Raw genomic sequence first — 143,095 nt, 5'->3', positions numbered from 1 at the left:
CAGCATTTGTGATACATAGTAAGACATTCTCAAACCATAGTAATGTTGGACATCTGATTACCAAGAAGAAAATATATTGGAAAGATCACATTTTTCAGATGTGCAGATGTTTAAAGAATAGATTAACTAGAGAGTTTTTTTTTAATGCTATTCTTAAATCAGTCCTCCTGGGACAGAAACTGTAGACAAAAAGACCACTTCCAAAAATATCCTGAAGCAGCTATTTGAACAGTGGGCAACTGCTGATTCTATCTCAGATCTTTCTTGTTGTGATCACAAGATTCTGACCCCAACCTTTTCTGTGTCCAGTGCTGTTTCTCCCTTGGCACTCCCAATACCTGCAACCAATTTTCCCACCATTGCTTCCTATACTCACTACAGATACCCTTCCTAACCTTCCTGGTGCTCTAAATTAAATTGATTTTCCTAATCCTTCTCATGCCAATGACTGATTCTCTTGCTGTTCCCCCCTTGTTGACTCTCTGTCTACTTTTCTTTATAGTTGCTGGTGATTCTCTCTCCACTATTTCTAGGAAAATCTCCAGGAAAGAAGTGGGAAGAACAGAAAATTTTGATCTAATATAGTCATGCTCGAGGCTTGTGTCAATACTGTGCTGTGCTGTTTTAAAAGTGTTAAGCTTTAACAAGATGTTCACTTCTCCATATAAATTCTGGTTGGCATCAATATGAAAAAACAATTCTTCATCTGGGAGTACTGTGAGAATTTGTGCCTTCTCTCAACAGATGCTTCAGACTTTGACTAGCACCCCTGGGATTCCTTACAGATCAAGTTAACCATCCAAACATAAATAGAAATAAAATCACAAAAGAAACATACTACAGATGCTGAAAATCTGAAATAAAAGCAAGAAATGCTGGAAATACTCAGTAGGTCTGTAAGAATTTGTGCAGAGAGAAAAACAGAGTTCATGTTCAGATCACTGAGCATTCATCAGACTTGGGAAGAGTAAAAAATGAAATAGGTTTTGGGAAAGGGAAGGGGAGGAGTGATGAGACAAAGAGTAAAAGATAAGGGCTACAGAAATTAAATGACAAAGGGTTTCATGAGATAAAACCAAAGGAATTGGTAGTGAAATAAATAAAGAATGAAATGATGTTGTGAATGGTAGGATGTCTAGAGGGGTTGTGGATGGTAGGATCCTGAATGGCTACTATCCAAAAGTAAATTAGAGAAATTAGCTAAAAAGATTCCATTCCAGCAACAAACAAAAATTAAATGGGGCAATAATTACGACCAGAATGGCTGAACTCAATATTGAGTGCTCCTCTGAAAGATGAGATCCTGTTCTTCAAGCCTCCTATCCATTTCACTGGGATATGTACAACAGCAGGCCAAGGTCCAAAAAGCTTAGAGTTGGCGTAAGGTGGGAAGTGAAACTGCCAAGCAGCTCGATGCTCAGTGTCAGACTTGCAGACTGTGAGTGTATATGTCTGCCTTTAGTTTCCCCAATGTAGAGGTGGTCATGTGGGAACAATCACACTTAGCTGCATTAAACACAACCTCTTTGAAGCTGCAGGGAATGCCACTTGTGTATAAATCTTTGTAGGGAAGAAATCACCATTATTTCAGGCACATGTACCTTCTAATTGTTTCATACACTAGCCTGGTTAATACTGTTCCTTTTGGTTCATCTGACCTGTGGATGAGATCCCTTAATAAAATAACAAATTGAAGTTGACTTTAAGAGCAATTATTATTCAGTGTACATTGGGTGGTATTGGCGAAGATGAGTAAGCTTTTAATTTTAGATTTATGTATTTTCAAATGGTACAATATTTATTGTTAGACAAACTGACAATAGTTCGACAAAAGGCAAACTAGAGAATTGGCTGAGAATTCCCGATGAAGGGCTTATGCCCGAAACGTCAATTCTCCTGCTCCTCGGATGCTGCCTGACCTGCTGTGCTTTTCCAACACCCACTCTCGACTCTGATCTTGAGCATCTGCAGTGCTCACTTTCTCCTAGATCACTGAAGCGCACCAAACCTTCTTTCTCCTTCAACTAAATCATAATTAACCTGTATCCTAACTCCATCTATGCTCCTTGGTTCCATAATACGCAATAGCCTCTTTCCAAATAGATCTATCGCCCGTCAGGTACCTGTTAATTAAACAAACAAGCTGTCTAAAATGACAATGATTTCTGTTGTTAGGACTCCAACCTGAAATGAAGCAGTGAGGATGGGCGACTGGAATTTCCTTGGAGGGATTTTGGAGGAAGTTCATATCCACTCCACCATTGTTGGGAAAATATGGCTGACAATCCTTTTCATATTCCGCATGCTTGTGCTTGGAGTGGCTGCTGAAGACGTATGGAATGATGAGCAGTCAGAGTTCATCTGCAACACTGAGCAGCCTGGCTGCAGAAACGTCTGTTACGACAAGGCCTTTCCAATCTCTCTCATACGTTACTGGGTTTTGCAGGTCATCTTCGTGTCTTCGCCATCCCTAGTGTACATGGGCCATGCCCTATACAGGCTCAGGGCACTGGAGAAAGAAAGGCAGAAGAAGAAAGTAGAGCTGAAGGGTGAACTGGAAGAGACCGAGACCATGCTGGAAGACAGGCGTAGGTTGGAGCGAGAGTTAAGGCAGTTGGAGCGTAGAAAATTAAACAAAGCCCCGCTTAGGGGCTCTCTGCTGCGCACTTACGTCTTGCACATTCTCACCAGGTCTGTGGTGGAGGTTGGATTTATGATGGGTCAGTTTTTGCTCTATGGACTTGAGCTGGACCCTCTGTACAAGTGCAAACGGCTGCCCTGCCCTAACATTGTGGACTGCTTTGTGTCCAGACCCACCGAGAAGTCCGTCTTCATGCTCTTCATGTTGTGCATCTCAGCAGTTTCCCTCTTTCTAAACATCCTGGAGATCATTCATCTGGGCTGCAAGAAGACGGGCTTGGGGCTTTTTGGATATTATCCCAAACTGAAAGAGGAGGTGGGTGATATCTTCATCCCCAAGTCACAGAAAAACTCGAGTGCTCAGCGAATCTCTGTCTCGGCCGTGGAACACACACACACCGCGGTCCCCAGTGCTCCAGTGAGTTACAGCTTGTTGCTGGAGAAACCAGCGGAAGCTACAATGTATCCGATATTTACACCCCCCGAGTTCAAACCCATCCTGAATGATCAGAAACAAAGTTACAAAGAAGCGCAACATCAGCCTCAAAATAATGCAGACTCGAGCACAGCGTTAAACTGCACAGAAGGACCCAAAAAGTCCAGCGGATCAGAAGTTCCCAGCCAAAAGGGCGAGGAATGCAACGAGCCCTCAAACGCCGCTTGCCTGCCCGCCCCGAGCCCGCACTCAGCCAGCCAGAGCGAGCTGTCCACCGCCGGGACCTTACACCCGGCTCTCCACGGCGCCCCGTTCCCCGCCGCCAGCGCCGGCCGCCGGCTCCGCCGGGTCAGCGCCACCTTGGGCTGCGCCGCCGACTCTGAGGCCGCTCACAGGGCGAGGGGCGGCTTCGGCGTGAGCAGGTCCCGGACAGCTTCGAAAGGCGACCTCAAAAGGCCCAGCAGACCCGACACTCCCGAGTCAATCTGTGAGTCGAGCTCCGAGTCGAAGCACAGCGGAGACGGCGGCAGTCCGCAGCAGGCCCTCTCTCCCTCCCGGAGAATGTCATTGGCAAGTAACGGCAGCTGCAGGCGTGCTCCCACCGACCTCCAGATATGAGCGTTAGTCTAATTAATACCTTATCTCTGTTCAATATAAGAATACATGTTCGGATCTGAGCAAAATGGGGTTGTTTTGTTCCCAGTTTTCACCTTTAGATCTCCAATGCAAGTATATCCCTCCTTAAATTTGGAGACCAAAACTACATGCAATATTCCAGGTGTGCCCTCACTAAAACATGTATTATTTTGGAAAGACTTCTTTATTCCTGTACTCCGCTTCCCTTGCAACAAAATTCAACATGTCATTTCACAGAATCTGCAGAGAGTGGAAACATGCCATGCAGGGTTACAGGGATGAGTCTGGGTGGGATACTGTTCGGAGTGTTGGTGTGCTGTCAGTACAAACCTGTCATGAAAACATGACCATGAAACATTGGCAACAAATAAAGTCTCACATTCCCCAAACAGATTTCCGTTTATTTTATGCAGTGCAAAGCAAGACATGTTTCAATGTACATAGACCATCGATCTTATTTTTTAAAAAGAGTTAAGGGGCTGAAACCAATATTGCTGGACACCATGAGGATTTAAGAAAGGGGGAATCAGGGATCGGCGATGAGGTAATCGCATTTAAAAGTCTGTTGATTGTCGCTGAAAGGGAGAGTCAGAGGGTTCCATGAGACTCGAGAGTTTTCTGATCCTGAAAAGAGCGGATTAAAATAGGAAAGTGCAAGGTGACGAATCTTGATTGTTGCAAGTTGAACCATTGAATTATATGATGAAACGTAGTATTGTTGAATTAAATGATCAGGAACACGAGAAAGAAGAACAACAGTAAACCATGAGTCAGAGAGATGTACAGCACCGAAACAAACCTTTTGGTCCAACTCGTCCATGCCGACCAGATATTCCCAATCCAATCTAGTCCCACATGCCAGCACCCAGCCCATACCCCTCCAAACTCTTCCCATTCATATACCCATCCAAATGCCTTTTAAATGTTGCAATCATACTAGCCTCCATCGCTTCCTCTGGCAGCTCATTCGATACATGTACCACCCTCTATGTGAAAAAGTTGCCCCTTAGGTCTCCTTTATATTTTCCCCTCTCACCTCAAATCTATACCCTCACATTCTTGACTCCCTCACCCCAGGGAAAAGATGTGTCTATTTATACTATCCATGCCCCTCATGATTTTATAAACCTCTATAAGGTCAACCCTCAGTCTCTGATGCTCTAGGAAAAAATAGCCCCAGCCTATTCAAACTCTCCCTATAGCTCAAATCCTCAAACCCTGGCAACATCCTTGTAAATCTTTTCTGAACCCTTTCAAGTTTCACAACATTCTTCTGATAGGAAGATGAGATTGCTCCACTATTCAGTAGGTTTATCTTGGGCTTCAACTTCACGTTCCTCTTCCCATCCTCTTCCCATTTTCCTTGATTCCTGGAAAGACCAAGAACTTCCCTTAAATGTAGTTGGATCACCCAGACTAGAGAATTCCAAAGTTATGCAACCTTTTGTGTGAAGTAATTTCTCATCTCCTAAAATATTAGGTCCTTATCCTGAGACTGTTTCCCTTATATGCAATTGTCCCCCCAGCAGAAACAATCTCCCAGACTTGACCCTGACAAAGCACTTCAGATCTCCTCTCATTCTTATAGATTCCAGAGGACACACACCCAATTTAATCAGTCTCTCATCATAGGACTTACATGCCAGGGTCTGATCACGTGAACTCCACTGTATCATCTCCAATGCAAGTATACCCCACCTTAGATGTGGAGACCAAAACTACATACAACATTCCAGGCTTGGTCTCACTAAAACATGTACAATTTTGGAAATACTTCTTTATTCTTGTATTCCAATTCCTTTGGAACAAAAATCAACATGTCACTTAAAAGTAAAATACTGCAGATGCTTGAGATCTGTAATAAAAACAGAAAGTGCTGGAAAAACTCAGTAGGTCTGCAGGCAACTGTGGAGAGAGGAGTAGAGTAATCATTTCAATTCCAGTATGACTCTTTTCAGAACACCAAAAAAAAATAATTTTCCATTCTTATGACCAAAGTAAATAACATCTAATTTCCCCACATTATATTAAATCTGCCAAGGATCAATTTGCAATGCACAATGAAGCAGGTTCAATTCCTGCAACCAGCTGAGATTACCATGAAGGACTCTCCTTTTCAACCTGTCTCCCTTCCTGAGACAGAGAACCCTTAAAATGGCCACCCAAGTGGACAGGGTTGTTAAGAAAGCATATGATGTTTTGACTTTCATTAACAGGGGGATTGAGTTTAAGAGTCGTGAGATCTTGTTGCAGCTCTATAAAACTTTGGTTAGACCGCACTTGGAATACTGCATCCAGTTCTGGTCGCCCTATTATAGGAAAGATGTGGATGCTTTGGAGAGGGTTCAGAGGAGGGTTACCAGGATGCTGCCTGGACTGGAGGGGTTATCTTATGAAGAGAGGTTGACTGAGCTCGGACTTTTATCATTGGAGAAAAGGAGGAGGAGAGGGGACCTAATTGAGGTATGCAAGATAATGAGAGGCATAGATAGAGTTGATCCAGAGACTATTTCCCAGGGCAGAAATGGCTAACACAAGGGGTCATAGTTTTAAGCTGGTTGGAGGAAAGTATAGAGGGGATGTCAGAGGCGGGTTCTTTACACAGAGAGTTGTGAGAGCATGGAATGCGTTGCCAGCAGCAGTTGTGGAAGCGAGGTCATTGGGGATATTTAAGAGACTGCTGGATATGCATATGGTCACAGAAATTTGAGGGTGCATACATGAGGATCAATGGTCAGCACAACATCGTGGGCTGAAGGGCCTGTTCTATGTTTTATGTTCTATAATGACTCTCAGATTTAAACCACCACTAGTCATCTGTGTTTCTCATGAAAAAGCAGCCCTATGGTCTGATAAGATGTTGTAAATTTAGCTTAATCTGCCATTGATGTGTGACTGCCAGTCAGATTCCATTTAATTTTGCTACTTAACTATTTAAGCAAAGTTTTAACAATTTTGCACTGTCAGAGGCTAATTCTTAATCTAAATTTAAAGTTGAGGAAAACATACCAAACCCACCAGGTGAACCAAATTCCTGACTTCACACTCAGCTTATATCATACATAGGCATCATTGACTATCCATACACTCCTTATCTTTGATTCTTGATTATTCCAGCACCATTCATTCTGCTATGACCTTTCTAACTACTTGGTACATTTATTGTGCATGCTTATAGATAAAAGCAACAGATTGAGTATATTAAAAAACAAATTAGACAGATAAATTTTGGTAATTTTCATATTGGTGAGAGTATCAAGAAAGAGATTGTTACATATATTTTGCTTTTTACTAATAAGTACCAAGGAGGAAACCATTTGACCCACCATATTTCATCCATTCACAGAGATCCTGCTGTTTGTTTCTTAAATAATTCCAGGGTCTTTTCTTCCTTTAACCGTGATGTTTCTTTTACATGTTTACACCTTCTGAGTTTCTTGTTCTATTCTACTGAGTATCTTTCTCCTTCACCTTTGATAGTTTGTATCAGCCATTTTCTTTTGTAAGTTCATTTCATGCTGTTAATTCATTAGATCCATATTTGCTGAGTTAAAACTTTTTGTTTTTGCATAGTATTTTGCTTGCATGTCTGAATAGATTTAAAGGTGTTTCACATGGCCTCTACTGAAGTATTACTATTGATTCACCTGTTTAGTTCCCTTATTTCATGTAATTCATACTTTTAAAGTTGGGAACTCTCCATACCAATTGATAAAACATTCTGTAATATATTCCATGACTATCTTTTACATTATTTAACTACACATTTGAGGCTCAACATTTGTAATACAATAGATCTTTAACACACACACTAGTAATAATCACAAAGGTGTTGAAGCTGTAACATGAGCCATGTTCACTGTTGTTTTTTTTAGCTATAACATAAATTGCAAACATTTAGCCAGCAATGTAGATGATAAATCTGAATTCACATCACTTGATATCTAATTACCATAACACTTATTGGTTAAGAGGATTTAACATAAGTGTAATAACTCAGCACAAAAACTAATGCAGTTCTATCTTTAAATTCTGAGAATTGTGTTAAATGGCAAGGTAATGCAACAAGGGTGAAATAAAAATTAAAATACAGCAAGGGAAGAACATTTAGCAGCTGCTGCTGACTAACGGTATATCCAAACTTTAGTCTGACAATAGTGTTATTTAATTGTCCAAGTTAAAAGTTGAATAACACAATTGTTATATAATGAACTTATTTCTACAAGGTATAGATTGATTATAAAATTACTCAGCACTAGCTTCTCCTACTTTAACAAAACGGAGCACCTCAATCTATTACAATGGACCAGTCTAGTGTTTCAGTATCATACATTGCACACCAACAATAGTCGCATTAATATTATAACTTTAATGTTTTAAAACTTTCTAAGGTGCTTCGCAGGAGAATTATCAAACAAAAATTCACACTGAAAACAGATGATGAAAACATACTTGGGAGGTAGGTTTTAAGAAGCTTCTTAAAGGAATAGCAAAACAAATAGGGAAATCTAGGGAGGGAATTCCAGACAAAACACAAAGCTACACATCAGTTCCTCCTTTTGTCACCCCACTGAACCTTCTGCTGATGTTCCCAGGACTCTTTATGCAGTTGTAATGGACACTCAACAGGATGAATAAACAATATTTTTGTGGATTTATTTTTCAGAAGGATAAGTGGAAAATACAACCATGTTTCTTTTATGAGTTGAGTGTTCTTAGCTGAGCAGACCCAGACTAATTATTGCTAATTTTACTCACACTTGTCACTGAAGCTGCAGACTCATCAAATTTTAACAATTGATTTAAAATATTTCATGTTGAGAACAAAAAGCACCCTGAGATGAAGTATAAAATCTGGGTACTGAAATGTTGTTCCCAATATTGTATAAACAAATATTTTAAAAAGGATATACTTTTTTTATATAAGTAAAGTCTTCTTACAAAAGATTGCTCTGACCATGATTGTCTTCTTTTCTAAATGCTTGAAATCTGGAGTTAGTCCTAAATATTTATTTAATAGATTTCCCTCAATATGGCACATGTATCCTATTCAAAATGATAGATTTTAGTCTGCTGATAATTTCAGTCCTGTCCACTCTTCAGTGGATACTCCTAACTTGGAATGTTGAACTTCTGGGTATCAACTACAGACTCCATGAGTTCCTTCTGTTGAAACGCATATATGCTGAAATATCATGGTGACCAGCACGTAATCTGCAGATTCACATTACATCTTAAGAGTTATGGCAAACTATTTAAACAACAGTACGGAGACTTTCAGGTACATTCTCACTCGTTTGTTTTTAACAACAATATCTACAAAAACATGCATTTATAAAGAACCCTTGAAATATTGTATAGATAGAATATAGACAGATGAATGAGTTATAGGGGCTATTTGGCAGGCAGAAAGAGTGGATGAGAAAAGAACAGTGCCAACAGGACGAGAGTTGTGTCAGTCACCTTTTAGTTAGTGGAGTAATTGCCAAACTTGAACTAATTTGCTAATTATTTCCAATCATGTGTTTTTTTGTTTATTATGACTATTAAGAACTTAAGAGTACACAGCCAAATGACTCATGTGCTATTTTGCAATTGTAGAAATCTTTTTAACGATTTGTTTAAATTGGCTTTTCCCTTTAATTAAGCCTCACCCTATTCACAACATTAATCAGAACTGATACTAAACAAAAATCCAGTTTTGTGAGGAAATGTGTCATGGATGAAAGGTACTCATTTGCAGGCATCGTGTATAGTTGGATAATTAGTCATCCACAATACTATAACCCTAAACATTGCTTGCAGAGTTTTTGGAAAAACAGTGGTGGTGTGCTATCTGCTACAATGTGATCTGTTCCCCAACAAGACTACTGAGGGCTTTATGAAGCAGGTTAGGCCATGAAATAACACCACTTGTAAATGTACTTAATTGTGACTCAGTAGATCCCCAAAATCAAATTTTCTGTATATGTTTTTGGGTTTTAATATTTTAGTGGTGTAATATACAACATTTCTCCCTCTCACTTCTGGCTTCATCTGTTTTCTGAGATAAAAAATGACACATTGACTGTGTACTGCAGTGACTTTTTGCATGTATTTTTAGATTCTTTTTAGTACATGTAGGAACAACAATGATGTGTACTGCATCTGCAGAGCAGGAGCAGGTTGAATTCAATGGGACCGGGTTTGATTAGATTAGATTAGATTAGACTAGATTTACAGTGTGGAAACAGGCCCTTCGGCCCAACAAGTCCACACCGACCCGCCGAAGCGAAACCCACCCATACCCCTACATTTACCCCTTACCTAACACTATGGGCAATTTAGCATGTCCAATTCACCTGACCCGCACATCTTTGGAATGTGGGAGGAAACCGGAGCACCCGGAGGAAACCCACGCTGACACGGAGAGAACGTGCAAACTCCACACAGTCAGTCGCCTGAGTCAGGAAATGAACCCGGGTCTCAAGCGCTGTGAGGCAGCAGTGCTAACCACTGTGCCACCGTGCGCCACAGAAACAAGAAACTGAAGCTTCATTAAAATAAGTGAAATACTGCACATTGTACGGTTCTATATGTGATGGTCAAAGACAGGAAGCTATGAGCCATCTAATTAGTATACACACCAACATTTACAATCTTTGACTTTCTGTCAAAGTTAGTGAGCTAGTTTGTTAGTTAGTTATATACTATTGTAAACACATTCTAAGATGTGCATGATTTTGACCTTTTCTCAACTAATAATGAATTTATTTCATAGCAGCAAGTTTTTCTACTTGACTTCATAGCACAGGAAAAAGGGGAATGGCATAGAAAAATGGCATCAAAGCTGATAACCTGCCATGATCCAGAATAGGGGAACAGCCTGAAGGGCTGAATGGCCTACTCCTGCTCTTTTGTTTCATGTAAAACATTATGAATAGATCACTTAAATTTTGAAGAATTTATGCAAACATAAGTTCATTGATGGACTTCAAGTTATTTTCTTTAGTGGACTCTTTAACTACCTGAAATGATCTCATGAATAGTTGTCTATTGTACATTTGGAGATACTTTATGCACATTGTATAGTATAGAGGAGGTGAGTGCAGGAATGAATGGTTCAAACAACTTCCAGGGAACCTTCTGTTTCTTGCTGTCTTGTGGTTTTGGAACCAGGAGCTGATCAACAATGAAGTACTTCACTTATATTCACAACTTGCTGTTTTTCAGAGTAGGTGAACTGTTTGATGTTGTCTATCTTTCTCCTTCACAACAATCATAATTATTCTTCCCTTTATTAAGACATAACTTTTTAAAGTTGGGATTCAAACATAACTAAAAATGAATCAAGAGCACATATTCCAAAAGCAATTTAATCTGAAAAATCTTAAATGCAATTATTTATATCTGAGGAGTACTGCTAATACTAAGAGTCAGATGTATGTAAATTAATAGTCCATTCAATAGGTTAGGGATAAATCATGTTACAGCCATAATTATCAAAGGGAAGTTTTATTTTATTTTCTTTATCAACAATATTGAATTGTGTTTTTAAAGAAAATAATATTTAAGCATAATACTTGATGGTAATAGGATCCTCAAACAGTAATGATTAGACATCATTTATCTGATAGAAGGATGAAATACAACTATATGTTAAATATATTGGCTGGGATTTTATATTTCAGCACTCCTGTTGTGTGTAGATACTTTGCAATTTTGACATCAAGCTCTGCAGTCTATGGCTGCACCATGTTTTTGCTGGTAAAATATGGGAATTGATTCCTGTTGTTTCTGACAGATTATTGTTAATATTGCTTATTTCCTATGGTATGACTGTTTTTATCTTTCCTTTTTTTCCCTTTCAGATCACTGTACTTCAGCTTTTAACCGTTATGAAAAAACAGAGTCAGTAACCAAAGGCTTTAGAAACTACTGAAAATTTTATACTTGAACTGGAAAGATTATCACATTCTCTCCAACCCACTGGGAACACTGCAGGCCCTGTACTTAAAATGCTGAGAATAGACAGATCTTACTACGCTGTGTTGCTAGTTAGGAGCAATATCCTTAACAAATTATACAGTGACATTTGCAAGTAAGGAAATTACCACTGTCACTTGAATAACATGAACGTTTCAAAAAGTAGTTCCGATCAACTATATTCCAAATTTCAATTTGGATTCTAGGAAGTTCTTAGGCTTACTCCTGGCTGTAGAGGGTTGATATAACATTGCTATTGTTACAAAGATCTATCAGTGGTATGGCGCTAGTGAAGTGAGCTATGCTGCAAAGAGACATGAACAGTAGATATTGTCCCAAGTTATGTCATTCGTTGGATTTCATTGCCTAGCCTACTTTCAGAAAAGTGCTAATCATCTGAAAAGCAATTTCCCACAAAAATCATAACAACATGAGTGATAGTGTTGAGAAGCACAAGCAGAGGTATCAGAACTGATTGTCACAGGAAATGTTAAATAACAGTGTGGACTGCAGCAGTTCAAAAAGGCAGTTCACCACCACCTTCTCAAGTCCAACAAGGGCTAGGCGATAAATGCTGATCCAGCCAACGACATGACTAAATAAAAAAAACAAGAGTGAATAGGCAGGAAGAGGTACAGTATCCCTCCTCTTTGAATCTGCAATCATCAGCCTCCTTCTCAAAAAACAAAACAAAAACGTCACCACACTGCCTTCACAGACTGCCATTGTTCTCCAAATTCCCTTTTACAAAATCCTAAAATTATAAACATTTAATGTAATAAATCTATTATAAAACCCCAATCATGTGCAATTCCATTTTGAATTCCATCAATCAGGTCCTATCAAGCCAGAGGAGGGAAATGTATCTTATCAAAGTCACAAATACAATCTGAGTTACTATGACAAAGGATAGTCTATCCCTCCTCAAGCTTCTTGACCCATTTGCCACCTTGTGATCCTCAACCAACACCTTTCCACTGTCTTCCAGCTGAGTGCTCTTCTTACTTCTCTTCCTGTTTCTATTCTTATCCAACTAATTTCAATCAGAGAATCACCTGCAACGACCCCTTGGCAAGCCCAACCATTCCATTAGACGGCTACTTCTGGAATCCCCCAAGAATCAATTCTTGGTTCCTATCTACAAATTTCTCTTTGCCAACATTATTTGAAAACATAATGCCAAGTTACACAAGTATGTTGATGACACCAGTCTCAACATCATCACTATCTCCGAACACCTCCAAATGTCTCTAATCTATCACACAGCTTGTTCAATATCTAGTACTGGATGCTCAGAAATTCACTCTGAATAAGTATTGGCAAAACCAATATAATTTCTTTCAGTCCCTTCTCCAAACTCCATTCCTTCGCTACCAACTTCATTTATTATGACCCTAGCTAATGGTAGTACTGGACATCAGATCCCAGAAGGAAACCTGGCTTGACAAATAATTAGTTTAATTTTTGCAGTTGTTTACCTTTGTGGTTAGTGACCAAAACATATATACGCTAGGCTACAGATATTCTTTAACAACAGAACATAAGTATATTACATAAAGAAGAAAGCAATGTATAAAGACAGCTAGAAATACTTTAACACAAACAGCAAAGCAAAATGTTAACCCATTCACCTATACTATCTTCTTAGGAATATTCAGTTCCAGAGAAATTTCACTCCTTTCTTAACTCTAAGCTTTTTCTTAACTGAACAATGTTGCCAGGGTTGAAGGATTTGAGACATAGGGAGAGGCTGAATAGACTGGGGCTATTTTCCCTGGAGCATTGGAGGCTGAGGGGTGACCTTGTAGAGGTTTATAAAATCATGAGGGGCATGGATAAATAGACAATTTTTTTTCCCTGTGTTGGGGGAGTCCTAAAGTAGAGGTCAAAGGTGAGAGGGGAAAGATTTAAAAGGGACCTAAGGGGCAACTTTTTCACGCAGAGGTTGGTGCATGTATGGAATGAGCTGCCATAGGAAGTGGTGGAGCATTTAAAAGGCATCTGGATGGGTATATGAACAGGAAAGGTTTGGAGGGATCTGGGCCAAATGGGACTAGATTTATTTAGATATCTGGTTGGCATGGACAAGTTGGATCAAAGGGTCTGTTTCCATGCCGTTCATCTCTATGACTCACTGGTTCTATGATGTCTCCATACTTTTTTTCCTTGGACTGCAGAGACATTTAACAATTTATTTTTGGGTCCATTGGAATGAACATCTCCCAGTTCTAATGGTCTAAAACTTTTCAGTTCGAACAACTTGAAGATTTCAGTCCATACTCTGTTGGCTTGGAAACTCCACGGACTACTTTAGCTACGATGATTGGTTTCCCTCATCTAAAAGCTTGATTCTCCAGTTAGGAGAAATGTTCTCCCTTCAGAACTGAACTGACTCTTTAGAACAGTGACCTTGAACATTCCGTTCTGAAGTCAAAAATTAAACTCATGTATTTCTGGTCAGTGTAAAATCAGCAGATCAACATTCCATTCATTAATACTACTGGGATTCTGCTGGACCTTATTCCAGTTACATGCTTCATTGGAATTGATGTAGATATGTCATTGTTTCAAGTGACTTTCTGATTGTTTTTACAAAAACTACCTTAACAGAACTCCCTCATCCACTTGTCACTATTTTAAAATCCAAATCCCATAACAATATATACATGTCATGCACCATACAGCACAATTCCTTTTCCTGGATACAGACTGTTCATAACCTTCATGTCATTTTTTTCTCTACCGGGAGATGAGCCTCCAACCACAAATCCATGCAATCAAAAAAACATTTTATTTCTGCCTTTGTAACTTTGCCCAAATCTGATACCGGCATCCGGTCACCTGCTGCTGAACCCTTCATCCATGGCTTTGTTACCTCGAGAATTCACTATTCCTATGCCTTTTTTGAACAATTTCTTGTCTCTTACTTTATGTAAATTCAAGCTCATGTAAGACTCTTGCCCATTTCTTACATTGTCCCATTCATTTCCTCTGTCCTCACTGACTTAGACTGGCTGCTGGTCCAGCAAGATCAATCCTTCATCAACATTTCCAAACTCCTCCCAGGCTTCACTCTTCTCTTTCTATATTCTCCTACAGCTCTTAAGGAGCTCAGCATTTCCCCAGTTCTTGAACATCCCAATTCTACGGCCCCATTGATAGTTGAAGTATCAGATACATAGGTCCAAATCTCTAAAATATCCTATAGCTCTCTGACTTTCCAGTCTCTCTTTAAAACTTTCTTTAAAATCCTCTCGATTATCAAACTTGGTAATCTGCCCTACTGCTTCTGCGATCCAATGTCCAAATTTGTTTTTTTTTAACCAGTTTAGTAATGGGATGCTTCACAATGCTAAAGGCACTACATAAATAGAAGTTGTTGTTTCAAATCAAACACACATCTCTTACCAGTTGTTTCCTTGAAAGAAAAAGCTGTTCTCTCAACAACTGATTCTAGTCCGTTGCTTAAATTCTTTAAGTTCCAAGGTCCTCTGTCTTCTCAAACTCAATTCAAAATACTGGTCACAGGTAATTACGTGTATTGCAGCTTTCAGAACGTCATTATTTTGCAGGTTTTTTTGTACTTTTTGCTCTGAACAGAATGGGGATTTTTAAAGGGATCATTTTATAACAAAATCTCCACTTCAAAAAAATTCTGTGATGGTATTGCTGTTCTCCATTTTTATTGAAGTCATGCTAGCTTCATTAAAGTGGTTTATGCTGTACTGAAATAGTGCAATAAGTGAACTTTAAGTGCTCAACAGAATACTTCAATAATAGGAAAATAAGTATTAACCATTATAAAATTACTTCACATAGCTATAATACACATAATACACATGAACGCGTAAAATACGAATAACTTTAGACTATATTAGATTCCCTACAGTTTGGAAACAGCCCATTTGACCAAACAAGTCCACACTGACCCTCGGAAGAGTAACCCACACAGACTCACTCCCTTACCTGTATTTACCTCTTTAATGCACCTAACATTATGGGCAATTTAGCATGGCCAGTTCACCTGGCCTGCACATCTTTGGATTGTGGGAGGAAACCAGAGCACCACGAGGAAACCCACACATACATGGGGAGAACATGCAAACTCCACACAGTTGCCCCAGGCAGGAATCAAACCCAGGTCCCGGGTGCTGTGAGGCAGCAGTGCGAACCACTGAGCCACCATGCCACCCCGCAATGATTGATATATCGGTTTGTTTACTAAGCTTTGACTGTTGCAGGTCCACTTAGCAACACTAATACATAATTAAACTGAGATTTTTACCTTTAATAGAAATATTTATTCAAATTTTCAAATGGCAAAGCTGTCGAGAAGGACAGCAAAAAGAACACGTCCACATAATAACTTAGAAAGGTAGCATTGATCTCATGCTATATTTTATTCACTCGCACTATGCATTCTATTTTAGGAGTCACCATTACAGAACCAAAACAATAATGATGACTAAAGAGACTAAATTATTATCTCCACTGATAGTTCCAGCAATCATCTTGGAAAACTAATACAGCTGGAGGGAACCACATGGTAGCACTAGAAATATTGAACTATTTCTGCCAGAGGCTTTCTCCAAAATATTTAATTTTGAGCAAGATTTCTCTACAGGAATTAGGAGATGAGACTCTGATATTTATGTGAAGGCAGAGAGAGTGTCAGAAAGAATGTTGCAGTGAGTGGGAAATCTAGAAATATGGGTAGCTCAGAGTTCCTGCTACTCTTAATAGCAGGACCTTATTTATATTGTTGGACATCTTTTCTGAGCTGTCTGCCACCATATTAAAAGGTTTGACTGGATAATGGCTGGGTAAGCCTGCAGGTAGAAGGCAGAAGGCTGATGATCAGAGAGAAGAATGGAAGAGATTTGTTTGTGGGGATGTCATGGACTCAGGGAGGAGGAAGAACAGTGAAGGCGTCAGAGACTGGGACAGACAGTGAGGGCATCAGATTGTAGGAAGAGTGCGGGCAGTGTGGTGTACATTTCATAGTCTGATTACAAGGGTTGTTCCAATTGCAGAGGAACGGTGGGGTCAGAGGAAGTAGGTGAGTTTGAGGCACAGGTGTAAAGAACTGCTGCTTTGCCCATCCCACAAGGCACTGGACAGGCACTTACTTGCTGAATCCACCCAATCTCACCTCATTGCAGTTTTCCAGGGCCCTGGAAAACCTTGCCCATATGCTTTCAGTAAAATTATGTTCAAATTGGAGATTAAAGCCATCACTAAAATATTTAAATATTGGCGTCACATTCTGGGAGCAGGTTAGCTGCATGAGAATGTTGAAGCTTGGTTGTGTTTGGGTTTATGATTATTTTTATTATGGTTTGGGGTGAGGCATTAGAACGTTTTCAAAATGTTTGGTCACTGATGTGTATAGTTGATTCTGTTTGCAATTACTGGAAAAAGCATTCAGAGGCAAACAGGGCAGCACATTAATTATCTGGAAATACACAGCAGTCGGGGTATCATCTGTGAAGACAGAAACAGAATTAACATTTCAGGTTGATGAACTTTCATTGGTTCTGATGAAGGTTTATCGATGTGAAACACACCCACAGTCCAAAGCTGTGCAGGTTAGGTGGATTGGCCATGCTAACTTGCCCAGTCGTGTCCACAGATTTGCATTTACGTGGGTTAGCCATGGTTAATGCAGAGTTACAGGAGTAGAGGAGGGACTGTGTGTGGATGGGATGCTCTTTCAGAGGGTTGGTGCAGACTCAATGGGCCAACTGGCCTCTTTCTGCACTGTTTGGATTCTATGATTCCATGAATCGATTAGCTCTGTTTCTCCTTCCACAGATGCTGCCTCACCTTCTGAGTAATTCCAGCATTTTTTACATTTTTGTTACAGATGTCGAGCATCTGTAGTATTTTGCCTTTATAAATGTTCTCTGTCCTGCTCAAATTATGAAACATTAGCAGCAGTTTGAAGTATGGTATACCCAACACTGTCTTGCCTTCCTGGTAAGAAACTTCCAACAGGTAGAAGAAACATGCAGATTAAGATCAGAGGAAAAAAAAGATTTGATGGATGTTCTCACCTGTAATTGGACAGCATTCACTTAGATTTCAGCTAATAGCATCCTCAGCATTCTGCAAAGTGCTCTTTTGAATTTTCAGTCATGAACCTTAGTTTTTAATATAATAAAATTACAATCATGCTAAATTTATTAGTCTTGGAAAAGTAAATTGTCTCTTGTAAAAATTTTATGAAAAGTGTCTTAGTGTAATATTATAAGATATTTGGAAAGAGTCACTTGCTTTAAGAAAAGGGTCTAAAATTAACATTGTATCTGAAAAGTTATAGTTAGAATCTGTACTATTCTGCTATTAAATAACTGTAAAAAAAAACCTACAGCTGAGAAGTTTTAATTCCTTGCTACATTAAACTGTTATGAAGCAGTAAGATCTGTCTGTGCTTAAAATAAATTGTCAAAATGTTTCTTTCTGACAATACTTTTAAAAAAACTTTCAGCCAACTTTTGTCTCCTCTCCCTACTTGTTCACCAGTTCTAACTGACTTTACCACAGCATTATCTGTGAAGAGAGATTGAATGTACACCACAGTGCAATTTGTCTGTAATATATTTATTAGTGCTGACCTCAAGCTACTTTTGTTTGGATAATCATTGTGATCTTCTACTGCAGATTTCATGATTATCAATTAAATAACCAGATGGAATTCATTGCTTAAGTAGTTGCTAACTTTATCCTAATTGTTAACAGAGGAGCTACACAGTCACAGTTTTATTAATGAAGCTAAAAGTGCTAGGCAAACAATGAAAAATGGTGTTGGACTTCAGTTAGGCATCTTCATAGGTAGCTACTGTAATTGATCAAATACCATCTGTGTGTGAACGTGAACATATCTAGGAACTGTCTCCAAAATTCTTTGTGATTACAGTTGTTGATTCCTCAGTATTTTGAATACAAATTGTGGGAATTTTACAACAGAATAATGATGTCCATTTTGCCATTTAGACTGCATATAAAATACAAATGGATGCTTGACCTAAATAAACACGGTGCATTCAGGGTTGGAATAAGACTTTTTAGGAAATCTCTGAAGACGTTCTCTGTTGGTGGACTCAGGCAAACAAACTGACAGGAAGCTGAAAATTAGAAGGCAAAAAAGTGCATTATTCTTAATTTAACAACAACATGGATACATGCATCAGTAAGGCAGGCAGCATCCAAGCAGCATGCTCCTTGGATGCTGCCTGACCTGCTGCACTTTTCCAGCAACACATTTTCAGCTCTGAACTCCAGCATCTGCAGTCCTCACTTTCTCCTAGAAGATTTTAACCTACTGCGAATCCTCTTACAAGGATGCCTTCCTTGAAGAAGCTCTCTTCCTCCCTCTACAAGAATTCCTGAAGAAGGGCTCATGCCCAAAACGTCGATTTTCCTGCTCCTTGGATGCTGCCTGACCTAGTGCGCTTTTCCAGCAACGCATTTTCAACATGCATCAGTAAGCTTGTTTTCAAATGAGTAATCTGCTACTCTTACATTTGGAACACAGGAGCTGGTCTAGGCCATTCATTCCCATGGGTCTGCTCTCATGTCATAGCTGATTTGCATCTGCAACAGCTTCACATCCCTTCATTCCTTTACCTATCAAGACATATTGATTTTAGCCTTGAAAGCAATTGTCCCAGCCTCCACAATATTTAAAGGTAGAGAACTTCTGATCATTTTGGGAAGAGAACAACAAATAACCATATGGATAGAACTTATGGAAAAGTGTAATTCTTTTAATGGTCAGAAATACAGCAAAAGGAATATGTAATTACTTTTACGTAAGACCCTTAGGATTAAAGTCCATTGCACAGACGTGTTGTGAACTAAATTTGTTTTGGCAGTCATCTTCTATAAGACCACAGGAAAGTAATACTCTACCAACTGTGTCCTTCTGCATTAGACCTAAAACAACCATTTTTAAGTTTACAGTGCGTAGAATTCAATGCCACTGGTACACTGGAGATCAGGACCTATTTTAAAATTGTGTTCAGCGATTATTTAACAAATGGCAGTTTGACTCAGGTAACCTCAATTGCCAACATAAAAAGGAGAGACCAAGGCAATGAGAAACAAAAGGATATAATTTACACAAATGGATTTTATACATGAGTTTTATTGAGGCAGATGTGACAGTTCACTCAGTGGATAGAACCTTATAGGCTGTATGGGCCATGGTGAGAATTATGTCAGAATCACGCTGAGAGTCTAGTATGGTCAGCCTGGCATTGGGAGTAACCCACTGCATCTCTGATGCACTTACCTAGTGCCATGGTGAACTTCTCACGAGACATCAATGAGTTGCCAATGAACAGGTATATTGCCTTTAAACATCTTATTATTGCCAAAACTCACTTCATTAATTCAGTTTTCTACCTTGCCAAACATGCTGAACCAGGCTAACTAGTCAGAATTTGTGACATGGACACCACAATGGAGTCTTGACAGGCTTAATGCGACATTGGATCACCATGTTGGACACCTGGCATCAATATTTTGGGCACGGTCCCAGGGTGCTGGTCTCATGTAGCCCACAGTTACTGGCATCCAACATGTGCCAGTCTCCAAGAAGCCTCATGGCATAACACTCACATGTACTGGTGGCTACCATTGTAATGTGAAACAAGGACAATGTATTTTAAGGTACATGCACTCAGCTCATAGACATGACTAGGTTGCATCTCCAGCTTGATCACTTGTTATCATTGCACTCAATCACTCTGAACCTACCTGGACACTCACAGCTTCCCTGCCTTTGCTTCACCTCTTTGCACTTTGCTCTCTCACTCAAAGATACCAGGCTCATATTCAATGCCATATTGCCTTGTATTTAGTGAAAACATAAAGTCAGGAAGCTTGTCATGGCTGTCAGCAGTCCTCAGTCAAGATAAAGAAGACAGCCTTTGCTCAAGGGGTTCTGATACAGTAAGTCAAAGACAGAGTCTAACATCAGGACAGGAGCTTCGACAGGTTCACTCAACAACTCAAGCAAGTCAGAGTCAGGATGCTCTCCAAATGAGGGGTAAGAAGCCAAATGTCAGGTGACCCGTCAACTATCCTGACTCTTTCTGCCCTATTGTGGGCTGTTTTCCTCCTGAAGTGAGAGTGGATGGCATTGCTGTCACTTTTGTTGCCCTGAACAAGTGGTTAAACAGTACAAATGGCATAAGGGTTAGTGGTGCCAGGAGTTGAGGTGGGTGAGAGTGAATGAAGGAGAATGTTGCAGGCAATGGTGAGAGTGGTTGGACATGAGTCTTTCTGAGAGATGGGTATTGTAAGAGATAGATCAATACAGTATCTTATTGGAGAGAAGATGGTGGCACTTGCACTGCTGGTTTGGAGAAGGACAGTAATCTTTTTCCTACATTGCTGTGCATTCATCCACATGGCTGAGACTGCACTAATTTGGGTGGTAACCTCTTACCAGGCTGGCACAATCTGGTGTTGTGACCTCCTCTGCTGGCATTGGGGCTAAAAGGAGCTCCACCTGTACATCACCCTATCTAGCAGGACCTCCAGGCTCCTGCCTGCAAAATGGTGTACCAGCTTTCTCTTGGATGCCATATCTGGAGCAAATATCATGAACCTGGTGAGGCAACTATGGGGAGGCAATGGCCTAGTGGTATTTCCACAAGTTAAACTGGAGATCTAGGTAAAGTTCTGGGGACCTAGCTTCAAATTCCGCCATGGCAGATAGTGAAATTTGAATTTGATAAAAGTCTTACTTAAATACTTGATTGTGAGGAAAAACCCTTTTGGTTCACTAATGTCATGAGGGAAGGAAGCTATCATCCTTACCTTGTCTGCCCTACATGTGACTCTAGACTCATAGCAATGTGGTTGATTTGCAATTGCCCTCTGGGCAATTTGAGATGGGTAATGAATGCTGGATTAGCTGTGATGCTCACATCCTGTGATTGAATTTTTAAAAGTTCCAGACAGTGCATGTCCAGGTGCACAACGGCCTTTAGAAGACAGCACTGTTAGGAGATATGCTATAAGTTCTGGGACATGTCAGCAGTGTAGAATTGTTCTGGGAATGGGCCCTGGTGTGATGGGATGAGAATTCAATAGGAAGCAGCCAGAGGTGATTAATAAGGTGAATTTAGTAAGATACAATGAGAACTCTTGCTAGGCCTTGTGGTGAAAAACTTACGAAAAAGCTTGATGCAACGCACACTTCACTAAACTAACTATTTTTCAGCTAAGAAGTTTTCAGTTTCTTCCTTACTATGTAATTTAAAAATATTATTTGCTTTTTCTCTTTACCTTGGCATTTTAAGAGTCATTCTTTCACTGAGGGGATGACAAGATTGCTTCTAGGGCTGCAATGATTCACCTCTCTCTTCTCCATGTGCAATGTTTCCCTCAGCACTGCTAACATTGGGAACTTATAATGCAAGAGTCACTGGCGTGAATTTATTCCCTGTTGTGTTTAAAGCTCAATGGTATATTAAAAACATATCACCGCCCTTTTAACATTTTTAAAGTTAATTTGATGCATGCTAGGATTGTGATGTTATACCAACATTTATCAAACATCAGCACCCAGAATCATGTTAACCTGGGTAGAGGTGGAGGAGGGGACTCCTTAGGTGTCAATGTAGAAGTCTACAGAAGAGAAGAAGGCCTTTGGCCCATCAGGTCTGTGCTGGTCAAAAGCCACCTAACTATTCTAATTCCATTTTCCAGCACTTGGCCCATAGCCTGGTATATCTTGGCATTGCAAGTGCACATCTAAATACTTCTTAAATGTTATGAGGGTTTTGTCTCTATCAGTGAAATCCAGATTCCCACCATCCTCAAGATGAAAATGTTTTTCCTCACATCTGCACGAAGCCACCTGTCTCTTACTTTCAATTTCTGCCCCCTGTTCATTGTTCCAGTCAGATAGGGAGAAAATTTCTTCTTGTCTCTGCCTCTCAATATAAACATCTCAATTAGGTCCCCCTTCAGTTTCCTTTGCTCCAAGGAAAGAATATCTTTTCAATCTTCATGACTAAACAGCTAGCACAGGCACTGTACTGACAAATTTTCTCCATGATCTCTGCAGTGAATTCCTGTGGATGTGGATTCCAGAATTGCACACCACAGTCTAGCAAGTACATAATTAGTTATCAACCCCACAGTAAATTTATTACTTGGTCATCTTAAAATTGTGACTCCAAAAGTGAGAAAACTCTTCTGAACTAATGAATAAATATTTCCAGTTTATTTTGTAAAAGGCATTTATTATTCTACCCCAGCTATCTATAATAGAAACATTTTTTCATAAATCTTGCTGTAGTGGCCTCTGCTGGTCAGATGCCGTAAATATATATTCAAAATTCAAATCTGTATGGATTAACTATAATACAAATTAATAGTGGATTTTTTTTATTAAAAGAGAATTTAGAGTTAATTCTAAAATCTTCATATTTTGATGTATTAATGTAGAGTAACAATTCTTATTGTGAAGTGATACTACTGTAGAATATATGGAAATTTTCTGAAGGCATAAACATTTGGAAAACATATGACTGACAAAGGTCTGTGGACTTAAGATTAGTGGGCAGAAAAATATAATAAGATTGCAACATAGGAACTTGAAGCCAGAGGAAATCTATGAAGAAGTAGAACTTAAGAAATAATTTCCTTTGTTTTGGAAAATTCACAAGAGGTATTACAGAATAATATAAATGTGTAAATACAGAATAAATAAGAACAGAAAAATGTTTTTACATTGTTTATGCAAGTCAAGACTTGGCAGGCATAACAGAACTCAACATTTTACTGGAAAGCATTGAGTAATAGTTCGGTGCAGTATTTAATAAACTAAAGGGACGTACGTGCAAACATCAACTGACTCTGGGCTGCAAGGTCAATCAGTGAATTAGAAATCAATCCCTAAACTTCTTGTATCTTTTCTGCTATGTGTTGATTTATCTAATGTGTAAACATGACCAGTGGGTAAAACAAACTGTAAGAATAAAACACAATACAAAGCTAAGCAACAAAATTATTCATTATGTAACGAAAACTGAGCAATAAAATCTTATTAGGTCAAAGCAGTTTCACACACAATGAACAAGTAGGACATGTTATGCAGCAAACATTTTATGTACCACAGAATACCATGAATAGCAATGAAATAAATGACCATTTATCTAGTTTTAGTGGTGTTGACTGCGGAAGAAAATAATCAGTGTGATGATACTCTGGCTATAAGAGGTGTATTTTGTCCTTTTTTTGTGTGAAGAGAGATTGAAACAGAGGTCCGAGTGGTCTGTTCCAAGTCAATAAAGTAAACAGCTTGTGAGTCCTTAGGATTTTTGTTTTCGAGTTGAAACAATAGAAACTGCATGAAGGTTGGGGTCAAGCTCCCACAGAACCAGAATTTTCATTTAACTTTTAGTATTTGCTGGGGTTTTGAAAGTGGATGAGGAAGCTGTTATTTCTCTTTCTGTTACAGCTAAATGCTTGGGTTCTCTTCTGCTACTCGAATTACATATGAGATAGTCTATTTGACTGAATTAGCCTTTGCCAAGGGTGTGTTTATGGGATGTCACTATATTGGAACAGTTGCTGTTTAGTAGTTAAATAATCTATTTTCTATTAAATTTTGTAATAGTGTTAAGTTATTCCAATTATTTTTTTCTTTTGTTTGTATAGTGGAAGAATCAAGTGTGTTTTGCTTCAAGCTTGGCAGTGTGAGCAATTGAATTGCATCTGGAACATAATGTCTTACACTTGTCTTAAAAAGAAGAAAAATTTGGGGTCTGGGCTATTTTTTAAAACGTATTTTGAGGGCATTTGGTCTGGTTCAGAACATCAGACATGATACCAAGTCTACTTGATGTTTAAACAATGCTGGGACATGGATAGACTGAGATTTAAGACATAGCCTTAAATTTAACATTTTATCTAAAGAGTAGTGCTTTCAGTAAAGTAGTTAAAGAGTCCTTGAATACATTTAAGGCAGAGGTAGGTAGATTCTTGTTTTGCCCTTGTGGTGCCCTTGTGTGTCATCAGCACATTTGGCAACCATACCTTAAATTCCCTCCTCTAAATCATTTCTATGAATTCTAAACAATTGCCCTAGTATTGATCCATATGGCACATTTCACCTACCTGAAAATTAATGCCATTAACCAGCCAACCACTCTTCTATCTACTTCAGTATACTCCACCCTACACCAGGAGCATTTCTTTTCTATTATAATGATTGATGAAGCAGCTTCTCAAAGGCCTTTTGGAAGTGAAAGTTCTAAACATCCACATGTTCCTCTTTATCCACTTCATGTTACCTTCTCAAACAAGTCCAACAGATTAATCAAATATAACTTCCCCTTCACAAGATGATGTGGACTTGGCTGAATACCTTAACCTTTTCTAACATTTTCCCTGTGACAGATATTAAGCCAACAGGCCTGTAATTTCCTCTTGTATCCCTTACTTTCAAATAAAGTAGTTACATTGGCAATCTTTCAATCTAATGGAACCAAGCCCAAATCAAGGAGGTTGTAAAAATTAAAACCAACAAATTGAATATCTCATTAACCATTTCTTTTGAGAACCTAGATAATGTCCATTAGGACCTAGCCTTTAATCTAATATGCCAGTTCACTTTTGCCAATTTTACTTCATTGCTTTTATAACTGCCCTTACTTAACTTTAAGAAAATAGTTTTGTGCCCAGTCTATTTTTCTGAAACTAAATTAAAATTCAATAACATATGGTTGCTGCTCCCTAGGCACCTTCACAGTGAAATTGTTAATTCATTCTATCTCAATGCATAATCCTAGAAAGCATATAGCCTATTCTCTGATCAGCTTCAGAACAGGCTGTTCAAAAGAGACTATCCCAAAAACACTATGAACTTGTCCTCTAGGCTATCTTTGCCCATCTGACTTTTTTACTCAATGTGGATTAAAACTTCCCATGATTGTTACCATGTTTTTTTTCCGACAAGTTCTCAATGTTCCTTCTTTGTCATTACTGTTTGGGGATTTACGGGTGAGTTGAACCTATAGCCTCCTGACTCAGAGACAAGTACTACCAAGCCACATCTGGCATAAGCCAATTAGCTGCAGTCAGATGGACCACGTCCTTTAAATATTCGATGGTGTGTTATCATTTGTACAGATAGCTGGAATACTGCACCGGCCAACTGCCTGGGAGGCAGGGTCAGAGATGGGGACCATCTTGAAGGATGGGGTCTATTTAAACAGAATTTATGAACTGTTTGTCCCAAAGGAGCACTACAATGTACCTTGCCATATTTAGGCATTTGCAATATTGAATGACCCAGAGGCTGCATTAGGTAGAGTTTTATAATTGCAGTCTTGGTGAAGAACACAGCAACTCATCAGGCCTCCTATTTCTTAGGAGAAAGTGAGGACTGCAGATGCTGGAAATCGGAGTCAAAGAGTGTGGTACTGGAAAAGCACAGCTGGTCAGGCAGCATCCGAAAATCAGGAGAGTCGACGTTTCAGGCACAAGTCCTTCATCAGGAACGAGGCTTGAGGGCCAAGGGGGCTGAGAGTTAAATGGGAGGGGGATTGGGGCTAGGAGGAAGGTAGCTGGGGAGAACGTAATTGGGAATGTGATAAGTAGATGAAGGTAGGGGTGGAAGTGATTGGTCGGAGGGGAGGGTGAAGCAGATAGGTGGGAAGGAAGATGGACAGATAGGACCTGTCCTATTTTTGACAATTCCTCCACCTCCACTGCATCTACTCCCAGGAGGACCATTTCCTCCACAGAAGATCCCAGATGGCCTCCTTCTTCAAAGACCATAATTTCCCCTCCCACTTGTTTAACGTTGCCCTCCAGTGCATCTCTTCCACTTACCACACCTCCGCCCATGCACCCCACCCCTCCAAATGCAGCAAGGACAGAACCCCCCTGGTCCTCACTTTCCACCCCATCAACCTCCACACACATCGCATCATCCTCCACCATTTCCATCACCTACAAACAGACCCCGATACCACAGATATATTTCCCTCCTTATCCTTATCTGCATTTCAGAGAAACCCTTCCCTCTGCAATTCCCTTGCAAGGTCCATGCACCCCACCAACCCACCCTCCCCTCCTGGCATCTTCCCCTGCCATCGCAGGAAGTACAAAACTTGCACGAGCATCTCTGCCCTCATCTCTGCCCAAGGCCCCAAAGAATCCTTCCACATCCAACAGAAATTTACCTGTATTTCCACATACGTCATCTACTATATCCATTACACTCGATACGGTCTCCTCTACATTGGGAAGGCAGGACACCAATTTGATATCGTTTCAGAGAACAACTCTGGGACACCTGCACCAACCAACCCGACCGCCTGTAGCTGAACACTTTATCACCCCCTCCAACTCTCCACCAGGGGCATGCAGGTCCTGGGCCTCCTCCATTGCCAAACAATAAACCCGAAGCCTTGAGGAAGAACGCCTCATCTTCCATCTTGGGACCCTCCAACACAGGGATCAATGTGGATTTCACCAGTTTCCCCATTTCCCCTCCCCCTACCTTTTCCCAGTTCCAACTTGGCACTGCCCTCTTGAACGGTCCTATCTGTCCATCTTCCTTCCCACCTATCTGCTCCACCCTCCTCTCCTGCCTATCATTTTCACCCCCACCTTCATCTACCTATTGCATTCTCAATTACGTTCTGCCCAGCCCACTCCCCCCCCCACCCCCCCACCTCCCATTTATCTCTCAGCCCTCTTGGTCCACAAGTCTCATTCCTGATGAAGGGCTTGTGTCCAAAACATCGACTCTCCTGCTCCTCGGATGCTGTCTGACTGGCTGTGCTTTTCCAGCACCCCATTCTTTGACTCCTGTTTCTTAGCCAACAGGACCTACTGAGCACAGTGGTCACTTCGGCTTCTTTGTGCAATCGACTAATAAAAAATGGTTTTGGGATGTTAGCTGTGCAATAAAACATAAAGGAAATGTACTTATGAAGCTTTCTCCTGAGTTGGGTAAGTACTTGATCTGCTTATTAAGCAAATCACAGAATGGTAATGAGCCATAGAATAATTGTGATACAAGTGACTATCTCATTACCCTGTATTTTAAGACCCTACAAAATGTCCATTAGGACCTAGCCTTTAATCTAATATGCCAGTTCACTTTAGCCTACTTTTATTCTCTCATACTGCCCTTACTTAACTTTAAAAAAATAGTTTTGTATTCAGTCTTCTTTTTCTGAAACTAAATGTAAAATTCAATTATATGTGATTGCTGCTCACTGTCATGCACCCGTCAAGTCTGCATCAGAGGTAGAAATCAGGGGTTAATTGACTATTTTGATTTTAATTCCTCTGTGGCCTGGACGTATATAGGTGGAGCAAATTAAAATTCTCTTTTAAGTATTTGCAAGTTGTCTCAGATAGCAACACAGTTACTCTGAACCAGTCCCATTATCTACATTTTATTGCAGTACTGAGAGTGTATTGTACTGTTGAAGATGCTATCTTTTGGATAAGATGTCAAACTGAGGCCCTGTCTACCTGTTATTAAAAAGCACATGCAATGGTTCAAAGGTAAGGGAGCTCCACTGATAACTTGGCTAATTTTTCTCCCACAATGAATACCACTAAAATTAACTCATCATACATCTAATTTGCACAATCCTCTTAATAAAATATATTGCCAACATAAAAGCAGTCAACATTGGATAAGAACATGTCATATAAATGTATTTTTGTATTTTTATCATCAGGGCACCTAGAGCAATTATGGCAGAGACTGGTTTAGGGAGATGTGACAGCTTGATTGAATTTTCCCCACGTTGTAATTTTATTTTTTATTAGCAGTGCCATAATGGACAGCTACCCTGAAATATGTGATATTATGCAACATAATTTTAATTGAAGATCACACTTAATTTTAATCTTTAAAAAACATTTCGTGTGAATCCAACTTTGAGCAACTATGTACTTTTATGTTAAAGATTAAATTGAAAGTCCACAAACAGAAGTTCAGTAGATAAAATTACATCAGATGAGCCAACAATTTTTGAAGAAAAAATATTTTAAGTGTGTACTGGTAACATTTAATTCAGAAGGTGTTATCAATGCTGTATTCCCCACAAAACTTCATTTAACCTTCCTCATAGCCTCAACATTGACAGTTCCTGTTAGTAAGGATGAAAAGTATCCCATTTCCAAAAGGGAAGTAGCTGAATATATCTCCCCAGAAGAACAACATATTCAAGTTTAAAATCGACACATATCGGATTTAATGGATATTTTGGAATCCAATGTTTGAGAAGGAGTCAGAAACCATGGCAACTATGACTTCACTCATCTAGACTTTGCGTTCTTAAATTCCCTTCCTAAAGGAAACTGATACTCCACATCTCCCTCTACCCTTTAAGACCATCTTTGAAACCCACCTTGTTAATCAAGATTTTGGATGGTCTCCTCATAACTTGTGTATTTGCTTGGCGTCTACACGTCAGCCTGAATATGCCTATGTGAAATATTTTCAGGTGTTTTTCTACATGAAAGGCAGAAATAGGTTGACGATAATGTTCCTGATGATAAGATGAAAACCTGAGTTTATTCACATTTTGATCTGAGTTCGGATCCTGTATGACACAGTGTTAATTCTTTTAATACATATCTATAATATATGCACAAATCATTGAAACTGGCAGGTAGGTTGAGAACACAGTTAGAAAGGCTTCCAGGATTCTAAGGTTTATAAATTGGTGCACACAGTACAAAAGAAAGAAAGCTATGACAAATAAATTATGAGCAGGAGTAGGTAATTTGGCACCTTGAGCCCGCTCTGCCATTCAATAAGATCATGGCTGATCTGATTATTTCACGTTTTTTCAGACCCACAATAACTTTTCACTGTCTTGCATATTAAGAATCTCCTTATGCCTTCAAAATATTTCAAGACTTGTTTTCACTGCCTTTTGGGGAAGAGAGATCCAGGGGGCTCACAATTCGTGAGAAAGAAATTCTTCTTAATTCTGTCTTAAATAGGTGACTCCTTATTTTTAAATAGTACTATTTCATTCTAGATACTCCCACATCCATTTTGTCAATAACCCTCAGGATTTATATTTCAATCAAATTGCACCTAACTCTTCTAAACTCCAATAGATACATGCCTATGTACAAATCTCATAAGACACTCCAGTAAACCTTCTCTGAACTGCTTCCAATGTATTTACATCTTTCCTTAAATAAATACTTTATACCTTGAATAAAGTACTCCTGAAGTGGTCTCACAAATGCCCAGTGCAGCTGATTCTATATTTTTATATTCAATTTCTGTGTTAGAAGATAACTTTTCTAATTACTTGTTGTACCTGCATATGAACTTTGTGCAATTCATGTAGTAAGACACCCAGGTTTCTCTGTATTTCAAAACTCTGCAATCTTGCACTATTTTGAAACTGTACTTATTTTTATTTTTCCCCCCAAACTGGACAATTTCATATTTTTTCATGTTATTTATTTATTTGACCTTTGCCCATGCGCTTACACAGCCTCGCAGTTTCCTTATGTCCTCTTCACTACTTACTTTCTTACCTTTATTTATGTCATCAAATTTAACATCCATACCTTCCATCCAACTCATTTATAAAAATATGAAAAAAATGAGGTGCCAACATTTGTTACATCCTGCCAACCAGAAAAAGACCAATTATGCTTACCCTGCTTCCTGTTAGCTTGACAATCTTCGATCTATATCAATATAGAATCATAGCAACCTACAGTGAGGAAGCAGGCCATTCGGCCCATTGAGTCCATACCAAACCTCTGAAGAGCATCCCACCCAGACCTATGCTCCTAGCCTATTCCTGTAATCCTACATTTCCCATGTCTAATCCATGTAGCCTGCATCTCCCTCAATGCTGTGGGTAATTTAGCATGGCCAGTCCACTTAACCTGCACAGTTTGAACTATGGGAGGAAACTGGAGCACCTGGAGGAAACCTACGCGGACATGGTAAAAATGTGCAAACTTCACACAGACAGTTACCAGAGGGTAGAATTGAACCTGACCATTGTGCTGCCCAATATGGTTATCCTTCACACCCTGAGATTTTGCTTTCTGTAATAATATTTGATATGTCACCCTATCAAATGTCTTCTAGAAATCTCAACACAGTAAATTCAATAGTTCCCTGTCATCCTTTAAAAGATTCCAATAAATTGGTTAAACACAACTTCTCTTTCATAAGACCATGTTGACACTGCCTGATTGACTGATATGTTTCTAGGTGCCCTCAACCTGTAATAATAGCTTCTAACATCTTTCCTGCTACAGAGGTTAAGCTAACTGTAGTTCGCTAATTTCAGTTATCCTTTTCAAATAAAGGAGTTACACTTGCTATTTTCCAATCTGAAGCAAACTTCCTCAAATTGTAGAATTTTGGAAAGTTAAAACCAATACATCAACTATCTCACTAGTCACTTCTTTTAAGACCCTGCAATGAAGTCCACTAGTTCCTTGTGACTTGCAAGTCTGCATTTCCAAATAATTACTCAGTACCTCTTCCCTTATGACTGTATTTTTTTCTGCATTCTTCTCTTTTTCCCATTCCCGATTTGTAGCATTTTTTCTGAGATATTACTTATATTCTTAATTATGTTCCAACATTAATTCCCCAGACTCACTTTCTTTGGAATGAGCTTTCACTTTATTAACTTGTCTGTTTAAAATATATATTATATATATATATATATATATATATAGAAACTTATACCATCTTTTTTAGGTTTCAATCTGGCTTTTTCACATTATTGAACTTTTGCTCCCTTAGTGGTCTTTTTTGCTGAATTTTATATTCTATCCAATCTTCTAGAGCCCCTCATCTTTGCATAAAAAAGTGCTTTTTCTTTAAGTTTGATAATATCTTTAACTTTAACTAGAGATGAGAGGTCCTCATATTAGAATTTATTTTTGTCATTGGAATGTATTTGTTCTGTATATCCTGAAATACCCCCTTAAATATCTGATACTGCATCTCTATTGATTTGTCCTTTAACTTTATTTGCCTGTTTAATTAGAACAGCTTTCATGCCCTAAAAATTGCTTTTCTTTACATTTAAAAAATAGTTTTGGATCCATGCTTCTCAAACTAAATGTAAAATTCAATTATGTTATGATCACTGCTACCTATGGTGCCTTCACTTTGTGGTTGTTAATTAATCCTATCTCATTACACAGTACTCGGTCTTGTCCAGTCAGATCGCTGGACTGCTCCAAATATGGGCTGAAAATGTGTTGCTGGTTAAAGCACAGCAGGTTAGGCAGCATCCAAGGAACAGGAAATTCGACGTTTCGGGCCAGAGCCCTTCATCAGGAATGAGGAGAGGGTGCCAGGCAGGCTAAGATAAAAGGTAGGGAGGAGGGACTTGGGGGAGGGGCGATGGAGATGTGATAGGTGGAAGGAGGTCAAGGTGAGGGTGATAGGCCGGAGTGGGGTGGGGGCGGAGAGGTCAGGAAGAGGATTGCAGGTTAGGAGGGCGGTGCTGAGTTCAAGAGAATCAAATTATCCGCTTCCTGACCTCTCCGCCCCCACCCCACTCTGGCCTATCACCCTCACCTTGACCTCCTTCCACCTATCACATCTCCATCGCCCCTCCCCCAAGTCCCTACTCCCTACCTTTTACCTTAGCCTGCCTGGCACCCTCTCCTCATTCCTGATGAAGGGCTCTGGCCCGAAACGTCGAATTTCCTGTTCCTTGGATGCTGGCTAACCTGCTGTGCTTTAACCAGTAACACATTTTCAGCTCTGATCTCCAGCATCTGCAGACCTCACTTTTTACTGCTCCAAATATGGGCTGATCTAAACAATACTGCTCCAAAAACATTTTATGAACTCCACATCTAGGCCACGTTTACCTAGCTGATCTTTCTAGTCTATGCATCCATCATTATTGCATATCTTTCTGACAAGCTCCCATCATTTTTTTTCTTCAAACTCCATTCGACCTAGTCATTGCTGTTAGAGACTTGTACACCACTTGCACAATTGATTACTTGCCTTTTTTATTTCTCATTTCAACCTTAACTGTTTCTACATGCTGGTTTCCTGAACTTAATTCAACTGTCTCTATTGTGTTAATACCACCATTAATTAACCCCTCCACTTCTTTTCTAGCTTTCTGTCCTTCCTAAATGCCATTTAGATGCCAATCTATGTCATCCTGCATATTTATGAAATGGCTACCGGATCATATTTATTTATTTCTATTTGTGCTATCTGTTCATCTGTTTTGAATGCTATGGTTATTCAGATACAGAGCCTTTAGTTCTGTCCTTTTACTATTTTTGTAACCTGTTGATTTAGTGTAAGATACATACTCTCTATCCCTTCTTGTCATGATCTGTTTATCATTTCCCATATTAATACACACCTTCCTTGCATTGTCTCAACTCTTTTATTGACCATATCATCCCAAATATGCCTCCACTATTTAATTTAAAGCCTCTTTACTTCCATAGTTATGGGATTTGCTCAACTTAGGGCATAGGTTTGTTTCTTCCTCATTTGCAAGATGTCGGTATTGCTGGTTGGCCAGCATTTATTACCTGTCATTAGTTGCAACAAGACCCCCTGGCATCAATCAGCTCAGCCCCTCTCCTGTCCTCTGTCCTCCCCTCCTCCAGGCTGTTCCACCTCCACTTGCTCCTTCCCCTCCTCTTGAGCTGCTGCAGTCTACCTGCCGTGGGTTGACCCACAATGCCATTAGGGAGGGAATTCCAGGATTTTGACCCAGCAACAGTGAAGGTACGGGGATATATTTCCAAGTCAGGATGGTGAATGGCTTGGAGGGGATCTTGAAGGTGTTCCATATCTGCTGCTGTTGTCCTTCTGGATGGACGTGGTTGTGGTTTGGAAGTTGCGGAGGATCTTTGGTGAATTTCTGCAGTGCATTTTGTCAATAGTACTCACCGCTGCTACTGAGTGTTTATGGTAGAGGGAGTGGGTGTATTTTATTAACTTTATTAGTGGTTTTGTTACTACTAATATTAAATATTATTTGAAACTTAGGATGAGAATGGACTTCAACCACTTACTAGATACTCATCAAACCTCAGAGTAAGAAACAAATTATGAGAGAATGAAAAAGTTAGAAAAAGCAAAAGAGAATCTCTGTTCCAATTCCCTTAATCACTCAACACAGCACTCTGTTCAAAGTCATGCTCAGTATCCTTTACAAAACGTTTGCAATTGTTTTCCTGAAATAAGGCTGTGAAGTTATATAGGCGTTAAAAATCATGACGAGTCTTGAAAGAGTCTAATGAGAGGAAACTTTCCATTGGCAGATGGGCTAAGAACCAGTGAACACCAATTTAAAATGATTGGCAAGAGAATCAACGGTGATGACAGAGGGAAAAATAACATTTATACAGCAAGTGGTTGTGATCTGGAATGTCCTGTCTGAAAAGATGGTGAATGCAGATTTAATCGTGGCTTTCAAAAGAGAAAGGGATCTGAAGGAAAGAAATGAGGAATGTGAAGGATGAGGATTCACTGAATTGTTGCAGACAGTTGGTACAGATTGGCCAAATAAAATGGTCAGCTTTGTTCATTAATTCCATGCCATCACTGCCTTCTCCAAAGCAATTAAGAATGGGCAATAAATGCAGACTTAGCCAGTGATGGCCAGATACCATGAGAAGTATTTTTAAAAAAACTAGAGGTATCCTGGCATTCAGCTGTCCCTCACAATCAAATCACAAGCAGTTACTGCCTGAATTTAGCTAACAGTTTCACGGATTGTGGTCCATTACAATCTGACATCTCATTAATAAATGTTTTCCCTTCAGCCACATGATGGAGATTGTTGTGTGGTAACTCTGATTGAAATCCACCTGTTGAAAAATCAGAATTGCAGTCACATTGATAAGGAGACCTATTCACCTTCTTCAGAAACAAACAAGACCCCCTGGAATCAATCAGCTCAGCCCCTCTCCTGTCCTGTCCTCTCCCCTCCCCTCCTCCAGGCTGTTCCACCTCCACCTGCTCCTTCCCCTCCTCCCTCTGCTCACTGTTTCCTCCCTCAGGAGGAGGGGAGGGAGGTCAAAGGTCGCCAGCGCCAGTCAGGTGATGTTAACACATGACGTTCTCAACCAAACCTGCTTGCGGGTCCGTGCTGATGGGCGTGCGGATCAACCAATGGGCGTGCGGGCGATGTAGGTGGGCGGGCACGCGCTGCGGAGGACCAGCCAATGAGCCGGTACGCAGAGGCGAGGGGGTGGAAGCGCGACGTAAGGTGAGGTGAGCTTGGTTGCACGGTGCGGGAGGCTGAAACTCGAGCGGGTCCGGGCGGCTTCCTCTCCTTTTCCCCCCCACCCCCTCCCTTCTCCTCGCCCGGCCACAGCCGCGACAATGTCCATTCAGTACAGCAACGACGAGCCGCTGGCCGGCAGCTACGGGGTGGTGGACTCTTTCCCCAAAGACTTCGGCTATGGGGTGGAGGAGTCCGACATGGAAGGCAGCGAGTCGCAGTCGGACAGTAAACCCCGCATCCTGCTGATGGGCCTCAGGCGCAGCGGCAAGTCCTCCATCCAGAAGGTGGTCTTTCATAAGATGTCCCCCAACGAGACCCTCTTCTTGGAGAGCACCAACAAGATCTACAAGGACGACATCTCCAACAGCTCCTTCGTCAACTTCCAGATTTGGGATTTTCCCGGCCAGGTGGACTTCTTCGACCCCACCTTCGACTATGAGATGATCTTCAGGGGCACCGGGGCTCTGATCTTCGTCATTGACGCGCAGGTAAACTGCCTGCAGCCTCATCCCTGACTGAGGGCTGTCCCATTGCACAGAGCCGCTTGAAACCAATGATGTAATCCCTTTAAGATGGAGGGGCTGGGAACTGAACTTGCTCAGGTTTTTTTTATCTCTTTCCCTTGGCACTTTATTTCACTGCACACCTCTGAGCATTTTCAGTCACTTTTGAATTGTGTACCTGTACTCCCTCAACTTACTTTAATTCACCTAAACAGCTGGAGGCGGCTGTTTGTTTTATACAGCCCAATTATTCAGAAGAATGTCCTGGAATTACCTAATTGAGTTGAAAGAGCTTTTCCATGAGCAAACTGTAAATTGGTTTGTCACTCAGTCTGATAGCTGACATGTATAGTTCTGCTTTCATCTATTCCATTTGCAAAGGTGATGCGTATAATTAGTCTTGTGACTTGTGATGTCAGTTTTCCAAAGTTTTGAAAAAGAATCTTTTGAAGTGTCTTGACTGCCTGCACAAGATGCATTGCACCTCTTGCTCTAAGAACCACAACTAGCTTTGAATTGCAAATTGTGTTGTAATGCAAATGTGAAGTTGCCACATTTTTTTTGTTCATGTGATGTGGATGTCACTGACAATTTATTGCCTCGGCCCTAATTACAGTTGAGGAGGTGCTTGTGAGCTACTGCCTTGAACTGTTGTAGTCCATATGGTGAAGACATTCCCACAATGCTGTGAAGGAGTTTTAGGATTTTCACCGTGATGCAGAGCAGTATTCAAATTTGGATAGTGTGCAACTTTTGAGTTGGTTTACTTGTGTGCCTACTGTCCTTCACCTTTTGGAAAAACAAAAGTGACATGGAGTTTAGGAGGTGATAACAAAGGATCTTGGGTAAATTTGTTGCAGTAAATCTTGGTCGATTATAAACACTGCTGCTGTAATATATTGGTGTTGGAACTTCTGGATTCTAGTATCTGTCCATTAGAGCCAAGGAGTTAATGACTCTATTTAATTGGTGTTGGCAGAATGCAGACTAAGCATCAGTGTGTTACTGCTGTGTAAGTATTGCTTGACAGATTTATTGTCAATTCCTTTCATTACTCTGAGAGTAGACTATTATCAGAGGGAGTATTGTTCCACTTGAAACTTGAATTTTATTTATAAGATGTATCTGAGATTTTTTTGCCTTGCAGATGAGGATATATCTGGCTAATTTTCCACATGTTTTGTAGGTGTCTTAAAGCAGCTTGACTGAATATTTGGCTAATACTGGACAATAGATATTTAATACTACAGCCAGGATGGTGCTAGGGTCTTTAACCTTCACTGTAGCCAGTATGCTCAACTGCTTCTAATATAATGTGGAGTGAATTCACTCCTTGAAGTCTAGTATCTGATAGGGATCTCAGGGATGGAGCAAAGTTATACACTTGATCCTTGGTTGGTGGTTACAAACACTTCAGCCTTAACATTTTGTGCTTAAGTTCAGTACTTCTCCATCATTTGAAAATCAAGAAAACCGATGACTATCTTCAGTTGATAATTTTCCTCCACTGCTCCCAACTGTACATGGCATGACTGCAGAGCTCTAATCTGACCTATTGTTTGTGGTCTTGCTTAGCTCAGTAGTATGCTGTTTGCACTGTTTAGCATACTTGCCGCTATGTTTGTAGCTTCATCAGGTTGGCACCTTAGTTTTTAGTATACCTGAGGTATGCTCCTCTTGCCTATGACCCACGGATGGTCTCCTGTTTTGAGATTATTGTGAAGTTATACTGGACTATAAGGTGATATGTAATGTTGGAATAGAATTTTGTTGCTTTTGTGTTGCAGTACCTCGTTTCAATTTTAGTTGTTGGATCTGAACTGAACCTTCCTGATGTAGCTCTGTGAAGAATATCTTCACTATGAAGAAAGAACTTCATCTTCACATGGATTGTGTGGTGATGAATCTTATTAATTCAGTCATTGACTGTATCTGTAACAATAGATTGGAGAGGATAAATCATAAGCTTTTCCCTGTTAGTTCTTTGACCACTTGTCATAGATGTAGTCTATGGACTAGGTTAATGGTAGCTGCGCATGCCACTTTACATACATTTGTGCCCTTGCTGTGTTCAGTGTTTCTTTCAAATGGTGCTCAACATAGTGCTCATGCCCGAAACGTCAATTCTCTTCTTGGATGCTGCCTGACCTGCTGTGCTTTGCCAGCAACACATTTTCAGCTCAACATAGAGTTGTAGAGATGTACAGCATGGAAACAGACCCTTCGGTCCAACTCGTCTATGCTGACCAGATATCCCAACCCAATCTAGTCCCACTTACCCCATACCCCTCCAAACCCTTCCTATTCATACACCCATCCAAATGCCTTTTAAATGTTGCAATTGCATCAGCCTCCACCATTTCCTCTGGCAGCTCATTCCATACACGTACCACCCTCTGTGTGGAAAAAGTTGCCCCTTAGGTCTGTTTTATATCTTCCCCCTCTCACCCTAAACCTATGCCCTCTAGTTCTGGACTCCCTGACCCCAGGGAAAAGACTTTTTGTCTATTTATCCTATCCATGCCCCTCAATTTTGTAAACCTCTATAAGATCGCCCCTCAGCCTCCGCTCCAGGGAAAACAGCCACAGACTGTCCAGCCTCTCCCTATAGCTCAAATCATCCAACCCTGGCAACATCCTTGTAAATCTTTTCTGAACCCTTTCAAGTTTCACAACATCTTTCCGATAGGAAGAAGACCCGAATTGCACGCAATATTCCAACAGTGGCCTAACCAATGTCCTGTATAGTCACAACATGACCTCCCAACTCCAGTTTTAATTGGCCTGAGGCAGGAGCTGCTGATCATTAGGAGATTTGTAGCCCATGTTTGACCTGATGCCATGAGACTTCATGAAGTCAAGACTCAATATGTGGTAATCAGTTGCATGTTAGCTCGGCTCTGCGCCTATCATGCTATGTGCTCAGTTAACATTGTATAGCTGCATCCATTCTTTTCCTATTCATTTGCTTCATGGAAGCTTTGCGACAAAAGTGCTATTAATGTATTATGTGATTGTGATCACTTTTAAAGAATTGTTTTCATAGTCTTAAATATGTCGTATTGCTGTTGATTTTATAGAAAAATTATATTCACATTTGTTAGGTAGGATATGCTCCGTCTAGTGTTGTCTAATCTTTACATCAGGTAATCAGAATACATCATTTTCATGCCCTGACATGAATGTAATTTCCTTTTCATTGTAAATAGCCATCTGCTTATTTCAATTTTATTCATGTCAGCGTGTAACCACTACATACTTCCTGAAATCACAACAATATGTTGGTTTAACAGATTATACAAGTTTTTGCCATATCTTGGCCACTTTGGTCTGTCTTTGGATGAAGTTCATCTTTTATGCTTAGTTCACACGTTATAAATGTTTTGACCTCCATTATTGCAATGCATGCCAGCTGACCACGGCACCATTGTGCAGAAGGCCACTCAAGAGGGGGGAGCAAAAAGACAAGTAGTTGTTATAGGGGATTCTATAATTAGGGGGACAGATAGTATCCTATGCAAGCCGGATTGGGAGTCTCGCATGGTGATGTTGCCTGCCCGGTGCCAGGGTGCGGGACATCTTCGATTGGCTTGAAAGGATATTGGAGCGGGAGGGGGAGAATCTAGTTGTTGTGGTCTACGTTGGTACTAACAACATAGGCAAAGCTAGGGTGGAGGACCTATTTGGGGATTATCAAGCACTAGGAAGGAAATTGAAGTACAGGTCCTCAAGGGTCATAATCTCCGGATTACTGCCCGAGCCACATGCCAATTGGCATAGGGATAAGAAAATTAGGGAACTAACACATGGCTAAGGGATTGGTGTGGGAAAGAGGGATTCCATTTCATGGGGCAATGGCATCAGTTTTGGAACCGGGGGATCTGTACCGTTGGGACGGTCTCCATCTGAACTGATCTGGTACCAATGTTCTAGCGAAGAGGATAGATAGGGTGGTCAGTAGGACTTTAAACTTCTGAGTTGGGGGAAAGGGAAAGCAACAGGGAGTATGGAGTTAAATGGAAAGATAAGCAGGAGGATAGCATATATGTAGGTGGATTTAACCTTGAGGCAGATTAGGAATGCAACAAAAAGGAAGGATAACTTAGGACATCTTATGACTTCCAATATCTCTAATGATAAGAATATTAGCATTAAGGCACTTTATCTGAATGCGCATAGCATTCGTAACAAAGTAGATGAACTAACAGCACATTATCGTGAATGATTATGATGTGATAGGCATCATCAGAGATTTGGTTGCAGGGGGTTCAGGACTGGCAGTTAAACATCCAAGGATTTACACCTTATCGAAGACAGGGAGGTGGGCAGAGGGGTGGGGTGGCCTTGTTAGTTAAGAACAAAATTAAATCTATATGGCACTGAATGACATAGGGTTGGATGATGTGAAGTCTGTGTGGGTGGAATTGAGGAACCACAAAGGCAAAAAAAACCATAGTGGGAGTTATGTACAGACCACCTAACAGTGGTCAGGACCAGAGGTGCAACATGTACTGGGAAATAGAGAAGGCATGTCAGAAAGGCAAGGCCACGGTGATCATGGGGGACTTCAGTATGCAAGTGGACTGGGTAAATAATGTTGCCAGTGGATTCAAAGAAAGGGAATTCATGGAATGCTTACAGGATGGCTTTTTGGAACAGCTTGTCATGGAGCACACAAAGGAGCAGGCTATTTGGACTTAGTGCTATGTAATGAACCAGATTTTATAAAAGATCTTAAAGTAAGGGAACACTTAGGAAGCAGCAATCATAATATGGTAGAGTTCAGTCTGCAGTTTGAAAGAGAGAAGGCAAAATCAGATGTAATGGTGTTACAGTTAAAGGTAATTATGAGGGCATGAGGGGAACTGATGAAAATCGACTGGAAGCAGAGCCTAGCAGGGAAGACAGTAGAGCAAAAATGGCAGGAGTTTGTGAGTATAACTGAGGACACTGTACAGAGGTTCATCCCCAAGAAAAGAAAGATTATCCGGGGAGGGATTAGACAGCCATGGCTGACAAAGGAAGTCAGGAAATGTATAAAAGAAAAAGAGAGATCCTATAAAGTGGCCAAGAGCAGTGGGAAACCAGAAGATTGGGAAAGCTATAAAAACAAACAGAGAATAACAAAGAGAGAAATAAGGAAGGAGAGGATCAAATATGAAGGTAGGCTAGCCAGTAATATTAGAAATGATAGTAAAAATTTCTTTCAATACATAAGAAACAAACGACAGGCAAAAGTAGACATTGGGCCACTTCAAACTGATGCTGGAAGCCTAGTGATTGGAGATAAGGAAATAGCAGGAGAACTTAACAAGTACTTTGCGTCAGTCTTCACAATGGAAGACATGAGTAATATCCCATCAATTAAAGGGAGTCAAGGGGCTGAGTTGAGTATGGTTACCATTACAAAAGAGAAAGTGCTAGAAAAGCTAAAAGGTCTTAAAATTGATAAATCGCCTGGCCCCGATGGACTACATCCTAGAGTTCTGAGGGAGGTGGATGAGGAAATAGCGGAGGCATTGGTTGAGATCTTTCAAAAGTCACTGGAGTCAGGGAAAGTCCCGGATGATAGGAAGATCGCTGTTGTAACCCCCTTGTTCAAGAAAGGATCAAGACAAAAGATGGAAAATTATAGGCCAATTAGCCTAACCTCGGTTGTTGGTAAAATTCTAGAATCCATTGTTAAGGATGAGGTTTCTAAAATCTTGGAAGAGCAGGGTCAGATTAGAACCAGTCAGCATGGATTTAGTAAGGGGAGGTCGTGCCTGACAAACCTGTTGGAATTCTTTGAAGAGGTGACAAGTAGGTTAGACTAGGGAAACCCAATGGATGTGGTCTATCTAGACTTCTAAAAGGCCTTTGATAAGGTGCCACACGGGAGGCTGCTGCGTAAGGTGAGGGCCCACGGTGTTCGAGGTGAGCTACTGTTATGGATTGAGGATTGGCTGTCTGACAGAAGGCAGAGAGTTCGGATAAAAAGTTCTTTTTCGGAATGGCAGCCGGTGACAAGCGGTGTCCCGCAGGGTTCAGTGTTGGGGCCGCAGCTGTTCATGTTATATATTAATGATCTGGATGAAGGGACTGGGGGCATTCTAGTGAAGTTTGCCAATGATACGAAGATAGGTGGACAGGCAGGTAGTACTGAGGAAGTGGGGAGGCTACAGAAGGATCTAGACAGTTTGGGAGAGTGGTCCAGGAAATGGCTGCTGAAGTTCAATGTGAGCAAATGCAAGGTCTTGCACTTTGGAAAAAAGAATATAAGCATGGACTACTTTCTAAACAGGGAGAAAATTCATAAAGCCAAAGTACAAAGGGATCTGGGAGTGCTAGTCAAAGATTCTCTAAAGGTAAACATGCAGGTGATTAAGAAAGCGAATGCAATGTTGTCACTTATCTCGGGGGTTGGAATATAAAAGCAGCGATGTGCTACTGAGACTTTATAAAGCTCTGTTTAGGCCCCATTTAGAATACTGTGTCCAATTCTGAGGAAGGACATACTGGCACTGGAGCATGCCCAGTGGAGATTCACACGGATGATCCCTGGAGTGGTAGGCCTAACATACGATGATCGGCTGATGATCCTGGGATTGTATTTATTCGAGTTTACAAGGGTGAGAGGAGATCTAATAGAAACTTATGAGATAATGCATGGCTTAGAAAGGGTGGACGCTGAGAAATTGTTTCTGTAAGGCAGGGAGACTAAGAATTAAAGGAGGTCAATTTAGAATGGAAATGAGACTTTTCTTTAGCCAGAGAGTGGTGGGCCTGTGGAATTCATTGTCACGGAGCACAGCGGAAGCCGGGATGTTAAATGTCTTCAAGGCAACCATTGATAAATTCTTGATCTCATAAGGAATTAAAGAAGTATGGGTGAGTGGAGTTGAAATGCCCATCAGCCATGATTAAATGGCGGAGTGGACTCGATGGGCCAAATGGCCTTCCTTCTATTCCTGTCTCTTATGGTCTTATTTTGTTTAGTTACTCTTGGATTTTGGCTTTCTAGGACCTTTTTTTTAAATTTCCTGATTTTCATTTTAAAGAACAAACACTTTTTTGACAGTTTTAGGGAAAGTGGCAGTCGTCTTATCACCTTGAATTCACATTTGATCCTGGTTTCAGAGTTGAAGATGTGTTGGCCACGAGGGTGGTGCTGCTGTAGCTTGGTGGACTGACCTCTATATTGCAGATAGCTTCTATCTCTCCCGGACCATGATTCCACATTGGAATATCAGGTCATTGTGCCAACTACGGTCACCAACCTCACTTCATCTGGTGATTTCCCCCTGCCAACTGCCTCGTAGCTGATTTTCCTGTAACCCCATGCAGCTTGCTAAAACCTCCTTTCTAAAATTCACAATCAGGACTGTCTGAGCAGACTAATTGTTTCTGCCTGCTCCTGCCTCTCACAACTTATCTCTACTTTGACTCGTCTTTTCTTCTCTGGTCCAGGCCATGCTCACCTACATTCGCGATTCCTCTGATGCTTTATGCCAGTTTCAGAACTTCCAGTTTGCGGGCTCCAGCTGCTGCCTCTTTACCATGGACATGCACTTCCTTTACATGTCCATCCTCCACCAAAATGTCTCAGGACTCTCTGCCTCTTCCTGGAAAAAAGGCCTGTACCATCTCCATCCACCACCTGCCTCCTCCACCTGGCTGAGCTCATCCTCACCCTGAACAACTTTTCTCCCAAATCCTGTCATTTTCTTCAGGTCAGAGAGGTGTCTGTGGGTGCATGCATGAGCCCAGGTATGCGCCTCTTCATGGGTACATGGAACATTCCTTGTTCCAGTCCTATTCCAGCCTCCACCCACAACATTTTCTCCAGTATATCGATGATAACATTGCCTGCCTCTTGATTAGAATTGGAAACGTTAATCAATTTCGCTTCCAATTTCCACTCCCTCTTTCCTTCTCCTGGTCCATCTGACTCCTCCCTCCCCTTCCATGACACCAGTTTCCATTTCTGGGTATAGACTGGCTACTGATATCAGTTCAAGCCCACTGACTCCCACAGTTACCTGAACTATACATCCTCACACCCTGTTTCCTGTAAAGACATTCCATTCTTCCATCTTCATTGCATTTGTTCTCATAAGACCATAAGACATAGGAGTGGAAGTAAGGCCATTCGGCCCATCGAGTCCACTCTGCCATTCAGTCATGGCTGGGCATTTCTACTCCACTTACCCACATTCTCACCGTAGCCCGCCCTTCCTTGTGACATCAAGAATTTATCAATCTCTGCCTTGAAGACATTTCGCGTCCCAGCCTCCACTGTACTCTGCAGCAATGAATTCCACAGGCCCACCACTCTGGCTGAAGAAATGTCTCCGCATTTGTTCTGAATTGACCCCCTCTAATTCTAAGGCTGTGTCCACGGGTCCTAGTCTCCTCGTCTAACAGAAACAATTTCCTAGCGTCCACCCTTTCCAAGTCATGTATTACCTTGTAAGTTTCTATTAGATCTCCCCTTAATCTTCTAAATTCCAATGAATACAATCCCAGGATCCTCAGCCGTTCCTCGTATGGTAGACCTACCATTCCAGGGATCATCTATGTGAATCTCTGCTGGACAGTGCCAGTATGTCCTTCCTGAGGTTTGGGGACCAAAACTGGACACAGTATTCCAAATGGGGCCTAACCAGAGCTTTATAAAGTCTCAGTAGCACAACGGTGCTTTTATATTCCAACCCTCTTGAGATAAGTGACAGCATTGGATTCGCTTTCTTAATCACGGAGTCAACCTGCATGTTTACCTTTAGAGAATCCTCGACTAGCACTCCAAGATCCCTTTGTACTTTGGCTTTACGAAATTTCTCACTGTTTTAGAAAGTAGTCCACGCTTATATTCTTTTTTCCAAAGTGCAAGATGTCGCATTTGCTCATGTTGAATTCCATCAGCCATTTCCTGGACCACTCTCCCAAACTGTCTAGATTCTTCTGCAGCCTCCCCACTTCCTCAGTACTACCTGCCTGTCCATCTAACCTCGGATCATCGGCAAACTTCACTAGAATGCCCCCAGTCCCTTCATCCAGATCATTAATATATAATGTGAATAGCTGCGGCCCCAACACTGAACCCTGCGGGACACCACTTGTCACCGGCTGCCATTCTGTAAAAGAACCTTTTTATCCCAACTCTCTGCCTTTTGTCAGACAGCCAATCCTCAATCCATACCAGTGATGCCAACTTTGACAAGGGAGCCTCCAAAATGTCTACCACTTTCCTCAATCAAGGAATCTCCCTATTGACAGGACCCTCAGCCACATCCAACCCATCTCCTGCACTGCAGCCCTTACACTTTTTCTTCCCTTCGCAACGATGTGCGAGTACCCCTTCTCCTTGTCTACCATCCCACCAGTGTTCAAATCCAGAGGATCATTAACCAGCATTTCTGCTGCCACCATGCACAATCCCTTACCCTTCCTTGTCAGCTTTCTGCAGGGACTGTTTTCTCCAGGACACCCTCCTTCAATCTTCCATCATTCCCACTTTCCCACCCCTGCGATCTCAGTCTGCTGTTACACACCAGCTATTGTTAGGCACTGAGAGCCCACATTAATTGCTATTCATCCTGTTAGTCAGATCGTTATCCACTGCTTTTGTCTACCCAATTGCTGTTCTGTCTCTTTGGGATCTATCCCCACCTATTGTTTACTCCATATACACGTATGCGCACGTGCACACATTCCACCTGAAATGTTAACTGATTTCAATCCAAAGTTTCTGCCAGACCTGAGCTTTGTCAGCTATTTCCATTTTTGTTTTTGATTTACAGCATCTGCAGTTCTTTTAGTTTTTATTCAGATGTGTTGCTTTCGTAACAACACTTTCCTATTCGTGTACCTGTCCAAATCTTTTAAATGTTGTTACTGTGCCTGCATCTACCACTTCCTCTGGCAGGTCATTCCACATACGAGCCACCCTCTATGCAAAAGCTGTCTTTAATTTTTTTTTAAATCTTGCTTCTCTCACTTTTAAAATTATGCCTTCTGGTTTTGAATGCACTTGAGAAAAGACCTTAGCTATTCACCTTTATCTATTCCCCTCATCATTTTATAAATATCTTTTTCACCCTTCAACCTCCTGAGCTGCAGGAAGGAAAAAAATCCCAGCCTCTCCCCAAAACTCAAACCCTCCAGTCCTGGTAACATCCTTGTAAATCCTGTCTGTATTCTCTCCAATTTAATAATAATCTTCCTATAGCAGGATGACCAGGACTGTACACAGTACTCAAAATGGCCTCATCAGCGCCCTGTTCAACCTAGCATGATGTCCTGACTCCTACTCTTCTGTGACACCCACTGCTAAATGAACGGAAATATCCTCCCATTTCAGTACTGAGAAAACTAAGCCATTGTTTTTGATATATTCTCCAAACTGGGTTTCCCATTCATTGACACTGTTAGTCTCCCAGCAAGTCTTGAGATGATACCAGTCTGTTCAGAACCTTCATGTCATGTTGGACCCTGATAGGAGCTTCTCATATCGTGACTGCTTATTTCCACCTCCATTATGTTGCTTGCATCAGCCCCTGTGCCAGCTCATGTTACTGAAACCCTTATTTTGTATACAGTATTTAACTGTTTAACCAATTCAGCATGCTTCTGACTAATCTCTCACACTATGCGCTCTAAGTCTGGGGTCAGTAGAATTTTACCCATATTTAACTTGAACCAAATTTTATTGATCTTATCACCTTTTTCAGTCACTAGCCTAGGCTGGCTCTGGATTTACCAACATCTGGGCATTAAAATTCTCACCCTTATTTTCAAAACCCTTTCCTATCCATTGTCTCTTGCCCCCACCCTCAGTAATTTCCTCTGGCACCACAATCCTTGAGGAATTTGTATGATTTCATTCTGGCCTTTGAACATCCAATTTTCGTTGTTTTGTTTTTCTATTGCTGGTGGACATGCAGGTCCTGGGCCACCTCCACCGCGCCTCCTTCACCACCCGACGCCTGGAGGAAGAACGCCTTATCTTCTGCCTCGGAAGACTTCAACCCCATGGCATCAATGTGGATTTCACCAGTTTCCTCTTTCCCCTTCTCTCCATACCCCCCCCCCCCCCCCCCCCCCCCGCTCCAACCTTCCGGCTCAGCACTGCCCTCATGACCTGTCCAACCTGCCTATCTTCCTTTCCACCTATCCACTCCACCTTCACCTCTTTCCCCCCACTCCCCCCATTTACCTATTGTACTCTGCTACTTTCTCCCCACTCCCATCCCCACCCTCATTTATCTCTCCACTCTGCAGGCACTCTGCCTCTATTCCTGATGAAGGGCTTTTGCCCGAAACATCGATTTTTCCTGCTCCTTGGATGCTGCCTGACCTGCTGTGCTTTTTCAGCACCACTCTAATCTAGTTTTTTTTTTAGTTGTCTAGTATGTAAATTCTGGATGTCTCTTTCTATGATCTTTTCCTATTTTAAGATGTGCCTTACCTCTTTGACCCAATAAATCCTTGTATGGTTCAGTGTCATTTTCATAGTGCTTCTATGAAGTACCTTGGGATATTTTATGTCATTGTACTTTGAAAGTGCAGGTGGTTATCCTGGGCTTTTCTTTCAATAGGTATATAAATCATTGCTCTTGATTGCATTGGAAATTGCATGGAATTTTTCGATTTAAAAGCAAAATACTGAAGGCACTGGAAATCTGAAGTATAAACAAAGCTTGAGGAAATAACAGGTCTGACAGCATCTCTGTAGAGCGAAATAGTTAATGTGAGAAGGCTGAAGTGACTCCTCTTCAGAACTCTGAATCTCCTGTTACAAATTTGGGGCTTTTTCCTTGCCCCCAGTACTCAGATTAAATTTGCTGAGTCTTTAAAGTTGTGACATTTGTGTTTCCAGTACCCATATCACAACTTTACTCTTCGTGCATCTCGACAGTTCATTTGTGTTTTCTTTTCGTATTTATACTTCCTGGTTAGTGGTGGCACCCATGATGCAGCTGTGCAGGTAGGGGAATTCTTTCATTACTTTCAGATCCTCTGTTAGTTCTTGAAATTAAGGTATTATGAGCAGAGGCTGACATAATTTATTGTTCAAAAACCTTAGCTGAAAAATTCAGTTGTATTAGTTAAATGATGTCAACACTTCCAAACATCGACTGAGACTGCCATAGTGTTAAAGGTTTAGATGGAAAGGAATTTCTTAGTACCTACTAGAGAAGGTGCAAAACTTGACCTAATCTTGGGAAATAAGGCGGAGCAGGTGACTGAGGTGTCAGTGGGGGAACACTTTGGGACCAGTGACCATAATTCTATTCGTTTTAAAATAGTGATGGAAAAGGATAGGCCAGATCTAAAAGTTGAAGTTCTAAATTGGAGAAAGGCCAGTATTAACTTTCAAAAGCTGACAGGAGGCAGATGTTTGCAGGTAAAGGGACGGCTGGAAAATGGAAAGCCTTCAGAAATGAGATAACAAGAATCCAGAGAAAGTATATTCCTGTCAGGGTGAAAGGAAAGGCTGGTAGGTATAGGGAATGCTGGATGACTAAAGAAATTGAGGGTTTAGTTGAGAAAGAGAAGGAAGCATATGTCAGGTATAGACAGGATAGATCGAGTGATGCCTTAGAGTATAAAGGCAGTAGGAGTATACTTAAGAGGGAAATCAGGAGGGCAAAACAGGGACATAGCTTTGGCAAATAGAATTAAGGAGAATCCAAAGGGGTTTTACAAATATATTAAGGACAAAAGGGTAACTAGGGAGAGAATAGGACCCCTCAAAGATCAGCAAGGTGGCCTTTGTGTGGAGCCACAGCAAATGGGGGAAATACTAAATGAATATTTTGTATCAGTATTTGCTGTGGAAAAGGATATGGAAGATATAGACTAGGGAAATAGATGGTGACATCTTGCAAAATGTCCAGATTACAGAGGAGGAAGTGCTGGATGTCTTGAAATGGTTAATAGTGGATACATCCCTAGGACCTGATCCCAGGTGTACCCGAGAACTCTGTGGGAAGCTAGAGAAGTGATTGCTGGGCCTCTTGCTGAGATATTTGTATAATTGATGGTCACAGGTGAGGTGCTGGAAGACTGGAGGTTGGCTAACGTGGTGCCACAGTTAAAGAAGGGTGGTAAGGACAAGCCAGGGAACTATAGAGCAGTGTGCCTGACCTCGGTGGTGGGCAAGTTATTGGAGGGAATCCTGAGGGACAGGATGTACATGTATTTGGAAAGGCAAGGACTGATTCAGGATAGTCAACATGGCTTTGTGCGTGGGAAATCATGTCTCAAACTTGATTGAGTGTTTTGAAGAAGTAACAAAGAAGATTGAGGGCAGAGCAATAGATGTGACCCAATTGGACTTCAGCAAAGCGTTTGACAAGGTTCCCCATGGGAGACTGATTAGCAAGGTTAGATCTCATGGAATACAGGGAGAGCTAGCATTTGGACACAACTGGTTCGAAGATAGAAGACAGAGGGTGGTGGTGGGGTGTGGTTTTTCAGACTGGAGGCCTGTGACCAGTGGAGTGCCACAAGGATTTGTGCTGGGCCCTCTACCTTTTGTCATTTACATAAATGATTTGGAAGCGAGCATAAGAGGTACAGTTAGTAAGTTTGTGGATGACACCAAAATTGGAGGTGTAGTGGACAGTGAAGAAGGTTACCTCAGATTACAACAGGATCTGGACCAGATGGGCCAATGGGCTGAGAAGTGGCAGATGGAGTTTAATTCAGATAAATGCGAGCTGCTGCGTTTTGGGAAAGCAAATCTTAGCAGGACTTGTACACTTAATGGTAAGGTCCTAGGGAGTGTTGCTGAGCAAAGAGACCTTGGAGTGCAGGTTCACAGCTCCTTGAAAGTGGAGTCGCAGGTAGATAGGATAGTGGAGAAGGCGTTTGGTATGCTTTCCTTTATTGGTCAGAGTATTGAGTACAGGAGTTGGGAGGTCATGTTGCGGCTGTACAAGACATTGGTTAGGCCACTATTGGAATATTGTGTGCAATTCTGGTCTCCTTCCTATTGGAAAGATGTTGTGAAACTTGAAAGGGTTCAGAAAAGATTCACAAGGATGTTGCCAGGGTTGGAGGATTTGAGCTATAGGGAAAGGCTGAACAGGCTGGGGCTGTTTTCTCTGGAGCGTCGGAGGCTGAGGGGTGACCTTTTATAGAGGTTTACAAAATTGAGGGGCATGGATAGGATAAATAGGCAAAATCTTTTCCCTAGGGTTGGGGAGTCCAGAACTAGAGGGCATAGGTTTAGGGTGAGAGGGGAAAGATATAAAAGGGACCTAAGGGGGCAATGCTTTCACGCAGAGGGTGATACGTGCATGGAATGAGCTGCCAGGGGATGTGTTGGAGGCTGGTACAACTGCAACATTTTAAGAGGCATTTGGATGAGTATATGAATAGGAAGGGTTTGGAGGGATATGGGCCAGGTGCTGGCAGGTGGGACTAGATTGGGTTGGAATATCTGGTTGGCATGGACGGGTTGGACTGAAGGGTCTGTTTCCATGCTGGTACATCTCTATGACTCTGACTATGAAACTGGCTTTGGACTAAATCCAACTATCAGTGATCTGTTTCTAACTGTACTCTTGATTTCTGACCACATCCTCCTTTTTGAATCTGAAATATAGGGAGTAAAAGTTACTAAGTCTCAGTGCAACTGGATGTTCTCAGAGCTGTTTGGTAAATTGAATGATACAGTATTTGCTTTTAGGTCCAGTGTTCCACTGCAGTTCACATTACTCCTAGAAGTGTAGTGTGGTCTAATATTGACTCTATAAATATAGGTAAATAGCTAATTGCATTTGCCCTTTTAATTTAAAAAAAACTTTCTTGTTGGCTAAATCAGCAGTCATTCACATTGAAAAGATGGTCAGCCTTAAATCACTGCAGTCCTTAATATCTAGGGGCATCCACAGTGGTGTTGGGGAATTCCAGGATTTTGACCTAGTTTTGCTGATTATGAACACAGACTGCTTCAGTATCTGAGGAATAGAGTGGGTTGTGCTGAACATTATGCAATCATCCGTCAACATCTCCTGACTGATGGAGGGGGCCATTTTGGTGTAATAGTTTGTGTCACTGGTTGCAACAAAGTAGAAAAGGACAAGAAACAATCGTCATTAGATATTTTTTGTGAATTTGATAACTTTTGTATCACTTGTAAGTTTCTGGTTGTGTTCGGTGGTAAAGGTATAAACCTGATTGGAAGCATTTATTTGTGTGGCACTAGCATGTATTCAAGGATTTTGGTGAGGTAAGGCAGGAAGTGGGGCAGTAGCTTACAAAGGACAATGGCATCAAAGGTTGACTATTTGAAGAGGGGGTTTTGGATGAAAAAAACAGCTGAAGAGAATGGCGAACATCGTGACTTGGAGGGGAAGTTGGGTGATCAGTTAAGTTAGGAATAATTTGAGGGAGCATATGGTTGTGTACAGAGATGAGTAAATCAGTTGTCTGTCATATCTTTTCAAGTCTGTGGTTTATAGACTTGGAGATGAGCGCTGTGGTGGAGGACTGACTAATTTGAGCAACAGTAATGGTAAGTAACTGAAGGCCTGGTGTGAAGTGAAACTGCAAATTCTTAGTCATATAAATACACATGTCTTTCCTGGGTTTCTCTGGGCTTGATTGTGAGATTCATGGAGTGAAACACTTTCCCTGTTAAATTGTTTTCCTATTTGAAATTTCCTAAAATGGAAACAAAACATTGCCATGCAGGTCAGTCAGAGGCAAACACAAAGCTGAGCTGTTATGTAGATTTATGGTTAAGCTTTCTTCCTCTTTTGTTCTTTTCCTCTTTTACCCAACCTGCATTTACTCTTCAATCTGTATTGTAAAAAATTGAGCTCACAGTGGCTTGCAATGGACTGTCTTGTATTTTTTCCACTAAATCATAAAGAATATAGAAGCCAACAGACCCAATTCATATGCTTGGTGAGTTTTTGAAAGGCATTGATTTTCAAAGTACTCCAAATATAGAACACTTGTAAAATTTGAACCTTTGAGTTTAGTGGCTTGCTAGTTTAGTTCTTAAATTTTTGTATGAATGGTGATTAGAATTTTATCTTTCGAAGGTCAATATCAACTTGCTTTGTTTAAAAAACAGGTGTTACTCCTCAATACAATGCAACTGTAAGTAAGCTTTACAATCTGTGTTCCTTCCAAGAGTAGGGAATCTAATCTAAATGCTCTTTATGAATTGATCCTTCCAACTCTTGGAAGGAAAACAGATTGTAAAACTTGCTTACAGTTGCATTGTATTGGGGAGTATTACCTGCTTTTTAAACAATCATACTATAGAATTAGGACATTGTAAGGTGTTGCTGAAAGGTTTATTTTGTCTATTTTTAAGCATTGTAGTTTATGAACATATATTCAGAATGCCACTTCAAATTATAGTTGACACTAGTAGTTGAAAGGATGGGATTCCAGTTTGTGCTATAGACTGAAGAGGTGCTACAAGTTAGTAATTTGTTAATAAGTAAACATTAGTCTTGGGCAGCTATCACCCACCCTCCCCCTCTTCTCAACACTGCTATCCCCTGGTCCCATCACTGCCAAATCATTTTTTTTCCTTTCTGATCCATTTGGTGAGTCTCATTACTCCTGCATCATGAGATGCCATACTTCACATATAGTTATTGATGAAACCCAAGTGAGTATGACGAAGATCAAATACTTTTCTAAAAAATTGTTTTTATCTGAAGAAATATCAGACAGTATCCTTGATTTGAGTTCTAACACTTCTGAGCTTTTTGTTCTTGCCTAGCGTCCATATGATTATGGTCTGTACTAGTTGGCCATGAGTGATTTCTTTTGTACTATGCTTAAATGTTCATGCTGGTATGTTGTGTGTCAATCAGAGGATTAGCTAATGTATTTATTCACAATAGAAGTGCATTCTGGAAGTGATATATTAAACCAGACTTATTACAAAGTCAGTCCCTCCAATTTCTGGTATGCTGTAAAATGAACTTGTGCACAATGATGCCTGTTAAGAAATTTCTCATTCTCTATACTGTCTGTCATTGAAGTACAATTGTAACCCGCAAAATAATTGAAGACCAGCAAATTCATTTTCAAATTTTTTTTGGGTGGTTTTATATTTGATGGTTAACTGTTTAACTTAATTGATTTGAGCATTTGTTTTCTTTTTCTCATGGATGGGATATAGAAAAAAGTTCTTTGTTTTACTGGTAAGACATTCAGTTTTTGATTTATCAACTGATTTTTTAGAAACCTTCTGAAATGTAAATGTAATCTCCTCTAACTTAAATTTTACATTTTTACATTTTATTACTTAAACTTTTAGAGACAGATGTAAAGGATGACATTCATTTCTTAGGATGAAAATTCATGAAAAGCTATTGTTTCTGCTGTACTTGTAGTGATCAGGTGTATTATGTCAATCCACAAAAATGTAAAAATAACAAGCCATTAGTTTTCAGGTTTTAATACTCTGGCAAAATATTATAAAAAGCTAAACGAAAGCCAGCTTTTTTGAGCACACTTTAGGGTGTAGGTTTGCTCACTGAGCTGCAGGTTTGATATCCAGACGTTTCATTACCTGGATAGGTAACATCATCAGTGGCGACTTCCAAGTGAAGCGAAGCTGTTGCCTCCTGCTTTCTATTATATCTTTTTTTTCCTGGATGGGGTTCCTGGGGTTTGTGGTGATGTCATTTCTTCATTTTCTGAGGGGTTGATAGATGGGCATTTAGATCTGTGTTTATGGCGTTGTGGTTGGAGTGCCAAGCCTCTAGGAATTCTCTGGCATGTCTTTGCTTAGCCTGTCCCAGGATAGATGTGTTGTCCCAGTCGAAATGGTTTTTTTATCCGTGCATAGGGCTACGAAGGAGAGAGGGTCGTGTCTTTTTGTGGCTAGCTGGTGTTCATGTATCCTGGTGGCTAACTTTCTTCCTGTTTGTCCTACGTAGTGTTTGAGCACAGTGTTACATGACCAAAAGCAAAAAGAGCCCAAAGTCTGAATATGAAGAATCACAGGGCCAACAAAATCATAATTAATATCTGCATCACTTTTTTCCAATAAACATTTGTATGACTCGGCAGACATTATTAAGGTTTTAAGATTATGTAATAGGACAGTGTAAAAAGGCTCAAATATAACTTCAGGCATGGCAGATAATAGGACAGCTATAAAAAGGGAGGTGGGAGTCAAGTATGTGGTGCTGGAAGAGCACCGCAGATTAGGCAGCATCTGAGGACGAAAATCGACATTTTGAGCACAAGCCCTTAATCAGGTATGAAGGGCTTTTGCCCAAAACGTTGAATCTCCTGCTCCTCGGATGCTGGCTGACCTGTGCCCTTTCAGCACCACACTCTTGACTCCGATCTCAAGTATCTGCAGTCCTCACTTCTCATAAAAAGGGAGTTGTTCAATGCATGATTGAGGATATTGTGCGTAAATGCACACAGTACACAAAGTTAAATGAGTTTGTAGCACCGATTGAAGTTTGGTGGGTATGATGTGGGCACCGCACAAACGTCGGTATAACGGACCAGGGCTGGGAACTAAATATCCAAGGTTGGCCTTTAGAAAGGATAGGCAAAGGAGTTCAGATTGCTGCCTTAGCAAGAAATGCAATAACACCAATAGCAAGAAGCAATATAGTGTCAGAAGTCATATAAATGCGTGTAGGGTGGAGACCAGGAACTGCAAAAGAAAAAATCCTGATGGGAGTTATGTATAGACATCCTAGAAGTAGTATGTGGGCCAGAAAATCAGGAGATAGAAAAGCCATGTAAGAAAGGCATCAACACAAGATCCTTGGGGAAATTCAGTATGCAGGTAGCCTGAGGGAAATCAGGTTGGTTGCAGATGACTGGGAAAGGAATTCATGGAACGTTTGCAAGATTGGTTTTTGGATTAGCTTGTGCGTAACTCACATTACACAAATCCAGAAGTGGATGTTCCCTAATGAGGCAGACTTCATGATGAGCTTCAAGTCCAGGAACCCTTAGGGTACAGTGACCATGATATGATAGAATTCACCCTGCATTTTGAGAGCTTACTACGATTTGGGTAAAGGTAACTACAAAGTCATGAGGGAGGAGTTGGCTAGAGTTACTTGGAAGGGGAGCCGAGCAAGGAAAGTGGTGAAACACCAATTGTAGGATTTCCTCGGGGTAATTCAGGAGGCACAGCAATTCATCTGAAGGAAGACAAAATAAATGAAGGGGAGAACAAGGCAATCATGGCTGACAAAAGAAGTCCGGGACAGTATAAAAGGAAAAAAATACAATGGGAAGCCTTTTAAAAAGGAGAGAATAACTAAAAAAAGCAATAAGGGGGAGAAGATAAAACGAGGGTGAGCTGGACAGTATTATAAAAGAAGATTGCAAGTGCTTATTTTGGATATCCAAAAGGTAAGAAAGAGGCAAGAATGGATTTTGGACCGTTGGAAAATGAGGTTGGAGAAGTAATGGTGAACAAGGATTCAGCAGAGGAACTGAATAGTGACTTTATATCAGTCCTCATGGTGGTAGATACCAGTAGCTTACCAGAACTTTGAAAGTCAGAGAACAGAGGTGAGCATTGTGGCCATCACAAAGGAGCAAGTCCTGGGAAGCCTGAAATTTCTGGTGGATTAATCACCCATACTAAGTGGGCTACACCCTAGGGTTCTGGAGGAGATTGTAGTTTTTTTTAAAAGAATCACTAGAGTCAGGGAGGGTCCCAGAGGACTGGAAAATGGCTAATGTAACACTTTTTTTTAAAGAAGGGAGGAAGGCAGGAGCCTGACTTTGGTCATTGGTAAGATTTTCGAGAGCATTGTTCAAGTTGAGTTTGAGGAGTACTTTGAACAGCATGGTAATATAGAACTGAGTCAGAACAACTTTGTCGAAGGGTGTTCATCCCTGACAAATCTGTTAAATTCTTTGAGGAAATAATGAGCAAGTTAGTCAAAGGAATGGCAGTGCACGTGATCTGTTTGGATTTCCAGAAGGCTTTTGACAAGGTGCTGCACAAGAGGCTACTAAATTATTTAAGAGCCCATGATGTTAGGGACAAGGTGTTGGCATAGAGCATTGGCTGACTGGCACAAGCTAGAATCTGGGGATAAAAGGGTCTTTTTCGAGATGGCAGCTGGCGATTGTGAAGTTCTGCAGTGGTCAGTGTTGGGGTCATAACTATTCATGTTATACATTAACAATCTGGACAAAGGAAGTGAGGGCATTGTTGCTACATTTATCAATGATACAAAGATAGGAGGAAGGACAGGGAATGTTGAAGTGAGAAGGCTTTAGAAAAATACTTGGACAGGGTAGGAGAGTGAACAAAGTGACAGGTGCAATGCGATCTCTCTCTGGGAAAGTAAATTTACATAGACTGGTAGGAAGAATAAAGTTGTGAACTGTTTTCTAAATGGGGAAAGGCTTTGGAAATCTGAAGAACAAGGTACTTAACAGAATCCTGAACTAGGATTCCTAAGGTAACCATGCAGGCTCATTTGGCAGTTAGGAAGACAAATGCAATATTAGTTTTCATTCCAAGAAGGGCTAGAATACAATGTACTGCTGAGGCTGTATAAAGCTCTGGTCGACCACCTTTAGAATAGAATATTGAGCAGTTTTGGCCTTGTATGTGAAGGAGGATGTGCTGGCCTTGGAGGGTTTTGGTGTGGGGGTGGGGAGAAGAGGGTTGCAGTGTAAGTTTACAGGAATGATACCAGAGGGTGAAGGGCTTGTCATATAAGGAGCAGATGAGGACCCTGGATCTATACTCAGTGGAGTTCAGAAGGCTGAGGGGAGATTTCAGTGAAACTTGCAGAATACTGACAGGCCTGGTTAGAATGGAAATGGGGAAGATATTTGAAGGAGAGACTAGAATCTGAGGGCACAGCCTCCGAGTGAAGGGGTGAACCTTTGAATCAGAGATGAATTTCTTTAGCCAAAGAATCCTGAAACCTGTTGCCCCAGAAGGCTGTGGATGCCAAATGACTGTGTGTGCTTAATACAGAGATAAATAAGTTCTTGATTTAGTATAGTTCAAAGGTTACAGGGAAAAGGAGGAAAATGGGATTGAGAAACATCAGCCATGATTGAATGGCAGGGCAGACTTGATGGGCTAAATGGCCCAATTCTCCTGTATCTTGTGTAAAGAGTTTATATTTACAATAAAACATACCTTTCTATACCTCTGCAATATACTGTAATCAAGTATTCCTCTGGCAATTCAATAAAAGTTTGAGTTAAAAACCTTAGTGATTATGAAACGATTTGTTTTTTTAAAAAAATCTGATTCACTAATCACTTTTAGGGAAGTGAAAATTGCTATCCTTACCTGTTCTGATCTACATGGGATTCCAAATCTGTAGCAATGTGGTTGACTCTTAACTGACTGAGATTGCTAAGCATGCCATGCACTTGTATTGACTGCTTAAAAAGTCTCCAAGGAATGAAACCACCTGCAATCAATCTAGACACAGGAAAACCCATTCTGTTAACTCTACAAAGCCCTCTGTGCCTACAGAGCTCATACCAAAACTTGGAAAGGTGCTGCAAAGACATGCCAAGCAACAGGCTAACATAGTCGTAATGTCCCAGACAGCAGCATCACCTTCCCTGAGTGTATGTTGTCCTACCAGCCCGATAGACAAAGTAGAGGTTGTGGCAGTTTTATACAGTTGGGAGGGAATTTTCCTGGAAGTCCTCAGCTTTGTATCTGGACTTATGGCATCAGGTCTGGCATGGAAATCTGCTGTTTGAGGTACCACCACCAATAGGAATCAATATGAGTGTTAAAGCATAAGAGGTACAGTTAGTAAGTTTGCAAATGGCACCAAAATTGGGGGTGTAGTGGACAGTGAAAAGGGTTATCTTAGATTATAACAGGATCTGGACCAGATGGGTCAATGGGCTGAAGTGGCAGATGGAGTTTAATTCAGATAAATGCGAGCTGCGTTTTGGGAAAGCAAATCTTAGCAGGACTTATACACTTAATGGTAAGGTCCTAGGGAGTGTTGCTGAACAGAGAGACCTCGGAGTGCAGGTTCACAGCTTCTTTGAAAGTGGAGTTGCAGGTAGATAGGATAGTGAAGAAGGCGTTTGGTATGCTTTCCTTTATTGGTCAGAGTATTGAGTACAGGAGTTGGGAGGTCATGTTGTGGCTGTACAGGACGCTGGTTAGGCCACTCTTGGAATATTGTGTGCAATTCTGGTCTCCTTCCTATCGGAAAGATGTTGTGAAACTTGAAAGGGTTCAGAAAAGATTTACAAGGATGTTGCCAAGGTTGGCGGATTTGAGCTATAGGGAAAGGCTGAACAGGCTGGGGCTGTTTTCTCTGGAGCGTCGGAGGCTGAGGGGTGACCTTTTATAGAGGTTTATAAAATCATGAGGGGCATGGATAGGGTAAATAGGCAAAATCTTTTCCCTGGGGTCAGGGAGTCCAGAACTAGAGGGCATAGGTTTAGGGTGAGGGGAATGATTATAAAAGAGACCTATGGGGCAACGTTTTCATGCAGAGTGAGCTGCCAGGGGGTGTGGTGGAGGCTGGTACAATTGCAACATTTAAGAGGCATTTGGATGGGTATTTGAATAGGAAGAGTTTGGAGGGATATGGGCCAGGTGCTGGCAGGTGGGACTAGATTGGGTTGGGATATCTGGTCGGCATGGACAGGTTGGACTGAAGGGTCTGTTTCCATACTTTACATCTATGTCATTATACTTGACCATATTCTCAGAACGCTACCTACCACTTACATCTGTCCATGGACCATATCTGTAGGAGTGACGACAACACAGTTCTTATGGAGACAAAGTCCCTTCAGAGTGAAGATATTTCATCATTTTGTGTGGCACTATCATTGTGCTAAATGGGATAGACTGCAAACAAATCTGAACTAAGCTAGGCAGTTCTGTCAGATCCAGTTTTGAAGGGTGGTGGACAGTTAAGGAGCGCCCCCACTCTTAATGACCAGATATCAAACTGGCCTAACCATAAACATTTGTTCTGGATCAGTGGTGCTGGAAGAGCACAGCAGTTCAGGCACCATCCAGCAAGCAAAGAAATCGACGTTTCGGGCAAAAGCCCTTTGTCAGGAATAAAGGCAGTGAACCTGAAAGCGTGGAGAGATAAGCTAGGGGAGGGTGGGGGTGGGGAGAGAGTAGCATAGAGTATAATGTGGCTACAAAGCAAGTCAGATGTTAGAATCCTCCAACATGTAACTCACCACCTTATACCTCAAAGCCCGTCTATCATCGACACGGCACAAGTCAGGAGTATGATGACTTACTTGAATATTTGCCTGGCTAACTGCAGCCTCTGACAACATTTAAGAAGGTTGACACCATCCAGTTAAAAGCCAGGTTGATTAACACCATGTGAATAGACATTCTTCCGTCCACTATTGGTGCTCAGTAGTAACTCTCTACCACCTACAAGATGTGCTGCAGGAATTCACAAAAGACTCCACAGACAGCACCTTGCAAGTTGACAACTGTTACTACTAAGCAGCGTGTGCATGGGAATATCGCCACGTACAAGTTGCTCTCCAAGCCACTCGCCACTCAGTTGGAAATACATCACTGTTCATTAAGTGTCAAATACTGGAACTCATTCCCAGATAGCATTGTGGATATGCTTCAAAAAATAGACTGTAGCGTTCATGAAGATAGCTTCCTACCACCTTAAAGGGCAACTAGAGATGAGCAACAGCTGGCTCAGCAAATAATGACACATCCAGTGAATGAATTAAAAAAAACAGCCGACATTGTTCAACATCATCTCCTTTGTGCCAGCACAGCCTTCAGTTTCTTTAAGTTTCAGCAAACCAGGACCTCAAACCCAGAACCAAACTCCCGATCTACAGAGCAGTAGTAATTTCTACTCTCCTATATGGTTTAGTATTGTAGACTGTGTTCAAACACCTCCACCCGAGAAAGGCTCCACAAGTACCACCTCCAAGATCCTGCAAAAGAATTGATAGAATAGGTGTTCCAAAATCTCTGTTCTTGGTCAGACCAGCATTTCCCTGCATCAATATTTAGCATGATGGGCCATGAAATTTACATGCCTGACTAGACACCCTGACGTGACAAATGAAGCCCTCCAAAGACAGACTCAAAACCTCCTGGAAAAGTACAACTTCCTCATCCACACCTGAACTCTTGACCCAAGACCCCTAAAAGTGTAGGGAGCGCATCTGGGAAGGATCTGTACAACTGAATTCTCACTTGAGGTCAAATTGATTTCTCTCATCAAACAAGTATCTGCCCCCACCCTGTCCTTGTCCCCATTTGTCGAATCACTCTCTGCTCCATTTGAGATACTTCAGGTTGTGTTTTGGACTGTTTGGCCACATGAAAGCTCATTGAGTGTGGAAACAAGTCATCCTCCACCACAAGGGACTGTTAAGAACAAAGCTTCTATTTATTGAATAGCCAGTAGTTTCATTACACCACTAGCCACTTTCTCAATTAAAGCTTGCATCTGCTTTTCATGGTCTTTCATTGGCCTTCCAAAAAGAAAGTGACATAACTGAAGACCCTTGTTGGCTACATGTTTGCAGGAGTCCTGTAAATTCATTTGAGAGAATATTTATAAGCTTGCATGCTATCAACTAATGTAATCATCAATCTTTACATTCTTTTCAACAGCACCATAGAATCTTGATCTTTGGTTCCTTCGTTCAGTGTGACGTAGAGTCTTTGTAATTGTTTAAAGTAAAAATGCTCCAGAGTATCCACAGCATCTGAAAGTCTTGAAATAACTGGCAATGTTTCACCCATCCTGATTGGAGAGTAATGAGTGCATTCACCTTTTAAATTTACCATTTCTGAAGAGAAATGCAATAATTTGGCCATAAACCACTTCACTGTTTTAAACAATTGAAGCTCCAACATGACTAAACACTTGTCAAATCTGGCCAGTCTCATGTTGACAATGGTATTTTGTGGCATTCTGTATTTACCAGCCGTATTTCATAACTGAATTCTTTGCTGCTTCCCATGATTAGATGTGTGAATTTAATGGTGCAAATGGGGACTGCAGATGCTGGAAATTACAGTCAAGATTAAAGTAGTGCTGGAAAAGCACAGCAGGTCAGGCAGCATCTGAGGAGCAGGAAAATCGTGAATTTAATGACCTAATCAAAAAGAAGTATGAATACCGCACCATGATTTACTCAGCATATTAGGGGCAGTAAGATGTTATTACACAATTGATTTTGAAACTGGCTGTTATCATGTATCTTGAATGAAGGACTGTGTCAGATGCTTTTAGCTGGTGGTTGATTCTGCTTGGTGTATCATGCAGTGGTGATGGCTTGAACTAGCTTTGTAAACTTGTCACTAACAGGACTACTTAATGTATCAACTTGCATGACAGCACAAAAAATGTGTTATTGGATGGGCATCATCTTGAAAGTGCCTGTTCCTAAGTCTCGTTATATGCAAAACTATTAGCCAAATGAGTGGCCTGTGACAGGTTCAGGTGTATAAATATCTGCTTGAAGTGGAATGGATTAATAGTTCTTTATTTCCTGTCATAAGTTTAGCAGGTTTCAAGGAATAGCCAGCTGTTTGTTTTTTTTGAGAAAGGCTGACCTCTATAGAAGTCTATTGCAAGAAGACTCGGTGATCGTAAATGGTTAGCGCACTCTGAAATGTGTTTTCCAACAAAAACCAGCACCTATGAAAAAATAATTGCTGGTGTGTATGGCTTAAAAGCCCTCACCTGACGAGGGATTTGCTAAAGGAACCTGGTTACAGTCTGTGTTATTGACATTCTTGGTAAGCTAGAAAACATGGTGCTGTAGTGAGCTACATCTTAATTCATTGTCCATTCTGGGAGAAATTTTCTGTAGATGTGCCAATTCTTGCTTTGTTTCTTATTTTTCGATGTCTGTGCATGTTTACTGTAACATTATACACTCCTTGCATCATAAGACGAAAGGACTGCCAGCTGTATTTACTTTTCTCCCCCCCCCCCCCCCCCCCCCCCCCCAACTGTTTTGAAAAGTGCGGCCTTTAAAATCCTGCTTTTTACAGGTTCAAAAAAAGCAGGCATTTAAATCTGTTGAGATTCTTTTTTTAAAAAAAAATTTGGGTTTTTAACGTTCCTTGTAACAATTTCCTCTCTTTGAGAAAATAGATGATTGCAAGGAGAATGTGTGGTTGGTAATGTCCATGGCTTCAAGAAGAGGGTGTTTGATTGTTTGCAAGGGATCATGTAATGAATTGTTACAAAGACTGGGACAACGTAGGTAATTTGGCTGGTGAAGCTGCAAAGGAGACCACAATTTCAAACCAGTAATGTGGGAATACTTGGGTCATTGGAGGCCAGGAAACCTAAAATCATTTTAAGTGCAAATCAGTGTCAAGTCTCAAGTTAAAGGCTGTATAACTTGAGCTACTATATGAGAAGAGATGTAGTGGATGCTTTTGTCATGAACACTCATTGAATTTCATTTAAATTTAACTAAAAAGGGTTTGAACTGCTTAAAACCTTTTAAGAAATTTTATTTCTTAGCGTATGTGATGGAATTGTTAGTTTTGACCTCCATTGCCCACAATGGAAAAGCAAGAGACTCATGGTTGGTGTGTTGCCTCCTAGGTGCTAGGGTCTGTGATGTCTCAGATTGTCTTTGGGGTCCTGAAGGGAGAGGGTATCCAGCCCCAAGTTGTGGTCCACCAAGGTAGAAAGAGGGATAGGGATGAACCAGCTTATAGAGTCATAGAGTCCTACAGCAGGGAGGCAGGCCCTTTGGCCCAAACTAGTACATATCGATCAAAATGTCCATCCATGCTAATCCCATTTCCCTGCACTTGGCTCATATCCTTCTAAGCCTTTCCTATCCATGTGTTTGTCCAAATGCTTTTTAAATGTTATTAATCTACCTGCCTCAAGCACTTCAGCTGGCAGCTCATTCCACATGCATATAACCTTCTATGTGAAAACATTGCCCCTTAGGGTCCCCTTTTATTCTTTCCCCTGTAACCATTCATTGATGCCCTCTAGTCCCTGATTCCCCAACTGTGGGAAAAAGAGTAAATGCATTCACCCTAATCATGCTTTCATCTTCCCTTCAGTAGACGCTGTTGTTTGTAACTTTGAATTGAATTGGATAGTCAGAAACTTTCATTTGTGAACCAGTTGCCCTGTGCCTTTTGCAAATCAGTGAAAGCATTCTAAGAAAAGAGGATTGAGGAGAAACCTTCGTGTGTGTGTATGACAGATGTGCCAAATGTCCCTGGTTTTGGCATTTTATATTGTGAGCTCAAAGTGTTGCTTCTGGGATGTGAGCACAAAACCCAGGCTGAGATCAGAAGAATGCTTAATAGAGACTGAAAAAGAGATGGCATTACAGAGATGTATAGCATGGAAACAGAATCTTTGGTCCAACTCATCCATGCTAACTAGATATTCTAAACTGATCTAGTTCCATTTGCTAGCATTTGACCCGTATCCCTCTCAACCCTTACTATTCGTGTATGCATCAAATGCCTTTTAAATTGTACCTGCCTCCACCACTTCCTCTTGCAGTTCATTACATACACACACCACCCTCTGTGTGAAAAAGTTGCTGCTCATGTCCTTTTTAAATCTTTCCCCTCTCACCCTAAACCTGTGCCCTCTAGGTCTGGACTCCCATACCCTGGGAAAAAAGACTTTGGCTATTCACCCTATCCATGTCCCTCATGATTTTATAAACCTCTATAAGGTCACCCCTCACCTTTGATGCTCTAGGGTGAAATATTCCAACCTATTCAGCCTCTCCATCTTGCTCCAACCTTCAAACCCTGCCAACATCTTTGTAAATTCTTTCTGAACTCTTAAGTATCACAACATATTTCCTATAACAGGGAGACCAGAATTGAACACAGTATTTTAAAAGTGGCTTCACCAATGTCCTGTACAGCCACAACATGACATCTCAACTCCTATACTGGGAGAAAGTGAGGACTGCAGATGCTGGAGATCGGAGCTGAAAAATGTGTTGCTGGAAAAGCGCAGCAGGTCAGGCAGCATCCAAGGAACAGGAGAATCACCGTTTCGGGCATGAGCCCTTCTTCAGGAATCTCAACTCTTATACTCAATACACTGACCAATGAAGGCAAGTGTGCCTAATGTCTCCTTCACCACCGAGTCTACCTGTGAATCCACTTTCAAGGAATGCTGTGCCCTCACCCCTAGGTCCTTTGTTCAGCAACACTCCATTTATTGTATGAGTCTGACATTGATTTGCCTTTCCAAAATGCAGTACCTCACGTTTATCTAAATTAAACTCCATCTGCTACTTGGTGCTTTGGCCCATCTGATCAATGTCCCATTGTACTCTGGGATAACCCTTTTCGCTGTCCACGACACCATTCTGCAAACTTGGCCATGCCTCCTAAATTCACATCCAAGTCATTTATATAATTGATGAAAAGCAGTGGACCCAGCACTGATCCTTGTTGCATACAGCTGGTCACAGGCCTCCAGTCTGAAAAGCAGCCACCAGTACCTTCTGTCTCCTACCTTTAACCCAATTTTGTATCTAATTGGCTAGTGCTGTCTGGATTCAATGTGATCGAACCTTACTAACCAGTCTCCCATGAGGTAACTTATCAATGACCTTGCTGAAGTCAATGTAGACAACATCTACAGATCTGCCTTGGTCAATCATCTTATTGTCTTCCTCAAAAAAGCTCAATCAAAATGAGTTTTGAGAAGATTTGTAGCTCAGGTTGAGGTTCTGGAAGTGGGTTTGCTCGCTGAGCTGGAAGGTTCATTTCCGGACGTTTCATCACCCTACTAGCTAACATCTTCAGTGGGCCTCAGGCAAAGCACTGTACATGATTTCAGGGAGCTAGGGTGGAAGCTGAGAGCTAGAACAAACAGTTATCTCTGGTTTGTGTCTCATGATAGGTGAGGAACCGGGAGAGATATCAGCTGAATACAAGGCTGCAGGGGTTGCGCAGGAGGGAGGGTTTCAGGTATACGGATAATTGGGGCTCCTTCAGGGGAGGTGGAACCTCCTACAAACAGGATGATCGTCAGTTGATTGATATCCTGGGTGGGAAATTTACTAGTGTTCTTCCAGTGGATTTGAACTAGCTCAACAGGGGGATGGGAACCTGTGGTGTAGTTCTAGTGCACAGGAGGATGTGAGTAGGGAGGACATGGACAGGATTTCACAGTCACAAAAGTGTGCTGGCAGACAGCAAACTGGTTTGAAGTGTGTCTACTTTAATGCCAGGAGTATCTAGAATAAGTTAAGTGAGCTTGCAGCATGGATAGGTACCTGAGATGTTGTGGCCAATTTGGAGACTTGTATAGAGCAGGGTCAGGAATGGATGTTGCAGCTTCCAGGGTTTAGATCTTTCATTTAAGATCAGGGAAGGTGGTTTTTTTGAAAAAAAGTGGCTGAAAGAACTTTTAACGAGGACTTGTGTACTGAGATGCTATGGGCTGAGGTTAGAAACAAGAGAGGAGAGGTCACACTGAGAGTTTTTTATAGGCCTCCACTAAGTTCCAGCGATTTGGAGGAGAGGATTGGCAAAATGATTCCAGGTAGGAGTGAAAGGAACAGGGTGGCCATTATGGGGGACTTTAATCTCCCCAACATTGACTGGAAATGATAAAACTCTATGTTGGATGGATCAGTTTTTGTCCAATTATGCAGGAGGGTTTCCTGATGCAGTATGTCAAAGGGCTGACAACAGGGGAGGCCACACTGGATCTAGTACTTGGTAATGAACCAGGCCAGGTGTTTGATTTAGTGATAGGTGATGGGATAGGTATGTGCCACAGGGCAAGAGTTATAGTTGGGGAAAGGGCAATTATAATGTGATAGGCAAGACTTAGGAGGCATAGAATGGGGTAGCAAGATGCAGGGTGTGGGGACAATCTAAATGTGGAGCTGGTTGAAGGAACAGATATTGTCTCCTTAACTTATAGGTTATGTCCCTGTCAGGCAGGGAGGAAGTGATTAGGGTAAGGGAACCATAGATTACGAAAGAAATTGTAGCTGAAAATGTGTTGCTGGAAAAGCGCAGCAGGTCAGGCAGCATCCAAAGAGCAGGAGAATCGACATTTCGGGCATGAGCCCTTCTATCTTCCTTAAAGAAATTGTAGCTCTTGTCAAGCGGAAGAGGGAGGCTGATGTGACGTTGAGACGAGATGGTTCTAATGAGGCGATGGAGAGGGAAGGATTTAAAGAGTTAAGAGCAAGGTGGGGACATGTGCAGTCTTTAGCAGGTAGAATAAAGGAGAACCCTAAAGCTTGCTTATAGGTATGTGAGGACTAAAAGGATGACTAGGGCAGGAAGAGTGCCAAGGTGTGGTGCTTGAAAAGCATGGCAGGTCAGGCAGCATCAGAGGAGCAGAAAAATTGACATTTTAGGCAAAAACCCTTCATCAGGAATGAGGCTAGAAGCCTCTGGGATGGCGAGATAAATGGGAGGGGGGTTGGGGCTGGACGGAAGCTGAGTGTGTGATAGATGGATGGAGGTGGGGATAAAGATGAGTCTGAGGTGTGGGTGGTGCAGATAGATGGGAAGGAAAAATGGGGCAGGTCATGAGGATGGTGCTGAGCTGGAAGGTTGGAACTGGGTTAGATGGGGAAATGAGGAAACTGGTTGGAGGATCCTGAAGCAGAAGATGAGGCATTCTTCTAGGCATAGGGTAATGAGGGAGTGGCGATGGAGGCGGCCCAGGAGCTGCATGTCCTCGGCAGAGTGGGAGAGGGAGTTGAAGTGTTCGGCCACTGGGTGGTGGGGTTAGTTGGTGCAGGTGTCCCAGAGATGTTCTCTGAAGCACTTTGTGAGTAGGTGTCGTGACTCCCTAATGTAGAGGAGACTGTATCAGGAGCAACAGATACAGTAAATGACCTGTGGAAGTGCAGGTGAAACTTTTAGATGTGCAAGGCTCCTTTGGGGCCTTGAACAGAGGTGAGGGCACAAGTTTTGTGCAGGTGTGCCAGAAACGTCAAATTTTTTTTCCCTCTCCTTGGATGCTGCCTGACCTGCAGGCATAGGTGGGTGGGTCAGTAAGTTTGCAGATGACGCTAAAGTCTGAGTGGTGGACAGTTTGGAAGAAAGCTTCAGTTGCTGGAGGGCTGGATAAACTGGAGAATTGGGCTGAGGGGTGGCAAATGAAGTTCACGGTAGATAGATGTGAGGTGGTTTACTTTGGGAAGAATAACGAAGGCAGAATACTGGGTCAGTGAAAGGATTCTCTGTACTGTGGATGTACAGAGGTATCTTGCTGCTCATGTACATAGATCCCTGAAAGTTGCCACCCTGGTTGATAGTGCTGTTAAGAAGGCATACCGTGGGTTAGGTTATGTTGGTAGAGGGATTGAGTTCTGGAGCCGTGATGTCATGCTGCAACTATACAAAACGCTAGTGCGGCCTCACTTGGAGTATTGTGTACAGTTCTGGTCGCCCCATTACAGGAAGAATGTGGAGGCATTGGAAAAGGTGCAGAGGAGATTTACCAGGATGTTACCTGCTCTGGTAGGAAGGTCTTAGAGGGGAGGCTGAGGGACTTGGGTCTATTTTCAGTGAAAAAAAGGAAGCTAATGGGATTTAGAGACATACAAGATGATCAGAGGATTAGATTGGATGGACAGCGAGTCTTTTTCCTAGGATGATGTCAGCTTGTACAAGGCTGGTGTGTAGCTGCAGATTGAGAGGTGATAAATTTTAAGACACATGTCAGAGGCAGGTTCTTCACACCGTGGTAAGGGTGTGGAATGCCCTGCCTGCCAGTGCAGTTAACTCCGTCACATTAGGGGCATTGAAACAGTCCTTGGATAAGCATATGGATGATGGGATCATGTAGGGGTGGTGGGCTTAGATTAGCTCACAGATTGATGCAACATTGAGGGCCAAAGGGCCTGTTTTATGCTATATTGTTCTGTTTGGAAAATAGCTTTTTTTGTGTAGCAGTGTCAGTTATTTTAAAGATTTAAATTTATGCAGTTTTGTGGAATTTCAAAACTTTGGTGTTCAAAATGTTTTCTTTGTGCTGTGGCCTTATGTTTAATGGTGCATAGGTAGTAATTTAGGGATGTTGAATTCTATCAATTCTGCTCAAGTTATGTCACCTAATAAATGAGTAATGAGGATGTAAAGAATCCTCTGAAAACGAAAACATAGCCTCAAATTAAAATGTAGCCATTGAGAAAATGTCAAAGGTCTGTCTGGGAGGTGTTTTACCCCTGGATCTCACTTCTCACCAAGTTCAATCTTGATCCACCAGCATTTGCAAAGGTATGTCTGTACTGCAGGGTGATGCCAAATGAGATTGGTATGTTCTTTTATCTGATTTAGCCTTGAATATTTTGGGTTCTCTCCCCACTGCTGTTCGAAGGGTAAGGGCAGCACAGTGACGCATTGTTTAATAAACAAGCAAGTTTCTAAGTTTTGACCTCCCATATCCCTACATGTCAGGGTTGTTCAAGAATTCTTGCTCAAGAATTCATGTGTATACAAGTTGATGGGCACTAAATAACAAAGTATGGTTATATTCACCCTTTACAACCTTTTAAAGAGCAGTTTTATTAAGGAAATGTGAAAGCTACTTAAAAGTAGATATCGGGTGGGAGAGAATTCGCCTTGATATCTCTTATAGATGAAGATCTAAGTGCTACAAAATTAGTGATTTTGGAGGAGTGATTTTCTAAATGTGGAAATGAAACTTGAACCATCTTCATGGCCGAGGATGTAAGCGGACAAGTGTAAAGGAATGCTGTTACGACCATTAGATGTAGTAGAAGTGGTAGGGCGTTCAAGGCAAGTCTGTTTTGCCATTCAGTAAAATCACGACTGACGTGGTGATTTTCAGCTCCACTTTCCTGTTTTTTTCCCCAATATCCCTTAATTCAAAGAACATAATGCTCTTCGCAGTGTCTGTGTTGATTAAAAGGATTTAACAAACAATCGGCCTGTAATGAGCTTCCAAGCCTAGTCCCACGAGCAAACAAATCTCATTTGGTCTGTTCTTTTTAATGCAGGCTGTCTCAAAATCCACAAGTCATTTACAGCTCTCAGTTCCCAGTTCACAACTCCAAATGGAAATAAAGTAACAAATGAAGAAAAAAAAAATCAGTGGGGGAGGGGGATTCCAACACACTCTCTTTTTATATCAATGATTTAGATTAGATTTCCTACAGTGTGGAAACAGGTGCTTTGGCCCAATAAGTCCACACCAACACTCTGAAGAGTAGCCCACCCAGTCCCATTTCCCTCTGACTAATGCACCTAACACTATATGGGCAATTTAGTATGGCCAATTCACCTGACCTGCACATCTTTGGACTGTGGGAGGAAACCGGAGCACCCGGAGAAAACCCACACAGACATGGAGAATGTGCAAACTCCACACAGTCACCCGAAGCTGGAATTGAACCTGGGACCCTGGTGCTGTGAGGCAGCAGTGCTAATCACTGTGCCACTATGCCGATTCAAAGACTTGAATTCTGAACAATTCTGATCCCTGTGGTACACCACCAGATACGAGTTGCCATCCTGAAAATGTCCTCCTTATCCCAACTTCTTAGTTGCCCAATTTTCTATATAGAGGGACCTCGATTATCTGGCATTCAATTATCCGAGTATTGGATTATTTGGCAAGATCGCAAAATCCTGATGTTTGTTTGGCTAAACTGTTATCCAGCATGCTGTTATCCTTCTTTTGATTAACCAAAAGAAATACTCTTTTCCCCTCTCCCCGCATTGTCCTTTGGATAATCGGTTCCTCTGCTAATTGCTAAAGTACTGCCTCCAACACCATGGGCTCTTGGCTTAAGTAGTCTAATGTGTGGTACCATATCAAATGCCTTGTGAAAATCTAAAACTTCGTTTTAACTGACATTCTCAATAAACCGGCAAAAATCATATACCTCAAATATAAGTTTACTCAGTTATTCTGTCCAGTTATTATAGTTTTTAAAATTTATTTACTTCAATGTAAATATGTTCATTTGAATAACCACATGAAATATCAGCAGTTGATTTAATTTTGAGTCAATTTCTTCTTTAATACCACAATCTACTGTGATGTCCAAGTAATCAGTTGAGGGTGCAAGTGAGAAGGCTCACTGCTAAGTTTTACTTAGGCAAAATTGCATAACACTTTTAAGTGATTTATGCTGTAAATAAAACATGTGGTGTGTATACCTCCTGCATTATGTTTCTATTACTTAGTGTGTGTTTTTTACATTGATTATGTGGATGTCTTGATTATCCAGAGTATTTAATCTATCGGCAAACTACTGCTCCCATAGGTGCTGGATAATACAAGTTTACTGTATATTATATTCACTGCTTCCTCTTTATCTTCTTTAAGATCTCAGAGTTCTAGTAAATTTGTCAGGCATCATTTCACCCTTTACGGAGCCATGTTGACTGTGCTCGTTTGTGTATTTATGTACTTCTAAGTACTCTGCGGTGACCTTAATAGACCATTTCCAGTAACAGATGTTAAGCTAACTGGCCTACAATTACCTGTCGTCTTTTCGCTTCCTTGTCTTTTTTAAGTTAAGGTGTTATATTGGTAGTTTGCCAATCCTCTGAGACATTTCCAGAATCCGCTGAGGATTGCTACCACTTCATTCAACATCTCTGTAGCTACTTCCGTCAATATTCTAGGATGCATGCCTTCCGGTCCAGAAGACTATCAATCTTTAATCCTATTGGTTTCCCTAGCATTTTTTTCTCTAGTTATTACATTTATTTCCTCACCTTTTGTCTGTTGGTTTGTTGATTACTCATTTTGGAATGGGATTAGTGTCTCTTACTGTGAAGACTGATGCAGTACATTTATTCAACTCCTCTGCCATTTCCTGGTTGGCCGTTATTATTTTCCCAGCCTTATTCTTTAAGGGGCTTATATTTACTTTGGCTTTTTTACTTTTAATAGGATAATGCAGTATGGAAACCACCCTTCTGACCAGGTTTCCTAAGCTGAAGTAGTCCCATTGACTTGTGCTTGGCCCATATCCCTCAACCTTTTCTACCTGCGTACCTGGCCAAATGTTTTTTAAATGTTGTAATTGTACTTTTCTCTACCACTTCCTCTGTGTATTTAAAGAAGCTGTTACTGTCCGTATTCATACTTCTAACAAGTTTCCTGTCCGAGTTTTTCTTCCTCTTTGGTTTTGTCATCTTTTGTTGGTTTTTAAGATTTTCCCAATCTTCTTTTGGCTCATCCCTAATTGTTGTCACATTTTTTTTTCTTTTAATTTGATAATTTCCTGACTAGGGCTTATGCCCGAAACGTCGAATCTCCTGTTCCTTGGATGCTGCTTGACCTGCTGCACTTTTCCAGCAACACCTTTTCAGCTAATTTCCTGACTACCTGGTTAACAATCCTTGGCTTATGTCCTGACTACAATCCTCCTTCCTCACCAGGATATATCTTTGCTGTGAGCCATGAACTATATTCTTGAATATCTGCTATAATTCCTCAACTGTCGTTGCTGCTAGCTTCCTTTCCCGGTTTACTCCAGCCAGCTTGCCCTCGTTCCTTTGCTAAGCTTAAGTCAGGGTAAAATCAGACTGCTGAATTCTACCATGTTATATTCACTGTTTTCTGATCTTTCACTCTGACATTTCGTAAACTGAATTATGTATCACCAGATCCAACCTTAACACCACCTGTATCGCTTCTCTTGCTCTGTCTCTCTTCCACACCCCCCCCCCCATTTAGTTTAAAGCTTTTTGTTATAGTCCTAATTATTTGTTTCAGCAGGAGGGTTCAGGGGAATCTTATCACACCCAAACAGCTCCCTTCTATTCCACTACTGATGCCAGTGTCCCATGGACTCCAATCCATTCCAATCCACAAAAATCTTTGAGCCATGGTTCAACTCTGAGTTTGTTAACTCTAAGCCAGTTTGCTCGTAGTTTAGGTGTAATCCAGAGATAATTACTTTGGAGGCTCTGCTTTTTAATTTAGCACCCAACTGTTCAAAATCTTTCAGCAGAACCTCCTGCTAATATTTGTGGGCGGCACAGTGGTTAGCACTGCCTCACAGTGCCTGAGACCCGGGTTCAATTCCCGACTCAGGCGACGGACTGTGTGGAGTTTGCACGTTCTCCCCGTGTCTGCATGGGTTTCCTCCGGGTGCTCCGGTTTCCTCCCACAGTCCAAAGATGTGCGGGTCAGGTGAATTGGCCATGCTAAATTGCCCGTAGTGTTAGGTAAGGGGTAAATGTAGGGGTATGGGTGGGTTGCGCTTCGGCGGGTCGGTGTGGACTTGTTGGGCTGAAGGGCCTGTTTCCACACTGTAAGTCTAATCTAATTATTGGTAACAATGTGACCAATTCTTCTCCAGCCCTGAAGAGATGTCTGCAATTGTGGTAATGGGCAGACAACACAGCCAGTGGGGCCCCTAGTCATGGCTGCAGAGAACATACTGTCCCCTATTACTATATTCCTATTCTGTCCCTTTCTACCAGTAACTCTCTCCTCTTTCCGCGCCCCCCCCCCCCCCGAAAAAAATCAGATTGCAAAAGCATTGTAACCGTTAGACAAATACGGGGTCAAGGTCAAGGCTCCTCAGTTATAAATTCGGGATCCTCAGAACCGCCTCACCTGCGGTCAGCTCTTCTCGTCCCTGATCATAGATCAATTTTGAGTTGCGTAATGAGAGATGTGACCATTCTCTGGAGCGGAGTGTGACAATGTCTGCACCTTTGATCCTATCTCCTCAACTCTGATCTGAAGTTCCTTGAGCTGCAGACACTGATTACATGTGTTTACTGTGGATCATATTGATGTCCAGCAGCTTCTATGTTATACCAGCAACACATCCTTACCCTACCATCGTTATTTAATTAAATTTGATCTAATGACTCTGGATTCCCTGCCCTTAAAGTTTAATATAATATCATTTTTTATAAACTTTTAAAAACTATCAATCTAATGCTTAGTTATTTTGAGGAAATGTTGGTGACTTAAACACAAGCTGAAACCTCTGCTTTTACTTAAAACTAGATATATTCACCAGTTCTACACAATCTGCTTATTTCCCTGCACACGTCACACTGATTCATGACATAATTCCATCATCATTGGGAGGGGGGGGCTGTTCTTCGAATTGTTCGGACATGTATACAAATTTTTATACTTCCACAGGATGGAAGAGATTATAACCAGGGTGGGCGGGGTCTTTCCCAAATCAGCAGGCAGTATAGGTGAAGTTAATGGATGGAAGGTTGTGGTTGGACTGGGCTATGTTCATGACTCTAGTTTCTTTGGAAGAGCAATTGCCATTACCACGCTGTCTTGATGAATGTTGTGTCCTTGACAGGATGATTATATGGAAGCTCTAGCAAGACTTCACTTGACAGTATCCAGAGCATACAAAGTCAATCCTGAAATCAATTTTGAAGTATTCATTCACAAAGTAGATGGTTTATCCGATGATCACAAGATAGAAACCCAAAGAGACATTCACCAGCGAGCCAATGATGATCTTGCAGATGCTGGTTTAGAGAAACTCCACCTGAGGTAAGTGTAAATGACAGAATACCTGATGCATTGCTGTCAAGCTTGTTGGTATGAAAGATATCTCAGAAATGTATTTGTAATTGACCATTGATATGAAAGTAAGTCATTGCAGTTATTTCGCAGTCTTGGTAATTTAGAATCTCTGCTTCCATCATTTTACTGCCCTATATCTTAATTCAGTTTGTGATCTTGATGAAAAATAAATGATGTGCCCTCCTGCTAATATGTAAATTCTCCAAAAATTCAAACATTTGATTGCAATTCTCCAGAAATTCTCCACATGAATTGAATCTCACCCATGTTTTGCTGTAGATGTTTAAAATTTGCAGTAAATCAAGATGGTAAATTATTCTTGTAAATGTCACTTTTAATAAAGCAATTATTTAGTGCATTAACAAACAATCTCTGACCCAGAAATTGTGTAAACTAGAGTCTCATTCCAACAAGTGGTAAATTGTTTCTTGATCCAATCATTTCCCACCTTACTACTAGATTTGACTCTAATTCACTCTTCGGAATAGTTATTCCTCCCCCTCACTTGTCCTTAAACTTCGTTTGCTAATGCACTGTTGCTTGTTGAAAGGTCCAAGTGAACCATTGTTCTTGCTATCCTACTAGCTGTTCTCTCTATCAGGAAGTAGGTCCTTAAAAAGTACTGTGCAAGAAGGTTTAAAATTCTGGCTGATTTGAAGACATATTTCCAAATTTTGAAAATACTGAATTTGTCACTTTTTTTTCCCCAATTTGTGACATTCATGTCAATCTTTGTTCATATCGAGAGGAATGAACTGGTTGTTTATAAGGCAAAATCTGCTCTGTTTCATAAGCTTTCTCTATTTTTGAGAATCAAGCAATTCTGAGGCACTTACTCTAGTAAATCTTGAATAATTTTAGGTATTGAAAATACTTCTACTTGAAGGGATGGTAGAAATTAAAGGCCAACAATGTAAGCTAGTTGCCAAGAGATTGAATAGAGAATTCAGAGGAATCTGAAAAATGCTCGGAATGTGAATATTTAAAGTGTATGATATTGATCCATTTCAAGGAAGGCTCAATACATATAAGGAATAAGGTTATCCTGATGATAAAGTTTAGATATGGTGTTAAAGACTAGGTTAAAGATTGGTTAGGAAGAGACCGGGCATGATTTTTATTTTAACTGGTGCAGTACAAAACGGAATAGTTATTCCTGGTGTATAACCAGTTGTGATGTGACCCAGTTACGTGGGGAAAATCAGGAGAATGGGATTGAGAAATATATCAACCATTATCAAATGGTGGAGGAGATCTAATGGTCTGAATGGCTTGTTTCTCCTTCTGTACCTTATTGTCAATTATGGTTTAATTACAAACTCTATTCTGTCTTCATTTGGACACTCTCATCCCTGCAAACGCTACTAGATGGCAGCAGATGTGAACTGATTTAAATAAACATAAACGCTAGTATGGACTGGTTATGCCAAATGCCCTGTTTTGATCCGATGTAATTTACACATACTCAGCTTAGTTTTATCAAGATTAGACAGGTATAGCTTTCCCTAAATAACCTTGATTCCTTTAGGATGATTTCAGCTGAGATTCTTGGGTTACATCTTTCTATGCTTCCTATTTAAATGTTTTACGCTGTCAATATATCCAGGGAAAAGCCCATTTTGCTGGAACAGTTGGTTTCAATTGCATTTAATTTGTGATAATTAAATAAATGTTCATAAACATTTTGAAGCAGTATTGAAGTATTAATTTTGTAACACTATATAGCCTTGAACTATAGAAACATTAAACATTTCTTGTAGTTCTGTTGTTCTTCCTAATTTCTTTATTTTACCTTTTTTCAAACTAATCAATTTGCATGACTGTAAACTGGCAAAGTGACAATGCTAAACAGTGTACATGTACTGTTCCTGCAGACCAGTTGTGCCCTTAACAGCTCTGCTTCCTTTGAGCACTACATTGAGGCACTAAAATATTTTCATTTGTTTGTCTCTGAATAAAACTATGCATACAGATTGGCTTCTTGAAATTTAACATTAATGCAAGGTCATATGATTAGGGTAACTGGTCTGTCTTATTCTTTTCAAAGCCCTTGTGTTGGACGGTACATGTCTCTTTCACAACCTCTTCTTGTAGATGCACAGCTCATTGTTTGCAGAGTTCCCTGTAGAAACTTGTCAATGATGAACTTTGAATATACTGCATGCACAGCATATTGACTTTGTTACTTTACAGTTTTGGTGGACTATAAGGCTGGAAACTTCATTTCAGTTAGTGAGCATTCTGGTTTAGAGTTGCAAAGCTTCTCAGAAGCTTATCAAAAAGGACTTTTTCAGGATAGCCAGAAGAAAAGCAATTTGTGGAGAATTTTATAGTGTGCAAACTCTGCTCTGTATTAATCCGTCCTCTCTCCACAACAGGAGATGATTAAGACCTGAGAATGACCAGCAGTGATCCCACCTTTGTGTAGGCACTGCAATCTAACCCCAAATTTAATTATTCTGGCTTTGGAAAATAGTGATCATGTGTGCAGGTCACAAAGAGCTTAATTAAGTAGTAATTGTGCAATCTCAATTTCTAGAATTTCTCTCCAAACTGGGAATTTGTGTTGCAGACGTTTCATCCCCTGTCTAGGTGACATTCTCAGTGCATGGGAGCCTCCTGTGAAGCACTTCTGTGATCTTTCCTCTGGCATTTAGTGATTTGTATCTGCTGCTTCCGGTTGTCAGTTCCAGCTGTCCGCTGCAGTGGCCGGTATATTGGGTCCAGATTGATGTGCTTATTGATTTGAATCTGTGGATGAGTGCCGTGCCTCAAGGAATTCCCTGACTGTTCTGTTTGGCTTGTCCTATAATAGTAGTGTTGTCCTAGTCGAATTCATGTTGCTTGTCATCTGAGTGTGTGGCTACTAAGGATAGCTGGTCATGTCGTTTCGTGGCTAGTTGGTGTTCATGGATGCGGATCATTAGCTGTCTTCCTGTTTGTCCTATAGTGTTTTGTGCAGTCCTTGCATGGGATTTTGTACACTACATTGGTTTTGCTCATGCTGGGTAATGTAGTATACAAAATCACATGCAAGGACTGCACAAAACACTACCTAGGACAAATAGGAAGACTGCTAATGATCCACATCCATGAACACCAACTAGCCACGAAACGACACGACCAGCTATCCTTAGTAGCCACACACTCATGACAAGCAACATGAATTCGAATGGGACAACACCACTACTATTATAGGACAAGCCAAACAGAACAGCAAGGGAATTCCTAGAGGCATGGCATTGAATCTGTGGATGAATCAATAAGCACATCGACCTGGACCCAATATACCGGCCACTGCAGCGGACAGCTGGAACTGACAACCGGAAGCGGCAGATACAAATCACTATAAATGTTGGAGGAAACATCACAGAAGTGCTTCACAGGAGGCTCCCAAGCACTGAGGATGTCACCTAGACAGGGGACGAAACGTCTTCAACACAAATTCCCAGCTTGGTGAACAGAACCACAACGAGCGCCCGAGCTACAAATCTTCTCACAAACTTTGAATTTCTCTCCAAAAATATGTAGAATGTTTTAAAAAGCACAATATTAGTTAAAGCATGTTAATTTAAACCAAGGCTTAGTTTGTCTGAAATCTCTTCAGTTTCTTTCGATTTACTTTTATTAATATGCTTGTGGGCTGGTTGCATAATCTTGACTGAGAAGAATTCTGTTCAATATTACTTATTGTCTGCCTTTTTGCCAGCTTTTACTTGACCAGTATCTATGATCATTCGATATTTGAAGCATTTAGTAAAGTTGTACAGAAGCTTATCCCACAGCTGCCAACACTGGAAAATCTACTTAACATCTTTATATCGGTGAGTACCTAGATTAAAAGCATTTCAATCCAGAGTAGATAAAAAACTTATTTTGTTAAACTAAAAAATACATTTTGACTGGAAATGTCAGCTCAGACTTCTGATCCAGTCTTATTTTTATCTGTGTTTACGCTGAAGTTAATCTACTATTGGATAATTATGCCATATGTTCTGCATTGTGGAATGCGAAGCTTTCACAAACGGTGCAAAATGTGCAGTACAACTTGGGAGTGAAGTCACAAATCATATTGGAATCCACTGCATTTTGCTCAGGAAAATCAGTAGGAGTGAGATTCTGCAACTTGATTCTTTTTTTTGAAAAGTAAATTAGGAAATTATGCTACTAGTAGACAATTGAATTATTTAAATTATTTAGATGTTTTTGTTTAAATTTCTTGCTTATTAGATAACTTGTGGGATTTGAGGCCTTCAGAGTTGAGGCACAATCCTTGAATTGCCTGGGATGCAAGTTTTTTTTGGCCATGTCATTGGGAGACCCAATAAGTTTACCTAGGAAATGGTGAAACCTTTCGTCCATCTTTCAAAGGTTATTGGGGAAAGCTGTGTTTGTAGCCAATGTCACTGCTAGGTGGAGCCAAACTATTTCATACATGTGCAATAGCTCCTCTTTTTGCACATTTGTTTACTTTCAATTACACCTCTAAAGTTCCTTGGGACATTTTCAGTACTGAAAATGTTTGTTCTTTGGGATTCCTACTCATTACAAATTTGGAAAGAAAGCCGGGAACGCAGTTGTCAGTGATTATTTGTGCATAAAGTTAATGCAAGAGCAACGTTTTCTGCTTCCTTATTGGTGTTACCGCTGTTTTTTTTTACAGATTATCTTCAGATAATTTGCCTTAGTTTCCCATTGAAGTGAAATTAATTAGTTGAATCTTTAAAGTTTGCATGGGCAGAAAATGAGCTGGTGTAATATCCCCGATGGTTTGCAACACTATACTGTATTTGTGTTGGAAATATACGCACTGAATGGAAAGTGCAAATCACAATGGATAATCTTTAAATTTTTGTGAATACAATTAATCACTTAAGTGTTCATCATTTTTAACCCCCTTCTCAATGTTTTGCTCTTTGATCCTCTTCCCAACAAATTACATCAGTAAAGTTTTCAATTGAAGATTTCTTAGAGATCTGAACTTTGAATGTCATAATTTTTTCACACTTTTTACAAATCTATACACTTTCTAAATCTAACATTGACTTTTTAGATCACAGCATAAGGGCAGAAATAGGCCATTCAGCCAATCCAGTCAGCTCTGCCATTCAATAAGCTTGTGGCTGATATGATAATCCTCAAATCCACTTGCCTATGTTTTTACCCCATAACCCTTGATTCCCTTACTGATTTAAAAATCTGGTTATTAAACTATATTTAATGGCCCCGTCTCCCCAGTGCTGTGTGATAAAGCATTCTAGTGATTCACTGCCTTCTGAGAAGAAATCCTTTAATATCTGCCCTAATAGGGGAACCCCTTACTCTGCAATTACCTCACAAGGAAAAACAGCTTCTTATGATCTACTCTATAAGTTTCAGTAAGAATCTTTTCTGTTTCAGCCGCATCAGTTTTCATTCTTAATGAAAGAGGCTCAGCCTGTCCAACTTCCCTTACGCAGGATCAACCTGTTGAACCTCCTCTGGGCTACTTTTTCTTCCATTATCGTTAGTTCTGTTTTTCTTCTATTACTGGCTGCTGTTGACAATATGCTTCAATTAGTCATCTTCTGATTTGTTATATGTGCACCTTAAGTCATTTTCCAACCATTTGAATTATGCACCACCAATAACACGTGAGAATTTAGTACTGCAGGCATTGATATAAGTAATTTCAATTAAATGACTTGGAATTCCGAGGAATAGATCATATTGTATCCAAGAAATGACAAGTGAAATTTAACAACCAAAACAGAAGTTGGAGCCTGATTGTCCCTGTCTGCGTTGTAACCAGCAGTTGCTGGTATGCTATCATTGCACTGTTTACTGTAACAGTCCAAAATGAATCTTGACAAGAATTGGTTTTGAGTTGGTGAAAATTACTTTTCTTAAAGCAGCGGTTTTTTAAAAAAAATTGAAACATGGTAAACTAAATGTTTTTGTTTTCTGCAGAATTCTGGGATTGAGAAGGCCTTTCTTTTTGATGTAGTCAGTAAAATTTATATTGCTACGGACAGTTCGCCTGTAGACATGCAGTCATATGAGCTGTGCTGTGATATGATAGATGTGGTGATTGATGTCTCCTGCATTTATGGGTAAGTAACTGGAAGCATTAATAAATATTTACAATTTTTAGTACACTTTTGAACCCTGTATTATTTTCATTATTCTATCTGATTTCAAGTCACAAGAAATGTCTGCTTCATTTTCATCTACTCTGCTGGAGCGTAAGTAAATTGGTCTTCTCCAAAATCCCTGTTGTGGAGAAGTGTTTTCCTATAATCCCAATCACAGCAGGATACAGCACAGCAGGATTCAGCCATAATGCTTGTGTCAGCAGTTTGAAAAAAAAACTATCTAATTAATCCTATTCCCTTGTCCTCTTTTTTATAGCCTAACAGTTTTTTTTCCCCCTTTAGTATTTATCCAATTCCCTTTTGAAAACTGTTACTAAATCTGCACAATGGCACACTAAAATGTTTAAAAACAAAATTCTGCTTATCCCACCTCTGGCTGTTTTGCCACTTGCCTCAAATTTGTATCCTTTCATTATTGACCTTTCTGCAGGAAGGCAAGAAACCTTTTCAAAACTGCACATTATGGTTTCAGTTGAGTTATGACTTAGTACTTAAAGGATCCTGCTGTGCTGCCTCTGGTAATAACTGTTTCAAGCTATGTTTCAGACTTGGCATTGTGATTGTTTTCCATCGTTTCCACTTGAAATGTAAGACTTGTTACTCAAGCAGGTTATAAGTTTCCATTGAGGTGGAGTGGTATGGATCATCACATCTGTAAAGCTCAATTTGCTGGAATCCTGTATATTCGGGTCTGTGCTAACTGTCTGACATGCTACTAAATTAATTAGTTCAATAGTTAATTGTAAAATAATTAAGTCCTCTGAAGTTTTCCCATGGCTTATGAATATTTTCTTCAAATACTTATCCAGGTACCTTTTTGAAATGCTTTGAGTTCATTTGACCATCTTTCAGACAGCTGATTTTAGATCACATTTTGTTGAGTAAAATAATCATTTCCTCACGTTGCTTCTGTTTCCTTTCCCAATCATATGAAGTCTTTTTTTTCCTCTGATTACTGACTTGTGTGTCACTGGGAACAGTTTCTCCTTACTTACAGCATCAAGGCCCTTAGGTTTCAAACACTTCAGCTGAACTGTCTCAGATCTAAAGAGAATGAATTTAGGTTTTTTTTGTCTCTCTCTATTTAACTGAAGTCTTGTATCCCTTGTCATTTGAGTAAATCTTCAGCCCGCTGTGGCCTTCAGATTCTTCCTGGAATGCTGAAAGTTAGGGACACTGATCAGGCCTCAACTAAATATTTATCAGTTATTTATTGAAAACCGTGTTTTGTCTATTTAAACTGTCACCTTCGATCCCGTCTCCTAATTCATCACCTTGTCATCTTTCTTCTGGTACCAGTTTCTAAGTTTAAATTCAAATGCTGGCAAAGCATTTATGAATGTCTGTCTGTTTTTTTAAAAAAAAGTGTTGATATGGTGAACATGATGGCACTTTTCTAATTCATTGTAGTGTCTAAAATTTTCCCAAGAACATAGATGGAATGGTTTCCTATTCTGGAGTTTTTCTAGCAAACTCTGCATAATCTGCTGTCTACTGTCTGAAATTTATATACTGCAGCAATATGTTAATGACTTAACTTGAGTTTATTTTCTATCATATTAAATTACATCCTGGAGATGCAGGAAGTTTTGATCTATGAAGTAATACATATAATAAATTCTCTGCAGACTTAAAGAAGATGGCACTGGAAGTGCTTATGATAAAGAGTCCATGGCAATTATCAAACTCAACAACACAACAGTCCTGTACTTGAAGGAAGTGACGAGGTTTCTTGCTCTTGTATGCATCCTAAGAGAGGAAAGCTTTGAGAGAAAAGGTAATGTAAGCTAAGCAATTGTTGATGAATAAATGTTAATTTTTTTTCCCTGCAAGGTTTGTAGCAATCTCATTCCTTTTTATGGTCTTTCTCCATGCCTCAATCCATTGAGGTTGCACTGGTCTGAATTTGTGGTCCACTTCTTCTGAAGTGTTGCTAGTAGAACATTTTCAATTTTGTTCCAGAATTTTTGGCAATGCATTGCTAAAGCTTACCTTCAGATTTTTTATTTTTCCTTTCTCAATCCATTAATTTTCACTTTTACTTTAAGGAAAAGTGAAATTTACACCAAACCAATAAAACTGTTCTGTTATGTTGCTTACGAAATGGCACTGAGGACTAATCTATCCCTTGCCCATCCCAGAAACGTAAACATGGCCATACCATAAGGATGGTTTGGAGGAACAATTGCTTGGGTTTTTTTTTGTAGAAATGCATGATAGTGTCAGCTGTCTTCTATATTTTGGATTTGAGGATTTCTTGGCTTGGATTGAACCATACATGCCATCTTAACCCACAATCACCGAATTATTAAGGTGCAGAAGGAGACCATTTGACCCATTATGCCTTATCCACTTCTATTAACTAGTGTCAGTCTCATGCTTTATCCTCCTATTCCCACATACAAGAACTATCCAACTCAACTGTACAGGAATTGAAGTATGTCAAACATTTCATTAGCAAGGATATTGCAAGGGTTCTCCTGATTATCATTTAACTGTTTTAGTGGTTCCATTATTTTGAATATATCTGAATTTATAACTCATGGAGCTCAGCTTAAGTTAAAGTACGCTTAGTCTGAATTACTTAGAACGTAGAACAATACAGCACTGCACGGGCTCTTTGGCCTTCGATGGTTCCACAGGTCAGTGCACAATCTGAAGCCTATTTATCCTGCAATATTGCATTTTAATCCATATGTTTATCCAATAACCATTTAAATACTCTTAAATTTATGCTGCCTATAAACTATGGCAAAAGCTGTCTACCTCTCCAGAGTGGTTATGATGAAAAGTGAAAACTAAAGTTGTGTTTCTTGTTAATGATTTGTTCCAGGGTTGATAGACTACAATTTCCATTGTTTTCGGAAAGCCATCCATGAGGTATTTGAGGTTGGAGTGAGTGCTCACAGACCCAGCAGCCACCAAGTGAACATGCAGAACATGAAGACAGTGACTCATAATGGCACACCCAGAGCTGCTGTGTAGCCCAGCCATAGGAATGACTGTGCCAACTTCTCGTGATCCAGGTCTGCTGATGCCACAGCAGACAAAACAAAACGCAAGCAGAGCACAACAGGACTTGCATTAAAGATTAGAGCGGTGCCCTTTTCTCTTGATGAGAAGAACATTGTGTCCTGAACTTTTGTGGATTAACGCTAAGCGATTCTGTAAGCTGTATCTGTACACTGGGAGGTCTAGCTGTGTCAGTACAGTGGTGGCTTTGCAAAGTACCAAACCCACAATCATGCCAGAATAATATTTTGTTGGTCCAGCCTTTTGATCTGATTTGTACTGTTGTACAAGTGGATTAAGATAACATCACTTTCATGACCTGAGTACTTCTACAATTGTTATGTTCTTACAAGTGTCATCTGTGCATCATCCGCCCCTGCTTTCTGCCCAGCACCACAATGTTTTTTTTACTTTGGTTTGTGGACCCAAGGTGAAAGTTGAGATAATTGTAGTAGTGTATGCTGCTACTACAAATAGTAAAATAAGTACAGTCACCTGATCTTTGTGTAAAGACCAATTATAGTTTTGAGGGATTTTTGCAGGGCTTCGAGAGGGGATACTGCCTGCATAAATAACTTTGCCTTGACAGTTCACGTGGCATAACTTGCTGCTTACAATGGTCCAGAATCTCTGCACTAGAGTCAGAACTGATGTCATTCCTACAGTACATTGCAGATTACAGTTTTGTCCCCCTTTCAAGTTCAGTTGACCTAGAACACTTGAAATATTCCTTCACTGCAAAAGCTTAACGCCATAAAATGTGCAAATGAAATAATAATAAATTTCTTTAAAATAAATAGAGGATGGACTGAAGGGAAATGAACGCCCTGAACTAGTTGTATGGTTTGATGTGGTAACTTTCAGCATCCTACAGTTGCTTTGCAGATGTTCTGAATTCCTGCAAGAAGCTATTGTCATTAGCTTATTTAATTTGATTGGTTCTGTTTACTAATACTGCAGAACATACAAATACATGCCAACAATGAAGTGAATTGAATGCAAAGCCATTGATCTCTGCTGAATAATATTTCATTCAAAATGCTATCAATAATGACCACGAATAACCACTTAGCTGCCATCGTCGATTAATGAGACGAAGTGAAAAGAGTTTAATAAAAGGCAACTGAGAAAATGGTTAATTGACCAATCAAGTAAACGGGTGAGAGAGAGACATATTACATGTGGGTGGTGGTAGACCAGTATATGTTTAATTGATTATTCTCTATGGCAGAGCCTTATACAAAAATATTGCATATCCTAATAGACAACAACTCCCCAATGTTACCACTATATGTACTATTTCACACTCCCCCGACCATAGATCATAAAATTGCCACTATATATTTTATTTGTATGCATTCAGTGTGATTAGAATTCATACTAGCACACTTTGCAGGTGATTTGAGTATATATTGTTCATTTGCTGCAGTATTCACTTAAACAGCTCTTCCCCCACCTTCCATATTCCTGATAACTTAATACCTTCATATTTATAGCTTATTTCTTTCACAGATCTGTTTTAAACTTGGGTTATCAATAAATCTGTCTCTGGCTTCAGATGTTTTGTCCTTTTCATGGAATTCTAACTCTTAAGAGCTATTTGGTGACTTTAAATGAATAAGATTTATGTTAAAACTAACTTTGCTTATCACCATGCCCTAATAATTTAATCACGTTTCCTAGCAGTCAATAAAAAGTCAGCACTAATCCATGAATGATATACAAACTTTGTAAATGTTAGGCCTGTGTTTTGATTTCCAGAACTTTGGAGGTGTATGTCTGAATCTTGCACTGGAGCAGAATCTCCCAAGTTCGATCAATTTATCTGGCAGATTACGTTTTACATATTCTACTTATAAATACTTGAAGCACAAAGGACCATAGCAGGTTAATTTGCGAAATAGCCCTTGATTTGCTTTTCTTAAAAGATGTAGATCATAAGCTTTTACTATTCAAACTTGAAGACGAGAGATTGCTTGTGCATTCAACAAGCATTTCATTTTTGACAAGTTCTAAAGCAGGTGGGGGGGCAATTTCCATGTCATTATGACCAGAAGCTAGCAGTTAACAAACCGGCTTAAATGTGGCTACAGTCCTATACATCTCACCAGCCCTGTGTCTTGAGTCTTCGAGCGATCTCTAACTTTGAGGTTTGTCTTGTAACATTTTTTATTTGGATGTGATTCATGAGATATTTTCCTGCAGAGGGGGGATTATTGCAAGGTGTGACCAACCTTAAGGGGGCACTCCTGATGTGCAGTTATTGACTACTGTTTGCAGAGGCTTTGTGGTTTGCCAATAAATTACTTGCTTTTCTAGTTATACAATGGCAGACAATGTGTGATCCTGGAGGTGGGAAGAATTTTTTAAGAAGTGTTTAGACATTGGCTTCCTGTGAAATCAGAGCCTGCTTGGCTACTGTCAGCTCCTTTAGAAATGCCTTTTCTTTAAATCCCTTTAAGTGGCTTGTTATTGCAAAGGTGCTGTAATGGATGTTAACACTCCCCCCACCCCCTTCAAATTAATTGTGCAATGAGAGTATAAATACACAGCCTACTGAATCCTTGTATTATCTACAAAAAAAATGCACGTTCTGATGTCAGAATGTGTGCTGGAATAAACCGATAATTTTTCATCTCCAGTGTTGCAACGTTTTCTTCCCTTTTTCCATAATTTCCTGCCCGCCCCCAACCAAGGTAGTCTGTTTCTGTCTAAAATGTTTGAGAATAACAGACTTCAGTATAGGTATTGATGAATTGAAATGCTAAAACTATAATTCTAAGTCTTTCATGAGAATAGCATTGTTCTGTGTTCAACAGCTGAAGGTCAAAGTGGAATGTCTCATTTGCAACTATCTTATGCTGAGGGTGCTGCTTTATTGTTTATAATTAGCTTGTTTTAGTTACATGTAATTCTGCAGACTGTTCTCTTGATTTTGGGTTTGCAGGTTGGATATAACTTAATGTACATTTTCACAACACCAAAACTAAAGATGTTTGGAATTGTTCTTCCATTTTGTATTTTCTTTGACCCTGTCCAACATTAGTATGTGCAAATCGAAAGAAGGCTTTCAAAGTCTGAAATACTGGACCCAAAGGGGCATGGAGTTGTTCCAAATTTGAGGCCACCAGTTTTTCAAGACAGTAGGTAGCATACCCTGGCTGTGTTTCTTCTAACAGATGCTGTGTAATTTGAATTTGTAGTCAAGACATTGTTGAAATCTGATAACTATGCCAAATTACAGCAGTGTAACAAATGATGAAAGCAAAGTGAAAACAATAGCCATTTTGTCTGTTGACACCTCCACTGCCTGAAGTGGTGCTTCAGTGGAGGTGTCTTGAAATAGGCCTGATTTAACATCCTGGGACTTAACGATAGTCAGCAAATATTATTTGGGCATGTTTGGCTGGAAATTAATATTTCCCCAATTTTGGAACATGTACCATATTTTGGTACATTGTCATGCATTTAATCTGTGTTGTGGTCCTCCAAGGTTTTAGGTACATAATGGACCTGAGACTGATGCAAAGTATGTTGTGAAGCTTGCTGCGTACAAATTCTGATTGTTTTTCTAGTTCAGCAGCCCTTTTGAGAAGGGCCATTGCAATAACTGAAGAACTAGTGAGAATATCTCTCTCAGCACCAAAGGATAGAAGCTATCCGTGGTGGTATTCCAGCTTTATTTTTTTGCCCCTCTAGAACAGGTTCAGATTTGATCCCCAAAATTCTGTCAGTCAGAGATATACAGAATGGATACAGACCCTTCAGTCCAACTCATCCATGCTGACCAGGTATCTTAAGTCTAGTCCTATTTGCCAGCACATGGCCCATATCCCCCTCGACCTTTTCCTATTCATATACCATCCAGACACTTTTTAAATATTGTAATTGTATCAACCAGTACTTCTAGCAGCTCATTCCATACATGCACCATTCTGTGTGGAAAAAGTTGCCCCTTAGATCCCTTTTTAAAATTATCCCCTCTGACCCTATATGCCCTCTAGTTTTCTATTTCCCCCACTGAAAGACCTTGTCTATTTTACCTATCTATGCCCCTCATGATTTTGTAAACATCTATTAGGTCACCACCTGCCTCCGCCACAGGGAAAGTAGCCCCAATCTATTCAGCCTCTCCCTGTAGCTCAAACCTGCCAACACTGGCAACATACTTAAATCTTTTCTGCAATCCTTTCAAGTTTCACAACATCCATCCTATAGCAGGTCCTGTTTCTGTAGTGCAACATGTGTTTGGGTGAGCCTGCAAAAGAGGACTGAGGGACTTTTCCACTTTGTACATTAACAGTACTCTTTGGACACTGACAACTTCAGGGTTCCCATTTTCTTTGAGTCTTCCACCTCTGTTCCTTTTGTTCTTAACTTACAATAACAGCATTATTGATTTATTCACATTTTACCCACAAAGTCTGTACATTTATTGACTGTTCCAGTTTTTCAGGAAATGCTTTGTTTAATTATTACGCCATCCCATGCTCTGTAGTTCTCTTCCATCCCATGTTCATTCTCAATTTCCCATTGCTGTCCTCTCGTGCCCTCCCACCCCACACAGTTGCTTGTTTGAATCCCAGTCTGTCTCATACTTATTTGAGTGGTGTCTCTGTTTTGATGTATGGTGGATCAAACCTTCTCAGGAGATTCCTACAGCACACAATAATTGTTCATATCTTCCTAAACTCAAAGCTGAAGTTCTGAAAATATTCTGCTAGACTTTTCCTGAATGAATAAAAAGCCAACTGTTTTAAGCACATTTTATTTGAATTCTTTGCCTGAAGGTGAGTCAGATTTGTGTTAGGAACACTGCAGAGAGAGAGAAAGGAGAGGGAGTCCTGTATTTACCTCAATTGGAAGAGAGACTGAATGCGTGTTGGCACTAGCTGATATGTTCAAGTTGGCTGGAGCTGTATCATCGAGGATCTTAGTTTCCTTGTTACCTTGCTGACCAAGAATCTTTTGTTCTGCTGTTTACCTGCCCTTGGTACATGTTGGGAAGATTTCTTCTTTGGATGTGTGCCATAAGGCCCTCATGGTTAAAGCTTGATAAATTTTATAATGGAACACAAAGTTGAATAATGTATCTGGAAGCTTACATATAACTGTTCATAAACCTGCTCTATTTAAATTCTTCTAAGGAAACTGGCTTTACCATTGCTCTCTACCTCATCTGTCTTCCAATCTGGGGTGTTTGCTTCCTACAACTTCGAATACATTTTCCGTTCACCAAATAACTTCGTGAAAACAACATTTAAAAGAAATTGTTGCCCTGTAGTAACATACAAAGAAAATTGTTTTAAGTTAATGCACTAGAAGAATACATTTAATCATTCTCTGCGAAGTGTTTCGAGTTTAAGACCCCACTAGAGGGCAGGGTATACACGTACCAAAAGGCATATTGAACGTTTCAAACCCTGACAAGTGATATTGGAAGATTTTTTTTCAGAGCCTGCTCTCCATGTTTCCTGATATGACTGACGTGTACCAAGAAGGCTTATCTTCTATCTGCTGGGGCCAATTTCTCGGGACTTTTTAAATAAGTGATCAGAAATTCAGGGAGCCAAACCCTTTGTGTTCAGCACTCGGGTGTTTTTGATTTCAAAGCATTGTAGGTAGAGAGCACTTTCTCGATATTTCTTCTGCCTGCCATCGTTACTGCGAAATTAGCGTTTAAAAAGTAAATGTTACTTGGTGCAAAATTTTACTAAAAAAATTAACTCGATATACTTGCTTAAACACACTTTTTTTAAAAAAAATACTGATGGCATGGGATCCGAAATCAGTTGATTGCTTTCCGAATAAAGTCAGCCTATATCGAAATCTGTTGTTCACTCCAAATTTATCTGGGTACTGAACTAAGTAGTTTCTAATATGCTGTGTTTTAATAATCTGTCACTCCCCAATTTCACTCACTTCAATTTCATTTAGTGAGCGCTTTAAGAACGTGCTCCATGATTTTGAGAGCTGCTTTTGGTGGTTAGGAATGCAGCCATTTACTAAAAACCAGCTTCAAATAATTCATGTAAAGTCAGATTGCCAAAAAAAACTCTTCTTTAGTGAAATCTATCAATCCTTACTTACCAAACTTACATCCCTACTATTTCAATTAAAGGATTAGAAAATACTTTGGACTTAAAATTGCACTTTTCATCATGATTCTGCCAATTGTAGTCTGAATGTTAGTCCTCCTTCCCTACCCTGAGCTATAGGCTGTCTTCGGCTTTAAATCTTTATCCAGTTTTCCAATAAAAGATGAAATGGTGTCTGACTCAATCGGCTATGGCAAAGCATTAAATGCTTCCATAGCCCCGCATAAAGAAACGTCTCAATCTTTCTAACTGCTAGTGACCTACTTTAGACCACTTGTCACTGATACATCAACCAGAAGAAATGGGCTTTCTCTATTTGCTCCATCAAAACACCTCACTACGGCGGAAACTAGCGGAAATGGTTCCTGTTTCGTCTGTCTTCTCATTTGAGTTTTATACTCTGGGTATATCTCTTCCTCTTTTCATAATAGGATGCCCGAAAACTTTACCAATTGTCCCCGCTCGATACTCTTAACATTTTTGTGCATATTTATTGTTATTTCTTGACTCGGTTATTCCCTGCCTCTAATGAAGTAATCTCAAATGCAGTTTAGGTCTTTTCAAAACTTAATGCATTGTACCTGTCGTTCGCTAGGAATTATGTACTAAAACCCATTTTAGCCGCATTTAGACATGAGGTTGATGTACCAAGCAAAGAGTTTTCCTTCCCATTCCCAATCCAGTTTGCTTAAAAACTTTTAAAAGTAAAAGTTTTCCTGTCAAGGAAATCACTGTCACTGCAACCGTGTTTTAAAACTGACTGCATTTTTACTCCTATGAGCTTGTCAGCCTTCCAGAGAAGGAAAATCCCATCCTTGTTTGAGATTGATACAGATCGTCAATTTTGCTCATTTGCAATATAGGAATTGCCATGCATGGGTTATGGTACTGTATAGTGATCCAGAGAACGGAAGATCCTTACTCTCCATCTTTCAAAGACGCTTCCTGATATCAGTGTGAATTTCAGCGCAAAATGTTTCTGCATAAGTTGAAGGCAAGGAAAATATTCAATAAGGTATTGGTTTGAGTGACGGGTGTGAGAGCTGCTCTCCGCGAATTGGACCAGCATTTTACCTCTCCCAGCGTGTGCCATGCTATTTCTCTCTCCAAAGTATGCTTCCAGCAAATTTGTTGTTAGAATTCTCCTCGCCCCCAGTTCCGGTTTGAATGTATTAACTCCCTGACATGGAACACTCCTTTTCTGACCAGAATTTCTAAACTTGTAATTGGTTGGAATTGCAATGAGTTTTATTTTGAAAAGAAAACCAACTTGCTCGCCTACTGCAGGCTCCAAAATGCCAAAGAAAGGACCCAAGTCTGCTGAAACTTCGTGCAGGGTTGGGGAAATGCCCTTGTTAAATAGTAACTTCTGAATCAATTCCTGCTGCAAACTTCATTCCTACGTTTTGCAAAAAGATGTTTACTAGAAAGGTACTGTGTAAGCAGTGACCAGTGCGGCTGCACTTTCAATGTAACCTTTTAATGTATCAACAATAATGTTATAGGATTGTATCAATTTTGTCTTAAATTGACAGTCAACTTTGTTTTTTTTTCATCTATTGCGTTCTGAGATTCATCGCCAAACACCTTGCAGACTGAGAAACCACATGTGTTACATTAGCGAAACTTCAGCCAGGGAACAAGTGAGTTTCGTATCCTTGATTATTTCATAGCACCAGGTAAAGGTTGGTCACTCGATTTCTGCCTAGATGAGGAAACATTTTCTTCACTTATAACTAAGCAGAAAATGTCTATTCATACGCAGCCTTTCTGAATGCTGCATTCTCTCTTTGCTACAGGTGAGTACACATATACATAAAAATACTCCATCATCTGAATATTGTTTTTTGGGTCTGGTTTAATTTAAAATGCATTTCATTGATAAGTGTTGGATCCTGGGATGACTAACATGAGACGAACTATAGGGTGTAAACAACGACATAAAGAAATCAGCGCTAGGCATTGAATAGTGGAATTACTGAACAATGCACTTGTCTTACAGTGGCCAGTGGAGCTCAAGCCTGGAGAAGTCGAATTTCTTAAAAGATAATGCAGCTCTATTGTATTTAATAGAATGCGCCAGCAGGTGGCAAGCTTGCTCAAATCTGCACAACAATTGACCGATGGCAAGGGTAGGTATTGAAAAATTCAATTGTTTAGTTTAACCTCTGCTGCTATTCCTCTGCTCCCCTACAAAAGTTCTATTCGGTAGCTTTCTGATAAATATTACTGTAATTTGGTGCAGAATTGTAAAATTAAATAATCATCTGAAATAAGGTTTAAGTTTAATTTTATGGAGTAAAATGTTTTGACTTGCAACATTAATAAATATAAGGCAGTAGTGATTAGTGTTATATTAAAATATTAACATTTGAAACAAAATTGAAATTCTATAAAATTTCAGCTCTTGAAATGTTACATCACAATTCCTTGTTGAAGAGATTTGATTGAGTTTGGTGTATTTTATAACTGGAATGCAAAATTGTGTTCCTTTTGAATTATATGCATTTTTGAAGAAAAGATGAAATATATTGATTAACAAAACATTTTTCCGTAATTTATACCCACTTCATTTTCCAGTGAAATCTAACCTTCTGACATGTATCTACATACTATTCAGCTTATTATCGCAGTACTTCATGAAGATTAAAATAAAACTATTTATGCCAAAAAGTATTAGGGAGTCCCCGAGGTCTCATTAAACTAGTGACATGACATTAGAAGGCAGAACCCGTAACTGATGTTCAAGCAGCTCTCCTGCAGCTGGTCTGGAGGAAACCACTTTGACTGGGCACACCTTAGGTTTGTAAAAGCTGCATTCAATTGATTTACTAATTTGTTTTAATTGTTTTGATATGATGTGGGCAGTCTGGGGTGGCACAAAATATGTTACAAAGCAATTCTTAAAGGGAAGAGTTAATTTAATGATCTACCCATCAGCACCGCAATGTAATGATAAATTTGATAAACAGTTATCTTTCTGTATTCAAATGCCTGATGGCAGCGTTTCCTGACAATGCAAAAGTGTCATCTTGAGCATGTGGCATATGAAAAGCCAAGGCGAGAAATGACACTTTGATTTTGTCATGGACTGCAGTTTCAGGGCATATAGATAGTTTCAATGAATTAACACTTAAAAAGCTCGTATAGGAAAATGTTTAAAAGCTGTAACCATATAAATGGATAATCATTAGGGATTAGAGACAACAGACAACCTGTGTTTTGTTTTGCATTAATGGAACCAGAGAGGAGAGGTGAGGGTGGAAGAAATAAATGTATGCTGAGAGAGCAAGTGTGTGTGAAATTATTGAGTGTTATAAACAGGTCTCGGACAAATGATGGGCAGAAGCATTACAGAAATTAAAACTATACAAATGGTGAGTGTAATGTAAAGAAATTGTCACGATAGAGGTGCCAAGAAAGGCAAAAGGAGGATCTTTCACCCTCACAATTATTCCTCCACCCCCAGCTGCTACTGCCACCATTAGCACTACATATCATCTGCATGCAGTGCTGGTGTTTTAGCTATTGCAACCTCCATTGCTCTGTTCATTCTCATTGGATCTGCTTAAGATGATGAGCAGCTAAGCTGTAGGAAGGTCCTAATTGGTCTCTCTGGGTTTGCTGATCTCACGAGTAGGTTTCAGCATCTTTGGATTGTAATTCGGTCCCAGGAGTTCCTGAATATCCAGGGATCTAGAATATTAACTCAGCCATCCCCACAAAATATTGTGGTGACAAAAGCAAATCAGAGACAGAATATTCTATGGTGTATGACTCACCTGATACCACAATGCTTTTCCACCATCTATAAGCAACAAGTGTGCTGGCATATTCTCGCCTTACCTGCGTACTCTTAATGCATAACACCATCCAGCATATAGCCTGCTTGCTTAACAGCCCAACCACCACTATAAACATACATTTCTTCTACTACTGCATGGCGGCAGTGTGTCAAAACCATAAGTTGCAATGTCTAAATCACCACGGCTTCTTTAACAGCAGCCTCCAAACCTGTGGCCTTGTATCACCAAAAGAATGTAAAGTAATAGAAATCCACCTGAATTCTGCTCAACCCCTGTACCACCTTGATGTTTCTATATCACTGTTCTTTCATTGCTGGGTCAAATTTCTGGAGATTTCTACCTATGGTTGGACTTGCCCCACATGGACTGCAGAGGTTCAACATTGTGGTTCAACAAAACCTTTAAGAGAAGCCGGAGGTTGATCATAATTACTGTCCTTGCCAGAAACAACTAATCCTATCAGTGGATGAGTATATTACAAAAGTCTGAAGTGAGAACAGGATCTGGGTTCACTTTAGTAACACTCTGACTGACCAATTTGTTTGGCCACTGTTTAGGATCAAACACAGAATGGACATGACTGAATTCGAAAGGATGATTGGTGCCTATGAAACTGGTCAGCAAAAGGTCACTCCCTCCAGAAGAGGAAGACGCAAAGAAGAGAAGAAGGAAATGGAGGGAGGCGAATGTTATATATTAGGTTTTATGATATTGGAATTTGGAATTCCCACAACTTTGTTCAATATCGGTCTATTAAATCTAAATGCTTTATAGTTTAGATAAGACCTCAGAACATTGAAGTAAGGTAAAAATGCCAACTGATTGTTTCCACCTCCTTCAAATCAATCATTTAACAACTTGAGAATAAAACTTTTAATGGCTGTACAACTGAAACCAAATATATTAATAATCTAGTTTTCTGAAGAACCTCTGTGTGAATCAGAATTAGACCAGCAAAGCAGTGCACCATACCTCACTAAATTATCCATTCTAGCCAGGACTGCAGCAGCTCAGGAAGGCAGATCACCACCACCACCACCTTCTCAAGGAAAAGTAAGGGTCTGGCAATAAACACTGGCCTGGCTAGCAATGCCCACGTTCCATGTCCCAAGAGTGAATACAGAAACTATTTTTAAAAACAGATAAGACCGAATGAATGCATAGTGTGGATAAAATGATTAAGCTTCTTAAACATGCTCCTTTTACAGGTGACTGATATTTCATGGATAAAGTACCAAACACAGGTCAACAGGGCAAACGTTTACAGACTAGATAGGGGGATATAGTTTACATTGTAAGATCTCCAATGTAACTGTTGTGTCAGTCCAAGTTGTAGATATCTTGCTGCATCGTTTGCAGTGGCTGACTTAAATACATTCTAATATAATTTAACATAGCAGCTTTTATCCATGATAAAAATGCATCAATGTTTTGTTAGGAGCAACAGCCATATAGTGTCTATAGCTCTTGAGTGCTCATTTTCCAAAATAATAATATTTGAAACAGAATCATAGGAACCAGACTGGTCACCCCTTCATCTGTTTTCTTTGTGTGAGACACTTAAAACAGTACATTTACAATTGACAATCAGAAGAAGCTCATGTGGGGAATTAAGGATTGGAACTGGTAAAAATGCAAGCAACAATATTAAGTTCACTTTCATAACATTGATATAAATCTGTAAGAATTAAAGCTTTGATTAAAAAGTTGCAGGGGAAAAGAAAAAATGTATTTGTATAGCATCACTAAGCATGTACCTTATCTATACCCATGGGTTAGGTTTTTATATTGTATTGTTATTGAGGTAAAAGTAGCACTTAATTTTGTGTATCGTGAGATCCCACAAGCAATATGTGAATATAATATTTTTTAAGGGAACTGGAGAAAATACAATTCTCCCACAAATGATGAGAATAGTCAAGTAGATGGAATCTCAGTTTAATGTTAATAAATAAATGCTCCTCTGACAATGTAGCATTTGCTAAGTACTGCATGGAAGTGACAGTTCTGGAGTATAGATTAAATGTACTTGTGGAACTGCAAAATGGTGGTAGAAATTGGGTGCTTGTTTAACACCAGCTTAATTCTCCTTTCTGTTGACTAGGGAGATCAAGTGAGGTGCAAAATGGATGTTTGATGCATTGCCCTTTGCTCCCCCCTGGAGGTTGCAGTGAACAATAACTTAATGTTGTCAGCTCTGCCTTGGGGACTGAATATGTGAAAGGAAACCTGGATTCCTAATGGATGATGCCCATCACTTGAACCCCTAGATTGTGTTGAAAATGTTGAGCTCTTGAGCATCTGAGATAGATGTATAAATTTGTACAACTTTACAAATAATTTGTGTGTTTGAATTCTGTGCATTTGAAGCATGGAAAAGTAGAATAAGATTACAGAATGATTTCAACACCGGAGGAGTCCACTTGGCCCATTAAGCCAGTGGTGGCTCTCTGCAGGAGCAATTTAGCAATTCCCCAATCCTTCTTTCAATTTTTACCTTTTGTAAACCGTGATTGATCCACCTCCTCAAACCTTACAGACACCACATTTCTGACTGTAACCATTTATTGTGTTTAAAGTCAAGCTTTTCCCCATCTTGCCTTTTGGTTCGTTTCCTAAACCCTTTAATTCCGTGTTCTCAGGTTTTTGCAATGGGAACCATTTCTATAAATTACATCTAGACCTCTCGTGATTTGAATATGCCTGTCATGTCATTTGTAAGGCAAATAATCGATTAATGTAATCTGCTGAAACCTCTCATTTATGAAGGAACTCTTGTAAATCATTTCTTCCTCAATGAAATGTTCACATCTCACTTTTTAAAAAAAAAAATGTGTTCATTATAGGTCACACTATACCAGCTGAGGCTGTGAACTAGTACTTGATGATATTTATTCTTTTTGTGAGTGTTCTCATGTTGTATACTTACATAATAAGGTAACATAGCAATATATAGAGTCACAAACACTCAGTAGGTATTGGAACTGGTTTACTGAATTGTGGAATTTGTGCAGATAAAGTGAAAGCCTTTCTGTTGACATCAGTAAAACACAAATTTACCTGGTCCAAGACCTTTAGTTGATGCAGCCCAAGGCTGTATCAGTAGTTTCTTCTCATCCCCAAAGCCTGTAAATGATATGAAAATATAACACTTTCTGGCAAGTAACCCTCTGCCTTGACTTGAGTTGGGACAAATTAGCAGCCCAGCTCCAGTCATTATTCATTATGTCATTATATGTTAGGCACTTAACTCCTGTACTACATAATTTAGATCCAATAAAAAAAATCATGACAGTATTCTTAGCCACTTCATTAGGTCACTAATTTCTTGTAAAGAATCGTACATTAATCCTTTTCACAGCTGCTTATAAAATGGCATATTGTTATTTTATTCTAATAATGGAATGCTTGTGTCCTAGTACCTATTGCAGGCCTAAGAAGCTTTTCTTTTAGTATTCAGCATAATTTCTCAACATAATACTGCATGTTTCTATGTTACTAATCAATATTTAGGCAAATAGTGTATATATTAGTTAGCTTGATAGGATATTAATTTATTTGATTATACTTTTGACTTCTTTATTACAATGATTATTATATTGATTTAATGAGACATTTGTTGTACCCACCCATTCGTAGAATTGGGAGACATGGCAATATTTAGCAACTGTTAGGTCATCACCAAAGATTAGCACTGACTCTTCTGACTCTTAGATAGAGGCTCAGACATTCAGATGAAGGCACATATTGGGTCTAGAGTTTGCAGCACCAAGTGTAGTGAGCTCTGAGGCATTTGCCAGCTTTGAGGACATGTATACTGTAACGTTTGAAATGCACATACCTGCACCTTCATCCTGAAATTGAAATGTTCCTGCTGCACGAGGGCAAGGAACATAGAAGGAGGAGTAGGCCATTCAACCTCTTGAGACTGTTCTGCTGTTCTAGTTCGTGGCTGATCATCTACCTCAGTGCTATTTTTCCATGCTAGATCCATGTCCTTAACATTGGTGTTTGGAAATCTATCAATTTCTGTCATATACATGCTTGGGTAGAGAATTCCAGAGGCTTATTATTCCCACCAACTGAATAAATTCCTCTTCATGTTCTTTCTAAATGACTTGCACCTTATTCTCAGGTTTTGTCCAGTGGTTTTAGAGACAGACCCCCACCACAACAAACTAGGGAAATATCCTTTCTACACGTAATCTCTCGAGTCTTTTAAGGATTTTGTACATTTCAATTATATCACTTCTTATCCTTCTAAAACTAGAGAATAGTGGTTCAGTTTCCACTGCTGTTTTGTAAATGGGGATTTGTGAATTTGAGCTAATTGTCCACCATTATTAGTGATTCTTCCATTGGTTTGTTTAGATTTGTTGTTATCAGTGACCGAGACAGCTTGGGAGAGTAAATCTATTGTATTCTCAGCTCACCTCCATGCTTCCAAGGTGGTACTGGCTGCAGGAGAAGGGGACTTTAAGGTAAAAGCTTTGATTGACATTTTACATGTTGAATTTTTTGTTTATGTAACTTTTCAGCCTGTCTTATCAGACTGCCTAAATTGGTTTTCTGACTTATTTTAGCAAGATTGAAGTGACTTTTATAAAGATCTTGAAATGTACCTGACCCTTTTCATCAATATTTATCTGACTTGTTTTGATGTTTCAATGTAATAAAAACTTTTACAAGATTGAAGTGACTGTTAAATGTATTAACAACATTTATCTGACTACTTTGATGTTTCAATAGAAAAGTCTCTAACAAGATCGAAGTGACTTTTAAATGATTTTTAAATGTATATGATGTCTAATCAACATTTATCTGATTTGCTTGATGTTTCAATAAAAGACTCTTTAACAAGATTAAAGTGACTTTGAAAAAAATTCAGATGTTTCAAAATCCTGCTTACCTGTGCCTGCCATTGTAAGATACCTTCACTATGGGATTCTACACTTGTTCTTTAGCCGTCAGAGGCAAATGGCAGCTGAAAATAGAACCATTCGCTGGCAAGCTAGTTGTCTGGCTCCACCTCCCCAGTTTTACAAAGGTGGGATTGGGAAGGGGTTATGTGGTGGGACCAGCTGTCCATTCCCGGTGAGCACTAACTAACCTAAGGTTAGGCAATGCTTAACGTAAGTCTAGAGGTCTTGGCTGCCAGCATGCTTCCGCAGATATATTGACCACCTTATAGACAGTATCTCCCCTTTCCCAACAGTGACGAAGTTCTTAATACTTATCTTAAAGATTGGAGAGAGAGAGAGGTCACCATTCCGAAGTGATCGGTCATTCTCTCAAACCTTCCTGTCTTCTCAGGCAGCTGCTCTTTTCAAGCTGAAAGTTCTCGGTTTGGTCCTCGGGCATTGACAGCACACCCAGCATCCCTGTTTGGACAGTGGGCTCCCCTCTCTCACTTTACTGACATTGGGTATTATCACAATATGGCAGAACCTCATGTGGGCTTTAAGGCCACGTTTTCGGCCTGACAACGGAGTTTCGAAACTCACAGGGAAAGTTCTGGCTGATTAATGATTAACCCCTTTTAATGATTAAGCCCGAGAGAGGCAAACATACCTTTCCTCTGTGCATCGGTCTTCATATTTTATTATATAACAACCCGGTACATGGGTCAGCAGAGTGTCAGGTACCTTTCCTATTGGCTGATCAGGAACATAAGAACAGAAAGAATTGCAATTGCAAAAGCTAATCCTCCTCCCTGCAGGAAAAATTGTGATAGAAGTAAAAGAAATGGAGGATGCTAATGGGGATGTTGCTGTGGCCACACCTACTGAAGCACCTGAGAACATCTTGGCTGCCACATCCACATTGGCTGGGCATGTATTTGGACATTGACAACATCTCTCTCTCTCTCACTCACTCACTCACTCACGGCAAACCAGCAAACTCCACAAAGTTGCCTGCGATTGGAATCCAGCATGGGTTCCTGGTGGTGAGAGGCAACAGTCTTAACCACTGAACCCCTGTGCTGCCTGGGTCAATTGCAAGTGAAACAAGTCTTATGGCAAGACATTTGAGGTAGTTATTGCTAAACAATGCATACTTCAGGTGCTTGGAACAAGACTTCTAAAACAATTTACGCTTGTGATTTTTCTACTTCGTAACCTATCATAATACTTTTGAATGATAATAGGCTGATGTGTAAATATAATGACAAGCTTAAAACACGAACAGTATTTTATAAACATAACTCTCAATAAACAACACTGTCAGCCCCTCTCGTCATGCTCATTAAGATCCTCCAAAAAGTCACACCATCCCAGCTTAATGAATACCCTTGAGCATTATCTTTCTCTAAATGCACATGCAAAATAAATGTTACTTTGTGCTGCTTGTTGGTTTGGCTAAGACTTGAGTGGTTTAGAAATGACAAGCTTCTACTCAGGAGTGTGGATAAAAGATCTTTATGAACAGCTGGGGAACCTTATCCCCCAAGGCAATTGAATTTTGTAGTCACTTGATGCCATTTAACCTGGAATGATTCCATCCACCCACAAACAAGATCCTCATTTTATAACTCATTTAAATTTTCACTTCAGATTTATATAAAGAAATTCCAAGGACTGACTTTCCTAGCAATCATTCTGTTCCATGTAACATTGATCCACAGAATGATGCTGTTAGCAGTCACAGCCTCTAAGACCTCATCTCACACCAAGATGCTAACTTCTCTGGATGCCCTACATTTATCATTACCATTGAGCCAGTACTTCTCCCTGGTTATGAAATTTCTTACATCCTATTCATGATAGATTAGATTACTTACAGTGTGGAAACAGGCCCTTCGGCCCAACAAGTCCACACCGACCCGCCGAAGCATAACCCACCCAGCCCCATTCCCCTACGTTTACCCCTTCACCTAACACTACAGGTAATTTAGCATGGCCAATTCACCTAACTTGCACATTTTTGGACTGTGGGAGGAAACCGGAGCACCCGGGGGAAATCCACGCAGACATGGGAAGAATGTTCAAACTCCACACAGTCACCTGAGGCGGGAATTGAACCCAGGTCTCTGGCGCTATGAGGCAACAGTGCTAACCACTGTGCCACCCCTAATAGAATGATGCCTGTTCCTCTCATCTTTTATCAGTAGACACAAAACTTAATTTAATAAAAAACTTATTTACTTAGCTTGACTGTCCATTGCACTTTAGATTCCCCACACTATGGATACAGGCCCCTTTGGCCCAACAAGGCCACAGTGACCCATTTCTCTCTGACTAATGCACCTAACACTAAGGGCAATTTACCATGGCCAATTCACCTGACCTGCAAATCTTTGGACTGTGGGAGGAAACTAGAGCAAACCCACGCAGACACACGTTCTAGTTGCTTGAGGCTGGAATCGAACCTGGGGCCCTGGTATTATGAGGTAGCAGTGCTAACCACTGAGCCACTATACTGCCCTAAATTTGTCTATTTATTTTACAACTTATCATGTTTCTAAAAGTTTTCAAATGTTCATTAAGTTGTCAATGTCTTACAAGCTTGTAGAAGTTTGAAAATACGTTTAAAAACTTATTTTTAAAAGATCATGATAAAACATTCAACCTGCCTTTCTGCCAACATGATTTCAGCTCATGACAACAACAGTAGCCATGATTTCACTGAGAACATGTAGCAGGGCCTCACTCCTCTTCTCATCAGCTGCAGCCTGTGCTTCAAATCTTATTGCAGCCATCCAACAAGGCTGAATACCTTAGCGTAGGTCCTTTCACTGCTGACTGCAAAATGTGAGCATTATGTGTACGTGTAGACATGGTACCAAACAGAAACCTCTCTTTGGTTGAATAGAAAATGATGTCACCACAGGAAATGGCATCACCAACCCTAGGAAGCTCAAACATATAAATAGAAAGTGGGCTACACCACCAGTGCTTCATTTGGAGACTCACTGAAAATGTTGTCTAGTTTGGTGACAAAACGTCTGAAAACCAACCTTCCAGCTCAGCGAGCAAACCTACATCCACATCCTTGTCTCTCAGGAGCACTGAGAAAGTTTACAGTAAGATGATAATTATCATCTTCAGGTTAAGCATATTCTTATGTAGGAAGAAACTGGGAAATGATTTTATGGAACTATTCAAGATTTTAAAGATGTGGAGGAATTAGGTTCAGCAGAAAAGTCCAATATTAACAGAAGTTTTAGGACAAAAGAAAACAGACTCCAGATAGGAAAAGGTAAGTGGATTGTCAACTGAGAATCTCCTACAGGGGGCATTGAAGGTGTAAAATAGCTTACTCCAAAAGCAGCATTAAATCAAATAGGTTTCAAACTTTAAGGGAGTGGGCACTGCTTGAACTTTAATGAAAAATGATCTAAATATTACATCTACTTGGGTGAGTATGAGTTGGAGAACTGCAAAGACAGTTTTATAAAGATGTGGATAATGAGTTATACAGCATTATAACACTGGTCAGACAGTATTTGTTACCCCTTGAGAATGTAGTCTGTTAACATCCTCAGTCTGCACCTTCCCTGTGAACACAGCTGTCCCAAATCATGGAAGATAGTTTCCTCAAACTTTTAACTTGTAGTACGATAGTTTTCAATTTCATTTAAGTAATTAAATGTTCAATGCAGGTGAAGTGCCATTTTTAATTATTTATCAACAAATACATAGTTTATTAACTGCAAAGGCCAAGAAGGAAGTGGAGGGGCAGTTGGGGTTTGGTGAGAACAATCAAGACCATGAGGTCCAGCCAGCTGAAAACATGGCTGCCAAACGTGTGGCTGTGGAGGAGGGATGTGTTTGGGAGACTGGAGCTCCTAAAGGCATGTCAAAATAATGCTGAGTTCATGGATAGGGTTGAATAAGGGAATGGGAAGTCCAGTTCAGCCAGTGAGGATATGGATGAGCTGGACTTCTAGCCAGGGAATCAATGGTAACTGCAGTAGCAGTTGAGGAAGGAGGTGGCTCTTAGAGTGGTACTATTGGTAAACAATAATGGGACCAAATAAACTACGAGTGAAATAGGTGAACAGCTAAAATTTTGGCTCATTTGAAGCAATGATACAACAGCTGTAGATTAAAATGAAATGACTGTCCGTACAAGTAGTTGACCATTGTAATCTCCGATTCCTCTCAATAGTACAGATATTTTAAATCAATCTGTCAGGGATGTTATGACACACCTCTGGAGCAGGTGGGACTTGAATCCCAGATCTTCTGGTCTAGAAGTAGGAACATTGCTACTGTACCATAGAAGCCCTCTCCCAATAGTGAATACTTGACCAAATGGAGAACTGTTTTTAAACAGAGCATTAACAAAATCGAACTGAGGTTTGAACCCATGGTCTTCTGACTGAGAGGCATGTTTGTCACCACTGATCAGAGACTGTTATTTCCCAGCTTCACAAAAGCATGGTATTGTTAGTGGTTGTAGAAGTCACAGTAGCCCTGGAGTCTTGTGTGTCAACATTGTTTCAAGCTGTCAATAGAGATTTATAAACAGCAGCCAATCAACCGTTCGTAGAGGTGTGAAGCAAGTTAAAGATATTTTATTTTGAGCAATTGTAGTGCATTTCCCATTGACTCCTGATGGGAACACTAGAAGACTAAACAATTTTAGAGTGATAGAATACATGATACCAACATCACAGGTTACATTCGTACAATGATATATGCTTCATCACACAATGTCACTATGTGAATGAATCACAGGATTGTGTTCTTAATATTCTGTTGTATGCAACTATCATCACTGACGTATGTAAATACTTGCTGACTTTCCTAGCAGCTGTCATGATTCCTTCATTTTAAGACAGACCCAACAGATTTTGACCCCCAAAACAAGGCTAGAGTTGTCTTCCAAGGCTGTCTTCTACAGCTGTGTCTCAGGCTACCAATGCAATATTCCAACTGCATGTTTTGTAGAAACATGCCTTCACCAGAATGATCATCGAACACAATTTTACATTCAGGCCATACTTTGATATTGGATTGATCAGAGAATGTTTGGCGTGAGTCGTAGGGTCAGAGATGTACAGCACAGAAACAGACCCTTCGGTCCAACTCGTCCATGCCAACCCGATATCCTAAACTACTCTAGTCCCATTTGCCAGCACTTGGCCCATATGCCTCTAAACCCTTCCTATTCAGATACCCATTCTTAAATGCCTCTTAAATGTTGTAATTGTACCAAACGCCATCATTTTCTCATGCACCACCTATATGTGAAAAGGCTGTCCCTTAGGTCCCTTTTAAATTTTTTTCCTCTCATCTTAAAACTATGCCCTCTAGTTCTGGACTCCCCCACCCCGGGGAAAAGATCTTTTCTCTTCACCATATCCATGCTCCTCATGATTTTACAAACCTCCATGAGGTCACCCCACAGACTCCGATGCTCTAGAGAAAACAGCCCCAGCCTGTTCAGCCTCTTCCTATAGCTAAACCCTCCATCTCTGGCAACATCCTTCTAAATCTTTTCTGAACCCTTTCAAGTTTCACAACATCCTTCCTATAGGATGGAGGCCAGAATTGTACATAATATTACAAAAATGGCCTTATATTCTGTACAGCTGCAAGATGACCTCCCAGCTCCATACCAATACTCTGACCAATAAAGGAAAGCATACGAAATGCCTCCTTCACTATCCTATCTACCTGCAACTCCACTTTGAAGGAGCTATGAACCTGCACTCCAAGGTCTCTTTGTTCAGCAACACCTCTAGGCCCTTGCCATTAAGTGTATAAGTCCTGCTCTGATTTGCCTTTCCAAAATGCAGCACCTCGCAGTTATCTAAATTAAACTCCATCTGCCACTCCTCGGTCCATTGGCCCAACTGACCAAGATACCATGGTACCTTCTTCACTATCCACTACACCTCCGATTTTGGTATCATCTGCAAAATTACTAACCATACCTCCAATGTTCACATTCAAATCATTTATATAAATGACAAAAAGCAGTGGACCCAGCACTCTGACAAGGATTGTACTTGTTCGATGCATACTGCTTGACAGTACCCTGCATACAGGATTCATGGAAGCTGTAAATAAAGAAGATACCCAGGCACAGTTAGACCTAATAGCAAGATAACCTGCAGACATAGAAAGATTGCAGTTGTTTGATGGCTGCAAAAGAAAACTCTCATACAGAACAATCTCTTATTTTGAAGTTGCACGTGTCCACTGTATTAATGTCTCGTCAACACTACCTCAATGTCACATGCATGTTTACTTTTCCTAACGTTTGTCCTGATGAGTGCTGATGACAAATGTCACTCATGCCCCCTGTTCTGCACCATTGGTAAGAACACAGTGTACCTGAATGAGGCCCTGCATGACCATCTTCTTATTGGTTGCACACAATTCTGGGTAATCCAAGATGGAGAATGCGAAAAAATGTGGCTGTAAGAACTGCTCCTTGTTTTTTCTTTGAGATATTTAGGTGATGGAACTGATTTTCTCAAATTCCAGGAATTGTAATTACTGATTTACAAGCTGCTGCATTGTTTTGGAGCTTTGGGGGCAAAAAGCTCAAAACAATGGCACTTTAAAAAGGAGGAAGAGAGGTAAAGGCAGAGACCATGTGGTCAGTGAGAGAAAGAGCTATACTGCTGTCTGACATCGCAGTGAATCTGCACAGCTACTGCCTTTGCTGTTTGAGTTCAAGTATTTCTGGGCATCAGAGTGCATCTAAGAAAATTTTAACAAACAGCGAAATTTATAGCTGACCTTGGAGGAAGGTGCATAGGAGAGCTCACAGCAAAGGAGTAGGTAAGTGCAAGGTTTTTAAATGTAACCTTGTTGTCTTTTTTTTTATTAGTGAGTGGAATGGGTTCTTTTTGGTTATATGTTTTATTGAGATCTGTCTCTTGATTAAAATTTAAAATTTATAAAACATAGGTACTAAATTAGCCTGGAGCAGTAATGTTTAGTCAGTAAGACTGTGTTATTTTCTGAGTCAATAGATTGTTAAGGTGTAAAGATGGTCTTGTATAGAATGACGTGCTCTTCCTGTCGGATGTGGGAGATTAGGGAGAATATTCGTGTTACTGATGATTATGTCTGCAGTAATGGTTGTGAATCCTATTAGATTGTATGGATTGGTTGGAGCAGCAGTTAGAGGCAATGAGGAATTTACAGGAGCTAGGGGGTGTAATGGATGGCAGTTATTGGAGGGGAGAAAAGCCGCAGATACAGTCAGAGAGATGGGTTGACTCCAGGAAAGGTAGGAGAGGGAGGCAGGTAGTGCAGGAGTCACCTATGGCTCTCCCCATCTCAAACAAGTATGCAGTTTTGGAAAATGTAAGAGGTGATGGACTCTGGAATGTAGCACCAACAGCCAAGTTTCTGGTAGCAAGACTGGCCCGAATGTAATGAGGGGTATATCAGGTTCCAAACGATCAATTATGATAGGGGACTGTCTAGTCAGAGGCACAGACAGGTCTTTCTGCAACTGACAGCAGCACAGTGGCTCAGTGGATAACACTGCTGCCTCATAGTGCAGGGACTCGAGTTCAATTCCCGCCTTGGGCAACTGTTTGTGTGGAGTTTTCACATTCTCCCCGTGTCTGTCTGGGTTTCCTCCGGGTGCTGCGGTTTCCTCCCACAGTCCAAAGATGTGCAGATTAGGTGAATTGGCCATGCTAAATTGCCCGTAGTGTTAGGTGAAGGTGTAAATGTAGGGGAACGGGTCTGGGTGGGTTGCTCTTTGGAGGGTCAGTGTGGACTTGTTGGGCCGAAGGACCTGTTTCCACACTGTAAGTAGTCTAATCTAATCATATCCGACTAGTGTGCTGCCTCTCTGGCATGGATATCTTGAGAGTGCAGAATATTTTAAAAGGGGAGTGGGACCAGCAGGAGGTCATTGTACACATTGGAACTAACAACATAGGAAGGAAAAAGGATGAGATTCTGAAGATAAAATATAGAAAGTTAGGCAGGAATTTAAAAAGGTCCTCTAGGTAGTAATACCTGAATTGCTCCTGGTGCTATGAGCTAGTGAGAGTAGGAGTAGTAGGGCAGAGCAGATAAATAAATGTGTGGCAGAGGAGCTGGTGCAGGGGAGAAGGATTCACATTTTTTGATCATTGGACTCTCTTCTGGGATGGCAGTGACCTGTATAAGGATTGCACTTGAATTGGAAGGGGATTAATATACTGACAGGGAGATTTGCTCGAGCTGTTCGGGAAGATTTAAGCTAGTAAGCAGCACTGGAGTGGGTAGCAGTGTGGTGGGTAGAATCCAGGGAGATAGTGGGGAAAGAGGTCAATCTGAGACTGGTACAGTTGATAAAAGAAGCAAGTCAAACAATCAGGGCAGGCAGGGACAAAGCAGAGAACAAGGTAGGAATGACAAATTAAACTGCATTTATTTTAATGCAAGGGGCCTAACAGGGAAGGCAGATGAACTCAGGGCATGGTTAGGAACATGGGACTGTGATATCATAACAATTACAGAAACATGGTTCAGGGATGGGCAGGACTGGCAGCTTAATGTTCCAGGATACAAATGCTTCAAGAATGATAGAAAGGGGGCAAAAGAGGAGGGGGAATGGCGATTTTGGTAACAGAGAACATTATGGCTGCACTTAGGGAGGATGTTCCTGGGAATATGGGCAGACAAGTGTTTTGATGGAACTGAGGAACAAGAAAGGGATGATCACCATATTTGGATAGTACTATAGACCCCCAAATAGTCGGTGGGAAATTGAGAAACAAATTTGTAAGGAGTTCTCAGTTATTTGTAAGAATAATAGGGGTGGTTATGGTAGGAGATTTTAACTTTCCAAATATAGACTGGGACTGCCATAGTGTTAAGGCTTTAGATGATTTATGTGAGTACAAGAACATTTTCTGATTCATCATGTGGATGTACCTTGGAGAGAAGGTGCAAAACTTGACCTACTCTTGGGAAATAAGGCAGGGCAGGTGACTGAGGTGTCAGTGAAGGAACACTTTGAAGCCAGCGACCATAATTCCATTAGATTTAAAATAGTGATGGAAAAGGATAGGCCAGATCTAAAAGTTGAAGTTCTAAATTCGAGAAAGGCCAATTTTGGACACTATTAGGCAAAACTTTCAAAAGTTGATTGGGGGCAGATGTTCATAGGTAATGGGACGGCTGGAAAACGGGAATTTGCCAAAAATGAGATAATGAGAATCCAGCGACAGTATGTTCCTGTTAGGGTGGAACAGCAAAGCTGGTAGGTATAGGGAATGCTGGATGACTAGAGAAATTGAGGGTTTGGTTAAGATATAGAAGTCGGTATAGACAGGAGAGATCGAATGAATCCTCAATATAAAGGCAGTAGGAGTATACGCAAGAGGGAAATCAGGAGGGCAAAAAAGGGGACATGAGATAGTTTTGGCAAATAGGGTTAAGGAGAATCCAAAGAGATTTTACAAATATGTTAAGGACAAAAGGTTAACCAGGGAGAGAACAGGATACCCCAAAGATCAGCAAAACAGCCTACGCGTGGGGAGAGTATTTTACATCAGTATTTACTGTGGCGAAGGACATGGAAGATATAAAATGTGGGAGGTAGATGGTGACATCTTGAAAAATGAACATTTTACAGAGGAGGTGGTGCTGGATGTCTTAAAACGCATAAAGGTGGATAAATCCCCAGGACCTGATCAGCTGTACCCTAGAACTCTGTAGGAAGCTAGGGAAGTGATTGCTGGACCCCTTGCTGAGATATTTGTATCATCAATCGTCATAGGTGAGGTGCCAGAAGACTGGAGGATGGCTAACATGGTGCCTCTGCTTAAGAAAGGTGGTAAGAAAAAGCCAGGGAACTATAGACTGGTGAGCCTGACGTCAGTGGGGGGCTAGTTGTTGGAGGGAATCCTGAGGGACAGAATGTACATGTATTTAGAAAGGCAATGATTGGTTATGGATAGTCAATATGGTTTTGTGCATGGGAAATCATGTCTCACTAATTTGATGGAGTTTATTGAAGAAGTAACAAAGAGATTGATGAGGTCAGAGTGGCAGATGTGATCTATGTGGACTTCAGTAAGGCGTTCAACGAGATTCCTCATGATGGACTGATTAGCAAGGTTAGATCACATGGAATAGCGGAAGAACTAGCTTTTCGAATACAGAACTGGCTCAAAGGTAGAAGACAGAGGGTGGTGGTGGTCGAGGGTTGCTTTGCAGACAAGAGGCCTGTGACCAGTGGTGTGCCACAAGAATTGGTGCTGGGTCCACTGCTTTTTGTCATTTATATAAATGATTTTGATGTGAACATAGGAGATATAATTAGTCAGTTTGCAGATTACACCAAAATCGGAGGTGTAGTGGACAGTGAAGAAGGTTATCTCTGCATGCAACGGGATCTTGATCAGATGGGCCAATGGGCTAAGGAGTGGCAGATATGGTTTAATTTAAATAAATGAGAGGTGCTGCATTTTGGAAAGGCGAATCATGGCAGGACTTAAACACTTAATGGTAAGGTCCTTGGGAGTATTACTTAACAAAGAGACCTTGGAGTGTAGATCCATAGCTGTTTGAAAGTGGAGTCACAGGTAGATAGGATGGTGAAGAAGGTGTTTGGTATGCTTTCCTTCATTGGTCAGAATATTGAGTACAGGAATTGGGAGGTCATGTTGTGGCTGTACAGGTCATTGGTTAGGTCACTGTTGGAATATTGCATACAATTCTGGTCTCCTTCCTATCGGAAAGATGTTGTGAAACTTGGAAGGGTTCAGAAAAGATTTACAAGGATGTTGCCAGGGTTGGAGAATTTGAGCGATAGGGAGAGGTTGAATAGGCTAGGGCTGTTTTCCCGGGAGCGTTGGAGGCTGAGGGGTTATCTTGTAGAGGTTTATAAAATCATGAGGGGCATGGATAGGATAAATAGACAAAGTCTTTTCCTTGGGGTGGGAGAGTCCAGAACTAGAGGGCATAGGTTTAGGGTGAGAGGGGAAAGATATAAAAGAGACCTAAGGGGCAATGTTTTCACTCAGAGGGCGGTACGTGTATGGAATGAGCTGCCAGTGGATGTGGTGGAGGCTAGTACAATTGCAAGATTTAAAAGGCATCTGGATGGGTATATGAATAGAAAGGGTTTGGAGGGATATGGGCCGGGGTGCTGGCAGGTGGAACTAGATTGGGCTGGGATATCTGGTCAGCATGGACGGGTTGGACCGAAGCGTCTGTTTCCGTGCTGTATAGCTCTCTGACTCTATAACTTCAATAGGATCAGTGATCAGAGATTCCAGAGGGACAACTTTCTTTCACCTCAAGATACTGACAGAATGACTGTGATGTTGATCAATGGCCATGTTAAGCCAGTGTAAAATAGCAAAGGCAGGGCTGCAAAGGGCACAGATGTTTCTGCTCTTACTCAGCACAATGAAAACAAATCCCATCCTCATCTGTATTTCCACTTTTAAAATGAGTGTGGGTGCCAGAAGAGGTGCATGCCTGCGTGGATCACACAGCTGTGTAATTACTGTAGCTTTCTCTCAGAACTCAGTGGCCAAAGGCTACTTCACTTCCAGGCGAAGGTATTATTAATGTAGCAGCCAGCCACTTCCCATACTCCTCCTAGGCACTAGCACCAGAGTAAAGCTCTAGACTATAGCTAAGAAAACTTATTTTCCAGCAGGAGAAGGTACTACAGTAGAAAACAATATGCACACAGAGTCATAGAGATGGACAGAATGGAAACAGACCCTTCGGTCCAATTTGTCCATGCCAACTAAATATCCTAACCTAATCTTGTCCCATTTGCCAGCATTTGGCAAATGCCAGATCCCTCTAAACCCTTCCTACTCAGATGCACATACGTATGACATGTAAATGTTGTAATTTTATCAGCTTCCACCACTTCCTCTGGCAGTTCATTCCATACACACACAACTCTCTTGATTTTATAACCCTCTATAAGGCCACCCCTCAGCCTCTGACACTCCAGGGAATGCAGCCCCAGTCTACTCAGCCTCTCCCTATAGCTCAAATCCTCCAAACTTGGCAACATCCTTTTAATTCTTTTCTGAACCTTTTCGAGTTTCACAGCATCCTTCCTATAGGATGGAGACCAGAATTAATCACAAAAAGTGGCCTAACCAATATCCTGTACAGCCGCAACATGACCTCCCAACTCCTATATTCAATGCACTGACCAATAAAGGAAAGCATACTATACACCTTCTTCACTATCTTATCTTACTTGACTCCACTTTCAAGTAACTATGAACCTGTACTCCAAGGTTTCTTTGTTCAGCAACACTCCCTAGGACTTTACCATTAAGTGTATAAGTCCTGCTAAGATTTGCCTTTCCCAAAATGCAGCACCTCACATGTATTTAAATTAAACTCCATCTGCCACTCCTTAGCCCATTGGCCCATCTGATCAAGATCCCGTTGCATGCAGAGATAGCCTTTTTCACTGTCCACTACACCTCCGATTTTGGTGTAATTTACAAACTGACTAATTATGTCTCCTATGTTTACATCAAAATCATTTATATAAATGACAAAAAGCAGTGGACCCAGCACCAATTCTTGTGGCACACCACTGGTCACAGGTCTCTTGTCTGCAAAGCCCATTGGCTCATCTGATCAAGATCCCGTTGCATGCAGAGGTAACCTTCTTCACTGTCCACTACACCTCTGATTTTGGTGTCATCTGCAAACTTACTAACTGTACCTCTTATGCTCGCATCCAAATCATTTATATAAATGATGAAAAGCAGTGGACCCAGCACCGATCCTTGTGGCACTCCACTGGTTACAGGCCTCCAGTCTGAAAAATAACCCTCCACCACTACCCTCTGTCTTCTATCTTTTGAGCCAGTTCTGTATCCAAATGGCTAGTTCTCCCGTATTCCATGAGATCTAACCTTGTTCACCAGTCTCCCGTGAGAACCTTGTTGAACACCTTTCTGAAGTCCATTTGGATCACATCTACTGCTCTGCCCTCATCAATCCTCTTTTTTACTTCTTCAAAAAAACTCAATCAAGTTTGTGAGACATGATTTTCCACGCACAAAGCCACGTTGACTATCTCTAATCAGTCCTTGCCTTCCCAAATACATGTACGTCCTGTCCCTCAGGATTCCCTCCCAACAACTTGCCCACCACCGAGGTCAGGCTCACTGGTCCTAGCTTGTCCTTGCCATCTTTTTTAAACAGTGACACCACGTTAGCCAACCTTCAGTCTTTCGGCACCTCACCTGTGACTATCGATGATACAAATATCTCAGTAAGAGGCCCAACAATCACTTCCCTAGCTTCCCAAAGAGTTCTAGGGTACAGCTGATTAGGCCCTCGGGATATATCCACTTTTATGCATTTCAAGACATCCAGCACTTCCTCCTCTGTAAAATGGATATTTTTCAAGATGTCACTATCTGTTTCCCTACATTCTATATTTTCCATGTCATTTTCCACAGTAAATACTGATGCAAAATATTCTTTTATTATCTGCCCCATCTCCTGCGGCTCCACACAAAGGCCACCTTGCTGATCTTTGAGGGGCCTTATTCTCTCCCTACTTACCCTTTTGTCCTTAATGTATTTATAAAAACCCTTTGGATTCTCCTTAACTCTATTTGCCAAAGTTATCTCATGTCCCCGTTTTTGCCCTCCTGATTTCCCTCTTAAGTATACTCCTACTGCCTTTATACTCTTCTAAATGTTCACTCGATCTATGCTGTCTACACCTGACATATGCTTCCTTCTTTTTCTAAACCAAACCCTCAATTTCTTTAGTCATCCAGCATTCTCTACACATACTAGCCTTTCCTTTCACCCTGACAGGAATATACTTTCTCTGGACTCTCGTTATCTCATTTCTGAGGTTGATGAGACATAGTCAGTTCTGTGTACATTACTTTATTGCAACCAGTGCAGTATTTACCAGCCCACTCTATATGCTCTTTGGGATGGATGTATCTAAGCTGTCGTTTTGATTTGATGATGCTATGTTTCAGTACAGTATGAACTTGGATGGATATACTAACACCACAATCCTGCCTGGGAAACTAATGAAAGTTAAGTGGTTTGGGGGTTGGAGGTTCTGCTGCCTGGTTTGCCTGTATGTTGCAGATTGTTAATGTGCACCCTCTTGAGTTTGTCAAAATGTAGAAGAAGTGAGAATTTAGGGTTGTTAAGGCAAAATGCAATAACACCTAAGTGTTAGCATGCATCAAATAATGGGTGCAAAGATTGGGATGTGCTTCAGTCAGTTATATGAAATGGGAAGTATCTTTACCTTCAGTTTCTATCCTTGTTTTCCCCTCCTCCATCTTCCTACTCAGGTTCCCATTCCCCTGCCATTCTTGTTCAAACCCTCTCTGATAGCACAGGCAATCAACCCTTGAAAGACATTTTGTTCCACATCGTTATGGGATGCAACCCGTTCTACTTGTATTGGCCCCATCTTGCTCAGTCCAAATGTCCAAGCAGTCTGAATCCCCTCTGCCATTTCTCCAGCCATGTGATCATATGATGCATCCTGTTATATCTAATCTTGCCAGTGTGTAGCCCTGGAAATAATCCTGGGTGGTTATCTTTGAGGACCTATATTTTACTTTATGCCTTAATTCTGCTTGTAGGATATCATCCCTTTTTGTATTTATGTCATTGTTATTGATATGTAGCATGACCACTGGCTGTTCAACTTTCCCAATCAGCATTTCTGAGACACCCTTGACCATGCCACCAGAGAGGCAACACACCATCTAGAGTTTCTTTTGCAGCCACAGAAAGGTTTGTCTGATGTCCTTATTATTGAATTCTCCTCTGACTCTACCCAGCTATTCTTCTTCCCTCCCTCTTCGCCACAAAGGCCATCCTTGGTACACTTGACTTCTGTTGGTATTCTCTGAGAACTCATCCCACCCAACAATATCCAAAATGGTCTGTTGGAGAGAGGTTGGCCACAGGGACGGCCTGCACATCTGTCTTCTAATCTGTTTGGTGGTCACCTTTTCTCTTTTTCTGCCTGTTTGTTCTTTACCTGCAATGTGACTGCTTCACTGACCATAATCTCAGCATTGCAGATTCTCCACAATGATGCTTCTGCCTCTCCAGCTCTGTAATGTGGCTAGACTGTAGCTACAACTGGACATTTCCTGGGCAAGGGGTTAACAGGGACACTGGATATGTCTGACGATGCTGTCACTTTAACAAGGTTATTTTGTCCTTGGGTTTGTTTTTGAGAGGTCGTAAAGGCATAGGTGACGAGAGGTCTAGAAAGAGGCTAGTTTAACAATGGCAGGTGAGTGGCCTTTTTGCCAAGTGGTGTATTTATGGGATGTTACTGGATTGGAACAGTTCCTTAGTTAAGTTGCTGTATTGGGTTGGTTATGTTTTCTAATAGTTAAGATCTGTTCTCTTGTTTCAATTATACTCTTTAAATAAAATGTTTGCTTTCAATTTTTGATTAAAGCTGAGTGGTTTGACCAGCTGCATCACATCTGGAATATCCACTTCACATTTGCCTTTAAAAAAGAAAAAGTTAGGGTCTAGGCTACCTTTTTAAAATATTTTAAGTGGGTTTGGACAGGTCCATAACATGTCCATGATTTCCCACATAGGACAGAAGGAACATATCACATATGCAAGCTTTGCTGCCTTGACTTCTTTTTAGATTAAACTTGTTATTCCTTTAAAAACTGCTAATAAAAATGTGAGAGACTTAGGAGGCGGCACAGTGACACAGTGGTTAGCACTGATGCTTCACAGCGCCAGAGACCCGAGTTCAATTCCCGCCTCGGGCAACTGTCTGTGTGGAGTTTGCACATTCTCCCCGTGTCCTCTGGGTGCTCCAGTTTCCTCCCACAGTCCAAAGATGTGCAGGTTAGGTGAATTGACCACGCTAAATTCCCCTCAGTGTAAATGTAGGGGAATGGGTCTGGATCGGTTGCTCTTCGGTGGGTCGGTGTGGACTTGTTGGGCCGAAGAGCCTGTTTCCACACTGTAAGTAATCTAATCTAAAAAAGACTATTTCACTTCAAACACTCCCTCGCCATACAAAATCATTGCCTTAAGTCTCTAGAAACCTTACTTCAAGTCTTAACTTTACTTCCCTTAGTTATTTTTATTGTCTTATTACATTGGGCCTACTTTTTTCAGTTAAATCCAAGTGTAAGCTTTTCTAATTCACAACAATTTGTAGATGATCTAAACAATATGTTTGTTATCAACCAAAGAACTTAGTTTTCCTGTAACGTTATTCCTTGTTTTCTCACTCAGTTTCAAACTCAGCACCAGGTGCAAGTCCCACTGACTCTCAATGTAAGTGGTGTACACCCCAAGCCTTGGCTCTGATTTACAGCCACCCACTACGACCTGCTCTCTTGCAGGTCTCACTGCCTCTCTGAATCCCAAGCTAAGCAGTGTCGGCCATGAGCATTGGCTCCAATCTGACAGAGCTGGATCAGTGTCGAGGACTCTCCAGTTCTGAGCTGTTCCCTTGTATATCTTGCTGCCTTTTGACTCCCACGATAATGTTTCACACCAATTAACTGCTTTCCCTGCACTTGAACCTAACTGAAATAATTCCACTGAGGCTGGTGTCCCATCACCAAGTCACACATTATTTACACATGGAAAGTCCTTGACACTGATCCAGCTCTGTCAGAGTGAACAGAACCCCGGTTCTTATCTGTCATCCAGGGCTTCCTGATTGGACCAGATTAACAGCCCCAATAACGGAACTCATATTCAATGATGTCCACCTGGCTGACCTTGTTACAATCACAACACCAACCTTGAATTTCACTCACACTCTGTTACAGTTTGGATTAACTTGTTCAATTGGCATCAGTGATGTTGCTGGAGTGGGACCCATTGTTATGAAGATGTGGGTAAACCTTTAAGAGAGTTAAGAGCAGCAGAACTACCGGACACAGCACCAAGTGTACTTAAAAAGGTAACAATGTAACACTGGGTCAAACAATTCGATTAGTTCGTTGCTTGGAGACAAAAACAAATTCAAATTTGGCCAATCAGTTTAAATTATACCCGAAACATATCAAACTCCAAGACTGAATTGAGTATATTGACAATCTTAAAAGCCAATGACACAATCGATGCACTGGAGTATAAGACTGGGGAAAATTGAACAGTTGAGAGGAGAACTACCATGACCTAGCATGTAAACAGACCGACTGCAAAATAGCTCTCTTAGAAGTGTCTTTTAGATCAGTAACCTGTAACTCAGAAATTCCTAACAAGGAGAAAGGAAACACAGGAAGATCCAAAGACAAGAACCTACAGCTGCCCTGGTTTTGAGATAAGAAGTTTTGTTTTGTAAATCTTAATTGGGAGTTTTATCGGACTGGTATTATAGAAGGGAAGGTAAAAGATAGATTAGACCAAGGAATTGTAAATAGTGGTTAGTTAATTATTCTCTGTTATACTTTAAGAAATAAAGTTGTTAATTTTACTTTATATAGTTCTTGGCCTCTTGAATTTTTACAGATTACTGCACTGGATAAATCTTTTCTGTGTTGCTGGTTTTAAATTAAGCAGGAGAGCTCACCCTGTGTCATAACACTGTCAGGTGAATGGACAACCAGCGGATGGAGCTTTCATTTGACTCCTTTTTATTGTAGGTGATGTGTACATTTATTTGCATGTAAAGTCCGTTGAAAAATTAGGTGAAAACTACATTTTAATATAGAGGAGCATTCATATTCAAAATAGTCACCCATTCCTGTGATTTCCTGTTGGGAATGTGTTGTAGTAATGTGCATAATAGTGATGGGAAGAGCATATTATAAGTCGACAAGATGTCTGTATTTGAGTGAAGTCGTAGCATGGGTTAAACAGAATATCAAAGACTGGCATATCTGGTGCTCAGTGATAGTTATATTTAGGGGTGATTCTTGTCAAACCTACTTTTTGAGTAGCCATCTTTTACACTGCTGGGTTAAGTTAAATGAAGGATTTGAGGCAAGGTCATATTGCATCAGAGGTGAACTGTCCTTATCCTAAAAGCTGTATCTTCTGGAAGATCTTGTGGAGATATCTCGAATTGTCAGAAGGAAATAGCCTTCTTCAGGCTGATATGGAGCTTTCTGATTTTCTAAAATATCATTGATGGCGTCCTAAATACAAACCTGCAATTTCCATGATGTTTTGCACTGCATCAGTTTGCTGGTTTTGTGTGATAACAGACAGCATCAAGAAATGCAGGCTTGGAAGGCCGAAGGGTCTGTTCCTGTGCTGTATTGTTGTTCTTTGTGCTTTGTAAATTGAATGGCCACTTTCCAGGTAGAGACCATAACGGCTACAAAATTACATTGATCTTTTGGCACACTCTTGTTGTAACTCTCCCACCACGAAAGTGGGAAATAGGCTTGGAGCTGGATACGTTGCCCGAAAGTTGAGATATCAAGTGAACTGCCTCCTGAAGGAAAGTGGAACCTACAGAGGAATGGCCAAGTCACTGAAAAATTTTGGTCCTTCAAATGGCAATTTGTATTTTTGTATCACCTGTAAAATAAATAGACTTTCCAAAGCTCTTCATAGGTGCATTATAAAAACATTATCAAAAGTGACACTGGCTGGATAAGGAGCTATGAGGTCTCATGATCAAAAATTTGGTCAAAGAGAGAAGTTTTTAAAAGTGTCTTAACGGGGTTGGTGGCATATAGAGGCAGAGAGCTGTATTGAGGGTATTCCAGGGCATAGAGCTTAGCCAACTGAAGACAATGCTACAAAGTCTAAGTGGTTAAAATCCGGGACACTTAAGAGGCTAGAATTAGAGGAGCACACATGTTTGAGAGGGTCATGAGGTTCCAGGAAATTTGAGATAGCAAGGAATGAAACCATGGAGGGATTTGAATAAAAGAACTGGTAGCAGAGATTGGGACAACTTCGTTTACAGGAAGACCTGGCAGGAGAAGAAAATAATTGTTTTGAGATTATGTAGATTGAGTCATTGCCAGATGGTGAGAATTTCATGTATAAACAAAATGTTCCCTTCATCCAGTCTTTTCTATGAAGCATATGCAACAATATGTAACGGAAATGAATTATAATATGGAAAACTATTCACCTAAATAAATATTTGAATAAACAGGATGTCTATTAACTGGAGTGTGCTGCATTCAGATAATCTTACTTTTAAATTTGGCAAACCCCATAACCTTTTGAGGACCATAGGAGCATTTTTGCATCAAAATCAAACGAAAGATTTTATTTCATGCTAAGAGCACTATGAATTGTTTAATTCACTGTAGTTCTCCAAATGTTTGATTATAATCAGCATTAGAAATTGATTTGTTTTTGAAGATGAATGAAAGAAAAAGCACACACTTATTTTGAAGATTCAAATAGTCCAAGTACTGAGACCACTAATAAATAACCAGCACTTATCTTTTGAAATGTAAAACAATTCTTTCTTTGAACATAGTGTTCCAACGTAATCAGGAAACAGTATTGCAGGTTTAAAAAGTTGCCTTTGTGAATAAATTTTTAACTGTAGAACCAAATGATCTGATACAGTTTCTCTCTGCAAATGTGGTAGACAATGATTTTAAAATTACTTTGTCATGGAGTTTTGGAAGAGAAAATGAAGAGTATTTTATGTGTGGCTAAAGAAAGGATGAATTTAAATAACAGGACAGCATGTAAGGATTTATGCCAAACTGAATCGTAAATCCAAAGTGCTCTGAAAGTGGACTCAGTAAGCCAAGTATTCTCACTTGTTATACTTTGAGATGCATCTGTCCCTTCAAGAACACTTATGCTCTTGTGTACAAAGCCATAGCTCTCTGTTCTCCATTCCTGATGAAGGGCTTTTGCCCAAAACGTTGATTTTCCTGCTTCTTGGATGCTGCCTGACCTGCTGTGCTTTTCCAGCACCACACTCTCAACTCATAGCTCTCTGTGTTCAGCTACTGATAAATCTGTGCACATGGACTTTCTAAGCCTTCTCACTTGAGTCTTTATACATTAAGAAGTGTAACTTTCAAAACTATTTTTGTACCAGGCAGCTCCAAGCAGTTGACTATTTAAGGGCTTAGTGTTCCAGAGGTATGAATCAAGATTAGAGTCTTCACCTGATGAAGGGCTCCTGCCCGAACCGTTCAATTTCCTGATCCTTGGATGCAGCCTGACTTGCTGTGTTTTTCCAGCACCACTGTAACCTTGATTCCGATCTCCAGCATCTGCAGTCCTCACTTTCGCCCTGTTCCAGGGGTATGCCAGCTCACTCAGCTCATGATGAAGGTTGCTGCCTGTATCCCCTTCAAACATCTGAAATTACACAGCCTTCTTGGTCAAGTAGTGTGAAGGAAAACCACTTCCTGATTGAACCAGGAGAGTCACTTGTAGTTATCAAAAATACAATTTATTGCATGTTAGCAACTCGTTACAATTTAACATTTTTAAGGATGTAATCAGTGATCCGGGTATGAAATAGTTCAAATTTACCAACTATCAGCAAACAGATGGAGTTTTGGAGAGATTACATTTCAGTCTTAAAGCAATAATTTATTGTCATGAATAGTCTCAGGATTGGGACAAAAAAAATTCTTAATATTTTCTATCAGAGGTTCTCCAACTGAATCTACTGGGTTTGAACTGTCTATGGCCATGTGATAAGAGGCCCATGAAAATTGATTGAGAAGGTTTGAAGGGGAAAAGATGAATCCTTATTGTTGGATTATGCATCTGTGTTGTTTGAGAAAGTGACAGGAACGTATAAAATAGCACAAAAGTATTTAAAAGTTTCACAAGCAGTAACGAAAGTCAAACATGCTACAACTGAGACATTTCTAGCAGAAGACAAATTTTGATGTAATTACCTTTGCACACAGTGAGCCTCTGAGAGTAAGATTCAGTTGTCCTGCAAGGAGGGTCAGAGGGTTACTGAAGTGAGTCGTAGAGATGTACAGCACAGAAAAAGACCCTTTGGTACATTTCATCCACGCAAACCATATATCCTAGCTTAATCTAGTCCCATCTGCCAGCACTTGGCCTATATCCCTCTAAACCCTTCCTCTTCATATACCCACCAGATGTCTTTTAAATGCTGTAATTGTACCAGCCTCCATCACTTCCTCTGGCAGCTCATTCCATACACATACCACCCTCTGCATGAAAAAGTTGCCCCTTTGGTGTCTTTTATATCTTTCCTCTCTCACCCTGAACCTATGCCCTCCATCGACCACTCTTCAGCCCATTGGCCCATCTAATCAAGATCCCATTGTCGTCTGAGGTAACCTTCTTTGCTATCCACTACACCTGCAATTTTGGTGTCATCTGTAAACTTACTGACTATGCCTCCTATGTTCACATCCAAATCATTTATATAAATGATGAAAAGCAGTGGACCCAGCACTGATACTTGTCGCACACCACTGGTCACAGGCCTCCAATCTAAAAAGCAACCCTACATCACCACCCTCTGTCCTCTACCTTCAAGCCAGTTCTGTTTCCAAATGGCTAGTTCTCCCTGTACTCCATGAGATTTAACCCTTGTTAACCATAAGGAACCTTGTCGAATGCCTTACTGAAGTTCCTGTAGGTCACATCCACCGCTCTGCCCTCATCAGTCCTCTTTGTTGCTTCTTCAAACAACTCAATCAAGTCCATGAGACATGGTTTCCCACTTATCTGATAGATTCTCCTGAGCATAAGAAGAAGAATCGGTTATGTCACACAGAGCCCTACAGCATGGAAACAGACCTTTCAATCCAACTAGTCCATGCCAACCATATTTCCAAACTAAACTAGTCCCACTTGCCTGCGTTTGTTCCATATCCCTCCAAATCTTTCCTATTCATGTACTTATCCAAATGTCTTTTAAATGTTGCAACTGTACTGCATCCACCACTTCCTCTGACTATTCATTCCACACATTAACCACGCTCTATGTTAAAAGGTCGTTCCTCAGTCCTTTTTAAAACTTCCTCCGCTCAACTCAAATATAACATTCCTGATGAAGGGCTTATGCCCGAAACGTCGAATTTCCTATTCCTTGGATGCTGCCTAACCTGCTGTGCTTTAACCAGCAACACATTTTCAGCTGTGATCTCCAGCATCTGCAGACCTCATTTTTTACTCAAATATAACCCCCCTCGTTTTGAACTCTCCCACCCTAGGAAAAAGATCCTTGCCACTCACCTTATTTATGCCCTTTATAAGAGGCATTACCAATATTCTCTACAATCTCAACATGACTTCCCAACTCCGAAGTTGTTGATGTAATGTTCATTGCACAGAATAAGATTTTAAAAAAAGGCCCAGTGTCAGGTGTAAGAGCACTTGACAGGGATTGTAAGAGTGAAGTAAAGGGAGAGTTTACAATGCGATTGGCCAGTACTGATGTACTGGACTATTAGATAACATTTTGTCATGTTTAGAAAGACAATGGGAATGTCTGCTAAGATTACTTGGGAAGTTTAAGGAAATCTGTAGAGATACAGCTGAATTTATTATGCTAGCTAGACGTGATGTGGTTGTGGGAGAATCAGTGCTTTTGGAGCAACATTCCTCTTAGTTACACTCTGAAAAATAAGCTCAGTTAGAGATGGAAATTCAATATATGCTGGAAAGTACCTGATTAAAACTTGCCAAAGCAGTTGGAGTTTGCTGGTAATATTAGTTCCTAAACAGATAGGTCAATTAGATTTTGCATAAATTCTCAAAAGGCAAATGCAGAAGTGAATTCTTTGGTTAGAAAATTGCATCAAGACATTTGGCAATACTTTTTCTTTCTTTCTGTGACTGATCTATTGAAGGATATTGGCAAATAGCACTAACATCAGAAGCAAAAGAAACATCAGCTTTTGTTACACCAAATGGATAGTTTTGATGTTGTAATGGCATTTGGGTTTAAAATGATCCTAGCTACATTCCAAAGAATTATGAATTAAGTCAGGGCTAAAGTGTCAAACTTCGTAGTTGGTTTAGATTAGATTAGATTCCCTACAGTGTGGAAATAGGTCCTTCGGCCCAACAAGTCCACACTGACCCTCCAAAGAGCAACCCACCCAGACCCATTCCCCTACATTTAACCCTGACTAATGCACCTAACACTACGGACAATTTAGCACAGCCAATTCACCTAACCTGCATATCTTTGGACTGTGGGAGGAAACCGAAGCACCCGGAGGAAACCCACACAGACACTGGGAGAATGTGCAAACTCCACACAGACAGTTGCCCAAGGTGGAAATTGAACCCGGTTCCCTAGCACTGTGAGGCAGCAGTGCTAACCACAGAGCCACCATCATTTACACGAACTACAATTTTGTTGAAATGATGTTGAAATATTTACTAATACCTCAGAAGACCATGTTGAGCAACTAGGGGATCTGTTTTAACCATCTACAGGTTGTAGTGTAGGCTTGGTAATCAATCTTCGCGAAAGTGCATTCGCTGAAGCGAGAATAGGTTACCCAGGACATTGAGAGTCATTGGGTCATAGAGATGTACAGCATGGAAACAGACCTTTCAGTCCAACCTGTCCATGCCAACCAGATATCCCAACCCAATTTAGTCCCACCTGCCAGTATCCAACCCATATCCCTCCAAACCCTTCCTCTATTCATACCCATCCAAATTCCTCTTAAATGTTGCAATTGTACCAGCCTCCACCACTTCCTCTGGCAGCTCAATCCATACACGTACCACCTTCTGGGTGAAAACGTTGCCTCTTAGGTCTCTTTTATATCTTTCCCCTCTCACCCTAAACCCATGCCCTCTAGCTCTGGACTCCCCGACCCCAGGAAAAAGACTATGTCTATTTACCCTATCCATGCCCCTCATAATTTTGTAAACCTCTATAAGGTCACCCCTCAGCCTCCGATGCTCCAGGGAAAATAGCCCCAAGCCTGTTCAGCCTCTCCCTGCAGCTCAAATCCTCCAACCCTGGCAACATCCTTGTAAATCTTTTCTGAACCCTTTCAAGTTTCCGATCTTTCCCATAGGAAGGAGACCAGAATTGCACGCAATATTCCAACAGTGGCCTAACCAATGTCCTGTACAGCCACAACATGACCTCCCAACTCCTGTACTCAATACTCTGACCAATAAAGGAAAGCATACCAAACACCTTCTTCACTATCCTATCTACATGTGACTCCACTTTCAAGGAGCTATGAACCTGCACTCCCAGGTCTCTTTGTTCAGCAACACTCCCTAGGACCTTACCATTAAGTGTGTAAGTCCTGCTAAGATTTGCTTTCTCAAAATGCAGCACCTCGCATTTATCTGAATTAAACTCAATCTGCCACTTCGCAGCCCATTGGCCCATCTGGTCCAGATCCTGTTGTAACCTGTAGTTCGCTGACAACTACACCTCCAATTTTGGTGTCATCTGCAAACTTCCTAACTGGACCTCTTATGCTCACATCCAAATCATTTATGTAAATGACAAAAAGTAGAGGACCCAGCACCGATCCTTATGGCACTCCACTGGTCACAGGCCTCCAGTCTGAAAAACAACCTGTCACCACCACCCTCTGTCTTCTACCTTTGAGCCAGTCCTGTATCCAAATGGCTAGTTCTCCCTTTATTCCATAAGATCTAACCTTCCTAATCAGTCCCCCATGTGGAACCTTGTCGAACGCCTTACTGAAGTCCACATAGATCGCATCTACTGCTCTGCCCTCATCAATCTTTTTTGTTACTTCTTCAAAAAACTCAATCAAGTTTGTGAGACATGATTTCCCATGCACAAAGCCATGTTGACTATCCCAAATCAGTCGTTGCCTTTCCAAATACATGTACATCCTGTCCCTCAGGATTCCTTCCAACAACTTGCCCACCGGTCAGGCTCACTGCTCTATAGTTCCCTGGCTTGACTTTACCACCCTTTTTAAACAGTAGCACCACATTTGCCAACCTCCAATCTTCCAGCACCTCACCTGTGACTATCGATAATACAAATATCTCAGCAAGAGGCCCAGCAATCATTTCTCTAGCTTCCCACAGAATTCTCGGGTACACCTGATCAGGTGCTGGGGATTTATCCACTTTTAACCATTTCAAGACATCCAGCACTTCCTCCTTGTAATCTGGACATTTTGCAAGATGTCACCATCTATTTCCCTACAGTCTATATCTTCCATATCCTTTTCCACAGTAAATACTGATGCAAAATATTAATTTAGTATCTCCCCCATTTTCTTTGGCTCCACACAAAGGCTGCCTTGCGATCTTTGAGGGGCCCAATTCTCTCCCTAGTTTCCCTTTTGTCCTTAATGTATTTGTAAAAACCTTTTGGATTCTCCTTAATTCTATTTGCCAATGCAATCTCATGTCCCCTTTTTGCCCTCCTGATTTCCCTCTTAAGTATACTCCTACTTCCTTTATACTCTTCTAAGGATTCACTCGATCTATCCTGCCACTTGACTAATGCTTCCTTCTTTTTCTTAACCAAATCCTCAATTGTTTTGGTCATCCAGCATTCCCTATACCTACCAGCCTTTCCTTTCACCCTGACAGGAATATACTTTTTCTGGATTCTTGTTATCTCATTTCTGAAGGCTTCCCATTTTCCAGCCGTCCCTTTACCTGCGAACATCTGCCTCCAATCAGCTTTCAAAAGTTCTTACTGTCAAAATTGGCCTTTCTCCAAGTTAGAACTTCAACTTTTAGATCTGGTCTATCCTTTTCCATCACGATTTTAAAATGAATAGAATTATGGTCGCTGGCCCCAAAGTGCTCCCCCACTGACACCTGCCTTATTTCACAAGAGTAAGTCAAGTTTTGCACCTTCTCTAGTAGGTATATCCACATACTGAATCAGAAAATTGTCTTGTACGCACTTAAGAAATTCCTCTCCACCTAAACCTTTAACACTATGGCAGTCCCAGTCAATGTTTGGAAAGTTAAAATCCCTTGCCATAACTACCCTATTATTCTTACAGATAGCTGAGATCTCCTTACAAGTTTGTTTCTCAATTTCCCTGACTATTAGGGAATCTATAATACAATCCCAATAAGGTGATCATTCCTTTCTTATTTCTCAGTTCCACTCAAATAACTTCCCTGGATGTATTTCTGGGAATATCCTCCCTCAGCACAGCTGTAACACTATCCCTTATCAAAAATGCCACTCCCCCTCTTCTCTTGCCTCCCTTTCTGTCCTTCCTGTAGGAACTATCCTGGAACATGAAGCTGCCAGTCCTGCCCATCCCTGAGCCATGTTTCCGTAATTGTTATAATATCCCAGTCCCATGTTCCTAACCATGCCCTGAGTTCATCTGCCTTCCCTGTTAGGCCCCTTGCATTGAAATAAACGCAGTTTACTTTATTAGTCCTACCTTGTCCCTGCCTGCCCTGACTGTTTGACTCACTTCTGTTCTCAGCTGTACCCGTCTCAGATCGAGCTCTTTCCTCACTATCTCCCTAGGTCCCACCCCTCACACCTTACCAGTTTAAATCCTCCCAAGCAGTTCTAGCAAATTTCCCTGCCAGTATATTCGTCCTCTTACAATTCAGATGCAATCCGTCCTTTTTGTACAGGTCACTTCTACCCCAAAAGAGATTCCAATGATCCAAAAGTGTGAATCCTTCTCCCATACACCAGCTCCTCAGCCATGCATTCATTTGCTCTATCCTCCTATTCCTGCCCTCATTACCTCTTAGCACTGGGAGTAATCCAGATATTACTATCCTTGAGGACCTCCTTTTTAAATTTCTGCCTATCTCTCTGTAATCTCCCTTCAGAATCTCAACCTTTTCCCTTCCTATATCGTTGGTTCCAATGTGGACAATGACCTCCTGCTGGCCCCTCTCCCCCAGTGAGAACATTCTCCACCCTCTCTGAGACATCCTTGATCCTGGCACCAGGGAAACAACACACCATTCTGCTTTTTCTCTGCTGGCCACAGAAACATCTGTCTGTACCTCTGACTACAGAATCCCCTAACACGATTGATCTCTTGGAAGCCAACGTACCCCTCATTGCATTAGAGCCAGTCTCAATACCAGAAGGTTGGCTGTTCGTGCTAGGTTCCCCTGAGAATCCATCACCCCCTACATTTTCCAAAACAGCATACCTGTTTGAAATGGGTATATCCACAAAAGACTCCTGCCCTAGGTGCCGACCTCTCTTACCCTTCCTGGAGTTAACCCATCTATGTGACTGCATCTGAGACTTTTCCCCCTTCTTGTAACTGCCATCCATCACATACCGTTGCTGTTGCAAATTCCTCATCGCTTCTATCTGTCTCTCCAACCGATCCACTCGATCTGATAAGATTCGCATCCACCAGCATTTATGGCTGATACAACCTGCAGCAACCCTTAAAACTCTCTTTAAACTCCCACATCTGCAAAAGCAGGTATTGCCAAAAACAGCGAAAGTAAAGGCTCCAAAATGCCCTGTTCCTAAAACTAATTGAGGAACCATGTGATTTTTGGGAATGTGTGGGTTCTGTTGGAAATTTGTGACCACATTTGATTCAAAAACAGGCAAACGTGGCATGGTGAGCAGAGTGCCAAGTAGTCTTTGAGAAGCTTAAGATAATTTTAATAAAAAAAAGTGTTCGCCATACCCAACGCTATGAAAGGTTTTTAAACAACCATTTCTGTTAGTGACTTGGGGGTAAGCACAGTCTTGTTGCAAGATGTTGAGTCCGAATTACAAAAGCCAGTGAGGTAATTTCTAAGAAATTAAATCAATATCTGAAGAAGTACTCTACATTAGAAACATAAATTCTGGGATTATGATTCACTGTTCAGCGCTTTGAAGTTCATATCTGGCAATATTTTGTAATGAAACAAATCTAAAAATAGCACTTCATTTTATTTAAGGGAGGTGGTACATGAGACACTAAACTTCTTATTGTTTTGAGCTATTGACTGAAAGTGAGAGAAAAATAACCAAATACTGCTGCTTCAATAGGACCGAGTATGCAAGGAGTAGTTTGTAGCCGTGAATAAAACAAGTAAGCTGGAATAAAAACAGAAATTGCTGCAAAAGCTCAGCAGGTCTGGCAGCATCTGTGAAGAGAAATTAGAGTTAATGTTTTGGGTCAGGTGATCCTTTCCTCAGAACTGATGTTAGCCAGGAAAATGTTTTTTTTTATGCAGAAGATGGGGAGGGAGTGAGGAGTAAACGATTGGTGAAAATAGAGCCCAAAGAGAGTGAAGAACAGTAGCACAGACAAACGAGTGGACAACGATCTGGCTACGAGGGTGAACAGCTGTTAATGGAGACCATGGGTGGTGTGTATACCAGATTATGTAATCACAAGGTCTTGGTATGTGGGGATGGAGGCTGGGACATGGGAGAGTTCAAGCCCTAAAGTTATTGAACACCATATTGTTTCCTGAAGGCTGCAGGATCCCCAAGTGGAAAATGCGGTGTTGTTCTTCAGTTTGCACTGAGCTTCCCTGGAGCACTGCAGTAAGCCTGTGACAGGGAACAGGGTGGTGTGTTGAAGTGACAGGCTACTGAAAGCTCAAGGACATTTTGGCGAGCACAATGTAGGTATTCTGCAAAGCGGTCACCTAGTCTACACTTCGATTCCCCAATGTAGAGCAGTGAGCAGTGAATGCAGTAGACGAGTTTGTGAGAAGTGCAGGTAAAGTGCTGCTTTACCTGGAAGGTACGTTTGCTTTCTTGGATACTGAGGAGGGAGCAGGTAACTGGACAAATATTACACCTTCAGTGATTGCAGGGATAGGTGCGTTGAGGGCGGCGGGGGGGGCTTGTTGGGAGTGAAGGAAGAGTGGACCAGGGTGTCCCAGAGGAAATGGTCCCTGAAGAAGGCAGGCAAGGGAGGGGAGGGGAATATGTGTCTGGCGGTGGCATTTTTCTGTAGGTGGTGGAAATAGTTTACATGTTTTGGATGTGGATGCTGGTAGGATGGTAGGTAAGGCCAAGGGGAACCCCACTGCTATTGCAGAAGGGAAGAGAGGAGGTGAGAGCCGAAGTGAGGGTATGGGTAACTGGTGTCTGTAATGGCTCTTCAAATGAGCTTCATTGCCTAGTGTCAGTTCTCCTGCTTTTCCCCTATATCCTTATACAGTATTTCTATCCAAATAATAATTTAATGCCCTCTTGAATGTCTCAATTGAATTTGCCTTCATCAAACTTCCAGTCAGTACATTCTATATCTAACCACCCACTGTGTAGAAAATGTTATTTTCATGACATTTGCTCCTTTTGCAAATCACTTTAAATCTACACCCGCATGTTCTTGTAACTTTTATGAGCAGAATCAGTTTCTCTAATTCTACTCAATTCAGCCTGCTCATGATTTTAAAAACTTCTATCAGTTCTCTTTTTAGCTGTTCCTCATGGCTAAAATTCCTCATTCCTGGAACCATACTTGGAAATCACTTCTGCACTCTCTCCAATGTGTTTGTATCTTTCCAATAATGCCACATCTGGAACTAAGCACAATGCTCCAGAGAAAGTCTGCGAAGTGTTTTCTATGACTTTAGATGAATTTAAAACCCTTTCTTTAACTATTGAAATCCTTAGCTGAAGAGGCCATTTCCTCTTTCTTGAAGATAGGTCCCGATTTTTGTTCCTGGGTTGGGTTCGAAGAAGCCGGAGAATTCCTCGGCTCTGCAATTCGGATCTTTAAAAGCAGCTTGGAGAAACAGAGGACTGCAGATGCTGGAGATCAGAGTCGAGAGTGTGGTGCTGGAAAAGCGCAGGCAGTATCTGAGAAGAAGGAGAATTGATGTTTCGAGCATAAGCTCGATGAGCATTCCTGACGAAGAGGAATTCCTGCCCATCGAGATGCTGCCTGACAGGCTGTGCTTTTCCAGCACCACACTCTTGACTTTAAAAGCAGCTGCTTGCAGATGCAGATGCAAGCCCTGGGGCTTCGGGCTTGCATCCCACAAACAGCTGAGGAAGCTGTGGGTTTCTTAGGAGTCTGGCCGGTGTCTTGCCTTGGGACTCCAGCAGTGTGTCCAAAAATTGAAATGAAAGAATAAAATATGAAACACATCTTCAGCCTTTATCCCTTATTTCCCTAGACCCCCATGCTCCATCCATATCATCTGACCACCAAGTGCCTCGAACCATTCTCTATGGCCAATTAAAACATCATCCTGATGCAACCCTAAGCCCCACTACTCATTTCTTTGGTCTGTCAATAAAGGGCAACACCCCTCTACCTACAACCAGTGAGGTCTCATAGTTCCATGCCTACTTATTACTGATCACCCTTACCCACTTCACTGAGCATATTAATACATCTAGTATCCACAAGCTACCATGGACTTGGAAACTTTCCTTAATGATCCTCAATGGAATGCTACTGTGCAGGAGAAAAAGAGTTGTATATTGTTTGGACCTCCCCATTGGGATAAAACATCAACCCAACAGGCTAGAGAATATAAATGCACTCAGAGTATTCTGCACTGTAAACTGTCCTGCTCTCCTCACCCCTGACAGGACAGAGAAGAGTCAATGAAAAGCATCTGAAAGCTAGACTATATGTTTCTAATGAATGAATAAAGTACCTGGATTTCATTCAACCAAGAACTATTAAAGAAGGCAAATAATGTTATCAAAATCTTATCACTGCAAATATGTTCTTACATCTATTTATAAAATAATTCCATTTGTATATCAAAGTTGCATTTGTTGCTAGTTTTAATGGGTTTAGGTAATCTGAAAGTATAAATGGATTCTTCTAATAGTCAAAATCTTGTAAGGTTGTGCAGCTAAACACTACATTTGATTAATAAAAGGTTGCTGTCATGCTGATTTTCAGGATTGTCAAGACTTTAATGCATGCTATGTGACGATACTATGGCTTTAAGAGGTGTATTATGTCCTTTTTTTAATGAAGAAAGGGTGGGACAGAGGTAGTGAACAGCTGCTCAAGGCTAATAAAGTAAACAGCTGGTGAGGGTTTGGGATTTTTCAAAGTTGGAATAGTAGGAGCATCCTGAATGGGTGGGGTCAAGCTCCCCCAGAGTCAGATTCTAGTTTTAGCTTTCAGAAGCAGTTGCTGCTGGAATCTTGAAGTTGGATGTGGAAATGTTTTTTCCTCTCTCTCTTACAGCTAAAAGCTGGGCTTCTCTTCCTGCTGTTAGAATTGCATGTGAGACAATCTATTTTATCGAATTTGCCAGGGGTGTGTTAATGGGATGTTACTATACTGGAACATTTATTTAGGAATAATTTATTATTTGTTAAGCATTTTGAGCTAATTCTTTTTTTAAAATTTTGTCTGTATTTTAATTGTGGTGTAAAAATAAAGTGTGTTTTGCTTAGTTTGGCCAATCAAATTGCATCTGGAACACAATGCCTTATACCTAACCCTTAAAATAAGAAGAAGTTAGGGTCTGGACTATCTTCTTAATACCTTCAACCTCAGCGAGCTAACTTATAGACTTATATGTTGTGGTTCTGTTCGCCGAGCTGGTAGTTTTTGTTGCAAATGTTTCGTCCCCTTTCTAGGTGACATCCTCAGTGCTTGGGAGCCTCCTGTGAAGCGCTTCTGTGCTGCTTCCTACGGCATTTATAGTGGCTTGTCGGAGGAAACAGCACAGAAGCGCTTCACAGGAGGCTCCCAAGCACTGAGGATGTCACCTAGAAAGGGGACGAAATGTTTGCAACAAAAACTACCAGTTCGGCGAACAGAACCACAACAATGAACACCCGAGCAACAAATCTTCTCCCAAACTTTGTATAGACTTATATTTTGAGGGGGTTCGGTCTGGTCCATAACAGTTACATATTTTCAGAAAGAATGATTTACTCAGCAAAATTACTACTAGCCTGTATTAAAAAGCACAGATGTAAACAACATAGCATCAAGCAACATTTTACCCAGTGTAGACATGGAGTCCCAATGGGGTTTAGTTGAAGATTTGTGAACAAAGGAAAAGTTTGGAATATCTTATTATAATCCACTGCAGGTATATCAGACTCTGTTGCACACTCTGACAGTATGCACAATTGAGAAAGCCACCTTCTGTGACTTGTTCAAAGTAAAAGTTATAAAAAGAATGTTGATTTATGTTAACTCAATTTTTGTTCTTTATCTCTCACATTTTGTTTGCATAAACACAGTTCTTGTGATCATGTGAGAAGATCAGTTTTAAGGGGTTATTAAACCTGACTGTAATATAACTGAATTGTCACTTACATTAGTACAATATTTAATGCAGAAATAAATCAAAATTTAGCATCAGCTCCTTCACACTAGTCAGTTTAATAATTCTCCTGGTTGGTACTTCAGTCCTTTTGCTAGCTCTTACCAGATAAAAAATTAAAAGCCTTGGTGAATGAACAGAGCATTTGGATGTTAACCATTAATCTTTGTAAATGCTTCACTTCCAAAATGCTCCCTGATAGAAAGGTTCATTATTTCACTCTATCAATGGGAAGGACCTGGCCGTAAGCACTGTTCTTCAGCTTAGATGATGAGGCTGATGGGAACACCCATACAATTGCCTTTCTCCAAATTTGCTTCCAGCCTATTTTAATGGTAGGGATAATCTATTCATTTAAAACTGAACCTCTCACATTAGTACCACATGGCAGAATTTGTGAGAACATTGCAATTTTGTATACATTTTAGATATATATTTTGTTGCATTCAATATTTTGAAACTGACACAGATAGTTAGGAACTGAAGGACAGAATGTATTGAACTGGGAAATCTGAATAAAGCACTCCCAACCATATGCTTCCTTTCGGTTGATAATGAATTTGAATGCAAATGGAGCAGCTGAGGTGAGTTGCATAAACACGTTTAATGCAAAGCAGGATGGGTACATGAGTGAGAAAGAAGTACTAGAGAAGATTTTGGGGATAGGGTGCAAACAGACATTGATTGCTTCTGCATTAGGGGAGGGCATGCCTGCAGAGATCGATTGAGAACTCCTGAAATATAGGGTCCTGAGAATGTTTGAAACCTCTCCAAACTCCTCAAAATTCCCCTAATGATATATACACCACCACCTTCTCGAGGGCAAATATGGACGGGCCATCAATGCTGGCCAGTCAGCGAGGCCCAAATCCCACAAATGTATATCTTAAAAATTAAATACAAAGCTGGAGAAATTGGCTTGTAGAATGTTCACACATCATTTCACATTGCGTTGAAATCAAATGGATTCGGTGGTTGCATGGAACCTTTCTGAAAGATACAGAGTTTGACAGGGCTACTCACCATGTGGTAATTTATCTGGATAAGGAACCTCTGGCTGTCAATCTGGTCCAGCCATTGATTCTCCTTTTAAATCATTTATGACATACAGTTGTTGCCCATGTCATTTACCCAGCTGGTTAATGAGAGGTGGGCTATTGGAGCTAAGGCTTCAAAAAGACCTTCTATGGCTGCCTTCCTAACCAATTGGATCTGTGTCCCATTGATGCCTTCCTGTTCTGAGCACACCTGAACCATACAATAATATTGTAAATGAAAAGATGGAATTGGTGGTCATTCTCACCTTGACAGTTCTATCTTTTTCAATAACCACAGGGTGAAAGGGGTCAACCGCAGGAAGAAAGGAAACAGGACTTTCTCGATACAGTGTGGAGCTGGAAAAAAGCACAGCAGGCTAAGCAGCATCAGAAGAGCAGGAGATTTGACCTTTCATCAAAACTGCCCAAAACATCGACTCTCTTGCTGCTCTGAAGCTGCTTGACCTGCTGTGCTTTTTCCAGCTCCACATTTTACCGACTCTGACTTTCCAGCATTTGCAGTCCTCACTATCTCCAAACAGGACTTCCTCTCTCACTATGTCCAAATTGTATGATTTGTATGCAAAGTTATTCAGGAGCTAATACTGAGGTTTGGGAAGTGAGAGGTTAGCTGTTCAATGCTAAATCGAATCCTTCCAGGAAAAGGTCTGATGTAGTTTGAATTGGCAGTGGCTCCATATAAAGCAGCCCCACCTTGACCAATTGTGGAACACCTCTCCAGTTTTCACATGAAGGAGGCAATTATCTTTCTGTCTAAAATCAGAACTGCTGGAAGAATTTAACATCTGTGGAGAGAGAGCAGAGTTAACATCTGAGATCCAATAACTCTTCAGATCTGATCTTGTTTCTGATTTCCATCATCCACAATTCTTTGGTACTTTTTGTTTCATTACCTGCCTGCAGCCTAGACTCCTGACTCTGTGACCAAGTTCCCATCCTCACGAATCGCTAACGAAATGAAATGCTGGTGACTCCTCAGCCTCAACAATGTTACTGTAGCAGCATCAATGAAGACAGAAATTATAGTTTTGATGTTGGATTTGTGTCAGGTTCTTCAGATTTTACACAAATAGCTTTTGAAAGAGACACACAGTGAAACATTTTGAAAATTACAGGTAAGTACATGGAGAAAGTGAGGACTGCAGATGCTGGAGACCAGATGCTGGAGTTGAAAAATGCGATGCTGAATAAACACAGCAGGCCAGGCAGCATCCGAGGAGCAGGAGAATTGATGTTTCAGGCATAAGCCCTTCTTAGACTTGGATTTCAATCTCAAACATCAAAATCAAATGCTTGGCTTATTCCCCATGTGATCTTTTGTTTCTGACAAAATCTATTATTGGTACTTTTTCCTTATTTTCTCAGAGATGTTGGAATCTGGCAACTCTGGCATTTAATTCCACTTCCCTATTTGCCCTTGAGATGGTGGTGATGAGCTGCCTTCTTGACTCATTATGGGTGAGCATACACAAGGGTCGTAATGAATGAGACCCAGTGATGTTTAAGGGATAACAATGTATTTCCAAGTCAGGTTATTGCGTGTCTTGGAGGAAAGTATGCAGGTGGTGATATCCTCATGTTCTTGCTGCCCTTGTTCTTTCAGAAGATAGAGGTCATAGCTTTGGGAGGTTCTGTGGTAGAACTCTGCCAAGTTGCCGTTGCGCATCTTGTTGATGGCACGCACTGCTGTTGGTGGTGGAGAGAGTAAATGTTTAAACTGGTGGCTAGGGCGCTAATGAGATGGATTCTTTTGTCCTGGATAGCATTGTTGGATTGCTATCTATCTCAGGAAAGTGGAGAATATTCCACCATACTCCTGAATTATACTTCATTGGTAGTGCTTCATTATCTGAGGAGTTGTGGATAGTGCTAAACACTGGATAATCATCCGCAGTCATCTCTACCTCTTCTGATCTTATGTTGGAGAGAAGGTTGAAACAAGTGAAGATGGTTGGACATAGGACATTGTCTGAAGAAGCACCTTCAACTTTATCCTGGGGTTGAGATGATTGACCATCCAACAATTGCAACCATCTTCCTTTATGTTAGATATGACTCCAACTGTTGGGAGTTTTCCCATGATTCCAAATTATTTCAATTTTGTTGAAGTTCAGTAGCATGAGGAAGTCTTAGACTGACAATAATGCCCTGAATATAATGATACGTGCAGAACAGACTAAAACAACTGCAAAATGTTTTGTTATGCATACTGATTATTTTATGAAAAGAAACATTGGAAAATTTTCTGCGAATTGACCCAACATTTAGCTTTGCTTAACTAAGTAAAATTGGTCCACTTCACCATAGATTGGATTCTCAACAAAGGATGATTGTATAGCAGAAGGTATTTCTGTGGCAAAACGTAAGGCTATTTTTGTTGATCTACATGTTATTTGGCATCCACATCTTACACTAGAATGGGCAAAGATATACATATTCCTAAGTGTTCCATCTCAAAATGAAGTGGAAAGGCTTCACATCTAAAATTGTTTTTAAAATCAAGTGTTTTTTAAGCAAATAAAATATTTGGAAATGAACTGTTTTTTGTAAAAAATATTAATTGGTAACTAACCTTCTAATCTGCACATCCATTCTCACGCTCAGATGTTTACACACAAAAGTCATTACTGGCAACGACATTGTGGCTCGATCTATCTCTAAGGTAGCTGTCAATCACCGTCTTTCTCTTTCCCAGAGGAATTAATTTTGCCTGGAGACAGTTGCTGAATGTGTGCTCTCCGGCTGCAGTGCAGCAGATGGAGCATACCTGTCAATCATTGTCACTAATTATTAACTTCTGCCACTTACCAGATCGCAATGTATTTTCCCCTGATCCTTGGCGATTTGATGTTATAAGCTGCCACAGAAATAGATACGTGATCGTTTTACTATGTGTCACACACAGCACTCCAGGAGGTCAGCACCCTGATCTCGCTGGGTGACTATAATTACTTTTTTTTTGCTTCTAAGTAGGATATGAGAAACATTTTCGAACAAAAATGATGCGCAGTCAAGCTGCAAAATTAAAGTTTTAATTAATTGGAATATTAGCTTCTTGAAAGTAATTTTTTTAACAGTGGTCTGTAAATTGATCCTCTACCTATTTAGAGGGAAGGAATTGGCGCATGAGATAGTTTATGCTCTGGCACCATTTCCGGAACAGCTATGGCAAAGTGCCTCAAAGAATTCTGTTGCAATGTTGCCACCTTGATCACATGTAAATTGATGCTGTGGCTGATGTTAATGAGGTGAAAATTTGCAGTGTATTTTAGTTTCAATTGTTTTAGCTTTCAGTAAACAAAATCCACAGTGCCAATTACATAGAGGTCTATTGTTTGCACATCTCTACGCAAGTACATTAGTATTTTGCAGTACATATAGCTAATAAAATTGATTATTGTTTCAGTTACTTTTGTGCTCGCAGACTTAAAGTTGCTTTGATACAGATCCTGTGCTTCCCGTTTTTGGTAGTATTGGAAGCAGAACTATTTCCACCCCATCAGTGAGAATTCTGTAAAGAAACATTCATTCCCGTCTCCCATCTCCCTTCTAGCCAAATGAAGTGGCAAGCTGTTTATGTGGGAATAAATAGGGGAAATCTGAAAAAATAATAGTCATTAAAAAATGGAGTAGCACATTTGTGCGAGATTGTCAAGCTTGTGTAAACTATCCGTGGATCCAAGCACAAGTCCCCACAGACTAATAGATCACATCAGAATTCAGTCAATTTAAAACAAAATAGAAGAAAATTGTTTAACCAGTAATTTTTCTCCAACTTCATAATTCGGAAATATAGCTTGATAAACAGCTTTGTAAAATCCAGAAAATTAACTCACTTGACTTTTAAAATGGGCTTTCTACAGAAATATTTGAGCTTGATTGAGTACTTAATTAAGTCACACTTTTTGTGACTCACTGCCATTGGTTTATCATCTGATTTATTACACTGATGTAACATCTCGATGACAGTGCTGGTCAAAGAATAATTTTACTCATATAGAACTGTATAATTAAACTCTTGGGATTATATGGGATAGATTTTCTAATTCTATCCTCTTATGTACGCACACACATTCTACAGCAATTCAAATAATTTTCAATATACTGTATGATTTGACAAATGGATTCTTACAGTACTGTTTTTGTGTTGGTATAAATTGACAGCGCCTTTTAACATTTTTGATTACTGGCAAATTCTCCATGATAAAAAAGCCCTTTCTCTGTGCATAGTACTGTTCAATTCAATACAAAGGAAGGAAATATGCTACTATACATGCTGTTAGCATTGAAAGAAACTAGCATTCACTTATATAACAGGTAAACATCCCAAGACTGATAAGTGATGAGTATGTTTTTGGTGAGAGATATAATAGACCAGTGCTCGGATATTATTGGTCTTTCTCCTTAGTCATGCCAGCAGGAAGGATGTCCCTCTCCTTCACTAACTAACTCGTATTCTCAATTTATGGAAGACTAAGTATAAAAAGCACACTTACATAGAACATAGAACATAGAAGGATACAGCGCAGTACAGGCCCTTCGGCCCTCGATGTTGCGCCGACCGAGTCCTACCTAACCTATACTAGCCCAATAACTTCCAAATGCCTATCCAATGCCCGCTTAAATGAACATAAAGAAGGAGAGTTCACCACTGATACGGGCAGGGCATTCCATGAACTCACAACCTGCTGTGTGAAGAATCTACCCCTAACATCTGTCCTATACCTACCACCCCTTAATTTAAAGCTATGTCCCCTAGTAACACCTGACTCCATTAGCGGTAAAAGGTTCTTAGTATCTACCCTATCTAAACCCCTAATCATCTTATACACTTCTATCAGATCTCCCCTAAACCTTCTCTTCTCCAATGAGAACAGCCCCAAGTGCCTCAGCCTTTCCTCATAAGATTTTCCTACCATTCCAGGCAACATCCTGGTAAACCTCCTCTGCACTCGTTCTAAAGCTTCCACATCCTTCCTATAGTATGGCGACCAAAACTGCACACAATACTCCAGATGAGGCCTCACCAGAGTCTTATACAACTGCAACATGACCTCAGGACTCCGGAACTCAATTCCTCTGCCAATAAAGCCCAGTACACCATATGCCTTCCTCACAGCACTATTTACCTGGGTGGCAACTTTCAGAGATCTGTGTACATAGACACCAAGATCCCTCTGCTCATCCACACTACCAAGTAGCCTACCATTAGCCCAGTAATCCATCATCTTGTTATTCCTACCAAAGTGAACGACTTCGCACTTAGCTACATTGAATTCCATTTGCCACATTTCCGCCCAGCTCTGCAACTTATCTATATCCCGCTGTAACCTACCACTTCTTTCCTCACTATCCACAACTCCACCGACTTTTGTGTCATCCGCAAACTTGCTTACCCAGCTTTCAAGTCCTTCCTCTAGATCATTTATAAAGATAACAAAAAGCAATGGTCCCAAAACAGATCCTTGTGGTACACCGCTAGTAACTGCGCTCCAAGATGAACATAATCCATCAACTACTACCCTCTGTCTCCTTCCAGCCAGCCAATTCCTAATCCAAACCTCTAATGTATCCTCAATGCCATACTTCCGAAGTTTTAGCATTAGCCTACCATGGGGAACCTTATCGAACGCCTTACTAAAATCCATATACACAACATCTACTGCTTTACCCTCATCCACTTCCTTAGTCACCTTCTCAAAGAACTCAATAAGGTTTGTGAGGCACGACCTGCCCTTCACAAAACCATGCTGGCTATCCCTGATCACGTTATTCCTACCCAGATGTTCATAAATCTTATCCCTTACCATTCTCTCTAAGACTTTGCCCACCACTGAAGTCAGACTCACTGGCCTATAGTTACTAGGGCTATCCCTACTCCCTTTCTTGAACAATGGGACCACATTCGCTATCCTCCAGTCCTCTAGTACTATTCCCGTTGACAATGACGACATAAAAATCCAGGCCAATGGCTCTGCTATCTCCTCCCTAGCTTCCCATAGGATCCTGGGGTAAATGCCATCAGGCCCAGGAGACTTGTCTATATTCATCCTTTCCAATATTCCCAAAACCTCTTCCCTGCATATTTCCAGGGCATCCATTCTAATTATTTGTGATTCCATATTCACATCAGCAACAGTGTCCTGTTCCTGAGTGAATACTGATGAAAAGTACTGATTTAATGTCTCTCCAATCTCCTCCGCCTCCACACACAACTTCCCACTACTATCCTTGACTGGACCGATACCTACCCTAGTCATCCTTTTATTCTTGACATACCTATAGAAAGCCTTTGGGTTTTCCCTAATCCTACCAGCTAAAGACTTTTCATGTCCCCTTCTCGCTTCTCTTAGCTCCCTCTTTAGCTCCTTCCTGGCTACCTTATAACTCTTTGTTCCCTTTATTCTTTGATGTGGCATGCTGTTACTGAAAAAGCCAAGACTTGGTGTCCATCCATAATTACCAGTGGGTTGAGGGTTTTGAGGTCCACTTCAGAGGCAGTTAAGAGTAGGGATGTGGTAGGAATGGCCGTTTTCATTAAATCTGCTCCTAAAAGGACATCAGGGAACCAGATGGATTTTTTATGACAATCAGTGATGATTTCATAGTCACCATAACTGAGACTGGTTTTATATTCCAGTTTCATACATTCATTTTAAACTCCATCAGCCTCTATGTGGGAATAGAATTCATGTCCTTAGAGCATTAGCTGGGGTCTTTGGATTACTTATCCAGTGACATAACCACTACACCATTATCTTGCCCAAAATATACTGATGAACTTTCACTTTGCTGCAATAATGAAGTTGATGCTTAATTAAGGATAATGCTAGTGAGAAATTCCCTGCATTCTAGGAAGCAAAGTTGAGATTGTTTGCTCACCCTTAGTTGTCCCCACCACACCTAGTCATCCCTTCAGCTCCACTGGACTTTTGGTCCAACTCTATGTCCTTAACTAGATACCAATAGGTTACCTCATAGTTATGCCTATTTGCCAACATCTACCTGACATCATCAATTGCTTGTTATTTTCCACCCAGCCTCTTTCATAATTTCCAGCAACACACAAATAACCATCTCTCCAATACAGCCTTAACTCCAGAGTGTACTCTATCTCAGCTCAATAAACATGTCACAATGCAGCTCCACCAATCCCTCACTCCCGCTATTGTCTTTCTCTCTCTCCTTAATTATTTCCTGGAGTAGATTTTCATTCTGCAGCTCATAAATCCACATTTGGGTTTTGCGCCAACTTTTAATCTTGTTCTTTATGTAGCAATATGTAGAGAAAGAAAAGGTGACAGTATTCACAGGCATGAGGCAAACTTTCATACCTATCGTGATGACACAAAACTTCAACTTTCTGTCATTGCTATTGATAATACGACTTTTGATAAATTTCCTTCATCTCAGCACTTGCAAATCCAAAACCATCAGGTGCCATTTCCAAGTTTTGTCACGCTTCTATCTCCACGTAAACCCATTGATTGAGCATCTCGATGTCTCTGAGCAGACACTTAATGAAAGTAATGAGCATGTGGTCCATTACCGGAGGATTCATTGTTCAAATGAGATACAGTATTAAACGTAAGAATACAGCTCAAAGAGGATCAGGCTTGGGCATGAGCACAACTGGGGAGTTCCAGCTGCTGCTGCTAGTCACTTTAGTTTGATGCTCCTGCATCTTCTGCCGACCTTGGTCAGTTTATTTGGGACTAATCGATAGGGATGTTACCTTATGGGAAAAGGCTTCACCCCCATCCACATCATGTAGAGCAGGGTGGTGCAGCCTTTGCTTGTTAAGACTGTTCTGTACCTAGGTAAGTGAATAAAGGGTCAAAGAATCCTGTACTGGTTAGCTAGTAGTTAGGGATTGAATGTGGGTGCCACACACATACCTCTCCATTTCATCCCCACTGCTACCCTTGTCCTCTAGTTTGGTGGCAACAGGACAGGATATTCTGTCCCCTACTCATCTGCGCTATTGCTGTATCAGGGTGAATTAATACAATCTTAGTTTTTCTTCCCCAATCTGGGGTCTCAATCAAATAATCCACTTCCCCAAATGTCTTTGCATTTTACAGAGGACTGAAAAAGGCCTTTAAGGGTTCATCTGGTGTTGGTAGGAGCACTAACATTGTCTCCTGGCTGAAAGATTCACGCTCTATTTTTTGTTTCATCACAGTTTTGGGGAATTTTCAAGTATTCTTAGGCCACTTCGTGGGCTTATGAGAGTTGGTGCCAGAGCTCTGTTTAATAATCTAATGTGGAGACCTCTTCATTCTGTTCTCAAGGCCTCCCCTGTCCTCACATGGTGCCTGTAAACTAATTCAAAAGGTGTGTTCCTGGTGGTGAGCAGAAAGGATGTAGTCCCTTATCCCAGTCATGGGAGTACTCGTAGCTGTATGTACCTGACTATTGTTTTCAGGATCTTGTGGCCCTGTTCTCGTGCCCTCCATCACTGGGTGATATGCTGAAAACGTGGGTCACGTTCAGGTTACCCATAAATTCCTGGAATACTTTGTACATAAAATCTGAGTCCTGGTCCGACTGAATCCCAATGAGCTGACTATACAGGATGAAGAACAGGGTCCATTTCCGCACTCTTGTCATTGTTGGCATGGTTCTCGGGGGGTCAGCTCTGGGGAATGGGTAGCCACATCATGATTGTAAGAATACATTGGTAGCCCCTTTCTGTTTTGGGCAGGGGTTGCACTGCGAGTGATTTCCCAAAAGCTGGCACAGGTGTAGGTCCTACTGCAGTTCGGAGTTTTCCCACTAACTGACAGTTTCTGTAAAACCATACTACATTTTGGAGGAGCTGTTGCCAGTGAAAATACTGGCTGATGCAAGCTTGTATTTTGTAAAGACAGACATGCCCTGTCATCAGAACTTTGTGAGCAACATTTCCCGACGGTATCTTGGTGGCACCACTACCTGTTGGATCAATGTCAAGAGTGTGGCACTGGAAAAGCACAGCAGGTCAGGCAGCATCCGAGGAGCAGGGGGATTGACGGTTCGGGCATAAGCCCTTCATCAGGAATCTTTTTCCCGATGCTCTTTGGTCTCCCCGATCTCACTGGATGTCTCAAAGACTGTTGGGGATGCTATTGCCTTTTAGGGGATGCTAATTCCTTTTATCCAGCCTGGTCATTGCCAAGGACCAGGTTAATCTTGTCCGCAGACAAACTATTTTCAATTCACAGGGTCACTGGTCCTGACACAAGGTCACGCTCCAGATGTCAAAAAGTGTGGTGCTGGAAAAACACAGCCGGTCAGGCAGCATCTGAGGAACAGGAAAATCGACGTTTTGAGCATAAGAGCTATTGCTCCTGATGAAGACCTTATGCTCTAAACATCAACAGTCCTGCTCCTCGGATGCTGCCTGACCGGCTGTGCTTTTCCAGCACCATGCTTTTCAACTCTAATCTCCAGCATCTATAGTCCTCACTTCCTCCCAGACTCCAGATGTAACTGTTAAGCAGGTATGTGCATGTACCCTCCTTCAGTCCCTGTTATCAGCACCATGCCACTTACTGCACTCTTCAGTGAGATGGTCATGCCTTTTCTTAGCAGTAAAGTTTGACAGATTCTGCTATCCATCATTACCTCTACAGGCATGCTTGCCTCAACCTGGGGAAATGTGGACACCTTTTATGTACAAAATCATGGTTTAACCTCATCTGCAGTCTCAGCATCGACATTTTTCAGGGATTCTCAGTTACAGTCTGAGCTATAGCCTAGGCTCTCTGACCAACTCCCATTCTCTGCGTGAGGAGTATGTGACCTGATAAATCCCAAAGGTTTTTTTCTGAAACATCCAGCAGTTGACTCAGACATACCCTACCTCAGGGCAGGTAAAACATACTGGCTTTTTTGCATCACCTTTCATCTCACCACCACCCTTTCTGATCTGACAATGGCTCCCAGCATTTCCCTCCCACTGGTGCTCAGTTTCTGTACACTGTCCCCCACCTGTATCCTTTCTGGTTGGTTGACTAGGGTGTGAACTTCTTCTCAAAGAGGAGTTTGTGAACCAGCTCACAGTCATCACCCAGGGTGGCTGCTTGCCTGGACCCAGGCACTCTGTTCCTCAAGCCGTTTTTTTTATGGGGAGGTGAATGGAATTTTTAAACTCAGGGGGAATTATTTTAGAGTTTTATTTGTAGTTTCCTTTTGTCTTACCCAGTGGTCAAGCAAGCTGCTTAAGCCTTTCAAATTCCAGCTATGTCTGGTCAGGCCACTTCCTGAGGGTACAGAATTTTTGATGGTATGCCTCCAGTGCTAACAGGTACACACTAAGATGGCCATTTTTAACAGCCTGTGCTTGAAGCTCACCATCCCCTTCTCTAGGGTAATTAGGGATGGGCAATAATTGCTGTTTTAGCCAGCAATGTGCATATTCCATGAATGATTTAACAAAATTAGTTATAATGCATTTTGAGCTAGAATAATGCACTTTATAGCTCGTATTTGGCTTTGACGATTTCGACAGTTAATAGAAACTGCACAAACATTATTTTATCATTGCAAGTGTGAATACTCAGTAATAACAATTTGAATGATTCATGCAAAAACATTGCAGGTATCATTGCTTTGTGCTTGGGAGTCTCATTGCCATAATCATGTCAGGTGCATTTTGGTAAGTTAGCATGTGTACTAATTCTTTTAATGATTAAAAATATACAGTACTTTAAAACATGAAGCTGAAGGAAAATAATACTGGTGTTTATTAGAACCCTTGGACCGTGACAAAAATATATAGCATCATTCATCCTCAGGCTACAAGCTTTGAGAAGCACAGTGAATATGTTTTTATTATAAATATACTCGACTTCCTATCACCTTGAAAACCACAAAAACCTTGTGCTGGATTATGGGTACTGATAGATGTCAGCTCTCAGGAATTTGACTCCCATTATAAGGATTCCAAGATTCTGTCAGTGATCTTGGCAATTCGGCAGTGATGGTACTCATTCTTGACTCTCTGAATAATATCACTTCAGAATCGATAAATTAGCGTTGGCAGCAGAGCGTCGAGCCTTGTATGCTTTGTAGTGCCATTCTCAGAACCTCATGATAATACAGACACAGCATTTTTTAGTGGATACTTCTTAAAATATCATTTTCATGTATGATATTAATGTTAGATTTAGCTTTATTTGGTTATATTGTTTATGAAGCTGAGAAATCTGAATGATGGGTTCTGGAATATTTCTTTTATTCTTTCCATGATATGAACATTATTGGATAGACCAGCATTTTTATCCTTCTTCGTTGCCCTTGAAAAGATAATGTTGAGCCATCTTCTTGAACTGTGCTAGCATCAAGTGTATGTAGATGTGGATTAACATGCCTCCGATAAACTGTAAAATCACTACATTCTGCTCCATAACTCATGTAGTTTTAGGTATCTAACTGAGTGCCTACAATTCCAATACTATCTTTGCCAATTTGGGAAATCATTAGTGGGAACACGATAGGCTCCCAGACCCAATCATCCTTAGTTGCTTTATCAGTAACCTTTTCTCCGTCATATGCTCCGAAGTGGGATATTTGTTAATTATTACAGAGTGTTCAGAATCATTTGTGACTCCTTAGGTACTGAGCCTGCAGTAGAAGTATACAGAGTAGACAAGATAAATAATGCTGTCAGTGTGCATGTGTGATTTGGTGTCAGTGCTGCCATTTTTGATCTTGTCACTCCAGCTAATGGAAGTGAGGATGCCCTCAGCATCGAGACAGCATTTGTTTGAGTATGACAATAAGGAGCTTGAACAAAAGTGAAGTCAACGGGAATCGATGGAAAACATTCCTCTAGTCAGAGTTATACCTCACTTAAAAGTATGTGGCTGATGTTACTGGAGACCAACCATCTTAATGTCAGGGCATGCTGCAAGACTCCCTCACAATGGGGTCACAGAACCAATCATCATTAACAGCTGTATCAGTAATCTTCTCTCCATTGTAAGTTCAAAAGTGGGATATTTGTTAATTACTGTAGTGTGTTCAGTACCATTTTTGACTCCTTAGATACTGATTCAGTCCTCATGTAGGTTGACCTGGTCAATATTCAAACTTGGTTTGACAAGTGATACCTAACATTTGTGCCAACAGAAATGTAGAATCAGGAGTAGGCCATTTTGATGTCTCGCACCAACTTCAATTGAGCTGACCATTAAGCTCAATATCCTAATCCCACCATCCCGCCACACCCTATGCTCTCTTTAGCCATAAGAGCTATATTTCTTGATGTTATAATGTTTTAGCCTCACTTTCTGTGGTAGTAAATTCCACAAGCTCACCACTTTCAGGGTGAAGTAATTTCTCCTCATCTCAGTCATAGAACTCCTACAGCCATTCAGCCCACTGAGTCCAAATTGACCCTCTGAAGAGCATCCCACTCAGACCCATTATCCTCACGCTCCCACCCCCATCCCTTTTAACCCTGCATTTCCTATGGCTAATCCATCTAGCCTGCTCAACCCTGGAAACTATGGGCTATTTACCATAGGCAATCCACCTAACCTGGACATTTTTGGATTTTGGGAGGAAGCCAGAGCACCCAGAGGAAGCTCACGCAGACACTGGGAGAATGTGCAAACTCCACACAGACATTTGTCCAAGGCTGGAATTGAACCCAGGTCCCTGCTAATGTGAGACAGCAGTGAAAACCATATCGCATCCTTATCCTTAAACAATGACCCTGGTTCTGGACTCTCCCACCATTCAGAATATCCTTCATGCCCCTAAACTGTCTAATCCTGTTAGAATTTTATAGATTTCTATGGTATTGCTAATCATTCTTCTAAACTCTAGTGAATACAATCCTAATCAACTCAATTTTTCCTCATAAGTCAGTCCTGCCGTCCCAGGAATCAATTTGGCAAACCTTTGCTGCACTCCCTCTATAGCAAAAGCATCCTTCCTCAGATGAGACTAAAATTGCACACAATATTCTAGGTGTGGTCTCACCAATGGCCTGTATAATTGCAGCAAGACATCCTCGATCCTGTACTCAAAGCCACTTG

The 143,095-nt window shown here is 40.7% G+C and overlaps 2 protein-coding genes across 2 annotated transcripts; both read left to right on the top strand.

Moving 5' to 3' along the window:
* The first annotated feature begins 2,203 nt into the window (after positions 1-2,203).
* On the top strand, positions 2,204-11,731 carry gja9a (gap junction protein alpha 9a). The gene is made up of 2 exons (XM_060847625.1): positions 2,204-3,696; positions 11,563-11,731. The coding sequence occupies exon 1, from the start codon at positions 2,204-2,206 to the stop codon at positions 3,692-3,694; it is 1,491 nt and encodes a 496-aa protein (XP_060703608.1). The 3' UTR covers positions 3,695-3,696; positions 11,563-11,731.
* Positions 11,732-34,938: 23,207 nt separating this feature from the next.
* rragca (Ras-related GTP binding Ca) lies at positions 34,939-84,716 on the top strand. Its single transcript, XM_060847364.1, has 6 exons — positions 34,939-35,444; positions 72,699-72,898; positions 76,641-76,755; positions 78,881-79,023; positions 80,694-80,842; positions 81,899-84,716. The coding sequence occupies exons 1-6, from the start codon at positions 35,055-35,057 to the stop codon at positions 82,048-82,050; spliced, it is 1,149 nt and encodes a 382-aa protein (XP_060703347.1). The 5' UTR covers positions 34,939-35,054; the 3' UTR covers positions 82,051-84,716.
* The last annotated feature ends 58,379 nt before the right edge of the window (positions 84,717-143,095 follow it).

The sequence above is a fragment of the Hemiscyllium ocellatum genome, chromosome 30 (genome assembly GCF_020745735.1).
Source record: "Hemiscyllium ocellatum isolate sHemOce1 chromosome 30, sHemOce1.pat.X.cur, whole genome shotgun sequence".
NCBI lineage: Eukaryota > Metazoa > Chordata > Chondrichthyes > Orectolobiformes > Hemiscylliidae > Hemiscyllium > Hemiscyllium ocellatum.
The sequence above is the reverse complement of the archived record's forward strand: the minus strand, read 5'-3'. Positions and strand labels throughout refer to the sequence as shown.

What these genes read in the sequence shown, in the direction of transcription:
- rragca (XM_060847364.1), top strand. Translation starts at nt 35,055, where the DNA reads ATGTCCATTCAGTACAGCAACGACGAGCCGCTGGCCGGCAGCTACGGG. An exon ending in TACTTAACATCTTTATATCG is followed by an intron (nt 76,756 to 78,880) that starts GTGAGTACCTAG and finishes TGTTTTCTGCAG; the next exon opens with AATTCTGGGATTGAGAAGGC. An exon ending in GATGTCTCCTGCATTTATGG is followed by an intron (nt 79,024 to 80,693) that starts GTAAGTAACTGG and finishes AATTCTCTGCAG; the next exon opens with ACTTAAAGAAGATGGCACTG.
- gja9a (XM_060847625.1), top strand. Translation starts at nt 2,204, where the DNA reads ATGGGCGACTGGAATTTCCTTGGAGGGATTTTGGAGGAAGTTCATATC.